Source organism: Platalea leucorodia (assembly GCF_965183815.1).
Source record: "Platalea leucorodia genome assembly, chromosome: 10".
Lineage (NCBI taxonomy): Eukaryota > Metazoa > Chordata > Aves > Pelecaniformes > Threskiornithidae > Platalea > Platalea leucorodia.
The window spans coordinates 10,545,788-10,689,966 of NC_138832.1; the positions used below are offsets into that span (position 1 = coordinate 10,545,788).

Sequence of the window (144,179 nt, forward strand, 5' to 3'; positions counted from 1 at the left end):
AGTGTGGGAACTTCTCTAGGAAGTGGGCGCTGGTACCAGAATTCAGTGAAGCACTCAAGATGTCTCTCAACACCATGTTTTCAGCTGATGAAATCACTGCCTGATTTTTAAGGAACCATTTCCTATGATGATGATAAAAAAAAAGATTAAAACATCAGCACTAGATGAGACACTGTCCTCCAAGCCCATTCTGGTTTTTTTTGGTCAAAGAACTAACCAACTCAAACCCAGAGGTTTAGTGTACTTTCATTTCATCTGAACAACCCCAAAAACATATTTTCTTGCAGGAGCATTTATTCAAAATGGGAATTTCTAGTGAACAGTGGAAGCTCAGAGAGAAAATCAAGTTTGCATCAATCAGCTATGTAAAGAGCCATGCTAATCTAATCAGGCACAAAACAACACAGCAAGTGCTGTCTTACACATCCAACTGCAAAATTATTCAATCACTATCAGCTGCTTCCACTGCTAAATGGGCAACAACCCAGCATTATTTGAGGAGCAACCAAAGGAGGAAAGCACCAGAAAAAATGGTCTATGCACAGACTGGAGCAGAAATGAAGTTTCCTGGCTGTTGTTATTTTGATGAGACACAACCTCTGCCTCTACTGTCTCCTGGGGCTTCTGGCCAGCTATCATGGGATGGCTTTACATTTAAAAATACCCATGAGCATGCAATGGGCATTGAAATACTGTGTTTTACCTTGATGAATGCAGCACATTAGAATTGGAGAAGGGAGCTGGACTTCCAAGGCACTGACCTAACAGAGAAGGTGAAAGGAACCATGAGAGGGGGAAGGGAGCAGGAATAAAGCTGGCTTGGCCCAGAAGCAGCCCCCAGCCCCAGCTCAGGGAGACCTGGCCTGCAGACATCTCCAAAACACGCTCATCAGAGCAATTCAAGGGAATGCATAGTTCATACAACAGGCCAGATGCAGGAGGCTCAGGACAGCGTTTCCTCCTCTGTGCAATGGGAGAGAGCAGCTCTTTGCCTGGTGCCCTCCCGCCAGCTGCAGAGTCCCCTTCCTTCCCTCTCTGGTCTCCAGCAGGATTTTTGCAGCGACAAGGGGCACAGCCCTACACCACGGCTGCCCCTGGCCAGCACAGCACAGATATTTTGCTCTGACTTGCTCTGGAGGCTGGGCTCCCTGCAGAGCAATGGGCCATCAGGGCAGGGCCATCTCTGGGAGGACCAAGCCTGGATCTCCTGCTCTGCAAGACCAGGATGAGCAGAGATGCTCAGCCAAGTCAGGTACTTTCAGGAACTAGAGGACTTTTGCACATCCAGAACTGGATAGCATTTGGGTTATGGGTTTTCAGAACTGCCACCAGGGAAACAGTTACTGCACTAATAATAATGGTTAAAACCAGAAAAAGCACTAGAGAAAACTATTGGAAAGAGTCCCACTGAGATTTGCCTTTACTGGAAATAGCTCCTGGTAGGCCTCTGATGTTCTGCCAGCCTCTTAAATTGTTTAAATATCTACTAAAAACACGAGTGCATTGTGCATCTCCCCCAGGGGAAAAGTGAGGCAGGCAGCTAGAGCCCACCCTGCTGGCCTGGTTACATCTGATGAGATCTCACCCGCTTCACCATGTGGGAACGCCGGGCATCGGCATTTGGAGTGGGCCAAGTGGTGCGGCCACCCCAACCTGCTGGACAGGTTTAAGCTGGGTTAAAGTTTCTAGTCTAATTTTGTCCAAAAAGAGGTAAGAAGGGAAGAAGAATTAAAGAGAATGGGCACAGGTAAGAGGTGGCAAAGGAACAGACGACGTACCTCCGCAGCTAGAACTCAACCCAAAAACGATCAGAGCTATTTCAGTAACCACAAAATATAAAAGTTAGGCTGAAGCCTGCCTAGAAACCTGCCTAGTAACAGAGTGATAAATTAAGTACATCTACTTATGGTATCTGTATGCTGCAGGTTTACAGGAGTGTTTAGGTAAGGCAAGCTGGGCTTGGCCCTGGCACGGGGCTCCCCGCTCACCAAACTCACCCCTGCAGAGGGTCCTTGCTGCAGGAGCAGCAAGATACCCCCCACCTGCTTTCTCACAGCATCACTTCTGCAGCTTGTGCAAAATTTAATCCTAATAGGTGGCCAGCTGCTAGTCCTTCCTAACATCCTGAACCTTGCTAGAATTTCAGTAGTATGCTTTTTTCTTATGTTTATAGAATTACACTAATTACATATTTCTTTCACACAGTATTTGCATTACAGTGGTTTAATTCACTTGCTGTAGTCCATAATTAATATTTTCAGTAAAGCGCTTTCAAAATCCCTCCTTTGGCATACTCTGTTCTTATTGTTCCCAGCTCATGTCTGGATTCCGTGGTGTTTTTACCATCTTAGCCCCGCATGTCTTGTGAGGCATGTCTTTCTTTGCCAAACATACAAAAAGAACTCCTTTGCATAACCTCGAGTTTAGGGTCTTTTTTCTGTCTTTGACTGATAAAGTCTTAGAGCCATTTGTTGAAGAATAAAAAGCAACTTTTCCTACAGAGTTTTTTTCCCTAGAGAATGTCAAGACTTGTCAAACATATGAAAGCACGATCCTGTGCATGCTGCAGGGAAATGCAAAATCAATTTGCGTCTGTCATATTCTAACTGCTTTTGGGAAGCAGCAAAACACGGAAGGCGAATGCCAAGGTCTCTGAGCTTACAAAATTGCTCTCCTTCTCTCACAGAGGTCTATTTTCAAGCTGCCAACAAGAAAGTAATTTGAAAACCAGTTTACCTTCTGTTTCCTCATTATCCATCCTCATATTTTCTCATTTTTCTGACTGGCCTCTGAATACAAGATTTTGAAGTGTTTCAACCACTATAACCTACCAATGGCTGAAAGACATAAAGCAAGGCTGGCATCTCTCAGGAGCTCTTTATTCCTCTTGCACTTGAGGAAATGAAAAGGTAGAAGTATCTCACCGGCTGAGGCATCTCTGCTGAAGTTTTCCATCTCGTACACACGCTAGAAACTCCATGGCCACTGGGTGTCAGCATCTGTGCTGGGACGCAGAGGAGGAGGAAAACAGGTGCAGCATGGTTTTCGCCAGAATTCAGTATTTAGTGCATGAAAATTCAATAGAGGGGACAATGGCTCTCTCGCTGTAAGACAGATGAGTTTTATTCTTTTTGTACTGCTAAGTGGAGAAGTGTCACACTTTCACTTCGTCATTCAGTGCCGGGCTGACTGCCGGGTAACATCGCCCCTCGTGCCTCGTGGCATCGTGACCACGGCCCAGCGCTGCTGCTCTGACTGGAGCTGTGTCTCCCATGGCATGTGCCAGCCAAAACCAGCCCCTGCCCTCCGTCCCACGTTCGTGCCACTGAGTACCCACAGAAATACCCCATCGGCTCAAACTGGAGGCTCGGCCAAGCGGGGACTGCACCCTGCTGTGTGTCCCTGCCTCACTCTGGCCTCAGCTCCTGCATCCATCCCCGAGCCAGCACGGGTCTCAGCACCCATCCCAGAGCCTCTGCAGCTATCAACACCCATCCCGGAGCCTCCACAGCTCTAGGTAGTACCTAGATCTTGAAAGGACGTAAAGCGGCACAGCCCTTTTGGCTTCAGCTTCCAGATGTCGAGGCTTTGGGAGTGCAGTAACTAATGATATAGTCTAAAATCTAAAGAGCTTCATGGGCCACAGCAGGGTTGCAGCTCACTGCCTTGTGCGGCAGGGTACATTTGAGAGCACTGTCAAGCTCTTTATGTCTATGTAGAAGCTGAATTTTCTCAGGAGGGTCTGTGGTTCTCATAGCTTCAAGGAAAACAAGTACAGCTGATGCATGTGCTTAACAAAATAATTTGAGGCAACATATTGTGGCTGAGCTGTCTGAACAGCTGAAACAGCTCTGCAGACCGTCTGCATCAAGATCCTTTTCCCGGAGTACAGAGAGATAAAACAACCAGCTGAGAAATGGCGGCCACCACAAGGTTTGCACCAAAACCGAGTATTTGCCTCCCTGCCGTCCTGGGCTGCTGATCTGTATCAGATCCCTGCGCAGACATACCACAGGACTGCTCTGCTCAGGAAACAAAATGCCATTTCAGCAAGTGTTATGCCACCAGACACATTTCAAAAAAAAAGAAAACTAATTTAAAAATCCTAAACATGGCCTTGACATTTCCTTTTCTGATGGATCTGCCCAAGAAAAAACCTCAGTGTTTCAACAGGTCTCACTCCACCGAGAGCTGAGTGCAGGCACAGCCTTAAGCATGGGGACTCGACAGGCACGGTGGCAGCCCTGCTGCGGTCCCTGACAATGCACCCCTCTCCAACAGCAAGGAGAGCCTGCGCAGCACCTCTGCCTTCTCTGAGACACTGAATTAGGCTGCATCGCCCTGCCTTTGCTGGAAGGTGTGAAAGGTCACCCCAGGTTCCTGCAGCTGCAGTGGGGGCATTTGAGCCATGGTCATCAGTGATCATCTGCAAACTATTTTTTTTCTTTCCTTGCCTGGGAAGCTGTGAATGGAGGTGGTAAAGGTATGTCACACCTTTGGTGTGCTTGGATGTCCTACCTCACCAAAGCATCAGGAATCATTTTCATTTAGAAAAAAACCCAAGCAATAAATATCAGGGGGTTTTTTACAAACCAGGGAACACCTTCCTTTAATAGAATTCACTTATCTAGATATCTTTAAGATTTAAAAACAAACGAAGGGTGGCAGAATGTTCTTCTTTGGAATTCACGCAGTGGTGGAGAAAACATGCATACCAAACAGAAACATGATGTTCTTGGGAAAGGAAACTCTATATTTCAAGGCTAAAATCTGTAAATACATCAGTTCCTCACCACCCAGGCACAGGGTCAGGCTCAGAGCACTGAAGAGCTGTTTATCTGCCCACATTTGGAAAGAAAGCTTGTACTGGAACATACGCCGGATAAACCGAAGATGCCAAGTGCCCTGTGTGAACGTGTGCCACTGTAGGTGTCCAGTTGTCCCCAGCTCCATCCTGCTTCGGATCTGTTGTCGATCCGCCTGTGTGCTGACTGCTGTGGCAGTCCACAGCAAGCCTTTTCTGCCAGTCTGCTTGTGCAAAACCTGATCTTCACAAGGATTGCAGCCTCCTGGCTGCCCTTGGACAGGTCGACCTCTCCTCCCCAAGCACCTCTCCCTGTGTGGCCATGACACACAAATGCAACTTCAGTAACAGCAAACAGATGCAGAGTGTGCTAAACCATCCGGTGCATACAGCTGCCTCCATGGAATGGCTACAGAAAATTTATTCAGCAGAAGAAACGAGAGACAACAGATGCAGGTTCCCCTCCTGCCTCTAGGTACCCAAACATCCTTTGCACCCTCACAGGGTCTGACCACAGAGCCGGGGCTGCCCAGGAGCCTGGGAGAGCTGCTGTGCCACCGAGAGGTCCCCGTCTGATGCATAAAGCCCAGGAGAGGATAGTCCTCGCCTTTTATCTGATGATGTTCCAGCTCTTAACTGTTGAACTGGAAACATGTCCCAACCTTTGGGACTCTCAAATTGGTCTTGGCTGGTAGCTGCCCAGAAGTTCGTGCCCATGCTGCCAATTTATTTAGAAACACTCACACTGAGAAAACAATAACCTTGCTGCCTGCCACGTTCAGCTGAGTCCACTTTTAACAACAGAGAGCTTAAAAGGCCAACAACACAATTTATTTTACTGAAGCAAAAGCATGGAGTTCCTGGCTGCATGGTTGGAAATGCAGTGACAAAGAAAAGCATTAAAAAAGTCAGACAGTGCAAGCACAAAGCAGGCTCTCAGCCCTTAAAGCTGCTCACCAGCGTTTTCTCCACTACACTAGCTAATGGCAGCCCAACAGGACATTACCTCAGCACTGCGGCTCTCCAGAGCAGACTGAGACTGGCTCCAATAATACTCAATGTCCACAAAGATGCAGTTGTGGCTAAATTAAACTTACGTGACTGCATCCAGTCAGGCTTGGGCTAGCCAAGTTGGTTGATTCTGGATGCTTCTGAGAATGTAAATGAAACATTGCTTCATACAATTTGGGGCTGGGAACACAGCCTCCACTCTCCCTTGACTTCATGTTGTCCCACTTGTGGGAGATGCACTGACTTGGCATGGCCTTGCCTGCCTTCCTCCAAAGTTGTGGCATTTTTCATGGCTTTGCGAGGACTTGGAAGGACCGTAGCACAAAAATAGTGTTCTTGCTTAAAGATGTTTGTTCCTCCCACGCTTTGGGACAAATTGCCAGGGAGGTCAGAGGTGCTGCTGTGCAGATGGCTGGCTTGGTGCCCAAGCTCTGCCAGCCAGGAGGCTGAGGACGTAAGGGCTGAGCTGGGCCCTCCCGCTGTACCCCTACAGGGTAAATTCCTGAGTGAATGCAAGAGCTGAGCCCTCAATCAGCTTTTCGGTTGCTGTTACTGCTGCCTCACCAGAAAGTGCAGTCCCAGACCTAGAATACTCCACTTGTTAGAAACCTGCTTCTAATTCCTAGTTTATTTCTGGCCCTTTTTGTATGCCAATGTTTTCCTCTAGCCTAAATAGCTCATCTCCCTCCTTAGTCAGAACAAGCACTCCCTCATGTCCTGATGGAGAGCTTTCTTCACCCATCTTTCGCTGCTAGGAGGAACAAGCCAAACTTTCTACTCTCTTCTCATTAAAAAGGCCTGCCTGGACTTATGTCCCCCCACCATGCCTGTCACTGGGGCTGCTGCTCAGGCCCAACACACAGTCCTGTCTATTTTTTAAGGCAGAAGTGCCAACTAACTATGGTGCAACAGGCAATCAATCACTAATTTACACTCAAGGAATAAAGATCTGCCTAAGGGAAACCAGCGTTGGTTCACCGTGGTTTGCTGCATCACCTACGTTGTTGCACAGAGTCAGGCACACATCCTGCCACTTTGCCAAATGCCATTGTAGGACACCCTGGTAGAGGATGCAGGCAGTTGTCTCTTCAGCAACACCTAGGAAAGGTGCAAGATAGATCAAATGCTCATTTGAGGGTTAGCCCACGTGTGTGCCAGCCTTGTGGCTGTGCTGCAAAAAGGAGGAGTACTTAGCTGAGGGGGCTAAACATTGCCGTGGCTTCAGGGGCGAGTCACTGCGGCCTGTGGATCCTCTCTGAAGACATTTTGGGACATGAACTATTGGTGCCTATAGGGGAGGAACCCTCAACACAGCTGAGATCTCTGCTGGGCATTTGCACTTACCTGTTGCTTTGAGCAGTATCATGATCTTTGGGAAGTGTGGGCTCTGCAGGAGGGGCACTGAAGTCTTCCTCCCCAAAAAGTTGCAGAACTGTTCTACCCTTCAGTCAGGGGAAAGGACCCTGATTAAAATCTTCAGTGGCTTTGATGAGCATCTGTCACCAGCACCCGCCTGTTCTTCTGCAGGAGGAGACACTGACATCAGCAGCACACACAAATGTAAAACTGCTCTAAATTTCAACAAATGCAACCAGGCAGTGGTCTAACAGGCACCAGCCTATAGAGCGATTTAGTGTATCAGCAATTTCAATAACTCAAAATGCCACAATTAGATCCTATTAAAAACATACATTGGATAATTAGGCTGTATTTTAATTAAACATTAATTTATCCAATTTGTTGAACTAACTACGATTCAAGCACAGCAAAGTTCAGAACAGTGGATTTAACGTGCCCCTGTGTGATGCTGCATGATTCATTTTTCAAGTCACCTAACACCTAAGTGTTGGTAGCCCACTGGAGTGACAAAGCAGCAGCCGTTGTCCCAGGAGACTGCTGGGAAAATTGTATATATATGCTAAGAGATCCTTCGTTTTTTGGGGAAGCAGTACATAAGGCAACATTCATAAGAGATGTAATAATATGCAACAAGGCTTGCTTCACAGTCTCAGTTTTCCACAGTAAAAACTTGTGACTTGTGTCACCGCTAGACACTTATCCACTTGCTAGGTGCCTCCCCAAATCTTTGAAGTTGTGGCCCAGGAGGCCAGGCTTTTGCAACCTGTTCTGCAGTTGCACTGCTCAGCACAGCGTGGAGTAAATCCCCGCTGGGCAGCGTGCCAGGCCACGCTGTGCCGGGTGGTAAAACAAGCACCCTCCTGGAGGGAGCGTGCAGGAGGGCTGCTGGGAGCAGCGGGCAGCTCAGGGCACCCTGCGTTGCCAGGCTCCCTCCCCATGTACCGACATACCCTCCTGCTGTCAGCAGAACCCATAGTTTAGGACAGTTTTAAGCAAAATTTTTCAGTGTGTAGCTCACGCACTTGACTGTTCGCTAAAGATCTTCTGGTGTGGTTCTTTAATCGGCAAGCGTGCCTTGCTGCATTGATTGTCTGTCTCATATATACCAAAAATCACTCACCTGAAGACTCTCCATCTCCATGCTGTTAGGGGATTGCAGCATCCCTGCACAGCCAACAGGGAATGACACATCACATAGATATTTTGTCAACTTCTGACAGCTTCAGAGCACAAGTTTCAGTGTGTGTAAAAGCAAACAAGCAGAAGACCTGAGACTTAAAGAAAAACGAAGGAGAGGCAGAACAGTCAATAACAACTTCATAGTTAAAAATTAAAAAAATCAAAACACTTTTTGGTACACGCACCCCCACCACTACATTATCACTAGAACAGCCCACATTTCATGGTGATGCCTACAGCCACATTTGATCTCCCCATCACAGGTTTCCTCCCCAGCTGTTCAGCTATTCCCATTTTTTCAAGGGAAGACAGAAGCATGATGACATCTCCTGTTGCTCTCTGGGGTCTCTGGGATATGTGTGTGTTCATGTGTGCAGATGCGTGCATACATCTGTCCATCTCTGTTCTTCTGCTACACCTGCCCAAGGCTTGGTGGTCTTTGTATGCTTTTTCCCAGGAAAAAACTTCTGATGCCTTTTCTGCCCCAGTCTGAAATGGAGACAAAGCCAAGTGCAGTTCTTGGCTTGGCATGTAGCTATCCCAATGATACTGTGACCCAGGGAGGAAACCCATCCAAGAGACATTTGCATCTTTATCACATGACAGACACTGCTTTTGGAATGCCAGATGAGCAAAATTTGTCTGCGAGAGTATCAGACACCCTTCATTTGCTCAAAGCTAAACAATATTTCTGAAGAGCTGCTTGTGGTTTGCTTTTTTTCTTTAAAATATATTTTTCCTTTGGAATTTGGGTCTCCACATCCAGCACCCTGTGGCTCCAGCACATCAGATGACTGCAGTCAGCCTGCTGACTTGGAAGTGAAGAGCACTGGCTGTGCTCTATGCCAGTGATGAACCTCTTTGTAGGGCTGTCCAGAAGAAAGGCACTAATTGTTGACATGAGTGTCTCTGTAGAGAAAAAGGCACTAACCACACCGTTCACACTGACTACTCATGCATCACCTAACATCAGCATCTTTAAATTATCACTCAGATAAACACTATTGCTGACTCACAAGTAATTAAAACAAGGAGAGCCATGCTGAGGTGGGATGCCTTGAGGCTCCACAGCATTGGCTCTGAACCATATTGCTTCCCAAATGCCACAGCTTCTGGGTAGCTGCTGTTATCTTCAGCAAGCACAGGACTGAAGGAGGAGGCCCTTGTCCTCAAAGGACAGCCCTTGAGGCCCTCAGAGGTCCCCAAAGCCACCATGGTTGACTCTGTGGATGCCACACCCCAGACTTGGCTCTGTGGGGCAACATGTCACAGATGTAGATGCACCAGCTCAGGTCTGGAAGCCAGGTTGCTCAGCCACAGGGCTTTGTGCCTGAGCAAATGTGGACAGCCTTGCTTCTGGCGGGGAAGGCTGCAAGCCCCTACAGCTCAGGAAGGTGCTAGTTCAGGGGCTGACCCCACGAGTAGACTCCCTGATGCAAGTCAAACAGGGTGATCTGTTTGCTGGGTCAAAGCTTCTACGTGCACGCTCAGTCTCGCAGGCAGCCTGCCTGCACATCTCCCATCTGGTTTGGGAAACAAAGCAACCACACATTTCAGCCTACAGCACCATTTCCAAGGAACTGTTTTCACTTGTTCAGTCCAAACTCAAAACAAAACACCACCACACACACTATTCATAAGACAAAACTGTACCTGACTGAGGTTTGAGGACTCACACCAAACTTCCAGCAGGTACTCCCACCAGGCAGCCCCAGGACAGGGCTTCTTGAGGCACCACCATGGTTAATGACTACAGCTCAAGAGAAACAAAGCTGCTGTGGGGACAACCTGACTTTGGTTAAGTTGCAGAGAACTAAATCCATTCTTCAAATTGAGGTCATTTAAAAAATGTCATTTTTAACAGTTAATTCCTGAAGAGGGGGAATAGTTTGTCACTGTCTTCATACTTAACAAGTTTTGGGGTTGGAAGTGTTGGGATATCTGCTGACACTAATTTCTGTTATTAATCAACTGTGGGCCATATTTCAAGTGTGAGAGGAGAAACGAAAGTTATCCTCATTCTTATCCTCATTTTTTTGTTGTTGTTTTGTTTTTTGGTCAGGACATATTTCTCACTCAGGAAAGATTTTAATGGGGGACAGATGAAAGAAAGAGAGGGCACGTTCATTTATTTATTTTCTGATAAGACCATGAAAAAAATTAAAAGTGATTAAACCAACAAGCTTTCTTTAATAAATTAATAGCAGCATCACAAAACCCTGATGTGAATGACCCAAAGGAAGTTGGGTAAGTGACAGTATTTAACCATTCACAAAAATGTTATCACCCGCTGGCCGGGAGAGAACGCAGGCGCTGTAAGGCAGTCCCCTTGTCTGTTTATCTAAACAAGTGACGTGCATCAGTACGGGTCCAGTTGATTCGCAACGCTCTAAATATTTACAGATCTTGTGCGGAATTTTTTAAAAACATTTATAAAAATTCTGTAAATTCTCTGTTCAATTCCCATTATTTACATCCAAATATAGTAGGTTCCCTTTTTGCCCATACAACAGAACTGGCAAGGATAAGACATGAAGGCTCCTATGTGAAGACAATGCCTGTGTGTGGACTTATACCGAGTTTGAGGATGCTGTGGACAATGAACTATTCATACATGACCTATTCACACATGTGCTAGAAGTTACTGTAATTCAACTTATTGCTAAATGCTTTCAAAGTCTGTGGTTGGCTTTTAATATATATATGTATATATGTGTACACGCTCACACATATATATACACACAGACATATACATGTTTGGAAAAGATGTGCTATGAATTCAACCAAGGAAAAAAAAAGAACTTAAAAAGCAATGTGATCTTTCTGATTTTTCTGTACTGTTTGAGATAGTCAAATCTGACTCAGAGCAAAGGGCAGTCACTGAAGGCACAAGTTTGTGTCTCTGGCCAGTCCTTTTCCTACTGGGTACCAGACTTTTTGGAGAGGCAAGTGGATTCTTGAGCATTCAAGCCCGTGGCGGTATCAGCAGGCTGGCACACGGTGCATCTCTGCTGCCTTCTGCAAGCAGTAAGCTACGCTCCGCACTGAGATACCTCACCTGCCTGCATGGAAGTACTATGGAAATCTCCCAGGAGGGGATGAGGGAGAAGAGAGGACCATCACCTTCAATGCATCAAGCTGGGAGCAACCCAGCAGCAGACGCAACCCGTATGTTGTGTTTTGGTAGTGGCCTCAGCGAGGTTGTTGCTGTACACAGCAATGCAACAGCACAACATTACGCTAAAGCACTAGCAGAATTTTCCATTTCTTCTAAAAGTTAATTTTGGTGGGATAAACACTGGAAGCTTAGAGTACAAGCAGTTCATGTTAGTAAAATGCCATTTATCCATGCCTAGTGTAAGCTTTTCTGTTCTGATGATTTTCGTAGCCAGAGGCTGTCAGTGATACTAAATGCATCCAAGTTAGATGGTCACTGCAGCATTTGTATATTAGTTAATGAAGATGTAAAAACCTTATGGGTGATATCAGGCATTAGACAATACTCTACACAAGGAAAATTGCATGAGAGGCATCACCCCAGAGGCACAGTGCCAGAAAGACACAATGCCTTGGAGGGTTTGTCTACACAGGAACACAGAGGAAAATTAATTCAAATTATACATGGTGTGAATTAAAAGCAGATTACTTAAAAACTGCATTAAATCCCAATGTGGATGCTTTCATTAAGATGTAAGTGGCATTAATATGATATACTATAATTTACTTTGGGAGTGAAATGGAATAAATCAAATTTAAAAGTTAATCCAGATTAATCTTCCATGTAGACTAGCTCCAGGTCTGCTTTCTTCCTGTCCCTAGTCATCATTTGCTTTTGAACCACGTCACCAGCAAATGATTGCAGTCACATACTCTGTCCAGTTCTGCCCACCCCCTCCTGAGACAGGAGAAATGAGCAGGGACCCTTGTTTATGCCCCTCTCCTGAGCATCCCCCAGGGCGGCGTATCCTGCACCTCACAGCCTGACCCTGACCAGCACCACAAGCACAGCAACTTCTACTCTACACCCAAAGCAGCGTTTTATCACCAGCACTGCAAGTCCAAGGATGTTGAAAATTAAAAGCAAATGCTAAACAAGCTAAGGAATAGATAGATGTGAGGACTGAGAAGACAAGAGCTCTTACAAAGCCAGAGCGCTCTTCTCCAGGTCAACCAAAGACCCTGATCATCCAAGCAATCTGTGAAGGCAGTGCCATCCACGCTGAGCACAGCTTGCTCCATCCCAGAGCTGATGATTATCTGTAAGACCAAAGGAGGGCTTTTTATAAATCTGAGGCACTCCATTTATAAAATGGTTGAAGCAGATAACTAGGGTTCACTCTGTTTCTCATGCTGCTTCTCCAAGTGTGCAAGTGATCCCAGCCAGGATCCCAAAACCACACCAGAACTGCATTCCCCACGTTCCTTAGGGGAGCTGGAGCCTCCTGGGGAATGGAAAGAAAACAGCAGAATTGGAGAGGGAGTCAAAATTTAACAGAGGTCCCTTGAAGTGCAACATTGCCCGGTATGGCAGCAAGCCACTACCCATAACAGGACATGTCTGGCCAGGTGCCTGCACAGCCGCTACGCTTTCCTGATGTCTCTCTGCCAGGTTTCTGTACAGTCTACACGGCACAAATAGGGGTGAGGATTTAAAGTATATATTTACTGTCAACTTGAAAAAGAAAGTTATACTGACCAAGTCTAATAGCATGTATTTGATATATAACTATTAACGTGCCATTCTGGACTCCAGCAAATGCCACCTGAGATAAATATTCAGCATTTTTGCTCATGCACTGGAAGAAGAATTCAAACATTTTGTCCATGACATATGCAAAGTAGCTAATAGTTCCGATCTAGTATTAACAGTAAATATAGAACCTTAAACTTCACTGCAGTATATTAATATATATGATTTTAAGTACTGGACTGGAAAGACAACTCTTTTTTTTTTTCTTTAAAAAAAAAAAGCTTTGTTCAGAATGCAATATTTACATTGTCCTTTGACCAACACTTACATTTTTACACAATATATTTTGGCTACAGACACACCGTAGCAAAAGGCTGTGTGAGCCACTTTTACACACAGCTCACTCTTTCGCTTACAACATTACAGCTGTTTATGGAGAGCTCTGAAGTCCCTGGTTGCATTTCGAGGCCCTCCTCAACTTCATCTAGTTCCATGCTATTGAGTTCATTGCCATTTCGATAACTAGTTAAAGTCAGATCTTTCCCATATAAAGCTGTTGAAGCAACATTCAGACACTGATTCTGCCGCAGCGCTGATTTTTTACTGGTCTTGTATTGGCAACGGATGTAATTGGAAAAAGCCCTGCGGTACGTTTTGTTGAAGAGTGTGTATACAAGGGGATTAATCCCAGAGCAAACATACCCCACCCACACAAACACATCAAGGAGTTCACTCAAGAGGTCTTTATCGCAGGCTTCCTTGCAAAGGACAGACATGACATTAGTGATGAAAAATGGGCACCACATGATGAGGAACAAAAAGAATACGATGCCCAGGACCTTGGAGGCTCTTCGCTCATTGTTGATGGACTGCATAGTTCCTTTCCGAAAAAGCACTGCCTCCTTATTTACAGGAGAGTTCAAGTGAGATGCCCCCTCATGATTGTGAAGCATTGAAATGTTCTCTGTGTTGTTTTCCTTCTTGAGGCAGTTTACGCTGCTCCTCCTCTGCTTGGGCACCTCTCCACACATGAACACTGTTGCCTGTCTCTGCAGCACCTGGACAGTCAGGCAATACGTGATCACCATGATGATGAGAGGGATGAAGAACGCCATGAAGGATCCAATGAGGACGAAATTCTCATCATTGAGGACACAGGTCCCATTTATGAACACCCTGGAGTCATCCTGCAAACCAATGACTGGAATGGGCATAGATATCCCTAGAAGAACGAGACCAAAAAAGAGACGGTTACTTGGATGGACGGGGCTCCAAAGAGGCAGCAGAGATGATGCAGGCCCTGCATGCATTCAGCTACCTAAAGCTGTTCAAAAGAGAAGTTACTACTCCCAGACGGAAGGGAAAATCTCGTGTAACAACACTCCTGGGAGCGCAGCTCCAGGGCACGAACACCCTCTGCTGGGACCGGCTGCAGCTTTGCTGTGCTCCACAGCTGACACAGTGAATGCAGTGTAACTCCTTTATCAAGTTCTTTTTCTAGCATTAATTGCAATTTGCGGGTGTAGGAAAGGCAGTCATTATCCTGCTCTTTTCCAGCTGGCCGCTCCATGCCTGCCAGTTTGGGGGATTTTGAAATCACTGACATAGGGTAGATGATAGTAAAAAACTTTAAAGAGGAAAATTATCAAAATGCAAAAGAATTACAGCTACAAAGATTTAGAAGCAAGTTTCTTAAAGACATTAAAATAATCCTGATTGATAGAAAAATGGCCACTTTTGCCATGGCATCATGGACACATGGAAAAGCTCCTAGCTTTCTGGGTCCTTATCGATTATCTTGGTGCAAGCAGACAGTGGTCTCTGCAAGCTCTGCCTGCCCAGGCATTTCATCCACAAGCAGTGTGAAATTGAGAAGTACCACAGAGACAGTCTTGCTTGAATTCTTAGAGGATGCAATTACATAGTCAAATGAAAAGGCCGTGGCGCACATCTGCCCAATTCCTATCCCTCTATCTTGAATATAGGGCTAAAATCTGCAACAACAGACAACGTGAGAATAGAAAAGGTATAACTAAAACGGTGATCAGATTGACATGACGGTCTGAAATCAGAACCCCAGCTACAAACCCTCTGGCTGAAAGGAAGGAAACTTTAAATGATTCAATTATAATAATAACTAGAGCACAGCTTCCAGCTCCTCCTAAGCACTAAGCAGACTAATAAGCCTCGGGAATCACTGCACTCGCCAAGGCAGTTTCTCTTGTATCCTGGTGGCACAGCACTTTTTACAGACGTGGACTTAATAGCAGACAAGTGAGATTAAGAACATTTTGGATCCCTTTTCCTCTTCAGCATCACCCAGCACAGCTTGTTTGTCCAGGATTTCAGGACATCAGGCCTTTCTGAAGCAGAAGCAGGAGTCCTGCATGGAGGGTCTCTGCAGACAGCTACATGTCCGTGCCGTTTGGCACATGGCCTGAGCAGACAGCATGTCAAGCCTGGAGCACAACCGTCCAGGACTGCGCATAGTAGCCCGCACCCACAGCTAGCTGCTGGCTTGTCCCTTGCAGAGTGAAGGAATGAAAGAATGAAAGCATTCTGAATAACTCTAATTCAGATGCATTGACTTAATGTCCTCCAACACTGTTTTCCTCTAAGGAATATATATCTGTATACCTGCTCTATTCTACCTTGTGAAAGTCATCAGCAATTTACTGTGGGGACAGAAAGAAGAGGGAATATAGGACTCATGACGGAGTACTGGATCTCACTCTAATATGTTACATGCTTACTGAGATCCAAACATTGTCCCTTGATCTGTGGAGCTCAGTCCCACACCAGGACTGACCCAAAACCTTCCAAAGAAATCTGTCTAGACACAGCTGAAAACAACAAAAGCAACAACATATTTTGGAATACCACAACCTATGTGTACGTGAGAACATGGAAAAGACAAGGTGGGCCAGATCTAGTTAGACCATCCTGTGTTCATCTAGCCCTGTCTCTTGTCTTTGGCAAGTACCAGAAGTTTAGAGCCATGGTACAAAATGGGGCAGCTGTCAGCATTATAGCTTAGAAAATTCCACAGCAAGAAGTTGCATCCACACCTCATTTTTAAAATAACCTTTGAGAGACCTATCTTCTGTGATTTCTTGATCTCATTTTCAACTCCACAATAGTCAGCGGCATTCAGTTCCACAACCTACCTGTTTGTCATGTGAACAAAGTATTTCTTGCTCATTTTAAATTGGTTGCCTGATAATTTCCTTTGACTCCCCTCAGTTCCTCTACTGTGAGAAACAGTGAATAATCACTCTTTGGTCACCTTTTCCACCTTCTCAGTGATTTTATAAACCTTTATCATCCCTACTGTCTGATACCTCTTTTGGAACTAGAGAATGCTATTTACTCTCTCCTCATGCCAAACTCATTTTATGCTTTGATTATCTTTCTCCATTTCTTTTCAAATTCCTCTCTGTCCTTTTAAAGAAAGGAAAAAAACTGCACATCCCAGCAGTTAGAGACCAGCAGAATGTCTTTTGTTCTCCCCTTCCTACCCTCTAGCCGCCTGGCTGTCCGTGAGCAGACATGTCTGTGGGGCTGGCCATGCCCTTCCTTAGCTCCTTCACCCGAGAAATAATGTATGCTGAGGTCACTGTTGTGTTTGGATTGCTTTTTTTGGATTGCGGTGAACAGCACAGGTCCTAGAACTAATCCTGTGGGACTCTGAATTTCTGAACAGAAACAGTAACATGCTAAAGAGTTTGACCAGGGCATTCTTCCCATTCCAGCTAAGGAATTAGCTGGATTTCTCCAGGATTCTGGAGAATACAGCTGCAATTTGTCATTACCATAAAATTACCATTTGCCAGTAATCTAGTGAAGGAATTTCTTCTGAAAAGTAATGATTATAAATGCCTTCTGTGATTATAGCATGTGTTTTCTTAGCCCAGGATTCAGTCTTCTTTCCCTCTATGTGCTAATGTTTATCAGCGTACACTTGGCAAGGCAGTTGCCTCCTTTCTGATATGTTAACCCCTGTTACCTTGCCTGTGCCAAATCCCTGTGACTGCAATAACCTTCATCCCATCAAGCCATTGACTCTGTATTGTTAAAGACGTCTTTCTAATGCCTTGGCTCCATCAAACCGCAGACATTCGGGAAGTGGTGGGAGGTGGACAGAGCAGACTTTACACAAAGAAGAAATCTGAATTAGATCAATGGCATTACACTGGGATTATATTTGCATGGATAATTTTATGCTTTAGAGCCCTCTATAACACATACCCTTTGAAATAAAACTCCAAAATGAATAAAGGTTCATTCACGAAATAGCCATCATTGAATTTAGTGTTATTGCTTTAGCCAAGGGAAATGAGATGAGGTTTCAGGATAACTTCATGGTCACAGACATAAAGTACATTTGGGAAGAATAACCTAGTTCTGGGATATGATGAATATACAAATCAAGAGCACTGACGGCAGCCTAAAACTGCATGAGCATGAGATTCCTCAGCACTGATGAGAGGGAATGAGGAGGTAACTGCTGTAAAGGAAAAGTGTCCCTCACCTCTCTCATAACAAAGTGAGATTTCAAACTGAGAAAACACAGAAGAGAGAGAGCACCAGGTCTTTGTTTGGTCTTTCCTCCAATCCAGGAAAATCCCAAATAGCAGTAGGAAGAAAGATGCCCTCAGAGGAGCTGCCAACAGACATTCATTCAGCTGCCAGCTAGCCTACAGCACTGCTGAATGGGCAGCATTACCCTCATCTCAAATGCTTTCTTCCACCTCACACTTCTCCTTTGTAACTCATTCTTTAATATGAGATTTATCACTGATCCACCCCAAAATCCAGCCTTAAAGGGAACTAAGTCTGTTACACAACTTGGGCAACAGGACTAACTCTACACCACCCCAGTAGTGAGAAGTGAAGCGTGGAAGGTCTCAGACACCCTGGAGGGGCTGCCTTCATGGGGGATTACTGCAAAATTGCTACTGCCACAATCCCAAATGCACAAATACCTGCTTGCAGACACAGCTCACACCCTGGCCCTGATTTCAATAGGGTTACCCTGATCAGTATGTGCTGTGCTTACCACTAAGCATTCCCATGGCACCTGAACACGGGTAAACATGAATGCTTGTCTTACTTGAGTTCAGCTGTTTAAACAAGCATGGAGAAAGCATTTGACTCCACTTGGCTCAAGCAACCCACAGTACTAACACTGCGGTTGTAACTGTTCATAATTTAAGAACTAAGGTCAGTTGGTCAGAGAGAGCCAAACTCACTACACCAGCGTAAGGATAGTGAGTGCCAAATTGGGCAAGAGGCTCTGAAGCCTACTGCTGTCCAGCCTTACTGCTGTTCAGCTTTCCAAGCCCCAGTGCAGAGCGTTTTATGAGCTTTTGCCTTGCGCCCGAGCTGACACGCTCTTCATCAAAAAACATCAGGCTAATTTAGTGATCTGAGGTCACCAGCCTCGGAGGCATTTTCCAGTTGTGTCAAATAACCCTTTCTAACTCAGGTGTCAGCAAATTCCCAAAGAGAGGGGGCATTGTTCCAAAACTTGCAAGGTAAAAGCTTTGTGAGCTTATTGCATATCACACTTTGCTCTTCAGAGCAAACCTGGTCCTCTTGCTTGATGTCTGAGCAGTGCCTAGGGCAACTGGTTTTGCCCCAGTAAGAAGAGACAACCAGCTACCACCAGCCAGCAAGCCATGAACCAGGTCCCTGCTAGACTCAACACCGGGAGCTCTGTGCACCCTTCTGCCAGGCAGCAGCTTGAGCAGGATATCCCTTTTCACCACAGCAGTTCAAAAAGGAAAAGATGAATGTGATTTTTTTCTCTTCTGCCCTCCTTTAGCCTCTGTCTGGTAGAGCAGTGGGAAGCAAGACGGAGAGAGATCCTCCGGATTACAAATCCAATTACAGTTGTTGTCCTAACTGCTTCTTGTCAGCTTTAAATATGTTCTTAAGCCAGCAGAATGGTTCACCAAACGGGGCTGAGATGATGCTGTGGACACAGAGTAACAGATGCTCTTCACAGATTCTCAATTAATAAAACAAAACCCAAATGACTACAAATATGGCTTTGTAAAACATTTACTAGCTGGCTCCAGAGAAAAAGCCAGCTAAGAAGTCCAAACTGACATTCACAGAACTTAGACTTAAATGAAAAACAATAATGTTTTTGTGTTTAATGTCTTGTTTACTTCTGTGAAAGCCCACGAGACTGATAGAGATTACTGGAAAGATGGAGTCTTTGATGGTTATTTCCACTAAGAAAGGAAGCAATTTCCATTGTTTCGCACAACATTCTTATACAAGAAGATATTTCATTTCCTCCAGGGACAAGAACCTCACTAAAGAAAACAAAGGCCTGCGTATGGGTTTACTCTGTCTTTCCATGTGTTGGATTCTCAGGGCTGAACACAAGAGGGGTCACATTTTGCTGCAGGTACATGGGCTTGGGAATGCCAGGGACCACCTCTCCTGGTGTCAGCACTGGATTCAAAGTCTGCTGTGGTCCGTGGCAAGGGCGCTGCTGATGCAGGTGGGCTTTGGACCTCACTACCATCCTCCTGGCATTTACACACAATTTAAAAAAAAAAAAAAGCAGAGAGAAAGAGCCATGTGCCAAACAAGCCTATGGCTGCCACAAAAGCAGTCTGTGCTGCAAAACTAAGAATGCTGCTGTCCATGCTAAACACTGCGTGTTTAAATCCATATCTTTAACCTCATATTTATTATTATACAAAATAAATGCAGGTTACAACTTTAAGAGATTCACCTGAATGTTAGCAGCTGCTGTAACTACGCATTAGCATTGAAGTCTGTTAGAGGAAGTAGGAACTGACTCCCCTAACCCTCTCAGAAAAGGGAAAACTAAACCAAATTTGTTTGGTTTCTTAACAGAAGTGTCTCGCAAAATGCCTGCACATTTCTCTAATAATAACTAACAGACAGCGAGAAGTAAAGCCCAACAGATAGTAGCCTCCTGGCTTGCATTGTGAAAGAAAAGGCACCGGTTTCAGGAAGCAAAGCTCTTCAGGGGCAACCTGAAGAATGTGGGCTTTTGAAGTGTTCAAAACCACGAAAATTCCATGTATTCCCCATATGTCAGCAGACTAATTGCAGTGCATTTCATGTGCTAATACAGCAACAATGCACCTCCAGGGCTGGATTAGGTCTAGTTTTATCTAACTGTTCTAATAAAACAACAGTGGCAACCTTGTATTGGTTTAAAGTCAAAGATTAAAGGGGGCTGAACTTTGAAGGATCTCCCTGCCCGCAATGAGCACAACTGCAAACAGAGGAATGTAATTACTGACTGTGCCTGAACAAGCTGCTGATCTTTACTCAAACCTTGCAAGAGCACTAAACAACCCGAGCCTAGATGGAAAACCAGCGAATGCCAGTAAAAGACAGAAGAAATAAATTATTTTCCCACCTGCCTTTCTATTTTGCTAAATTACTTCTCTTGGTTTGCTCAGCCATGTGTTTCCAATGGTGCATTTGAACAAAGGGGGATGGGGCTTCTGCTTCTGCTCACAGCATACCTGCTACCAGGGCTGGGCTTCCCCACAAAATCAAACAGTGATGCCTGAACTGATGCTCAGCAGCAGTAACCTCAAACAGGAGACACTGACATCTCCCTTGCCCCTGGGAACAGATGTGGTGGGATGGTCAATCCATCTCCTGTGCAAAACACTTCCCAGACTATCACCATCTGCTGCTGTTCCAGGCAAAACATTTCACTGATGTCTGATGACAAAATCAAACCAATCCAGGCACCCATGCCTGAAATCCCAAGGTAGTTCCCTTGCTACAAACTCAGCTTGTCATCAACTGCTATGATCTTCCTCACCTTGATAACTCTTGCTGATGTACTAGGGAGATTAATGCCACTCTTGGGAATCATGGTACAAACACTCAGGCAAAATCATATCTTTAGAGAAAATAACCTTGTAGTCAATTCAAACGAATGGGAAACAGAGGCAGACAAAAGCCTTAGTGTCATGCTCTAGGCCATAAAGCAAGGGTTTCTGTCTCACCCGCAACCAGAAGATAGGCCTGAAAAAGTTTTATGAGCACAAACCTGCTCTACTGCTCCACCAGAAGCGAGTTGTAGCCTGGCTTGCAATGCCAATGCCACCTCTGCGCTCACTTGAGGCTAACAAAAACTGCAGCACCTCTGCCTACAGAAATCATCAACTACAACCCTCATGCTCATGAGGGAAGAATTTCAGTCAAACATACACTGTCGGACATTTAATGTCAAACATAAAAAAGGCAAAAACACATTAATACAATTTTCTTCCAAATCTGGAGAGAAACTAATTCTATGCTCTCTTAGGTTTTACTAACATGCAACCATTTTTCTCAGCAATAGTATTACCGTCCTACCAAAGCAGTGCTCGTAGTCAGGAACCTGTACACTTTTCCAGGAGGTGAAGGGTGCCTGTCTAACCTTTGCTTTGCCAGCGACAGTCATCTTAACACTGCTTCCTTGTCTCCAAGTGATGAGCCACAAACAGAACCAGCCTGCTTGGTAGGAAAGGTTTGAGCAAAATCCTGGTAACACGTTTTAACCTTCCATTTGTTGTCTGCTCCATTAGCAGTGTTTTTGCCATTTTTGTCCATGAAACGTGTCCAAAGGTTTGTTTGCTGACCAGGGCCTGAAGCCTGCAAAGAAATTCAAGGGTGTGTGCTCCTGTCCCAAAGCACAGTCTCTCAGGAGCAACTACTGCCCAGCATGGACCAGAGGGTGCTCAGGAGCAAGCATGCCTTATCAGCAAGCGTGTCATGGGAGCAAACATATGCCTTGCTGAGAAAGTCACTGATGCCAGAGACACACCTATGGGCAGAAATGCAAACCAAAACCCTAAACATGCTCTAGACCCATGACCCGAGGGAGGCTATGTGAGTTACTCCAGTCCCCCTCTACCTCCATGCACAACCTGCTCTTAGCCTGTAAGAAGACTACAATTCCTTTTAATATCAGTGGTGCCGTTCCAAGCACGTTCCTCACACTGAGTATCATTTCCTACTGGGATTATCCCCAGCGAGATAGGGGAAGGCTTAACTGATATCTGGAGGCTCTTTAAGGACATAATTAGGGCAGCTTGCATGGATGGGGCTGCTCAGCCTGTGTGAGAGAGGAACACTCAGGGCAGAAGCAAAAAGCTGTTAGACATAAGATCACTTAATCTGAGATGAGCATTTACTGATCCTTGCAGCACACCTCTTTCATACTTCTATAGACAGATCGCCTCAATAAAACAATGAAGTAGTATGAAAGTTAAATGGGGATGTAAAATTCCTTTTTAAAGTTGAGTGGTTTATTATATATACAAACCCCAGATATCTATATCAAAATTATAATATCATTAGTGAGTCAGAGAGAGAATGAAAAGAAAAAAGTCCAATTTTAACACAACACGTATCATGGTATTACCACAATTCAACAGCGCATTTCCTTTTTTTATTACTTATTCTGTTTTCAAAAAAAATAAACAAAAAGACATGTGGGGTCTGCTTATGGCACTGATACAAAGAGCAGAATTTAAAGGATGACCTTATCACAGTCACTTATCAAGTAAACTGAATTTACACTGTTACTAAGGATGTAAAACTGTGAGCTGGGAAATTGGTAGCATGTGTAATTTTGGCTCTTTCTAGTAAATGACCAAACCTTGAACTTTCTGGGAAGCAGAGGAAAACCCATTTTGTGCTAGCAGGCACACAGCTGAGCCACGAGGAGCTTCAGAATTAAAATGTTTTACTTATTTTCATATCAGAAGCAATGTGCGTGCACCCTTCCACATCACTGAAGTTCTTTCATTCACATTTCCAAGGTGATATTTCTTTTATATTAGTATTACCCAGTTAACACTTTCTCCTGTATTATACGGTGTGCATTTAGAGTCTGACTAGCTTCTCATCACTCCTGCTGAGAGCTGCATGGGGATATCCTCTCTTGGCCAGGGTGGCCCAAAACCACCTTCCTCAGAGCAGGATACAGGGAGTCAGGTGAGATGGTTAAGTCCACATGTTACTAGTGAAAACCTTTGCACTTGCAACTATGCAAAGTCTGAAGTCTTGAAGCAACATCAAGATTCTGCCAGCAAGCTCAGGTCTATAACTTATTTTCATTTTCAATTGTGTGGATATTTCTGTTCCCTACATTTCTATTTCCAGCCTCAGCACAATGCTATATATCACAAAACTCATTTTCACAAGCCCAGCACTTCACAGCACCCACTTTTTCTCTAACTGAACACAAAAAGTCTTGCTCAGGTTACATTTGCTAAAACACGGGACAACTGGCTGGGATGTACTTTAATCTGGAACAAAGAGGGCTTTGGAAAAGACCCATTCATAAAGCAATTGTCAACAGACAGGAGGACTCTGTTATGTTCCCCTGCTTAAAAACCTAATCATAGGTTTAGGCTTGTGCAACCTGCCAAATCCATGGCTCAATGAGCAAAGAACCTCTATTATATATTTTGCTGTCAGCATTAACATTTCAGGAAAATGGAATGCAAAAGCTACTAAATTAAGATAAATTACATGCTTTTTACTTCCTATTTTAAATTCTGATTCAGGAACTGAATTCAGGATTCTTTACATGGGATGCATTTAAAAGTTTCTTCAGTCCAACTGAAGCAGGACTTAGGAAACGCAAACTGACCAGCCTGCACTTAAGTGCTGCTTTGAATTTGATACTTAATCACATACAGAAGTGCACGAATTCTTTTGTGATACTTAATACTGAAGGGAGGGTGAATTTATTTAACCTATTCCACCCTCTTGAAAATTGTATGGGATTTCATAAGGCCTTTCCAAGTGATGAGTGGGTAAGAGCCGGAAGACAGCAACGATACACTTTGGTTCTTCATTCCATGTTCGGTTTATCCCCGTGTCTGTCACATTTCTAAATTCATTTATGAAGTAAAAATAGTTATGCTAAAATAAGCTAGATACATACCAAGAATACTTTTCTTTCTCCATTTAATGCAACCCTCTGGAGAAAGCCCAAGTAAATGGGTAAGCCCTATCGCATGCACTGGGGAGGGTGGAAATCCAACAGCAATTCAGTGCCCTGAACAGACTCTCTGGGGAGTATCATTCTGCCTGTATCTTCAAAAAAAGGGATGCAAGCAAAGACTCCCCTGGGCCAGCTGTATCTGCATCAAAGAGAACAAACAAAACATAAACCAAGCCCAGACATGCTGTACACCCTCTCAGCTATGATCCCAGCACAGGAGGGGACGCAGGTACAGCTGTAACACATCTCCCTCCCCAGCCTGGGGAGGGAAGCGCTGCCCGAGGCAGTCCCCCAAAGCGTTGTGCACTGCAGACGTCCCGCTGAGCGACAGCTCACAGCTTCTTCCTAAAGACTTTTGGATGCTGAGGAATAAATGCAGCCTTACTGAGGGCTGATGAGCCATGTGCCTGCAAAAGAAATGTGCCATTCTGTCTCCCTTCCAAGCTATTTCTTTTAGTGTTCCTTATTTCACATCTTATTATAAACGCAGACATTCTATAAATGCATAACCCGAGAAAGTTGGGAAGGGGTGAAGTGTTTGCACTCTACAGCAGAACAAAGTCACCTTGCCTATCCTGGCTCAGGTACTTTTGCCCTTGGGGGACAGTAGAGCCCATAATGTTCCTATTTTCCATCATCCTGAGCCCATTCCCCACCCAGTAACTCCAGGAAGAGGTAGGTCTATGGCTGTCTTGACATCTGTTTGGTCAGGCCCCAGATTTGCTTACTAGTCTGCTGACTCAGTGAACCATGCATGAAGTACTGCTTGCCTTACTTTATTCCTTGGACCCATGGTCCAAACCACGACTTAGCCCTCAAGGTTCTTGTGCAGGCAGTCACCTTCAGCACTAGCCAATTCTAAGGATATATCTGCAACATGTAAGGCAGCACAGGGAAAAATCTGCAAGTTAGCTCCAGAAATGGAAGCAGAACAGTCGTATTGCCCAGGTTTTGCAATGTGTTGCTCAATGCTGCTGACAGATTTATACGGCTCTGCTGGGGGGGTATACTGGCTGCTCCCTCTGCGTTACAGTGCAGCACAGGGCACAGATTCTGCGCCAGCTCTGAACTGCCTGTGCAAATCCAGCCCAAGCATCCTGTGCGTGAAGTTGTTCGCACGTGACTGCTTACGCACTGAATTCAGCAGCTTTCTTTCCTATGCCAAACAGGCAGCATGGAGACTTTAAAATAATTATTAAAAAAAAAAATATTAAATGAATTGATTAAACCCAATCCAGTTTCACTGTGGACTGTATTACCTAGAAGAACCGTAGCAGGCCTGTGGCACATGAAAATTTGTTTCTAACAGATATGCTTGCTATATTCATGAAGAGAGAAGGTATATTTCCCCTATTTTTTTGCTTTTTTCCACAGCCTTTTTCCATGGCAATCTTCTTCAAAAGTGGCTCCTGCAGCACCCAGAGATCCAGTATCATATTCCACTTCTAAAGCAGGCAAAACCCAAGAGAAATTCAAGCACCTGAAACATGCTTTTCCTTGCAGTACAGCACTGACAGTGACAACCGCTTTATAAAAGAAAAGTTAAATGTTAAATCTTTGTAAGACTGTATTTTATTCAAGCAAAAAAGGCAATACAGCAGAGGGAAGTGGTCATACAATTCTTCTGACGCTGCCCCAAATGTCTCCTTTATAAAGCACATTGAAAGACTTCCCCAAAAAACGTTTTTCTTCACATAATTCCTGATATTACAGAGCCATCTTGCTATCATTTTTCCTTTTCTTCCTTATTTTACTGCTGCTTTATTTATCACTTTTTATCAAAGTGATACAAAAGTGTCTTCTTTTATGTCTGCTCCTCATTTACTATGACTTCAAACTTGCTAGCTCAGTACTAGCAGCAATCCAACTGTGGCAGAGTATAATATAGGCTATAAAGCCTGGGCAAGAGCAGTAAATACCTCACTGTTAGCCTGCCTTCAATTCTGCACTGCTTCACTTAAACTGCTACGAGAATTTGAGCGAGTTTAACTGCAGCAACTGCAGTGTAGACATGTCATTTGTACTGGCTACGTTTTCCTTCCAGAGTCTTTGCTAATGCTATTTTCTGCTTTGTTTACACAGCAGTTTTATAGTACCATTTGTCTGTGTTACCGTCATTATCGGCATATTGATATGTACACAGCAGCAATGCTTCAGCATTGGGAGTGGTGGTGTTCTGAAAAATGACTACTTATTTTGGTCACTGACCAAGCGCAATGAGAGACTTCTATTTCCCAGTAATCATTTATTATATTCAGGCATGCAGGCCAGGTAAATTAATTTGAGTATCCTCTTTAAAATCCTAAATGAAAATTGGAGTAACACTATTATTCATTAAGACACACTTAAGATCGTGAGCCGCATTGCTTACCTATGGATATGGTCCAAACTGCAGCAATTTTCATAATAGCCTTGGTGCGGGAATTGAAGCGGCTGTGCTCAATGGGATTGCGTATTGCTACATACCGATCAAGAGAGATGGCACAGAGATGCATAATAGATGCAGTTGAAAAGAGCACATCTAGGGAAATCCATATAGGGCACAACTGTTTAGGCAAAGGCCAAGCATAATCTGAAACATAGAGAGAAAAGAAATGAAAGGAAAAAAGAAAAGGAAATAATTTGGGAAGCTAGGCCATCATTTCTGAGCAACTGGGATATTTTAACTCTACGATACCGGTAAGGGGCACGTGCACGAGGAGTGGACAAAGAAAATTCTTGCAAGGCCTCTCTCTGGGCAGTCCCTGGCTCCGGACACTCCCTAAACCCATAGCCAGTTCCCACACATCTGTTTTCCATGACCAGTAGCGAAAGGCAAAGGAATATTAATTTGGCAGTGCCTCCAAGTGACCGTTCTAGCTCTGTTCCTCTCTCTTAACCTTTCCCCCACATCTTTACAAAATCGGATTTTACATTCATTTGTAATTGCCTCATCACATTCTTTTCATGGATTGCATAGCGCTACATGGCATTAACTTCACTCAGATCCTTTCTAAAGCTCTCTAGGCATGTACTTCTCAGTTTCTGTCTGCCGAGGAGAAAGGTAGCAGACAGTTTTTCTACACAGTCTAACAACTAGCTAAATGACACTACTTTACCTTAAATATTCTCCCCAGACAGCATGCCTTAATAACAGAGGCATACTTGACTCCTTACTGAGCAGCTGGGATTGAGTGGCTGAAATTTGAAAACTGTTTTGAGAGTCGACAGAGCTGAGTATTATTCTTTACAGAAACAAGTATGCCAGCAAACTGAACAGACCAGATAGCTACATCTGACAGCAGCTGGCACGCAGCTAATTTGGGTGCCTGCATTAATTAATCAGTTTACTCAGTGCTGAAGTACAGCTTGAGAATAAAAGTGACCCAGAAAGATCCTCAAGGGGCACTGGTATTTAAATTAAAGCTCAGAGAAAATTGATTTGTGAATGATACTCCCATGTTAATGCCCAGAATGGATTGCGTGAGATCAATAGCATGTCCTGCCAAGCTCTGGGCTTCTAACACACTTATCAAAACAAATCAACAGTATCTATAGCAGCTGAGAACATGAGAGACTTCATAATAGTTGAATAATGATATATTCTTGTGTCTTCATTCAGAACATGGATATCTAAAGCAATCTTGAAGTTTATCCCAAGAATCAGAAACATCACTCTGCAGAATCAATTTTATATTAAGAACAACGCAGCTCCATCCTACTGATCTCGAATGGAAAGGGAGAAATGTTAGTCTCAGAAAGCATATTTTGAAACAAATTACCCAGCCAAGAGAGATCCAGGATACCTTACATGCAGAAACCCGAGATGAATTGAAACAGAGCAAATTATTTTGAATCATCCCAACGAAGCCCAGGAACCCTTCACAAAGAGCACGGCAGAACGAGGTGGACACATTAGCTCATTTTACCAGTGGGAAACCCACAGAAGAAGTGTTAAGTAACTCATGAAACCCACACAACAAGACCTCAGCTCCGGGGAGATAAACCATTTATTTCAGCACGTTTGCACCACCCCTACTAGATGGACCGTAAGTGGACTGAAATCCAAAGCAGCAAGCATTTAAAAGCTCCTTATCAAAGGGAACTAAGTAAAGCACTTTGTGGCTGGAGCATCTTTACTTTAAAAGGCACCTCTGCTGTACAAATGAATTGAACTTGGTTAAATTACGACTCAGCCCCTTTATGAAGCTGTGATCACATTCTGCACCTCCTGCTTTTGTTCACACTTTGCCATAGTTTAGGGCATCATTGCCATCAACCTGCAATTGAGCTTGGAGCTCCAGCTAAGCACACCTCCAATTTGCTGGGTCTTTAATGATGCCTCAGTGAATGCTCCGGGGAAGAACAAGTCTGAGCTCCTTCATGTGGTACCCGTGCTCCCTGTACAGCCCCAGGCTTTTGCTGCCAGCCCAAGCTAAAACACATTCAGTCATGCTTTATCCCTCCCTACTTATCCCTCTGAGTTGCTAGAGCCAGCTTTCTGATACAGGCTGAAATGAGCTATGAGCACAAGATCTGGAGAAAAGCAGTGGGGAGCGTGACCTGACGGATGAAGCTGTCCCTGTGAATATGTGTGGGGCGATTGTGACTGCGCAGCAGCCTCTGCACAGAGGGACGGTGGTGGTGACGGCTGCTCCCCGCATCAGGCAGACGGCCAGGAAATCTCCGGTGTCTCCGGAAAGGGATGCCAGGCCTCCAGGCTCCCTGTGCGTGGGAGCATCTCCAATCTGATCTATGGCACTGCACTGGGTACAATCTGATTCTTGATATTTGCTACACCTGGAAGAGGTTTCTACAGCAACCACCTTTTCAGCATTATTGAATGCTGAATAACTTCTCTTACTTCTTCCTTCGAGCTACCCGAACACTTCCCATGACTGATTCCCCCTGGAACAACTTCTGCTATTGATGTGAACTAGGCAACAGCATTATAATCAAAGAATTAGCAGAAGCAAAAGCTACAGTAAACGTTCATACCCATGGTGGGAGGTTAATAGGTGTCACCTGCTGTCAGCCCTGGCACTGCAGGAACCACAGCCACCAACAGATCCAGGTAATGCTGCCCAGAATTACTGCCTGGGCAAACTGTCAGGATGTCTTTAAAGATAAGGGTGATATGAGAGCCCTCCTAATGGCTGATCCTTTTAGTCTTTACTGTCCCAAGGCAATCCATTATGCTTCTAGCTGAAAACGCAGTTATATGAGGAGACATTTTACTTTCTCAGGAAGTTTCCTAAAATGATCTGCAATAATAAAATGTCACTCTGGAAATTTGTAGAATGGCAGCTCATAACACATGACTATACCTTGATAGGAAAGGTATAATATATATCCTATCTCAAAATACAATTACTTTTAAGTAAGCATGGTGTGTGCATTTGAAAAACACGTACACAGCCTACAAAACCAGTAATTTGTACAAAAAAAAAAAGTTTATTCTAATTCTGTTTCAAATAAATGTACAAAACATAGGAAATGTGCCCTGTGACTGTGCCAAGATGCAAACAAGGATTAAAAAACCAATTCTGTTAATGATGTTACACCTTTAAAAGAATCTTATCCTCAGAAATACTCTATCTGCAGAAGGTAACATTTCTCTAATTTGTTCTATTTTCTCTCATTTCATATAGAAAGAATAACAATTACCATATATTTAGAAGTGCAGATGACTGAGTGAAATGAATTCTTGGACCCCAGCACTTCTAAGCTTTAGTAATTGCATTTCCAATGGAAAGCATGCATCTCGGTCCAAATTTGGCTCCAGAAAGAATGAAACAGTACTAAACACCTGGGTAAGCAAAAATCAAGTTCTTTGTAAGAAACTCTGATTTTTGTACCTTGAATTAATCTGTGCCCTTAAAATCAGGCATATATTTAATGCACTGGCTGGTAGACCAGATAGGAGAGTGCTGAAGGGGATTAGATGAAGCCAGCAGGTCAGAACAAAAGGCGATATTTCTTTACCCAGCATGTAATCAAACTGCAGATTTTTTTGCCTCCAACATTTTGTGGATGCTAGAAGTTTACACTGGACAAATTCATAGAGAAAAGCATATAGAAGACTACTGCAATGATATTACTTCTAGATCAGTGTTAGCTTCTGGCTCTGATCAGGATAAAAACACCGTGTATGAAATCCTGCAAGGAAACTTCTGCAGAATGCCTGTGTATATTGCTTCAGCTTCCAACGCTGAACAGCATCTCGTGGAACCTGAGATGTTGTCATTCTTCATGGGCAACAGGGGTCAAACACTCATATTTAACCAGGAGTCATGGTCCATAGGTGTGATTTCATCTCCTGTGCTGGGATGAAAAAGCAAACCACAGTTCCTGCGTGTCGCTGAACAGCTGAGATGGGCCCAAACGGTTGGCAGCAAAATGCAGAAACTCAAAAGCATTTTGGCAAAGCCACAGACCATCTCTGTGCGTAGCTAATTTGCTGGCAGATGAGAGTTCCCTTAAATTTTTTGTGCTTTCCGTCAAGAAGGATAGCAACAATGAAATTTAAACACTTTTGTCAGAGGTTTTATGCATATGGGTAAAAAGTGTTGTATAACACTGTTATTATGGTCACTGTGCTGTTCACTGCATGAAAGTCAAAATTACCAGCCACTGCAGCAGGAGGTGACTGAATAATCCAAAACACAGCAAATGGAAGCAAAATTAATTATGTCGAATGGTAAAACAGAATTACTCCAGATTGTAGGAGAATGGCTGAACTGAAAAAAGAAAGTGTTAGAACCTGCGGCTGAAAAGAAACTGTGGGACTGCAGAATAGACGGAGGCTGATGCAAAACCCCTTCCTTCTCCCCAAAGCCTTGAACAAAATCTCATGAGCTTTACTTGGCTTTTTGTGCTAAGCTGGAGTAGACAGGAGTTGTGTGTACACATACAGACAAACACACCCCACGCTACAAATGGACTGGCTCGCTATATTTACATTTAAAAAAATGACTATTGCTTGTACATATTTACTACTTCTATAGCGCAATCTGCCCCAGGATACCTCCTGGGAATATGCAGTGTAATACTTGGAACAAATCTGGAATAATAGTAGCAAAATACCTGCTTATACCACAATAAAGCAAAGAGTTATGTAAAATTCATCCCTGTAGCTTCAGAAATTTTTCATGGCAAACTCACAGTAAGCTGCAGCAATCATTTCTTTTCCAACCGTGAATGGGAATTTGGAAACGGCTTCAGAACACATTTGTTGTGTTTAGCCAGTGCTTTATATCTATCGGAATGGATAAAAGGGTAAAAACCACCCTTCAAAATCACACAGGAAGAATAAGCCTATATTTTGTCTTTTAGGCTCATGATGACATTTGATATATATATACACATACATGCATGCATATACATAATGTATATATACCTATGCATATATATAGAAAAAAAACACAGAGCTAAGAGGTGCAGAATAAGGACTAGAGATGCTTATGTGTTCAAATATAGCCTCTTTTAACGTTGTTCATTGGCTTGGCCAAAACCTGAAATACATGTAATATTTCTCCTTTTGAGATTCTGATATTTACTGTATTTACGTTTTGCTTTAACTACCAGCAGGCCTTGAACGAATTGAACTAAAAATGGTGGGAAATCATTATGTTTGAATGAATCTTAATCCCAGTACAAAGCACAATTTCCCAGCAGTTAACATGGCAACACAGCACATGCTTGAAGCACATCTTGATCATCCTCTAGCTGCCATGAATCTGTTCCAGGCCATACACTGATCTACTGCTCTGTGTAATGCTCTGACTCTCGGAAAGGTCAATGACAAAAATCCAGGAGATTCCTCACCTAATTCCCTGAGAAATGAGGATACAGCCTTTCAAAATTAGAAGCAGCGTGCAATACTTAGTAACAGCATTCGCTCAGGTTTCCTTGCTGTAAGTCAGAGCAGCATAGAGATGATGGGAAACAGCAACCCAGAAGATGTACCCAAAAGCTGTTACTTTGTGATAGATTTTGCAGCTTTTGAAGATTCTTTCACATGTTCCAGGGAAATCCACTGTTGTGGGCTGTGGAAAAAAGCCTACCCTTGCCCACTGCTAAAAGTCTTTTTACCCCCATTGCACCATTAATGTATTGCAACTGAAGCATTTTATATTAACCAGACTTTCCAGTATTCACTTTAAAGTTTCATAGCTGCCACAGGCTTTACAAAAATAGAAAGCGATTACGTACAGTTTTAACATTACTGCGTTTCATTATTCCCAAGGGAACGAAAGAATTTAAACGATTCTCTTCTCTCTCTCTTATCTAGGAAGTAAAGTATTTCTTAGCCTGAAATACTAAGTGTAAAGCTATGTATCTCTTTTTTGCTAATTTTTTTTTTTTCAGATTTATGTAGACAAATGACTCAGAGACATCCGTGTCACCCTGAGAGTCACACAACCAAGAACGTTGAAAACCTCCATCATGCCTGAGAAGCACAGAACGTCTTGCTTGACCCCCCACAGTCCTCAGTGATTACCAGCATGTCCGCAGAAGGGATCACACGCGTGTAGCCAAGCTTCCTGGCTGGAGGGACAGCTGGTCTCAAGGGCAGCACTACCAATGCTTCTGATTTTATCATCAATAGAGTGGAATTGAATGTTGTTCTGACATATTGAACTCCTGGCGCTGGGTTACATGAAAAATTGAGTTCACCTTTAAGTTTCTAGCCTACATTTTTCTAAAGGGAAAAAAAGGCTATCTTAAAGCTATCTGGATCCCTTAAATAGCACATATTCTAGCACAGCCAAGCATAGGGACATAATCTACACACAAAGAATGAAGATGCCTTTTAGGAGAAGGACTGTATTCTTGAATGCTGTAAGTCCAAAAAGGCTTAAGGGTCCCAACGGATGCTGAGCAGCAGATGGGCTCTCAAATGATATGATGGCTAAGAGGCTGGAACAGACCACCAAGTAAGAAAGGAAGGGTGACACTGTGTCCAGACGCGGTGTTGGTGAGACCACTGCTGGCACCCTGCACTTGACTGAGAAGATGCTATTTTTCCATAGTGCAACACCGCAGAAAAGATATACTTGAGTCTGTGCCACTGCTCACATCCAAACTGGGCTGGTCCACCATTCCTGACCTTCAGTTTTCCTCTGAGCTATTCGTTTTTCACTTCATGGAGCCGTCAGCATGGCACAAGTGGCCCTGGGGCAGGGAGCAGCAGGCAACGGGCCCAGAACACTGTGATCTCCTTCAGAAACCCCCCCACCATCAACGGAAACCCCAGCAGAGCTGGATGTGCCCCCAAAGGTCTTTTGGTTCTTGCCTCACAAGTTATAGCAATTAATTGATGTGACCGTATTTTATTGCAAATTAAACAATTGCACCCATTATGCTGTTTTGAGAATTTTAAATAACTGGGTTAGATTTTGCTTTCTATCCACTATGGCGATGACTTGCAGTCTTGACAGGACTTGTAAGAAAGAAGCAAATTTAAAGCCAGACTGGATGTAATCATCTGATCTAGGGAAAGGTTGCTTGAATATCATTTAAGTAATATTTTAAATGCAAGGAGCCAACTTTATCACATACTATACTTAAAACAACCGTGCTAATAAAATGGAATATTTGCTAAGAAGAAAATATAGAGAACGCTGTTGCCATCCCAAAGGCAGCATGTCTTCTCTTAGGGAAATATCAAATTAGTCTGGTGCAGTCTGTCATTCCCTGAATCCATATGTTACATTCATCTTTTCATTTATTGGTGGAGAATAAAACTATGTTTGAAGTCAGAGAAAAAATTTCTAGGCTCAATAATGTTCTTTGCTCACAGTTTAAGCATCTGTAGCTGCATCTGGAATTTGTACGTTGAGTGATACGGACAGTTAACGGGCCAATGGTACAATTAATTGAATTGTATCACTAACTTCGTATAAAGGGTTTCTTACAGCATTTTAACTTCAACAGAGACATGATCTCTTCGCACAATTCTGGGATGCAAGTTCTTCATAATGCTTTATCTAAATGAAACCGCAGTCTAACAAAATATTCACGCCAGTAAAAATTTTCTTTTTACTGATGTTCTGTATGTCAGCACAATGGCAGGACAGTGGCCTCTCCTTTAATTTCTTTCATGCAGGCTATGGATCAGCCTTCACCCCTTATTTAAACAACTAATAAAATAACAGTTGAATCAACACCACACGGCAAAATAAGCCCACAAGCAAACACAGACCCCAAATGAACACCTTCAAAATGTAAAAATATAAATCTTTTCAAAAAAACTGTTTCATAACAAAGTGCACAAACATGTAACAATAACAGGTGGTTTTCCCTATTTTTGATGAAATTGAAAAAGATCCATTATCACAAGAAAAAGCTGCCAAAACATACAGATCATTTGAGGAAACTAAAATTCAGAACTGAAAGTGATGTGGCATTATTCAGATTACAGCTGGCTGCTGAACAGTTACCTTAGTTGGAACAAAGAAGCCATCTGCTCAAACCCAGAGTTTCTAATATCAAATAAAGTTTAGACTATGGTGCTACCCTAGAACTGGCTCTGGGGCTAGTGACAGAACACAAACCCATACAGAGTGGATTTTTTTAGGTCTTCGGTTTGATTTCACCATAACTCAGAGGCAATTCAGTTGTCTGTGCCATCCTGCCAGCTGCCTGGGAGACTACCTGGGATTAACTCTCTTTCTCAGCTCGGGCTCCCTCCTGGCAATGCAGCTGAACAAACTGGCCTCCAAATAGTGATAAAATGTCCAATTTTGGAAAGGGACGTAATAAGGATTTCCTTCATTTGATGTAAAGGGTTCCGTATTCAGAGAGCACAGGTCTGTCATCTTTAATTAGCCAATGCTTTTACTAAATATTCCAGGAAGACAGCCAATTTAATAAGAAATGACATACTTACTCTAAACCAACTTCTGCAAATCACTATCATTAACTTTGAGCGTACAGATGCAGATGTTTTCAGGAGTTTTTTTAGTCTCATATACCTTGCATGCCCGGTCAGTATTTATTTCCCCCTGTGTGGGGGAAAGTAAAGAATTGCATCTCAGGATATAAAGCATAATGTGAGGCCAAAGCAAGATCTGCAATTTGAAAAGTGGCAGTGACTTTGCCTGCTGTTTGCTCGCAGGCTGCTGGATGTGATGAGAATACAGCCATCGTTTTGGCCCTCGTTCAGCGCAGCGCTACACCTGCAATGTTCTAATTGCAATGGAAAGTGCAACCCACACTCAAGTGCTTTAACAAATTTAGGGATATCAAAGTAGTTCGGTGAGTCAGCTTTCCTTCTTACTGTACAGCGCACCTTCCTCAACAGCAGGAAAGCTATTAGGGACAGTGGGTTAATTGTCTGGATGAGCTTCATACCAGTGTGAGTTACAATTTGCTTGTCTGATGAGGTTAAAAGCTGGTACAAGCAGTCAGTAAGACTGATAATGGCAAGAAATCACTTCAAGCAAGGGAAATAAGTTGTATTTTGGTCATGCTCACAGATGTTTATTTCCATTTCTGATATTTCTCAGAGCAGAGGACTTTCAAAATGCATTCCCTGTTTAGCTTCCTCCAAGTCAATGGGCATCTCTGATTGTTCGTGATTGTACAGGAAGAAATGCCAGCGTAAGAGTGCTCCACAGAAGGCACCGTAAAAAGCAATTATTTGCGTGTTGGTAAGAAGCCTAAAATTCTGCTCCGTATCCTTGAGTGCCATCTACTGTCCTCCTGTCACTGAATACCTTAGACGCAAACCTCCCACTTGCAAAGCATTTCTGCCAGCATGCCCAGGCAGCTTCTGACCAAGAACAGATACATCTTTCACTATAGGAGAAGTGTCAGGCTGGAGTTTGTCACATTGGAAACTTTCACTGTGGGAGTCTGAAAGGTGATAGAACAGCACCTTCAGTAGCTTTCTCAAGGAAATAATTTACTAGTGAACACTATTACATATGCAGTAATCGCAAGGAAATCTGTGAACATGTGAGCAAGCACCACTGCTTTCTAGGAGTTTAATGGCCACCATGTGCCAACTCCACATAGCAACCTGCATGTGTAACCTGCTCCAATTAAAAGGCAATGCAATGAAGAATCACTGTCCTTCCCTGAAACAGGGGTGGAACAGAATTCGTCCAGTATGTAAACAACATTCAAATATTTAATTAAATAGTTCTAACAGCAATCTAGATAATGCATGTATTGCTAATCAATTCCATACTCTATAGGAAGAACCTGCTGAACCACACGAGTGTGCAAACAACGCCCAGACTGCACCCAGAAATGTACACTTATCCACCACGATTCTTGTAGCAGTCCAACCCAGACTTACACTTTGGGGGAATTTTGCTGATAGCTTTCTTTTAACTGAGGAATAGGATGTAGAAATGAGATGAAGCTGACAACTGCAGCTAAACTAGACCAAGTTACTTAATTGCTTGAGCTCTTCTCAAATCTTGCACAATACTTGAAAAATAACATTTCAGTAGCCTTTATCTTCCAGTACAATGTTTCAAAGTCTGGAGTCCCCTTCCCTCTATGGTCAACCTTAATTACCCAGCTGTCCTTCCCCACTTCTTGCTCCTGTTATCTCACGATACTTAGATGTTTCCCCATTTTGCCAGGCCATAGTAACCCCGGAGGCTCCTTTCACAGGCCTGGAAAATAATTTTCCACAGCAGGAGTAGGTCTGAAGCTTCATTGGCAGATAAGCCGGATAGTGTGGTGCCTGCTGGAAAGCCCATTTCTCCATCAGCAGCACAGGAGGCTTTCCTAGGCAGCCCCGACACCTGCAGGACATGGACGTGCGAGTGAAGAGCCCCTGGTGTGATCTGATCCACTTCTATCACCACAAGAAAATAGACTTTAAATGCTCATGTTTAGTTGAACCTCTCTGCGGGGAAGTATGGACAGAATCACAGTCTGGGGATGGCTCTACATTAAGCCTTAGGGGGAAGAAGGCTTGCGGACTTCACCTCAGCATGTTGCAGTATTTCTTCCTTTCTCGTCTGCAGAGGCCTGCAGGCTCGTTCTGTCTTCAGCCCAGGAGCAGCCAGTGCTACAGCTGAGAGACTCAACTCCTGGCCCTCCCGTGGGATTTGATTCATTCAGCCTAGCTGGGAACCAACCTCCCATCTGGGCATGATACTCAGAGAAGACTGCCTCATCCCAAGCCCTCTTGCCATGACCAGGGCAGGTCACCCTGTCACCAGCATCCAAGCATCCAAAGTAACCCTGGGAAAGCAGGGGTCTGGGAAGGCTGCATGTGGCCGAAGCTGCACTGACCAATCGAGAAACATGGTGTTTCTGTACCCCTGCTCACCCCAATCCCGCCAGACAGAGCTGATACACCCCCAACCAGCCTACTGCCGTGTGATTTTAGATCAGCCCTTTACTCCAAGCAACTAATTTGTTGCTCGGTGTGACAGCCCAACGTGTAAAACCACATAATACAACGTTAAGGATTTGCATTATTGTAAGCATTTTGGACACAACTCTTTACTAATTAAAACTGCTCACTACTAACAGAGTCTACTTAAAAGACTTGAAGTTGGTATAAGATCTAATCTTAGATTATGGTGCATAATCTTAGATTATTCTAATTAATCATCTAATTATAATTATCTAATCTTAGATCAGCACACTGCAGCATTTACAGCCTATAAAACGTCAGATTGCTGTCAAACTGCTGCATGAGGACACGTAAGAGCACGCTCAGCACAGCTTTCTTAACAGATCCCAAGATTTAGAATTGCCTCAGACTATGCCAACACATAGCTCATCCTCACGTGCTGGAATTCAGGTGATATCCCTCAGGCAAAAAGAAAACTAACAGGCAGCAACATCAATCCTGCTTGACTTTATGTCTCTCTCTGACAAATGATGCAGGTATGCAGTTTTGAATCCTGGGGTCTGTGTTGAAAACAGCAATGCAGAGTGAGGTGATCCCATTTCCCATAACAGTGTTTCGGCATGTGGAACATAATCCAGATGGGTAACATCAGAGGCAAAGTGAAACTTAACATATGACCACCATCTGGGTACAGTTGTACTCCTCTGTTTTTGAGTTTTGCAGAAATTGTAGGCCTATTGCAAGTTCCATTAACATGAAGTAGAAGTTTAATTTTATATGGATAAATGAAGTGTGGGTGTACTGATATATTAGAAAGAATACTATTACCCAGAAAATTATAGTGGTCTCATGAGGTGGAAAAGGAAACTAAACAAATGATATTTAGTTAAGTTATACCATTGGGGTTTTTTGATAGACTTGTTTTTGCTTTGTAATCAAGTGCAACGTTATTTTATTATCATGGTTATACTATTATTACAGTGTAATCTTGTGCTTGATTACAAATCAAAACCAGGGATAACTCTGATCATAAAATAACGTGTTAACATAATAATCTAGAAAAAGGTAATAAAATAAGTGTTGCCATAGATTTAACAAATGTAAATGAGTAATATGGGTGCTGTAGTAGAACTAGTTACTCCCAAGATACAAGAGGTACTTATCCCAATATGGACTAGAAAAAGCTTGGACAAATCAGTATGGAAAGTAGATAAAGTAAGATGTAAAGGGTATGTTTAAAGGACTTCATCTTGGAAGTTGTTTTTCCTGTGTTCATGCTTATCAACATCAACTCACCATTTATATCAAACAAATAACCTTGTTCTGCTGTTGTGCATCTGGGATGGAGACAGCTAGCTCGATTTTAACACTAAAGTAGACTCACGACTTTTGGCTTCTACTGTGTTAAAATGCAATCTCTCTTTCCGTTCATTTCAGATCAGCTGATCAGAAGGAATCAACAAAATCTTAACTGGCAAATTCAAAGTATTACCCCAAAAACTCAAAATTTAAATAGCAGAGTGAGAAGTAGTTACCATTCAGAACAAATATGCAGAGGTAAAGACAGAGCTCTGCTGCCTCCTAAAACCAGCCATCAATATTCATAGGTGTCAGACACGCATTTACAGTCTTCTGCATCCCAGTGGGTGCCAAATAGGTATGGTAAAAGCCTGTCATACCAGGTCAAACAACACCAAGACCTTTTTCTGCAGCTGCTGCCTCTGATTGGGGATGGAAATAGACTTTTATAAAAACAAGCAAAACACCCAAAACTTACCTAAAATAAACACATTGCAAAAAAAATTATACATCAGAAGGTGGTCAGGGTAACAACTGGTCTGTCCCGATAACTCAAGCCCAGCTGGAGAAGACAGACTGTTGCCAACATGCCAACAGGAATGGAAATCAAACTGCCCAAAAAATAACAGAGAATCAACAGAACCTTATCGACCGTCTTGCCTTGCCCATAAAATTTCATACCTAAGAGTTGGTAGAGGAACTAGGTAATTCATGTTTGTGCATTACTCATTGAACTTTGTAGTCCTGAACCTTTTTCATCTAGGAACTGAGATGGCATCTCGGAGGAGAGATTCATTCACTAAATCCACTGCTGTCATTGTGCTTATCAGAGTTCCTGCAGGAATAGTAAAGTTTTCCAACAACAAGACTTATTACAACCAGAAAACACGGAGGAGGCTGGAAAAATGGAATATATATTTGAAACTAATGCATGAAACCAAAATGTTGATATAGCACATATTGGTAATCACAGCCTAGGCTCCATGATAGGCTCATGCACAAATTCCCCTCATCTCATTAGCATCTTTAATGACAATTTTGGCAGAAAAGCTAGTGAGGATCCATTCTGTTTCTCTTGTGAGTTGTCCATTCAGAAAAGGGTTGTGTTGCGTCAATGAGGCAGCATGCAAATTAATGCAAGGCAGAGCAATTGGCATGTGGCCCCTCTTCCATCAATGTAATTTCCATTTAATTACCATGCAAGCAGATGAATCACATCAGAGCCTCTTTCCCAGCATGTGCTGATAAAACACAAACTGGGAACTTAATGCTAGTCTTACCATTAGGTCTCAGGGAAGTGAACTAACCTACAAGGGTATTTGTGCATATTTTAATGAATATTAGACAACTCTAGGACCAGAATTTCAAGGGATATGTCATGTGAATTGGAGAGAGACATTAAAAACATAATTTGCTGAGTAGAATTTAATGATATCAATTCAACAGACAGATGTGAAAGGAAGTAGAAGAAAAATTTGAGTTAATTCCGAGTTAATTGACCCAATCCTGGAAACATTCATAATTCAAACTAATGTATTACATTGGTATATTTGTCTTACAATATATCTACGTAGTTTTCAGAAATTTCACCTTGCTTCTCTGTATTTCTTTCCATCTTGTGTAAAGCAGCTGTCTATATATGTACTGGCCTGCACAGTGGCAGTGATTTTTCCATACTTTTGAGCTCAAAGGCTGGGTTGACCCATTACATGCACCTCTTCTAAAAATGCAGTAGTTTGTTCCTTGGGGTCTTGGCATGTCACCATCACTCAGGTTGAGCCCTTAGGCAAGAAATTACTATATTATTGTACTAATCACATAAAGAACATTAAGGTTACCATATGCTGAAAAGAAATCATACTTACTTTCACAGAAGGCTGCTCATAACCTAATACAGTAAAAGCAACAAATAGGATAGGATGTACACAAATATACCAAGCACCAAAATGCTGACACGAGGCATCTATCTGCATGCAACAACAGACTTCCCCAGTGAATACAGAGCATAATTTCCAAACAAAACAGGGATGAAAGAGTTTTTCAATTTCACATGAAGTCAAGACAGAGTACAGAAATACAGCTGACCATCGTTGGAGTCCTTCTGCATTTCCCCTTACATTCTCCAATATCTGCAGCTGCAGCCAGTACAGGAAAATGAGCCATATGGTAATCTTTACAACAGACTGCAAGTAGGACCGTTCCTGGAAATTATAACTGCTCTTTGGCAAGTGCTGAGAAACACATGCTACTAACTAGTTCCTCATCCCAGTTTCACTCTGCTGGGGTGAGTGAGAAGAGATAGCAAGTTCTCAGCATGAGATAATATGTCCTAGATATTTGGTGTGTGAAAGTATTGCTAGATTTAGCTGCAGGCACCTTCTAGTAGGGGAAGCAAGGGCTTTTACGGGTAAGAGAAAACAGAAGTAAAAGTAGTAACTGGTATGGGGTGTTCGGGATGGACAGAATGGACAAAGCTATTGAGAAGCACTCCTCTGTCACAGCTCGGGCCAGGCTGCTGTGGTCACATCTCTGTTTTAAAATCCAGGTCACACATATAATGCTTCTAAATGGAGAATATTTTATTTCCCGCTTTCCTAAATTAATGTTTGGGTAAAGATTACGAGGAGTTGCTATCCTTTCCACTCTGCTATTCCGTAAAATTTACTATTCCTCTCTCTCTTCCCCCCAACCTTTTTTTTAAAAAAAAAAAAAAAAATCACACTGTTTACAAAAATCAATAGAAACAAATGTCAGTTCACAAGCAGCTCCCTTTCTCACTGAGCAGATGCTGCTTGAGCACCAGGCTTTGTGGTGTGGTTGGCCAATACATTGTGAGAATGAGGGAGGCCTGAGCTACAGCTGAAGCCAAACTCAGGCTGGGACTAGCATCCATCTCTATGAGATAAAGTCCCTGCAAAAAGCTATCACAGGTAAACACACATGTAAAATTACATAGACTAAAATGAACTCAATCTTGGTAAAATGTCTGCAATTCTGATTAAATCCTTTCTCTTCATTTTAAAATTTAAGAATAGGGGATTAAACATACCTAAGGAAGACCCTGGGTGGCCGTGTCTCACATGGCCCCAGTGCCCGGAGGTGGTACTGTTCTTCCTTTCAGATGAGGCTAAATCTGTCTGTGCGAAACATATTAGCTGCCTTCATTTTACTTGTTATCTTGGTGATCCGGCTGGCACCTTTATAAAGCAGCAAATTTATCTCTGGAACAGTTTATCATCATAGGGTCTTTCTTTTTATATATAACAATTCTGCTTTTCTCATTGTCTTGTATCAATTTCTGGTTTGCTACAAAGCATGTAAGTTTGTATTTCTTTTCAACTAAGCTCACAAAAGTTAATTACAATGAGGCAATGCACTTACAAAGCTACTACTGGATCTAACAGGCTACTGTCATGAAAAGTAAACAAAGATTCATGCATTTTAAAGCACATTTAGCTTCACTGATCTAGAAGCAAATTGGGCATGAGAAGATTGCACCGACAGCATTAAAACTGCTGCTGTATTTAAACCAACACCAGTATTCCTGTAAAACAGAAATGTAACTATACACACTCCAGGTTTTGGGGGCTTTACACTCCTATGAATTTTAAAACCCGTTGCATCTTCCAAAAATTTTTAGCAAAAGGATGAAATAAAAAATATAATTGGATTTAAATCTTTATTTGCATTAAATAACAGCAATGTGTGCCATTCAAAATCATTCTAATGAGTCATACTTGAACATAAAAGATTTATTTTGGATGGGCAATTCTCCATTACACCAGGCAGGCCAGACATGCACGTCCAATTTAGTACCTAAAATATCAAAAATAGCTCCCTGATTGGATGCAGCATACATGCTGTTGGTAAATTAGGAAACTATAAGGCCATATGTTCAACTTGTGTAAGTAGGAGTTAATCCACTGAAATTATCTAGAGTATTTTAACATTTCCCTTCACCTCTCAGGAACTCAGGAGGAGGACAAAAGTGGACTCTGCCAGTCTTTTCTGCCATGTTTGTAGAGGCTGCATCCAAGGAAACATCCTCACCGAGATGCCTGGGTGATATTTTACATGTTAGTGCTTACTTAAGACTGCTTCCATGGCGTGTTTTAGGGTGAGACCACATCTCAAGCTGAGCTGTGGAGCTGGAAGTGGTGCAGAAAACCTGCCTCCACTTAGCAAGTGCCCACCGAGAGTTCGTTACAGAAACCTGCTCTGCAACCCGCTCTTGTTACCAATTAGCTTCTGGCTTTATTTCAGACCACAGCCTTAAATGGTTTAGAGATGATGTGCCTAGCTGACCTAGTGATGACTTCTTGTGCCCTGGCAGAGCTGCGAGAGAGGAAATACTGATAACAGGTTCTCCTGGATAAAACTGCAAAGGGGAAGCAGCCCAGTTTATCAACTTTTGAAGGAAAGTTGCAAAGCACATTTACTTCTTACAAAGTACAAAGGTACACGGAGGCTCTGCTTTTTTCACACTGCAGCGTTAGAATTTTCTATTTAAAAACTGCTTCTTGCAAGAAAGTTGAGGTTGGCAAAGAGATGAATTTTTGGTTTTGTAATAAGGTGCTCAGAGATTTGTCATGGCTTTCTGTTGCTACACACTGACACATACAGATCCTGGCTTCAGCATCCCAACAGCAGGCAGACCGGAAAGGAAGGCTCTGGAAGATGTAAGATATGACTGCAGTAGCTCAGTGTCTTACTAATACTTAGTAGCAAACAGCAGGACGCAGCGAGTCAGAAAGTCCTTTTCACTCCTGTAGTCCTGTGGGATCAGGAAACTCTCCTCGGAACCTCTTTGTGATTTCATTTTCCTATTTGGATCATGTTGCTCAGCAAAATATGATTTCTTTCTCTAAGGTGAATTTGCTTCCTCTGCCTTTTTTAAATTCTTATTTTGTAACCAAAACCAATGAAATAAACAAAAAAAAAAAAACCCTCAACAGTGTCATCCAACCCAGAAAAGAGGACTTCACTCCTTTTCCAGCAGGAAACATGGAACAGAAGTGCCTTAGGGAGAACCAGCCTCACAAAGCCAAGGCAAAGACAATCACAAGAAGCTTTTCATCCCAAACCACATTAAGCAAGTGAATGCCCATGGAATTACACTTCAGGATCAGGCCCTTCACAGGCTGGAAGCACATTTCAGCACTAAGCTGAACATTTCACATGGCGCAGCATCAGGTCATCTTACTTGGACAAATGCCAGCTCATGTCTCTTACCTATATGTACCATAAAGCTTTAACAGGAGAATGGCTCGTGTTTTGTGTGATGGTGCTGAAACCCAATAAACAGCAATGCCACAAAGGGAACTGCATTGCAGTCGCAGAAGAGATTTCCTTAGACTCAGGAGAGCAGCAAAACATCTGGGACCTTTCTAGATGAAGGATGCTGCCATAATCATGCCAAGAGCTACAGTCATGACCAGGCAGGAGGAGTGTAAAGAGGGTTGGAGGAGGCAGAGGAGTGCTCTGGCAAACACCCCAGCCCCTTTGAACTTGCTGCCAATGTTCCTACTCACTTTAGCATGGTCAGGTTCTCCCCTAGTGCATTTTGTAGGAAGCCATTCCCTAGGTCCACCTGTAAGCACAGGGGGAAAAAAAAAATCACACAATGTTACCTACCTGCAGCCTGCTGCCACTGATCAAAGCAAAGGAGGCAGTAGCACATTTAGAAAATAAAATCTAGAGTGTTCTTTAGCATTCCTGTTTTTCATTCTTCTACGTTTAGGAAAAAAAAAAAAAAGGACTTCTCTTTTCTACTTGACAGGTCACTTTTAATCTCAGAAATATGGATTCATGCTTCCATGCAGCATTTTCCAGATTAGCACAGCCAATTCTGTTCAGGCCTTTCTGAAAGAGGCTCTGTCTGCAAAAAAGCCTGTCAAACCCACAGGGCAAACAATGAGTCTCTGCAGCATCCCTCACGATCTGTAAAAACTGGGGCCACAAGCACATGTTCCTGAAAAAGGCCAGGATTAGCTCTCAGCCTAGCAGTACTGTAATGGGCTGAGACTGTCGACTGGTGCATGCGGGACTCGCTGACACCTGACACCCACCACCGCCAGGCTGGGATGCTGGCACAGCCCCCTGACCCGCTGATGTGCACCCTGCTATTCAGTGCTTATTCAGGGGTCCCGTGATCCCTTCGACCTCTCTGGAGGGATCTTATTTAATTAAATCTAACACAAGCAGATTCAAAGGGTCTCCAATCAATAAATGCACTAGCAGCCATACAGCCTTCTCCATGACCAGTCCTCATCATGAAAGCTACCATTAACAGAAGCTGTTGGAAGTGTTTATGCTATGTTCATCTGTGCTGGACTGAGCAGCCTGAGCTCCATGTGCAGCAGCATCATCCCTGGCAGACCACAGGCTAAAGGCTCTATTAACCCACAGTAGGTAAAGTAGCTGTTTGCTTAACAGCAAGAGGTTAGGAGGAGCAAAAAAGCATGTTTACAAATGTGAAATGTTTATTGTTCTCTGGTGTTTTCCCCTAAAACTGGCATAAGGACAAGATCCTCTTGTCAATAGGAATGAACGCAGGGAGGGTAATAAAGAACACCTCTGCCTACACCGAGAAGCAGGCGGAACCCAGAGCTAGATGATATACAGGCGGCACAGAGTGAAGAAATAACAAGAAAGGCAGGTGGTAAAAAATTAAATAGTAACGGTTCTGCCTCTGTATCTGACAGCAGAAATTGGTCTTCAGAGTCCCATAAACTGATGCTCCACAATGTGGATTACAGCTGAGCTCAAATTAGTCATAAGGACCTGGCACAAAACTGCCAGGCCCTACCCACAGCAGGTAAGAAAGGTGCCATTCAAACTGTCTCTTAAGGCTGGTGCTGATTTCCTCTGGGGAAAATCCTCTTTGCAACAGCAAACCCTTTGCAACATCATCCAGAGCTCAGCAGTATGGGAAGCAAGATTAGAGACCTAAGGCAAGGGGTCCTCTGCCTCTCCCCTTGAAAAAAAAGAGACAAGACTTGCCACATGCAAGTGAACCTGAGCAATGCCGAAGTGATGGGCAAGAAGCTTGTAGGGAACCAATATGTGAGTTGGTACATCCTGGGAACTCAGGTATAGCTGTCTTCATTGCTGTCAGAGATGGATGCGCTGAGCTCCTTCCTTGGATGAAGGCGCTTGCTGACCACAGAAAGCGGCTCCTGTTTCCCACAGGCTCCAGAGAGCTGCCCAGTTCACAGCACACGCCTGCAAACCGCAGGCTGGATCTCACAGCTTCACAGCCCTAGTGTGGCTTTTGCTGTTTGAGCACGCTGAAGGACAGCATTTGAGTTTCTCAGCAGTATTACAGGGTTGGAAATTTGTTTTCATTCAGCATTAGAATAAACATGAGAACCTTTGAAGATTTTTGCAAGAATAGATTATGCTAGAAAAATATACATTTTCAAGACAGAAGTTCTACTTTATAGCTTGAAATATAGTCCAATACGCCCTACTGATTATTATGTTACTGGCTAAATTTTTAATTTTTGCGCAACAGATCATCATGAAGCTGGCAGAATGGGGACTCGGACTCCCACATGCTGCAAAAATACTTCACCAGCAATGAGACTAATCCCATTCCTCTTCCAGCTTCCCAGGAGAAGTGCTGTAGACATGGATACATTTCTACAACGTTTTTAGTTTTGGCAACGCACCATATTTTAGTCAAAAATGTAATTAGACAAAAGTACTCTGAGCAGTTTTATTTGCCATGACACACTCGCTCAGGATGCTACGTGTCTCCAAAGCAGTGGCCGGAGAGAGGCCCTGGCTCCCTGCTTTTCTGCAACGTGAGGCATCAAGTGGTGCGTAAGACAACGGAGCTCAGGCTCCCACAAGCTACAGCAGAGCACATAATGAAGAGTAACAGCATTCATTTTCAGAAGGAAAGCGCAGAGCAGTACACCCTGTGGAACGTGACCTTCACGTCCATAACCGAAGTTAATGAAGCCTTGCCTAGAGCCCAGGAGGGACACTTGTGCGTTCATTAGAGACAGTTATTAACACCCAGTTCACTTGTCCTACCTCAGGTAACAGATGGCAGGTAAGATGGATATCAAAATATCAGAGGCTAGGTGATAGTTATGGTTGGTTGCACCTACGCATCGTTGCCCTGCAATACTTGCTCTGACTTTGGCCCCTCCACATCGCACGCAGCAAAGAGCATGGCCTGGGCTGGGCTTTGGTGTGGCTGTGCGCTCTCACATGGGTTGGAGGAAAGACTCAAATCATCCTGCCAGGCAACCACAGTGGCAATTGCTGACACAAGGAGCTCCCTATGATCCTTTCTTGTGGGGCGCAGGATCTCCAAGGATGCAATAGAAACAATACTTGGGGTGCACTACCAGGAAGCCCTGCCTGCTCCTCTCCCTCCCGCTATTCTGAAATATATTCCTGGCTGTCACATCCTGCTTGCCATGATAATGCTGCAAATTTACCAGCTGCTGTTGCCACACAGAGGCCTGCTAAGGAAGGGACAGATTTGTCCTGAGGGAGAAAAAAGACCTTCCATGCAGAAGATTTACAGTGGGTAGCACAGGATTTTTTAGGAGGAATTTATAATGCAAGACAAGGTTTTACTAAAATCTGAATTTTTATGGGGCCAGTTCCTATTATATTAAAAGTGACAAGTTTTCTAAATCTGTCTGTGCAGCTGCAGCACACACTGAAAAAACAGCTCGGTTACTGATAAAAGACATTACCATCTGCCCAAAGAAGTGATGGCAGGTCAAACGCTGAACACTGTTATAATTTAATCTACTGGAAGAAAGACAGATCCTGCAGATGTTAGAAGTGATGCAAAACTACTTTCCAGAGGAGCTAAGTGCATTCTGTAGCACTTCTTGCTCTACCCAACTTTAGGTTGACACATTGTTCAGAAGCCAAATCCAACTCAAAGTAATTCTTTAACATAATTAAAATAAACCTCCTAATTGACAACAGTCTTTCTGCAGGCAGCAGAGACTTCCCTGACTCGTTTCCTTGAATTTATACAATCTATTTATGGATTGCTCCCTTGCTTGCAAGCCTTGAAACCAAAATCCATGCATTTTCTCAAAAGGAGAAACTCAGCAGAAAGAGAGCCAAGATATAAGCTTGACCAGGAAACTTTTCACTGTCTCCTTCCTAGACCAGAACCTCACCATCAGTGCTGTCTGTATGTCTTGTTTTACATAGCATAGCAGCAGCTCATCATGGAAGAGCTGGAGACGATCCTTCTCCAGTTTTATGGCCTGCCTGGTTCTGATCTTTCTCTTACTCAACCTGACAAGGACTAAAACTTCAAGGGGGCTTAGAAAGGAGTGTATGAAGAAGCCACTTCAGTCAAATGAATGTTCCCAGACAATAGGAACAATCAGTACAGATGTTACCGGTGACGTGTTATTTCATTGAAAGCAAAACCAAGTTTAAGCCCCGTGTGTCTCTATCAGGGGGCAGCTGTGCCCACATAAACCCCTTTTGTCACTTAACTGCATCCATGGTTTGACATCAGTTGTGCTTCCTCTTCATTCCTGGTCCAACCAATATTCTTAATTCTCTTTGGATTGTTGCATGACTTCTTGGAGAGGAAGACAACAACAGCAACAACAAAATCAAATACCTCAACCCACCTTCACTAAGGGCTAAGCTTTTTTTTTTTTTTTTTTAAACAATTTTTTATTTTGCATAGCTACTACAAGACTGCAACATGCCTTCCAGAAGAGTGTCCAGCAGTTTTTTTTCTATGAAATTGAGAAAATGAAAGACACAGAAAGAAAGATAAGGCATTCATGCTAATTTCATATAAAGTATTTATCTCAATAGAAAATATTGCACTAGAGTCATACACAACCTGCCTATTGTGAAAGTTCTGGGAATGGGGCTGCTCCTTGGATGAACAAGCAGAATTTCATCAGTGAGACAAAATAAGTGTTCAAATGACTGCGTCCAGCTCATACTAGTGCCATTCTGCAAATATCAAATCTGATTTCTCATCTCTCATAACAAAAGAATACAAAAACCTTGCAGAGATTTTCAGACAAGACATCAATAAAAAGACACGTCAAAATAATGAGAAAGAATAACAAAAGGCTGGAATAAGTTAAATTCCTGTGACAATTTAAAAAAAAATTCTGCCTTAATAAGAGCAGCAAGAAGATGACTGAAGTACCGTGGAGCACTATGGTCTTTATTTCAAAGTGCTTTGCACTGCTGAGATGATGACACTTTCCCCACTAGTCTGGCTTCCAGTCTTTATTGTGCAAAGTCCAACATTAAAAATTTAACCAAAAAAAGCCCCCACACAAGATAAAAAGCCAAAACCAAGGTATGGATAATCTCAGATGAGATCAGAAATGAAATTAAGACATCTATGTGTATGGAGCAAAGCCAGCTTTCTATATAACAACTAAAAGCTAAAGGCTCCTACTCAAAGTGTTTTGGAAGAGGTTGATGCTAATACAAGTGATCAAATTTAATCACTGCTGAGAAAGGGCATGCAGCATCACTCTGTCTTGCCAGGTATCTTCACCCGCTCCAGTCCTGAGCTCCTGTGCTGATTTCAGCTCTTCAGCCTTTGACTCCCACTTGCACCAGAAGCCATCAGTTTTCCACCAACACAAGCTAAAGCTACGTAGGGTCCTAATGAGATTTCCAAACGTGACCAAGCAGAGTGTCATCATAGGGCACGATATTTTCAGGGGCTCTGGAAAATCCCGCAAGTTAACATTTAGCTGCCTCAAAATATTTTACAACCAGGGTCCCATATTCAACAGGATACAGAGAGTATCCAAGAGGCTGTTTAGTATTCCCCCCCAGCTCCTCTCACTCTAAGCACAATTTAAACCTTGAGCAGCAGAAGAGAAGCTTTTACGTGGATTCAGGGCACACCATACAGAGCTTTCTTTCCCAACAGCAACACAGATATGCTGCAACTTAATCCCATTTGTCACATTAGGTAAACAGGGAGTTGTTCATGTGGAGAAAATTCAGCAGCAGGATACTCAATATCTGAATTTAATAATCTGGAAAGAGGGTGAACAATGAGGTAGTGTGTTTTTAGATTTCACAGAATTATTTAGGTTAGCTGAGGTTACAAGAAAGCTGTGGGGACTTCAAAAGAGAATAAATGCTGCTGGATAAGCACATAGCATAGCAGCCAATGGATTTTACTGATGGCAAAAGATAACAAACTACTACATGCTGTTGGATATAAATTTCAACTGCCACCTGGAACTTGGTGTAGTCAAGATGCGGCTAAGGCCATGACTTGGCAGGATTTTTAAAATGACTGACCATTTCTAGATACCCGAATATCATATCACAAAGTGCTAAACAAAACCATGAGACAGACAGATACCAGGGAATATAATTCTCATAATACAGGGCACAAGTCAAACACCTGCCAATATAGTCTAGGAGGAAATGTCCCCCTTGAGAAGGCTTTCTGTAACAGTCTGGCACAAGAAAATTAATCTATTTGCTCAGGCCCCTGTCAGAGACAAAAATATTAATCTAGTTGGACCTCTAGTCTGATTTGGTCTGGCAGTTATACTCCAGACTCATTCTCCAGGGTTTTCCATTCATTAAGATCTTAGTCTGTATTTTAGATAACAGCAATGTTTCGCTATTTCCTTTCTTATATTCATTGCAGCTGGTGGTAGGCTTAGGGTCCCTGTAACTATGTAGTTTGGGTTTTTTTTCAGAGGTTTTAAATAATTCCCACTCTGCTTTCATTGTTGTCTCTTCTGAAGGGAAGTGCATCTCACCAGCACCTCCTCCCATGCCTGCAGCTATCCCCATGGCTCCTGGACCATCTCCAGAGCACCCCTGTCCACAGCAGAGTAGATCCTGCTCTCTGAGCATCACCTGCACGAGATGTCAGGGTGCGTATTCAGAACAGCAGCATTTGCCTCTGGGGGTCAGAGAATTAAGGCCCATCTGCATCCCCAGAAATAATTTCTTTATAAAAGCACCTGAATTGCTGCCAAAATACAATTTTCTCAGGGCAGAGGTGGATGCTTATAAGGCTCTGGGAGGCTCAGCTGGCACTGGCTCATACCCTGGCTGGGCTGACAGCCCATGGCTTTTACCCTCGCCCCCAGGGTTTTGCTGCAGGCATTTGCCTTGTCTTCACTGCTCTTATGCCAGTCTCTGGCTTTTCTTTCTCTTCTCTTCTCTTCCGGCTGCTCTCTGAGGATCCTGATTATAAGCCATAAAATAAAACCAACTTGTTTTCCCTCTGCTCCTTCCCACCATCCCAGCTCACTGATCAGAGGCAACAAACACATATGGGAACTGCTACTGCTCCGTACCGGCTCCTTTTGAGTGAAGGTGGTGTACCTCTGGCAACATTTGTAAGGGCATTATTTTAACAAGGTGAGATCTCACCTTTCTCCTGACAGTAATCATGTTAATACTTAATATCAATCATATAAATATTTAAAGCTTCACTACAGTATTGAGACAAGCAATTAGTAAGTATCTGTGTAGCCCTAGGAGGGCCCAAACACTAAACCTGATAAATATTCATGTTAAAAGAGCTCCTCAAGCTTCCACTGTGCCGGGAGACGCTGCTCTCTGGGGATGAAGCTTTGGTGATACTATGCTTGTTTTCACTCCTTTTATCAACACGATGTTTCTGCTCTCCACTGCCAGGACGCCAGCCCTGGCTCCAGGCACCACTCTGTGCATCAGCCAGAGGCTGGGAGGGCTCCAAAATCCCAGAACATCTAAAAATTTCAGCTGATCCCATTGCTAGCAGAGCTGAGCATGGAGCAGCAGTTAATGCTGGCAGTAACACAGGCAGTTAAGCCATGTGGGAGAGGAAAGGGACCCCCTCGGTCCTCTCCAAGGCGTGCAAATGCATGTCCAGCAGCCCAGAACCGGTGGGACGATGCTTCCCTGGCACAGGGAGGCACCTGGGGTAACGTGGCACAGGGAGGACAATGCCAAAGCAGTGTGATGGGTCGTAGGTCATGGACAAAACATCTACTGCCAGTTCACAGATTTTGGGTTTACCATTTTTCCAGACCATTGATGGATTTTAAGCACAACTTGCTACATTAAAATAATGCAGGGTGATCTCACCAGTTCGCTATGTCAGTGATAAGCCAATGACTAGATTTTATAATAACTAGCTAAAAACTAAGCCAGGAGTTTGTCAGGAGGGGATGACTTAATTAATCCAGGTGGACTGACACAGTCACTTACACATATACACAACTGCAGTCATTTAACTCACAACCATGAATACAACAACAGAGTTAAGGAAACTCCAGTATAAGAAACATTACTTTTTATTTAATCTTTTTTTTTTTTTTTTTTTTTGAGAATGAAGGGCCAAAACAGTAACTGTATTTAACTCCTTGTATCCTTCCCACATGACATTTGGGCACAGGTGCCTGTGGCTGGTTGGCAGCAGTCAATACTAACCTGTACCTCAAGAGTCATTACTAGAAATCAGCAGGAAAAAAAAAAAATTTTTAAAAGAAAAATATCGACAACAGAGCAGATGGCCCCAGCTGTTGGAGGAGCACATCACTCCTTGCTGCAGCTTCAGAAAACACCTGGCATCATCAAGGTGTGCAGCATGCCCTGGCACTGCCGAGGAGATCTGCATTACAAACACCCCAGGCACCCTCCATCTGTCCTTTCAGGTATCAACTGCGCCCAGGAACTTACTCAGCAGCGCCTTGCCCTTGTCTCGCCTGATCAGGTCTCTCTGCAAGATGTTCACTGCTGATAGCAAGTGCCACCCTAGAAAGGCAAAGCAGGGTCAGGCGAAATGAGACTGCAGAACAGGCTGTTTGACTGACAGCTCTTTCTGCTCCCCCCTTCCCTCTGCAGGGAGAATAAATAGCGAAGTCTGCCACAAGTGCTCACCACATCTCTGTCACCACATAATAATGATGATAATTATAAATAACAACAATAATCTGGATGTAAAGCTGCTCCAGCAGTTGGGGCTAATGGATGCTGATTCTAGTACCAGCCTTCCTGGAAGCTGCGTCGGGCCGCCAGCACTACAGAGTTTTTTGAAACTCAAAGAGAAAAGACAAGCCTGGACACCTGGAGTCGCAGATGAGTGTGCTGGCCCCTTGTTGGCCACACTCTGGCAGCCTGTTAGCAGCTGTGAACCTGTTTCATTAGAATGGGGAAAGTTTAATACCTTCTGTAATTTCCACTCAGATCAGCTGATGAGATTGTCTGGTATTCCTTCGCTAGTCTTAGTTGACAAAGAGCAGCCCTCTCTTTCTTGCCCATAAACCCTAGACACGACGCAAACCCAGCACTGCTTGTCCATAAAATGCTCCAAGGTGAGGAGACAATCTCCATGTGTTGTCAGAAGCTCCATTACATGCAGAACACCTGATGTCCTATCACACCAGTGGTTTTAATTAATCAGAAGTTTCTCCATTGAGGTTAAACACAGTGTTAATTTCTCATTTACTCTCCTCAATACATGCTTATTAATTAGCATACTAATTTGTCTAGTTCTTTAGGAACTGCATGCCATGGAAAATGTTCTAAGTTGTCAAATGCAACTCATCGATTAGTCCAAGACATTTAAGAAAGACTAATTGATAAATATATCAGAGCACGGACTAATTGGTGATAAATCCAGCATGATGCATCCTGCCATCTCTTCCTTTGCAATAAGATTCTTGAATTAACTGACAACTTGATTTTTCCTTCTTTTAATTAAGAAAATCACTGAAAACCAGAAGTCTTTGTGGAGGGTGTCTATTCAATTTTCTGGTTATGCTTGAATTGAAATTCACTTCATCTACCTCATTAGCTGAAAAGTAAGGAAATGAACCTACTCTGCCATCTGAAATTTATTACTGGGGCTGAGAGCTGATGTGGAAACTTTAAAGTAACTTCATCACTCTTATATTTATTATACGTATTTTTTAAGGTTCCTTTCTGATTACATAAATTAAAAGCGACTTCTACAAATCTAGAAGAGATGTGCTGCGTATGTTTCTCCGCACAGCATATGGCAGCTTTTGAAATGGCCCAGTGTTGCAATATGTAGACAATCTAGAATGCACAGGGTAAAATATACAGAGTAAAAACGACCAAACATTCACAGTTATGTCTCCAAGCAGTAACGCTCTCACTGATCAGTCCATGGCCATGAACCCCAGTTACTCTCAGAGGAATTCTGCTGATGTGAGAATATTTGCCCCCTTAATCACCGATACTGGTTTGTGTGCTACCATGTCAAACAGAATATAAAACCTACTAAAGCATTTGTATATGTTTGGATTTCCTGACCTCTAGCTCTTAGAAAACAAGATGAAGTCCATTGTCCTACTGGCCACTGTGGCATTCAGAGTGCTTGCAGGCTGCTGGAAGAAGAACCGTTTTTCCAAAAACTATAGCTCAAAGGAAACTAAGCCAAGAAACGCCGTTTTACACAAAAGGCCAGATTTTGTCCTCAAAACCAGTATGTGCAATGGTGCAGAGATGCTACTTATGACACCAGATAAAACAGACTTGGGAATAAGTGCTGGATCTCTGGAGGCTGTCAAGTTATAATAACAGCATTTATTAACGTTGTGACACTGCCAAGAGCCTTTCCAGCTGCTGTCTCATGTTGCCATAAGAACTGGTCCACCAAGCAATATGCAAGATACCTGCCTCGCCTCCCTGCCAAAACTAGAAATAGGTGTAGGATCTGAAAAACCTTGATGACTCCAGCACACGTGAAGCTGAGGAAGACATGGCTGTATGTGGTCCACGTTGTATGTAGTGATGAGTGACAGGTTTAGCCTGCTTTTCCTCTGTGCTCTTGCATGCATGTTTTATTTACATGAACCATCAAATGCTGAGGTTGTTGATGTGCCCTGTTAGTCTTATATCCTAAACAATTTTTCTAGATGCCCAGAAAAGGGCATCTGCATGTTATGGTGGATTTAAAGAGGAGCAATACCCTTGACACAACGCCAGTCTTTTTCCTTTGGTCTTCTCTCAGACATACCCAGTCAGTCCATGCCCTTTAGCTTCTGGCTATCAAACCAAGTGTTTATTTTCAGGATGAATCAGCAAATAACAACTCGGGAGAGGGGACAGACTTTCTCTACTCCCTCTGGCAGCCTTCTCCCCTTGCTGCTGGAGTAGCACAACCCTGGCTGCTTACTTCCACAATTAGTAGCTTAAATAATATAGAAAAGTGATTTCACAGGGGTCCTATCCATCAGTCCACAAGTTCCTCTGAGGCTCCTTTTTCCCCAAATGGAGCTTTTCCTCCTCCCCTCACAAAGCCTGAAGGCAACACGCTTGCTTTGGTCCAGCCCAGCAAGGGCTACCAAGCTGGCCCAAGGGAGCAGTGCCAGCACTCAGCATGGCTCCGGCGGCCTCCTGGCTCCCCTGAAATAACAGCAGCTATTCTCATTTCTCACAGTATTTCCACAAATTTTCCATGCCTGTTCTGAAATGACAACTTTTGCCAAAAAAAATCTATTTAGTGCTGTTTGCCTGCAGAGAAGTGTTTGGGCCATCAACAGCTAATACTGGGGCTCTGGTAGAAAAGAGGAATAATTACAATTCCACTTCAGATCAATGATATTTACTTGCCTCTAAATATGCAGCATGGTTTACACCTTTAAACGACCTTAAGTAATCATTTTCTAGGCAGAACAGAAAATCCATTTCCATTAGTTTCCAAAGACTCAGAAAGTATGTATGTAGGAAGATCACTTCCATAAATTCACCTTTTTAGAGTCACTGGGTAACCCAGAATTTATGCAAGTGCAGGCCAATCAAATCATTCAGTATTTATATGCTCCTTTTCAAGCTCCAGGGAACCAGAGTAAAATGCTAAAAATAAAATACACATGTTGTAATACACAGAAGATTTAGAGATGGAACTATTCTGACAGCCCAAAATAAAAAGCTTTATGCATAAGATCTCAATGGCTAGGTCTGTACCTAAATCACATATATAACTTGTCTACAGTGAGTTAAATCAATAAGCTTTGGAATTATGTATGCTTGATCAATGTGTTTTAGAAATGAATCTCTGTCTAACTTAATCATTTAGGCAAGGGAAGTAGTCACATAAATATCCCTACATTTTACTTTATAGGACAGTAAACCAATTTCTAATCAAATCTGTAGGTAAACAGCATTATTTGTTTCCAAGAAATATCAATATTAAAATACTTTTCAAAGAAAATCTGAAAACAGACTTCAAAAATGATTGTTACCTATTAAACACACACACATTATATTGATACGTCAGTATACAAACATGATGATTAGAGATACAGAGGCGAATGCAATACCCCTCTGTAATAGCCAGGGATGGAGGGTCCTAGAACCACACTGAAAAAATCAGATTCGGAGTCTCAGACATATGAGAAAGTTGAATGTATTTGATATTTTACTTCTTTGAAGTGCTACCAGTGATTCTACACTTGAGTGCAGGAGCAATGCCCCACTTCAGCACAAACACACCAACCGTAATACGGTAGGGGAGTAATAAATGCTTACACCTATACAGGCAGATGTCAAAGTGCTTTAAAACAGAGGGCATTTTCTCAGGTTAGAGATAGAGAAACTGAGGCACAGAAAGGCAAAATGACCCCCTGAAAGGCACAAAGCAATCTCAGGTATAAATGTCAAGAGTGAAGGCTTTTATTTGAATGCCAATCTACTAGTGCAAACCTCCTTTCTTAACCATGTTATTGCTCAGATCCCACTGATATCAGTGGGGGCTCAAGGACTGATTCTGACCTAGCTTAGAGCTGGGTCAATCACAAACACACTCAGCTTCTCCCTAAGCTCTTGTGTCCTAGCTAATTTTGGAGCAGTCCAACCAAAAGGTAAAAAGCCAACTCACTATTGCAGTTTCTCTGGGTGGCCTCAGCAATGAAAAAACCCAATGCTGACACCATTCACAGGTCATTCCCAACAGCATGGAAACAAGCTCTGCTCCCAGCAGAGCATCACCCTCACCCAGCAGAGCGTGAACCTCAGCACAGACCCATGGCCAAGTCCACAACTCCCCAAGTTATCAACACATGAAAAACTGGACAAAGTAGATTTCTGCAGCTTTGGGGGATTCCCTGCAAAAGCATATAGTCAAACAAGGAGGGAAGCCACTTACCATACAGGACTGTAATGAGCGACACGGGCATGACCAGGATACCCACCAGCATGTCTGCCACCGCCAAGGACATCAGGAAGAAGTTTGTGGCATTCTGCAACTTCTTCTCCAAGGACACAGCCATAATTACCAATATGTTCCCCCCAATGGTCAGCAGGATGACAACCAAGATCAGGAGGGCCGGCCAGTTCTTCTCCCTCACGGACATCCGAGAGACTTCGCCCTTCTCAGAAGCATTAAGAGGATCAGATGTAGGCAAACTCTGATTCAGAGTCAAATTGCTGCTTAAGGACCAAGCCATCAGACCACCATGCAAACTAAAATCCAGCGTAACAGACACTGTCGTTAAGCTGAGTAATATTCCAGTGCTACTTAAAGTGCTCATCGTCTGGGACTGGTTTTTCTGTCTCTTAACCGTGCCTCAGAGATGATCCCTTTTCCAAATTGCAGGTCCAAGGCAGATGCCGAATTTCACAAAACCTGAGCCAGAAAATAATTTGATCTTCCATAGTGAAACAAACCGTACAGAAGTTACCGTGGAGCTCTTCTAGTTTCCTTGGGTGTGGTGGAAGATGACCCCTGACCAGCAAGTTCGAGGGAAAGGAGACTTAGCAATCTCCAGCTGGTTTCTAGGTCCACCATTCTGAAAAGGAAAGAAAATGTATATTCTTCACTGAAATCACAGTATACACACCACCTTCTTTATCCCCATGCAAATGACATTCTTAGTCTCTCCCTTCCTGCTGGCTAGGATGTTCTCCAGACTGCAAGTAATTTATCTTATGGGTACAGACTATGCCTACAATTATGGGAGAGAGAGGGAGAGAATCACATCAGCGTGCCCTGGCTGGTTAAAAGCTGATTATCACTAATTAAATGTTTCGTGAAACCTGCAAAAGCAAGTCTGAAGAGCAAAATATGTTTCAATTGATAGCCACTTCACAGATACTCTGCCGCTGTGTAAAATAGTAATTGCATGAAATTCCAACCAATCCAGATAGCGCAGCCAAAGCACAGTGTAAATCATCACCTTAAATGGAAGTGTTTGGATATATTTTGCATATTCTGAGACAAAGCGCAGGTGTTGTAAAAACCCTCAGATGTTAATCACTAACTCTCCTGTAATAATAAAGACTATAGTTTGGTTTTTATTGGGAAATAAATGGTGGATAAGATGCAATATATATTAGGTAACATTACAGGATGTTATGCTGTCAATCTCTCCAAACAAACAGACAACAAAGAGTTAAGAGAAGAGAAAGGACAAACTTTCATAAAAGCTAAGCAGTTATTTCTGCTCTTCTTCATACGTTTTTCTGCCGCCGTGCTTCCGTGCTGATCACTAGCACGCAGCTGGGCCAGTAAACCCAGTCCCACCAGCCTGCTGCCCAGGACTACTGCCCAGCACACGCAAGTATCAGCACCGTCATCACACACACACAGTTGGTAGGATAGATTTCCTCAGAGTATCTCACGATTTATGCTTCTTCACAAATTAGTTGACAACGAGGGCAAGTCAGATTACATCCCCTGACTGCCCATGTAATACAGGCCAGAAAGCATCATGCTGCTGCCTCTGAAGGAGTCCATTAGCCTCATGCATTGACCTAATTCAGCAAATTAAACATACTCTTAACTTCAGGCACATGCCTATACCCACTGAGGCCAAGGGCACGTGTTCCCAATCCTGGCTAAATCACATCCTCAGGAACTCAATTGTTTCGACTGCCGATCCTGTACAACTGATGAAATCAGCTTTGCTTTGCATTTCCATTGCACCAGAGTCAGGATCCTAACAACCATGTACAGCATAGGACCAAAAGCACAGAAGAAAAGCAGTTAGTGGAAAAACAACAACAACAACAAAGACCCACACACTGTATGGAAGTTGACCAGTAAGTAGAATAAAATCAATAGCATGCAACTTATGTTGAGTATATCCTCAACTTTTTGTATAGTCCACAAGAGCTGTTTTATCACTGTTAAATAAACAACTAAATAAAAGCCAGATTTTAGCCCTTGAATACACTGTGGCACACATGTGACAGAGCAATTTGCTATCCAGGGATCATAAACTAAATGTAATTCATGGGATTACGTTAGATTTTTTGTAAAATAAGAAGCGCTCAGAATCCTATAATAAAATGTTTAGCATTCATGGAGGTTTTGGAAACTTACTAACGGGCTTTGTGCACAAAAACATTTCTTAAATGAGCGGTGCGTACAATGAACCCAGATTTGCTTCTGCATTATAGTTAATTACTCCCAAAGGGTCTCTAAACCTCATATTTAGGAAGAAGTTTTGCACTATGTGCACAGAAAATAATTTTGCAGCTGCACATGCAGATGAATTAGCAAGTAGTCACTGGGCCATTTATTTTTCCAACTTAGCTGGCCTAAATAAAGTCTCTAGAAAGTTTCAAAATACTTCAGAGTAATTTTTTTTTTCCAAAACACAGCTTTTACTTTAAAGCTGTGAACAAAATTAACCATTTTTCCAAATCACCTTTCCACAGTGAAGGAGACACTAGGCAGCTTTGTGGCACTTGAGCTTTGCTGTGCAGGATACCCTCATTAAAGCTAGTGGGAATTTCTGGGTCTCCAAAAACTCTTCCTCTTTGACTCCATGACTCTTGGGCACTCCTGATCATGCCACAATAATACTTTGGCACGATGAGCAGAAAGTTCATGCCCAAACATGAGGACATAGTCAGACAGCGGGACACCCAGCCTTGGTCTTACCTCTTCCCAGGTCTGAGTTCTTGGAGGTCTGGGAGAAGGTGATGCTACCACCACTCTTGCCATAGCTGTGAATGAGCTTGATTTTCATGGCAAGTGTTAGGTGGGGTTGCCAAAGGAACATGGGCAGGGAGATGCCTCAACTCTAGATCATAAAAAAAAACAAAACAAAACAAAACAAAAAACCCAACCAACAAAAAACCCCAACCTAACTGCAAGATAAGATTTCTGAATTAAAAATGTCTTATTTTATACCTGCTGAGGACTGAATTCTGAAATGGTCAGTAGGGTCATTCTCTCTTGCATTTCACAAATGTATTACATTTTCTTCCAAGAATGATGCTGTATCAGAGCATGGAGTTAAAAAAAAACAGTAGGCAGAATTATCACTTGCTTAGTCATCAGTTTTATTATTAAAAATAAAATTTACATTATTTGGCTACTAATATACTGCAAAGCATGGAGTTCCAAAATTGTACTAGTCACCAAATACAATTTGCTTTGAATTAAATTATCCTCAGAAGAAAAATCGGTTTTGTCAGGAAGGTCTAAGAAAGGGAGACTTCAAAATTCATTTGCTTGCACTAAGCGAGCAGTTTTCAAACACACACAGAGACAGACTTTGAGCAAAATGCTTTCTACACAAAGTAAATTCTGCAAATCTGGTACACACTAACTTCTCAGCAAGAAAATTACATTTTCTAAAGTCTAACAGATTTCTCAATAATCCTCCCCCCACACTCCTGTCAGTAGTTAAAAATGTACATGTTCTACGTGCAAGAGTAAAATTATGCTATGATATTGAGAAACTAATTTTTTTTAATTAGGACTATAATGGTAAAAATGAATCTCCAACTCCGAATTCCATCTTTGCTATTAGAAGGGATTACAATTTCTTTTAAAACTTAGCCCATTCACCTGTCTATTACTTGCAGTGACTCATGAAGAGAACCATTACTATTTTTGTGCCAATACAGAACTAGGGAAAGAAAAGGAAATGACAAAGACACCTAAAAAAGCATTTTCCAGGTGCACTTATGGAAGTGGAATACCTGAAATAACTGAGTACATATGTAGGAGATATGTGTAAAAAAAAAAAAAAAAAAAAAAAAAAAAAAAAAAAAAAGCAATGACACTGGCAGGAGCTCTGCCTTATCCTATAGCCCCCAAATTCCTGGTTTGGATGGATCAAAGATGTTGGCACTGCTCTGTATGTCACCTTGTCCCTAACGGTGGCCAAAAAAAGAAGTTGGCAGCCCTCGTTCTTGCTGCCACCGACAGCTGCCCCTGGGTGCGGCCAAGTCCCTACACCTGGGAAATGGAAGAAGGAAGAGTGAATCTCTCAGCCCAGAATAGCATCACCGCTTGTTTTGATGTTGCCTAAATTCAGCCATCATCAGGTGTGGCATAAACAGTGATGGACCTTCACTTCTTACGTTGGCATAAACATTACATGGAAGAGAGGCGACTCCTAGGTCTGAGTCAATGGTTCTGGCTCTGTTCTACCACATTTCTGTGAAAAACCCTGTGCTAAAGTCCTTATCAAGTCTCATTGACCTCCTTTTTTCTACACTGCCTTTATTTATTGTTTTATTTTAAGTTTTCACTGCCTGGAGAAACATTGTTATTCGTCCCAGAATAGCATCAGGTTCTCTAGTGGCAGGAATACCTTGGAGAGGACATCAGGATAATGAAGGTTTTCAAAAGTGGTATAGGTTTTATCCAAGATTATAATGGTTAAAAAAAACAAACAAAAAACAAACAACCAAAAAAACCCACAAACAAACAAAACCAAAACAACCAACCAACCCACCCCCCCACCCCCCCCCCAAAAAAAAAAACAAAAAACCACACCAAACAAAAAACGTTATCTATCTCAACTGCCTTAAAATCAATAGAGGAAGCATTTTGCATATTCATTTTGAAAAATGATACATGGGAATTTGACTACAGCAATGCTCAAGACTGGGCTCCACCTTCAGAATTAACCATCCTATTGCTTTGTTAATACTTTTATATTATTTTACATGGATTCTGGCTTGAAGTCATCAGCTTTCCTTTTCAATGCATCCCTCAGTCTCCACAAGGTAAAACTTTATGACTAATTCCTTCAGCTACAGTCTTCTAAGCACATCACTGTACCAGAAAAATAATGCACATTTTATTCATGAATTCTGCATATAAAATTAAAACCTATGCCTACCACAGATTTTTTCCAATAGCTAACTTCAAAGCACACATACTGAGTTTTGTGGTCAATCATTACTTCCAGTTCAATCTACTGCCGACAGTCCTTATAATTTAAACATTCAGCAAAGCCAAGTTCTTGTCTATGCCACTCTTGCTTTTTGGTAGAGGTAAGTAATGAGTTCTTCGGGCATGTTTTTTTCCTTTAGTCTTTAAGTCCAGTTTAGAATAAACTGAAGCGAGAAAAACATTTTTGTTTCTCTTCTATACACATGAATTATTTAAAGCAAGAGTTTGGTATGCTGAAGTTTTCAAATACTCCAGAAAGTTAGTCAAAGAGAAACAAAAGCTATGGTGGTTCATTAGTCTGTACTGGTGGGGCACTGGGGGGTTCACACGCCTTTGGGAGTGTTTACTGCCATTACTCTTGCTAAAAGGAAAAACAAACAAACAGTTCTTGGAATAAACACAATTATTTTTTCCTTTGAATTAAATGTATTCGTCTTTAGTTGTTTTACCCTTCAAAGCTCAGAACATTTTTTCCTGGAGAAAATCAGCCACCTGCTGAGAACTCAAGACATTCCCCAGCCCCCAGCCAGGATTCTGCCTCTCCTGGACAGACTGCAGAGCTCCTGTGCTCTCGTAAATCATTAAATAAGTCTCTGGGACTCATAGCCTGAATGTTAACAATATGCATTTGAAATTGGGTAAGAAATCAAGGATTGTCAATTTAGGCCAAAAAAGAACCTGAGTCTCAGGCAGACTCAGAGAGGAGAATAATACATTAATTCATGGTGTTCTTGCTGTAAAAAACAAAAGTACTTAATGATCAAAAGCGATGACTTTCAGCAATTCCCTCGCTGCAAGAAAAACAAGCGTCATCCAATGGCTTGTCAAAGACACAAAGGCCATATGTGAGCAAAAGAGATGTTTTTCTTCCTGAACTATAAGCAGTATTCAATTCCCTGAGTTGCATTCACATTTCATTGATAAGCAGATGAAAGCCAACAAGTTGTTAAAGATCAAACATATTTTTAAAATCAAAAGTTTTTCCTTCAGCCTTGGCTTTGATGGTAGACCTCCATAAGGGTAAAAATAAATCTGAAGTCAAGTAAACCGAACTGCAATTACTGCAATTTTTGACAGGAAAACAGTTGCAGATAGTTCACAACTATCTGAGCCAGATAATCAGCTGATATAAATTGTTATTGCTCCATGAAGCCCTTTACAAAATGGCAAATAATTTAAAATTATATAATAGGATACAGTGTTTAGGCTCAAGAAGGCAGATTTAAGGCTTCATTCTTCACTCTAAACTCTCTATTTCCTGCTATTTGCATCTTTACTAATTTATTTTTTTAATGCATTGCCAAATTCATTTTCATTTTTCTTTGGAACAGAAGCTTGCTTTAAAATACATCTTTTCATGACACCCTTGCAAGGGCCCCTTTATTTTTAGTGACTGAATAAAATCATGTTTTTATATTTACAGAATTCTGTATTTTAGGCACTTGCAACTTATCTTTCTCCTTTTTGTAGCAGAACCAAGATGCTACTCTATTTCTGTGCAGATCTGTTTTTAAATGGTGTGTGAGAATGCAGCAAGTCCAACAGAGACCACCAAGGTGACTGGGGCTGAAGCACATTAAATACTGGGTTTGCTTCATCCCTGAGAAAAGGCACTGAACAGGGACATATTTGCTGTCTACCACTACCTGCTGGTGCTTATAAAGAAGACAGTGAGACTCTTCCAAGAGCTGCACAGCAAAACGACAAGAAGCAACTGTCACAGTGATAAATCTAAGGAAATCATGTATAAAATAGGGAAAAAAAAAAAAAAAAAAAAAAGATAAATGAAATCACAGTGAGGGTGGTCAGACAAGAGAAGTGGGTCACAGAGAGACTGCAGGATCTCCGTCCTTGGACATGCTCAAAACACAGCTGGGGATTACCCTCAGACACCCGATCTAACTTTGAAGTTAGTCCTGCCTTGAGCATGGGGTTGGACTAGAGACCATCAAGAGGTCCCTTCCAGCCTAAATGATTCTATGATTGGAATGTGCTTCTGAGCAAAGCTGTCCAACCTGGGAGTGGTTTTGAGCTCCTATCCCTGGATACACACCCTATGTTTGTCCCTACTACTCAAGCTCAGGATAGGACCAGCACATCCTGTCCCCTTTTGTTTCCCCAAGGCCAGAAATAAAACTGCGTGCCCAGGTGGGAGAGCACAACCATGAGGACCCCAGCCTGCACGATGTGGGGACCAGGACTCTACAGCTGCACCAAGACATGCCCCTGTTACACCATGGAGATGCACACAGTGATGCCAAGTCCTCAGCTCTGGGCATCTGTTGAGGTTGCAGGCATCTGAGGAACCTACGGTTCAAGTATATTCTGAAAAGTGGCAATTGTAGAAAGCCCCAATTCATTTTAGTCACTTGGTAGCATCAGGAAATCTTCCTGTCTTTTGAAAGCAATACATGGACTATCAATACAGAGGCACATTTTCTCAATCATTTCAGTGGGGAAAGAAAAATCAAAACCTGATGATTATTCTGCAGATACCCACTTCAAAATTAACTGAAGAAGCAGTCCAGAGAAGTGCTTATGCCTAATTTCAAGTATTTAAATACTTTCCAGAGCCACTCTTGAATTGGGGAGCATATTACTAGCAGTTTGATTAGACTCTTTCTAAGGAAGTATCTGATACTCTCTCTTCAGTTTTGCAAGAAATTCTAGAAGTTTTCCCAGCAGGTACTGGAGATAAATCAGTGTAAAAAACACTTAATAAAACCTTAGGGAAATGTCCCCAAACACAGCATTTTACCACTGTTTTTTAATTCCAACACAGAAAATAACTATTTAATTACTTGCAAACTAAAAAAAAATATTTCATTTTTTCACAGCAAGAGGAAAATGGATTTTCTCAGACACAAGCTCAAGTAATGATATTTTGTAGGGTCATAATAATGAATCACTACCATTCTGTCCAAAACCAAATAGAATTAATTTCCCTCTCTGTATCTTCCCTCATACTGAGTCAGAAAGGCATTAATTTCTTTTCCAGACATTTCAAGGCAATACAAGCACACAGAAGAGATCTTAATCTACCTTCTGGCAGAAAGACTAGCATCCTTATTTTTTTATTTTCCCTTGGTGGAAGAGCACCTGGGAACCTCACAAGAAGATGTAGGTACTCTGCCACTCCCCACAATGATAAACTTGCTCTCTCAGCTCAGACACACGGAAATACTACAACCAAATAAATCTGAGTCTCATCACATACTGTCCTAACTTCTTGGAATGACTACACCATAGTTGTTCATATTTTCTTACAGCCTCCTTGGCAGGTATATTTTGGGATCCTTATTATTGTGTGGGATGTTTACCTGCCACTGTACATGGAGCTAATCGTGAGTTAAAAATTGGAGTTTGCTTCATCCTTATTGATAAACAACAAAGCATTCAATACCCGCATTAAAAAGTCAACGCTTGCTATAGGCATCGTGTGTATTTGCTCCCTGGCACGCAGAGATTTGAGAGTCTGCAGAATCCCCCAAGGCAGCTTTTCTGGCTGTAAAGACCCCCCTTCTGCCACCACTGGGGTGACATTCCCTCAGTCCCTTTTTAATTCAACCATATGATGTGGTAAACATCAAATGTAATATTGGTGAAAAATCTTATGTGGTAGGTTTTTTTACCCTCAGCTTTTCAGGGTTGTTGTAGTAAAGTGTATTAAACACTTTCCTACTCACAAGAAAACCAATTTTTCCCCTCCTCTCTTAAATGCTTTTGCAGGACAGCTTTTTGTTTACAGCATTAAGCTCTGGAAATCAGCACTTGCAATATTTGCTCCCAAAATAAAACAAAACAACAAAAACACTTGCCTGGCTTTCTGTAGCTAACTTTTTGCAAGTTTTAAAGCCACACCTATTTAAAAACCAGAAGACTACACAACTTTCAGCAGTTTTTGCAGCACAGTGCTCTATCCCATGTGTGGTTGAATATCTTCATAATTCTAAGTTACCACATATATGGCATTTGTTACCACTATGTACGGTCCCATAGGAAAACACACCTAAATACATACATGCATCTAAATAAAAAATAATCATGAAGTGACTTCTTTTCAAATTATGTTTTTGGGGAAATATCACATTCAGTAAAAATGAACCTGGCGTTCTTAAGTTATTGTGCATACTTTGCAATAGTAATAGAGAGCAATAGTCAATCTGGAAAGGAAGAACATGAATATTCACCAGGCCAGATCACGAGTCATGGCATGACCGTACCCACACCATTACATAAAACACGTGCCCATTTTTAGGGGAATGGTGGTGACTCATCTGTTACTTAATAAGGCAAATTTCTTAATCAAGCAAGAAATCGTTTGATGTTGCATTTATAGCTTTCTTTTCACTCCAGCTCTCTGTGTCTTCTGAAATCATGCCAGTTTGGTAACTCACTCATTTTCTAATGAAGAAACTGGGATTAATTATGCAGTGACGTGGGGCACACCCTGCACCACATGCCACACGTGATCCAGGGAGAACCTCCCCTTCCCTTTGCACGCGGACCCTGGGCTCAGGCAGCTCGACCCATCGCGCCTATGCACAGCCTGGTACGTCACCAGGACGTGGCTGCTCACCATGGGGTTCACATGGCTGAAATCGCTTCTCCCTTAAATTGATTTTCTCAGCAAGCACCTGAATCTGCAGAACCCTCTAATTCAAAGCTCAGAGAGCTATTTATTTTAAATTACAAGATGTTTAATAGAAGCCTCCTACCTAATGTGGTGGTGCATTATTAATATATGCCACTGAGTGCCCCTCCTGTTGTCAGTGCTGTCTGAGCATCTTTAAAAAAAAAAAAAAATCACAGCATCAGATAAGCCAGGAAAAAGCAAAGCAAAGGGCAAAGCATAATAAAAAGTGTCCCTAACGAACTGACAAACCACTCAGGGCTTTTACTATAATAGTATAATTAAATATGTGTTTTCACATAGCTGTACAATGTCAGAGAAGGGATTATTGAAATATTCATGAGTTACTTGACTTCTCTGTATTTCATACACAACAACAGCTGATATAAGAACAATTACATAGAAAATGTAGTTATTCATAGCAAGAATAGCCAAAGGTTACAACTGTATGGATAATGCTCAGAATGATTCCAACCCAGCTCTCGGCAGCGTGCAGCCTCTTGCACACCAAAGCTCTGGTCCCACCACTGCACCTCTTCTTTAAGGTCTGCAGAGATGCTCTACTGCCTTCCCCAGCAGAGAAGGGGACCATGACCTGGCAGTTGTATTTTCCCTCTTTTTCCAGTTTTACAGGCTCTCACATGTCTATTTAATATATGAGGAATACATTGGATCCTAGAAATGTTAGGCAGCAAAGACTGACTAAGGAATTACTTAATTTACCTTTTAAGAGATTAAAAACAAAACACCACAAAACAAAAACAACAAACACACACACATCCAAAGAACATTGCAAAAATGCAAGGGAGGTTGTTGTTTGGGTTTTTTCCCCTTTTTAGTGTTTGTTTGTTTTCTTTTTTTTCCTTGGAAAACTGATCCATATGGACCTGAAAGGGGATGACTGACAGTATAAATTCAGAAAGCCAACACTTCTCTGATCTAAATATATCACAACTGTATACTTTAGTAAATAAGTACTAAGGGAAACCCTACAGATAAAAGTAGGTAGAAAAGAAAACTCTTAACAATAGGTATTAAAAAAAAAAAGGACAAAGAACAATATCAGACTGAAACAGTTAAAATAACTGGTCTGTGTGCTGCCTGCATTTAAAGATAGAAAACAATCCACACAATTATAAACATCTTAGTTTGACCTTAACCAGGCAAAATTTCAGAACAGATTTAAAAGGAAAATTAAAGACATGAAGATACATGGAAAGTGCTATAAAATGCGACATGAGTTTCCCAGATGTACATTGTAACAGTCTTGGCTTGGTGTGTTGGGATTTTGTTTGTTTGTTCTTTAACAGCCCATTCTCTAGGCAAAAAAAATACAGTGGTTCTAATTTACACTGATTTCATTAAACCATTTGATATGGTGTCACCAGGGAAATTATTAGGTAAACTCCAGAGAAAAAGACAAACAGAGCAATTGTGAAACTGCCATGGAATTGGCTGCAGAGGAGATGAAAATGGATTAGGCTGAAAAACCAAACCCTGGTCTGGAAGTAAGTTGTTCGTTGAGGTTGGCAAAGTTTGATCTTTATAGTCATTTAATTCCGATTTTTTTTTAATGATGCCAAAACAAAACATTTACTTTGGGAATTAAATGTACTGATGATTCAAAACCAGGATGCAACACCCACATTGGGAAAGGCTGGAACATCGCACAGGAGAAGCTGAATGGCTTTGAGGACTGAACTAATCACATAACTAATAATGAAATGTGATAACAAACTATAAATAACTAACAGAATTTGGCTGTAAACTAAGAGTTTATCAGTTGGAAACAAAGATAATTACTTCAACATCTGAGCCACATGTCAGCACAAGAGGGACATGAAAGAGACAAATATAATCTAAGCTATATATATATATATATATATATACATACACCAAGAAAGGGATTTCATGTAAAGATAAGGCAGAATTAATACCACTGGCACAAGACATTTGAGTCCTAATACTTGTATTTTTATTCACTAATCTTATGTTTTGAAGAAAGATGATTCAAACAGGAGCAAGCCTGTGCATTCATGGGCAGGGGCGTCCTGCACGTGAGCCAGCTCCAGGCAGAAGGCCATGGATATGTTGCACCTAAGATGCGTTAGTGCACTGAGAAGTTGAGGAAGCACTGGAGATTGCTGTGCCATATGGACACAACCATGCAGACCAGCACTGGCACGTACCCAGCCAGCTCAGAGGCTGAGTAAAGTGAGCGTGGTTAGGCTGCACTCATCCATGGGGACAGCAGAACAAGAGACATCTGAGAAGAAAAGAATAAAAGGCTTGGCTTGCTTAACCGTAACAGGGGCAACACGTGGTAGATGCCAACAAAGTGGAACTGACCACCACCACCATCCCTGTGTCGCCATTGCATTTCTTTCTGCAGGCTCCACTGAGGCAGGGTCATAGTCATGACTCTTGCTTTGAAGAAAAGAGACTACTTGCACAAGCAGGTTTGTGATATCTAGGCAAAGCCTCTCGTAACACATTTCTGAATTCCAAGTATTCCTCTGCCTTTCTTGGTAAGTTCTGTGTTTGCAAGAAAGTACATTTTCTTCTCCAGCTACATCAATCATCTAACTGGTGTTCAGCACCTAAATGATTACGTGGTTCTCTGCATACCAATTTGCTCTCACCCCCTCTTCCTCACTCCTACACCATTAGACTTCTTGCCTTGGGTCTCCATCAGTTTTCGCCCTCTTCCTTCCTCGCCCGCCACACCAGAGGGTGGTAACATGGGTTATCCCCCGGGGAGGTCACCCAAAGCCCTGCTGAACTTACCCTCCCATCAACATGCACCCAGACTAGCTCCAAGGAGGCTGAGCCACAGATTCAGCCCAAGAGGCCATCAGCACTCCTCTCTCGAGCCAGCTTTCCTCCCAAAATCCAGGATCCCAAGTTCCACCTGTTTTTCTTTTCCCCTTCCTTCTCTCTCTGATCAGATGCATCTTTGCACATGTACACAGGCACCTTGCAAGCCTGCTTTTCCTTTTCAGCATTGAATAGGGACAGTTTAATACTTTTTAAAATTTCTTCTAACAATATGGCTTTTTGATTAAATCTTATTATCCAGACTTTAAAAAAAAAAAAAATCTTATTAGCTTGACTTTTTTAAAACAGTATTTTGTTTCATTTCTTTAATTCTAGCTTTCTTCCTTTCCTTACAGCTGAGAGAAAGAAAAAAGGGGCCAGAAACAAAATGTTTGACCAGCTTTGGGCTTAGTAATAAAGAAAGAAAAAAATAGAAACACTGACTATTAAAAAAATCTTAAATTACTTTTCTGTTTTCCCAAAAATTGTTCTGGAGAAAACACACCCCAGTATGAACTAAATTTGCTACTGATTTTCTTAATACAATGATATGAATTTGAGCTTTTTTCCCCTACTTTGTTTATTGTTATCTAACTTTAGTTAATGCACTACTATTTCATACTCATAATTCACTGTGAATTCTCCTTAAACTGATGTAGCAACTCTTATGAACTGTATGTTTTTTCCCTTCATTCCCTTTCACCCTTTTGAGAAATGTAATAATTAACATCAAATGTTTTTCTGTATGTTCCACCGCTCTAAAAGCGGACAAACCAACCCCCCCATGCTGACTGCTTCATGTCATGAGAGGCCGCTTTAATCTGGATGCCTTATTCCAGGTAAATTCTGCATTGTGCTGCTGCTTCCAGACTAAGTCAGGGGCAAATTCTGAGCTCTTACACTATAGTAAACCACAAATATCTTCAGTTAAACAACTAGGCCCAATTGCCATTCCGGTCAGACAGGCCTCAGTATAGTCGCTCTTGATTTGTTCTAGAAAATAGGCCAATTGTGTTGAAACATCTTCAATGAGATTAGAAGCAGGGTATTTATTTAGAGAAATAATTTAATTTTCGAAGCATTTGACAATTTTAATAGACATCATCTATGAATAAGTCAGGGTGTGTAATATGCCTGAAGCAAGAAGAAAAAGGCTCATTAACTTTGAGAGAATAGACAGATGGGCACGTTGGGGTAGAGCTCTGACAGCTCCCAAATTATGTAAGAAGTGAAGAGCAAGGAGTCGGATGCCACGTGCATATGTGCAGGAGTTATTTCCATGGAAGCAAATTGCAATGACACAAACTGTCATCTATGACATCAGTAAATGAGTCAGGAAAAACGAAATGAAGGAGACGAAACATAATGGAAAATACTTCAGTTTCTGGCATGACGTGAAAGGCAAAATAGGTCTATAAAAGTTGATGCAATTTGGATTAACCCAGTTCTCTTTGAGCATACACATGAGATAAGGATTTTGTACAATTTGAATTCTATCAGAAATAGAGTTCCCGAGGCATGCTGAAACTGCAGCAAGGGAAGCAGTCCTGAGATGGCTCGTGCTGCAAAGAGCAGGCAAATGCTTGGCTGCATTTGACAAAACAGTTAGGACCACAGCAAAGAAAACAAAAATAGGAGAGAAGCTGTAGACAAAACCAGGAACATAACAATGGAGAAAATATGAAGGTTAAAGGCTAACAAAGAAGCAGACACTTTGTAATGTAAAGACAACCTCTGGTCTCAATGACAGTCGACAAAGGAAAACCAGCATTTAGAAGTGAAGGAAAACTGGTATTTAGAAATAGCATCATTTAAACAGGATCCAAAGCAACCATTTCCTTTTTTAAAGGAATATTTTTCTTACGTTTACCTAAAATTTGGGTGAAATTTGTCAGGTGCATCAGCAGTGTTTTCTAGCAAAGCTGTGGATGACTGCTGTGTTGTGGTCAGAGACCCAAAGAGAGCCATCCCTGCGTAAGCAATGGGTGATGGGAGACCGGCCTCTCCTTACGCAGGTCATGCTAACACGAGTATATTGTAGCGAGGTGGTCAAATGCAATTTTAATAAACTCTACTAAGGAAAAATAATGAAACTATCAAAACAATTTATATATGAATTGGGTAGCGTCTGAATTTTAATGGCTGGAACAAAGGCAACTGAACTCTACTGGAGTCGATTTTCTCTTGCAAGCGATTACTAAATTGCTTTCACTTTGTCAGCAAGGTAATATCTATGTGAACAGCTCAGAGTTAAGGAAGTAATAAAGCATCAGTTGTCAAGCGGGGAAAAACATTCTTCCCCCCCAGGTAAAGCACATCTGAAAGAGAAACACTGCTGCTCCTCTGGTAACAAGACGCCCTTCACAGGAGGGAAATACTCCATCAGAAACAACAGGGCACGTCCATCACTCCTGGCTTCTGATCTCTAACAACTTCAGTATCACCACAAACTAAAATAATTTGGGTGCTGGCACCATTGATTATAAGTGAATGAGGGTTTTGCTGCTGACTCCAGTTAAGCTGGAATTTAATTCTTTTATGTTTGGTCTTACAAGGAAAAAAAGTATGTTTGAGGGCAACAGGCACAATACCTTTTCTGACATCTGAAGTCTTTGAGGAAAGAGTGGGTCTCTTGCCAGAGAAGTTCAAACAAACTAACGGTTTGAGGCAGAAACTACTTTAGTTTGTAAGTACAACTACAGCGCACTGCATGGAGAGACACGAACGAAGGTTGGGGAGTCAGCGGCAGAGACGTCTCTTTGGGCACATGGTCCATTAATTACTTTGCTGATCAATGTGGGGACAAGTGTGACACAACCACAGCCAGGCTGTGTTTGGGAGTCAGCTCTGTCTTTGCACAGCATCTGCTGCACCACGCAGGCACTCCTGCTCCATCAACAGTAGTTTGGGATTCCCAATACACACACGCATTGTGCCAAATAGGTACAACTTCTGTGCAGGCTGGACTAATTAATTATGCCGGCCTGTTGATCTATTAGCAAACAGGAAAGCCAAGAAGCAGAAGCCCAAAGCCTTGGTTCCTGTATCATTCCCATGTATTTGGCCACGTTTCCTGCACATCCCAGCTGAAGGGAGATCTTCTCCCCTGTATCAGCAGGCCAGCATTTGGAACAGTTGCAGAAAAAGGGTTCGCGTATATTTGTGCAGCAACAACGCAAACACCTCTCAAGCTCTTTGATAGTAAGAGTGCATCTAATAGTTTCATTTTCTCAACCTGCCACCAACTAATACAAAGAAATGATCATGGGGATATTTAAGAACAAGCAGCATCAGGCCAGGTAACCTAATATTTTAAGCAACTTTACATCAGGCAGTATAACTGTTACAAACACGTTTTGATAAATGGCAGCACTCTAAAAATGAAACAATTATGTCACTTCCATTAATTATCAGGCAATAATAGACTTCCATGTGCAGATGAGCTAACAAACATCATCATATAATTTTTAAATTACACTGGCATCGTTTTTCTCTCACACACATCTGATCCTCGAGGAAGATTTGCATATAGAGGTCAAAGAAGTAGCAAACACATTTCTCAGTTCCCAGTTTTATTACACGGAAGCAGCACAAATAGCAATTAGAAACACTGACTACTCAGTGAGGCTGAAATTAGCTTCAGCCACACGGGTCAACAGGAGCACGTCCCACCCCATCGATGCTGCCGGGAGCCACAGTGCCTTGCTGGTGGGAATCAACCTGCAGGGCTGAAATTGTGACCTTCAGACTGGGGACATGGCGTGAACCCCTGCTACCAGCACTACTCGCTACCTCCTTAATGATTTTAACTTGGGGCAAAAAGCCACTGGGCCAGTCACTCCAGCTGATCCGTGAGGTGTATGGTTTTGACTTTACCTTGCAGACCCTTTAATGAAATGTCTCAGTAACTCCCCAAAGTAAAAATGAATTCACTCCTGTTGATATGTGATCCTTATGTAAAGATGAGGAAGGGAGGGTGCAGAAGCCCATAACACAGGGCTACCTGAACATCTGAACCTTACTGAGGAGAAATTCCCGTGTGGAGTGTGACCCAAGCCTTGTTTCCAGTAACAACGTAAAAGTTTCCATGAGATTGCCCTAGGCAGAACTAGGTTTTATGTTCTGCTCCAAAATTAACAGACCTCTGAATGTCATTAAAAAATAGTATCTTACTCAAGCGCTTTGTTGTGCAAGTCTGAGTTGTCAGAAAACCAAGGAGTTCAATACAGATACTGACACAAAAGAGGACAATGTTCTCTTGCTTTGGGCAAGAGCATCAACAGGTGGTAGATAGCAAAAATTGTGCTGGTGGTGATGTGCTACTGCACAACACTTTGCAAGAGCTTCAAAGAAAGCAAGGAGATCTGGCTAAACAGGCATCTGAGCATTATTCCAGACCAAGGCTACCAAAACACACACCTGGGAACACCCATCAGCAATATTGCACCAGAAAGAAAGACTGAGGAAGGCAGACATGTTCACCAAAGCATGGAGCACCATACAAGCTGTTAGAAACCTCAGGGATGGAAGAGGCAACCAGCAGAAATTAAACACAATGGGTAGAAACATCAGTTTACAGCTCCTGAGCAAAAAACTGAGGATTTTGAACCCAGCTGCAGTCTCAGTGTTTATGTACGGCTGTTGAGTTGCAACACATTAGAAACCAAATGTCTCTGAAACACTGGAGAAAGTCACCTAAACACAGCTGATGCAACCCAAGAAATCCTCTTGCAGTAGTTTGTATCAATCAAAAAAAAATCATTGAACACAAAGAGGATCCTGTTTGAGCCAATGGCAAGTGCAAAGTAAGGCACGTTATCTTACAGCTCTTTCATTACCAGCCAAGTTGTACAACATCAGATTTGCTGAGGACAAAGGGATGGTGTAAGTATTATTACTATGGCATATACTGGCCTAAGGCACAGAAACTTCACCAAAGGTGGGGACCTGAGCCCCACAAAACCAGCAGGCAACTCTGCCCTGGGCACAGAAGAGAAGAGCTCTGAAAGGAAGGAAATGTGAACTTAATCCTGCTTTCACTTCCCCAGCAAAGCTGTGTGGGAGGACAGACATTGTTCAAGCACAGAACCGAGGAGGAAAGCAGAAAAAAAAAAAAACAGCCACTGAAAACTAGAGATTGTAACTTCATTGAGGATTCATAAGGCATAACAGTTCCAAGCAAAATTTTCTATATTGGATGCTTCTGTAGCATTAAATTCATTTAGAAGACTGAAAGACATAATACTTTTCACTTTCTAGATAAAAGGACGATTGTAGTCATTCGAAAGTAGAAGGGCTTTATTCTGCCAAAAATATCAGCACCATTGCTGCAGCACAGAAGCCCTGAAACTCTATGAGACCCAGCTCTGAATCAGAGCAGCTGATTCATTCAGAAACAAGGGTGCTGCACTTCTCCCCTTGATCCTACTCACCACGCCACTGCAGCCCACTGAGAACAAAGTAAGTTCTGCTACTTATATGGCAAGTGAGATAAAACCGTTTCGTTCGACAGCTTACGGAAAGGGTCACTTCGCACCAAGCTCCAGAAGAGCTGTGAGGCTTCAGTGACAACACCTAGGAGTGCAATTGGGAGGGCAGGGTAGAAAAGGCTGGAAGAACAGGGCTTAGTTCTTGAGAACTAGAGATATTTTGGTAGCTTGCTCATTATAATAATACATATATTGAAAACACAAGAAAAACAAGACCCAGGAAAAGCAAGAACTTACATCAAAGTCAAATACTCCATGCAGCTTGCTCCCAGGAGAGAAACAGAGACAGCACCTCACAGGTCTGAATCTTAACATATAATGGGAAAAATACAGAATAAGCTTTTCACAGGAACGACTGAAATACAGGACAAAGCTGGAATTTCAATCTTAAAATTATTTTTTAAAACAACATTATAAAGAATTCTGATAAACATCTTAAAATACTTCTTGCTCCCACTTGTAACTATTTAATATCAAATGAATACTTTTTATTTCATTGCTTTTAAGCCACAAAAGCACAGTCCAGTTATGAGATGTAACAGCAGTGTGAGTTACTCAGATTCCTGCTTTCATATTACTTTGGGAAAAATCAAACTAGCCTAGTGTTGCCAACTGTCACAGGTTTTCCTTGCAAGTCTTTTAGTATCTTGCGTCTTGGGCTTTTAAATCCCAGCCCTTTGAGACAGTAGATCTCACGGCTGCACACAAAAGATAAAAAAATACATCTCCTAAAGGCTTCAAAAACAGAAAGCAAAATATAAGCAAACTATATATGTATAACAGCAGGGTGTATTATCTTCTGAATTTTCTGATCTTAGGCACTTGACTCATGGTTCTGAAAGGCTCTCAAGGCCAGTGACTTTGCACTCAAAAACTTCAATGAGAGATTCTTAAAAAGCTCCACAACCAGAACAGTTAAAATTCAAGGAAAGGGTTCAAGCTTTATATTTGACACCATCCTTTCACCACAACATTGTTTGCAGGTGTCCCCAGAATAACACACTGTGTTCTCCAAAGCTAGCATTTAAGTTTACTGGGTTCCACAGCACTGCTCTTCCCCAAACAAACTCGCACTCCAAGTCGCACGTCTCAGCTGTGCCAAACCTAAGGAGAGGCCGGGCAGCAGGTAACGAGGCCCCGATGCTCCTGTACGTTGCGTTGTGTGCAAGCCACGATGCTTTATCCCTTGCCAGCATGATGCAAGTGGGATCTACAGTCTGGTTAAGCCACAGCTGGGGCAAGTCAGTCTCTGGGATGAATCAGATCAGGGCAAATTTCTCCTATAACCCTATAGACATTTGCTCAGACAGGTAACAAACAAGTTTTTAACATCGTAAGATGGTGACTAATTAATCTTGGGCAGAGAGGAGCATTCACAGTGGAGCCTGCAGCTGGCACCTAGCCTGCAAGCATGGGGGGACATTCTGGCCTGAGAGAGCTGCTGGTGCCAAGAGACCTCATTTGCATTGGAAAACTTTTTTTTTTTTTTTTTTTTTGTATCTACAGAGCATCACAGAAACTTAACATAAGCCAAAGTCCATACAAACTTAGTACATAGGAGGTTTGTACGACAAACCTCCTAAAACAGGAATGTTTTTGACGTTCACAAGCCTTTTACCTACAGGTGTGTCAGCAGTCAGCTGAACACGTTTCCTTACTAGTGAGAAGACTCCGGATTGGAACCTTTTTGGAGAGAGAATTAATGCTGCCAGCATCACAACAAAAATTTAAGTGAAAGGCCAAAAAAAAAATTATAGGCACACAGAAAAAAGACAAACCCACCCACCCTAACCTTCTGCCCTTTAGGTCCACCAAGAACACCCTACTGCACTGACACCGAGGGACTGACAAAATAAGCAGACAGGACTGCACTATTTTAACCCAACAGGCTATGCTGCCTGATCACGTTTTCCCCAGAGGTGAGCAGCTGATTGCATAATTTTTTTCCTACATTTTTTGAAGACAGAAAACAGATGCTCTCAATAATACAAAAAACACACGAATAATACATGAGCAAAGCTATAATCCTAAACAATTCTTCTGGACAAGACAAGAATATGAAAGACTTTTATAAACATCCTCTTACCTCTTTTCTTGCTTGGATAAATGTTATTTAGAAGATCTCTTTATCAATACAGGCAGCACAAAGCATGTTTGCTCTGATGTACTTCACACAGAGCTATCAAAAACAAAGCCATACATACCCAGGTGTGCCTGGTGTGCTGATTTTTATGAGCTTTGGCCTGATTTTTGAGTAACAGCAGCTGTGCACTTAAGTATCTTCCTTTTTCCCCCCCATGCTTCAAAATGCTTCACTTGCAGAGCTGATACAGTGATAGCAACAAACCATCAGGGAATTCCTCCATGCCAGGAGTATCCCTTATTTTAGAAGATCTTTTTTTTGGTGCTTGTGAGATCTTCCACAGAATACCAAGGTTTGCACTGTTTTATGAGATTTAAGAACAGACCCCATCTGGGCCCTACCAGAATGGCTTGCCATTGATAACCAAGATTTCTTCCCAATTTACCCCCATCCAGCTCAGGCTGGAAGATAACAAGGGGTGGGTGGGTGGGTGTGGGATGTGTGTGTGCACAAATATATATATATAATCCATGCATGATTAGTATCTCAATCCATTTGTTAGTAATAAATAACTCAGTGATAATTTCTTTTTCTAAAAACAATGGGGGGGGGGGGGGGAAGAAAGAGAATAAAAACAGATTCCTGGGTTTTGGGCATTTCCCCTATCACAATCTCTGCCTCAAATCCCTATTATTTGGGAAAAGACCTTCTTACCTGGAAGAGGGTTTGGGTAGAATTCAGAGCTGAGCACCATGTTCGTACATGACTGAAAACAGTATCTTCCACTCTTCCTTTTCCCAGTGACAGCTGTATCCTGGGGTACCACTAGGTTCTTTCCAAAACAAATGTGGCACAGCTGCTGTGATTTATCTTCACAGCTCATAGCTTAGAGTTACAGACAGAAAATACATATAACAGGGGAACATCTCCACTGTATGTTCCTGCATGCTGGAAGAGTTTCCTCAGCTGCAAGGAGAACGCTGCAAATTGCCTGAAAATGTTGAAGCAGCATCCCCAACCAACTAGCCCCATGCTATGTTTCTCTACAAATTTGGGGGATTATCATTGGTTTTGGTCAGTTCTCCGGCTTCTGCAGCAGGAAAAGTTTCCCTTTGCCCTAGGCAGAGGAAAAGGCTTCTGCAAGCACGAACAAACCAACAAAGAATTGCAAGAAGGGTTTTTTTTTTTTTCCAAATTACCCCATAAAATCCCTGTAGTACATGTCACAGGTGCACAAGCTTTCATAAAACAAGAGTCAGTAAAGCAGCAGCTCTTGCAGGGAACGTCCCTCCGGGCCCTGGCAGGGGCTGTGTGTTGTGCGGGTGCCAGCACTGCTCCAGGACCTCGCTCTGCAGAGCAGCATCACGGATCCCCTGCTCCTGCCCACCCCAGTCCTCGCACTGCCACGGAGGAGACACCTACATCTGAAAGCAGATCAGTCCTAATATGCCCAACCCATCACAACTTCATTACAGAGAAAGAAGCTGGGAAATTGCAGATAAAAGGCACTTCTGTAAGTATACTAGTGTGTTTTTAATTCATTTTAGTAGTAGTTACATAGTAGTTATTATGTTTTACTTTAGTTTTCTGCATCTTCTTACCTGTAGAATTTGAGGTTCTTCAAAACGCAGAAACTAAGGCTAGCAAGTGCACAAGCCATTACTGTAGATCGTTACTCCTTCTGACATTAAAAATAGTCTTTTCTCCATCTGAGGAGATCAGGTATCACTGCCCAACAGTCTCCACACTGAGGCCTGGATGTCCTAGGGTATGGAGCTAATTTCCCACCACATCAGGGCAGTTCAGGGTGTTACTAAAGAGAAATGGGAGTTAAGCCATTTATAATTGGTTTAACGGGTTGTGTTGGTATCAGGCAGGTTATAGTTATTAGGATGTATTTATTAGGTTTTCTCCTTTGTATAAAGGGACTAAACCATACGTGTGAAAAAGTAATTGCTAGCTTCTGGAAGTACAAGATGGTTCAGCTCTGCTATGTCCATTTAATGACTAGTAAAGATTGTTTATTCTCTCATATGCTCTTGTGCCATAAAGACCGCCTTACGTATGCTTGAAGAAAATGAATCTGCTTTATCTTGACACCACTGATAAATTCTGGCTCTGTAGCAATCCTGTTTACTTGTTTTGCTTGCAAATGGGTAAGATGTAATGAAGAGAATATATATTACTGGAGTTGGTTGGGAATAGTTCCACAAAACTTTTTTTTCTTGCCAAAAAAATGTGTTAAGTCAACATAGAAACTTTTTTGCGAGGAAACAGTTTTGTTGCATTTCTCAACAGAAAGTACTAGGGAAAAACATTGAGAAAATTTCATTTTTGTAGTTTGAAAACAAAAATAATCCTGAAGTTTGAAATTGCTTTTCCATTTTTATATTTAACAAAGTAGCAGCAAAAAAAGTCATATTAAAAATTACATAGAAATCAAAGATTTCAAGACATCAAAATTACCCAAATTGACCCAAACTTATTTCTTGTTGAGATTTTTAGTTTACATAGGCCTTTTGACATTTTTACACTTTCTGAGATTTCACACAGGAAAAAAAAATGGACTCCTGAATAACAGTTGTGGGCTAGAAAAGCTGTTTTCCACCTAGCACTAGCTATGTTATTAGGCTAGCAGTGAAAGAGGGAGAGACACCATGTTACTCTCTAGATCTAACAACTCGTTCTATCCTGCTAAGATAAAAATGTGTGAACACCAACCACATGGAATACAAGTTCTTTGTTTTTCTTTTCCTAATGAACTGTGCAAAGAATGCAACATAATTATGCCTTCAAAAGAAACTACTACACTACCAGAGATACTAAAAAAGCTCTGTTCTTTGGCTGGCACCCATCTCTGCAAATGCTGTCACAACAGTCTCCAAACTGTCACTTCAGCAACTGCCCCTCACGGGAAAAACATATTTCTCCTAATTAGTCAAAATTCTAACTCCATTTTTGAAGAGTATAATTTGATCTTTTCTCTAGAAACTCATTAACCACTTGAGTTTAATTATTAACATTTGCTTTAAAAATTCACTGAATTAATTACCAATTGTGTGAGTGCAGCTACTGCTTTGGCGAGATGATGCTTATTGCTGCGGTACATGGGCATGCCACCAGGGGAGGCAGTGTGGTCCATGTCCACCTAAGAAGCTACTCTGAACATCAAAGAGATGTAGCTTCTACCTCTGGGTCTGTCGTCAGCTCACTGGATGACTTTGGGCAGGTTAACCCCTTTTCCTTTCCTTTCTAAATCTATTTAGGATGGTCAGGCATGAACTGTTTGGAGCAGGGACTTCTCCTCCCCTTTCTCCTCCTTCAGTCCCACCATGCTTAATAAAGTGCCCAATACAATAGGACACCGAGGTCATTGTTGCAGTAACAACTGCTGGCAAGGAGGGAAGGTATCAGTACTCAGGGAACATGCTCCTGATGTTGTGTCTGGTAAAGTGAAGCTCCCAATATGAGAAAAAATTAACGTAAAAATTCATGCCTAGGTAGGGCTTAATGCCAGGGTTACTCACACTGGGGCTCCTGCAGGGCCCGAAGCAGCAAGAAACCTCCTGAAAGCCATTGGTCTTCTTGGATAAAACTGAATGATACTGATTCCTCGATGGAAACCTTTCAAAGAAGTAGAAATCCATGATTTATTCAGTAACAAACAGGTTTTCAAACAGCGTCACAAACACTGAATGCGCAGACACACGCTTCCACTTGGCCTCAGGTATAAAATGTGGTGATTTACAAATCCAGGACATCCAGGGCACAGTGGGGTGATGCAGACTGCAGGAAACTCCTTTTTCTCAAATGCAGAAAGATACCATCAGAAAGCCATTTTCTCATAAAAGCTTTTCAATTTGATGAAAAAAAAAAAAACCAAAACAAAAACCCCCCAAACAACTAACTACTTCTTTTGGTTTAAATTAGGCGAGTACATGCATTCAGCACTTCTCTGAAAAATAAACAAACACAAGGTTCCATGGGCTTTTTTCAGTCTCATGGGGACCATTTCTCATAGCATCTATGGGTGAGTACCTCCATGTCAAGGATTTCCTGAGTCCTTTTAAATTCTCCAGCTGGTATTTGCTGCAGTGTTTTGGATATGCAGAAATGTGTGAAACTCCCCAGGAAACCGAAGGGCTCCAGCACCAGCTCTCTGCTATTTGCATACTAACTCCAACATTTTGGCTTCAGGGCATAGGAATGTAACAAAAGTTACTTTTTTGTTACCAGATTTGACACACTTGAGCAGCCTTAAAAAAATCAGTGATATAAAGGAGCTAGCTGAAAAATAAACCTTTCCAAGTTTCCAGTGTCAGAAGATATTTTCAGATTAATAAAGGCATAAACTTACGCAAGAACTTCTACATAAACTGTAATATCAGTCTGCATGAGACTCAGGTGCTTTTGTTATTTCTGCGTTTGGTAAATTCAGGCGTAACAATTCCTGAAGTCCTTCAGCTTTTACAAATAGGTATGATTGACAGCCTCTAAATGCTTTCCTTTTCATAACAACCGTGATTGACAGCCCCTTGGTGTATAGCCCAGTCAGCCTAACAATGTTATTGTTCTCTAATAATTACCTGATCATTTTTTTAATGTGTTGCTGTTAGTTATGGTTCAACTAAGTTAGACTCCTCAGAACTTTTCAAAAGTTTATTTCACTTGTGTTGATTTTGGGCTGCCTTTCTGTGAGCCTGATTCTGTGGCAGTGCTGGGATTGCAGACATTAGTGCCCGAGGTACATTGGCTGTCGATCTACCTGTAACTGATGCTTTCCCTGGAAAACAGAACATATTAAAGCCTAAATATGTGACAATCCATGTGTCATTTTGGCATATATCACTCACACAGTTTTTGTACAAAGGGAAATGTTTCTTAACTTAATAGTCACTGGAGCATAAATATATAGCTAGTAGTTTGTATGCATCTAGGACCGGAGCCTTGCGTAGGATGCATGCCTGTAGCTGAGCTCAGTTCAGCACAGTCTATTACTTCCAAGCTGCTCAAGATGGCAGCTTGTTTAACTTCTGCTGAAAGCAATAATTGAGATTTTTCTGTCTTACAGAAGGATCATCCTCAAGAACACTCAGCCAGGGGACCGACTTGTGTGAATCACTAGCAGAAAATCATGACCCAGTAGGGTCACTTTTCTGAGTATTTTCTGGTACCTACAAAATAAAATGAACTACATTCTTTTTATAGAAGTGAGTCAACCGTAGCACTGTATACTAGAGAATGACAATCCTAGTTAGAAAATGCTCAACCCTTTTACCCTTGTACTAGGCATAAATCCAAGCTGGTGTTCATCTGAAATTTGAAAGTGTACCTTTTTCATCTCTGTCTTGATTTTCACATAGGATGGAAGGAGGCACGGCGGAAAAATGAAATCCCACATTCAGATTTCCAGCTGAGGAAGACTCAAGAATCTCCTGGATTTTTACACACCTATAAAACTGAACTTGGCAGAGCAGCTTGAAGTTGAACAAAACGTTACTCCCATATCAAAGTAGTATTGGGAATGAACCTTAGTCTGGGTGGCTAGTTTGCCAGTTACAAACCACAACACCTGTTTCGGAAACTTTGTGAATGTTTTTTCTTGAGTGTATTGAAAAAAATGATGAAACCCACCTACCTTGCAAGAAAGGCAAAAAAAAGTTTTCTGTCAGAGGCCTATTAAAAGGATTATATTATATCTAGTTACTCTTAAAAGGACCAATGAAAGAAAGAAAAACCCTTCAAGAAGAAAGCACACTCAGTCTGGGTCTTCCCAAATGTTTCCAGTTCTGCACTGGGGTGCTGAAAATTGTAAGTAGGTACACTATGCATCACCAAACATAACATAGATCCAGGGCTTGGATTTGCATACATAACACTGGAATATAAAGTTTTTTGTTCACATTTACTGCAAATGAAAGCAAGTACACACTGCACAGATTGTATAGCCAAATGGGCTAATTCTGCCCATAAACATTTGTTCACGCAGATTTAGGGGCTACGTTGGGGCCATTAGAACAGTTGGGCCTTTATTCTTTGTTAATTTGCTTTCCAGTACTTCTGAATTTTACCAACATATTTATGGCACTGGCCATTTCAGTAATGCATTATCTATGCTCCTGACCCCAACCTCTAATTATCCACAGAGCTAGTTCTGTTATAGAGTATTTTCCCCATACTGTAAACATACCAGGCATTTTCAGAAAGTTGGTTTCAGGCTGATAAATTGTGTACAGAATGATAGTGAGGTAATGAATCATTGCAATGACAGTGCACTGTCTCACTACAGACTGAGGAAACTACTCATTGCATACTAGGTACAAAGCAGGGGACAAAAAATTCAGCCATCTGTAACTTATGCAAACACCATGAGCAAGAGCTAAAAACGGCTTCTCACAGATCTTAAGTCAATGGTATCTCTGACTCCTTTTTTTCAAGGACTTTCAGGATGCCGTACTGAGTTCTCAGCCCATCACCTCCAGCTTGGGCTCAGAGACTCCTGTAATCCAGTGCAATCATCTTGGCATATCCAAAGTCTGTTTTGGCACCTAAAGCTCTGTTCTTCCATGCGCACACAAGCTCTGGTTGCTCACCAAAACGTATGTTAGAGAACAGAATAACCACCGTACGGGTAAAGGTTTTCTGGGGCACAGAGAGGGTAGGGAGGATCCATGCTTAATACCAGGGGACCTACCCCACCACCAGCAGCAAGAAAGAAGTTTCCAAACAGATGAGAGCAACGTGCTTTTCTGCTATCTAAGGCACAGCGATGTGTGGGAAACAGGCAGTGAAAAACCAGCATTTTCAAACTGGCAGAGATGCTGGTTTGCAGGGACTAACAGTCTCTTGTGAATCCAGAACTTTTTAATATCTTAACAGCAACTGGACTCCTTCTGGTGCTTCATATGAGATTCCCAGACATTTTCCTAGCACAGACCAACTCCTACCAGGCACCTTGTCTCGTGGATCCTGTCATTCCCACACTTCACAGATGCATGGTTAGTCTTCGGGCAATTCTGCTGCATGGAAGAGTAAGATGAAGAAAGTATTTCATGTATTTTTAGGATTAGAAATGAGGAACAGAAGCCACATCAACAGCCAGTTCTTCACAGACCACCAGCTGTCCACAAACAAGTCGAAGAAAATCCTGCATACGGAAGAAGTGTTAGCACCATCTAACAACAGCTCATATCAAACAGCTACATAACTGCAGTGTGTGTTGTACTAGATATATCAAACTAAGACAAATTAATGCTCAGTTTTGAGGTTTCTTCTCTGCAGTGGGTGGGATAAGCTTTTCCTTCAGCTTTTGCTGTGTTTCAGTTCATTTGCCTCATCCCGTTCCCACCAGTTCTACCCCACACCACAATCCCATAAACCCCAGATGAAACTCCAGAGAGCAATCAATTAGATAAATTTATTATTTCTTACTTGATACAAGTTACTGATTCATCTAAGTTTATTCAACATGTTCATGGTCCTCATAGGAGTTTTGATGACCCTCACTTTCACTTCAATTTTATAACAACAGAGAAATCTTTAGCACTGTTTTATGTTTCATTGTGGGAAAAAAATTAGTACCGTCAGTTCAGGCAATCTTAAATCTTGACTAAATTACTTTTGTCATCTCTAATTGTTACTTTACCAACAGATACACTTCCAGCATCCTCTTCCTATTCATGTTTCTTTACAATCACAATCTAAAATCAGATGCTAATGAATCAGAATTTATCTAATTTCCAATTTCACTAATTATTTATCAGATCAGCTAAATCAGTTTCATTTAGAATTATAGGCTTAGTTACATAAGATGGATTTTTCTCTCTATTAAAAATGTTAAGCTGCCTAAAAGTAACTAATATACTAAATTTTAATCTCTGTTCAAGGTTCAAATATATTATTAATAAGTGATCTTAAATTAGCAAGAACATGCTTACTTCTAGACATATCGTTTTAATTCAAAATTAATTAAACAAGAATGGAAAAAGCAAATTGTGTTATTGAGTGTAACGGACCCTGCAAAATCACACTAAAGCATTTTAACATTCCAGAGACAACACTGAAACCAGCCTGGTTTTGTATCTTCAAAAATGCTGTGAAATATGAACATACTAATCTTGTCAACAAATGAGACAAAAGTTAAGGTGCTGAAAGATGCATAGACCTTCAGCTGCCAGAGGTTAGCTCCAGAGACGGGAATGTTGCAGGTATCAAAGAACAGCATTGGCGTCAGAGCCTGGCAGGTGGGACACTGCACCGCGTGGTCACACCGGCTCTGGGAAGGGGCCAGCTCCGTTGCTTATTGCACACGTTTCCTTAATTAGATACTGAGAACCTTAAAACATTGTTTTTTAAAAAGTGTGTTTGCATTATTGAAAGAAAATTATCTTCCCCTGTGACAAATAATATGGGACATCTGCTCTTCACAGGTGTGCTCCGAGCCTTAAAACCATAACTGAGCATTTCCCCAAATGACTCCTGCTGCATTTATCATCTGCCTTTACATTTTTCCAATCTTCCACACATAGGAAGGCAGACTAAATAACCACAATAACATCTTCTGATACTATGTCTTTGAAGCAACATCCTTCCACCCTTACAGGTTTCCTAAATCTGAGGCAGCTCTGCAGAGAACGAGCAGGTACGGTGTGCAACTGGGGAGTGAAGCTCCTTGGCTCGAGAGGGAGCAGCTCATGCTGTTAGTTCGGGAGTCTCCAGCCTTGCTCCCCTGCTGTGCATCACTCATACCCGAGCATGATTTCTTCCCAAGGCAAAAATTACACCACTTGCTCTTTGCAGATTAGCACTTGACTGTTCAATCCATATTTCTCTGCTTCAGTTCACCAAGCAAAGCCAAGTACTTTGGGTCTTTCAGTCACCCTAAGTCCTGTCACTATTAACAACAGAAACACACTGCTGGTTTGTTTTTTTTTTTTTTTTTTTTTTTGTGGAGGGTTTTTCTAGTCTGAGGATTTTGGGGCATTTCAGCGAAGTGGAAGAGAATGGAGCAATGACATTATTTTTGTCCCATTTCCAGGCAGAGTGGCATAGAGCCAGTTCTCAGAATTCTTCTGAGAAGCCAATTGATTCATGCCTGTCTCAAGTCCCAGCATCCTTGTGAGAAGCTGTCAGAGGGCAGCCAAAATAGTACAATTGCTTCACCTTCTGCCAAACACTGAGATAAAAGGCCACTCTGTTTCAATCATAAAGAAAACCAGGGAACTGTCACAGAGCAAACAGCCTTCCCCGAAATTCAGATTGCACTCAGAAGTTCACCAATCAGTTAGTCATTGCTGTAAATCAACATGACTAATCAGCTCATCTCTGCATCTTAATGAAACTCTGATGCTTTTCCACCAGCCTCAGGATCTATGGGTTGGTTTGACCCAAGGCGACACTGGTGAACTGCACAGTGGGGTGGAGAACCATGTTGAAGAAGCCTCCCCACAAGATCCTCAGTAGGTCTTGCTTTAAGCCAGGCTTGAAGGCATCCTGTGGCTAATACTGACAGCTTTCCACTTACATACCTGGCCAGTGGCAGGAGCTATGCAAGCTGCCAAAACGGGAGGGGAAGAAAGAGCAAAAGGGAGAACACCACAGCCTGGGTTTCTTTTGGCTTTGCAGTCTTAGAAACCAGCTTTTGTCAGATACAGAGAGAAATGGGACTATAATTTAGACATGTTCTTTCTTTAGGTGAACTAATTCACCTGACCATATTTCAAAGCATCCTTAAGACACCAATAGATTGGTATATCTTCACAGGAAAAACTCTACAGAAAGCCTGACAGCTAATTTAGCAGGACTCCTTCATTACAAGTGCTTACACAGCAATTATCCATGGACTCTCAGACAACCTTTCAGCCACACAATGTCTGTACAACACTGGTAAACATACTTATATTCAATTTACAAGTAGATAAATCAAGACCTCCTATCTTGGAAATAAAATCTGAGAGAAGCAGTAGAGCAAACAATGTACCCCAGCTGGGTTCATCCCTGGTTTCTCACTACAGAAAGCCTGGACTGCGCACACTCAAAATTTTCAAGCTTTTTGCTCAGCCACGAGAGCAAAGCATACCCTCCTATATAAACTGGAACTCTTTGATAACCACTCTGCTTGCCAGACTAGAAGCAGTAACAGAAAGGCAGAAAATAGAGGGAGATGATAAAATTAAGATAGTCGGGAATGTATTTCACAGAACTTTCATGCTTCAGTGCTGTTCCATCAGATACCTAATGGAAAGCATGACTTTGGGCATGTTTTGGACCGGCTATTCATCATGTCTGAAATCCATCACTTGGAAGTAAGCTGTATCTGTTCAACAGCCCAGCTTTTTTTCTTTTCTTTTCTTTTCTTTTTTTCTTTTTTCTTTTTTTTTCTTTTTTTTTTTCTTTTTTTTTTTCTTTTTTTCCCCAGCTGGGATATTCACCATCTAATCATTGATTTGAATTAGTTCACTAATGGGTTCAGTGAAGGCAAGAACTAATGCAAGAGAAGTGCTGGGAACATACAGCCCCAAGTGAAGTCAGGGTGGGGAAACCTGAGGAGGACCACTCCTTTCAAGAGCAGTTAGATGCTCAGCAGTTAGTTGAGCAGAGGAGCTCAACTCATCTTATGCAACTTCAATGTAACTTGAATATCATTGCTGTCCTGTGCAGCCCACGTGGAAAGATATTCTCTACAGCTGCCTGGCACAGCCTAAGCTAGACGCCTAAATTTCAGCAGCGTGAATGTCTGAAAACCATGTGATGGCTCATGGACCATTCTTATTGTGAATTTAAAGCAATTGTAATGTCTGAGACAGTTTCTTCAATGCTCATAACTGAATTCAAATTAAAAGCAACAACCAAGAGACACAAGCCTAAGCATCTCTGCCTGAGGCAGAAGAATTGATATATTAACTAAAGGATAAGGTGGAACACATTGTACCTCAGGAAATGCATTTGCTCCAAAACACATTAAGACTGTCAACAATTTAGCTTGGATGTTTACAGCATGGTACACAAAACAAAATCATTACCGTGCCACAGTATGCAATAAAACTGGGCTTTAACACTGACAGTAATGCTATAGAGAGGAACGGTACATGGTCAGCACCTAAAATAAAAAAGGTCCTGGGCTGGAATCGCAAGGGATTAAATTTTACCGTCTATGTGACGTGAAAAGGTCAGATTAGATTGCAAGGTTTCTTGTGGCATGAGAAAGTACTGTTTGATCCTGCTGCTTATAATCTATTAGCACTGTTCTTCGTTTCTGCATCACCTATGTACACACACAACATGTATGTTACAATGCTGTCCTCATATGCACCCTGTCCACCACGTGGAGTCCTTTGGCCGACGGAGTCAGAACGGCCTGCAGAGCTCCATGCGAACAGCATAATGAACAGAACTTGGGTATGGACAAGAGCCCTGCTGTAAAGGCAGCTCAAGGCTTTGGCAATCAAAATACATCTTGTACTATAAATTGGAGCTTGGCTACATCTTTTAATTAATCAAAACATCTGTAGCAAAATAATTATTTAGTATTCCAGGACAAAACTTGCTTGTTCTACTTAAAGCAAAATCAAAGAACAAATCAAGGCCTAAACAAAAATGCAGTGCATTTTCTATGCAGGAGAATAAAATTTGCTGCTCAATGACATAGAATACTACTAAATTAGAGGTAAGAGGTGCATTCAAAAGACATCTGTATAGGCAAAAGTGACATCACCCATAGTTAAAACAGCCACCAGTTATACGGTATGTGAACTATTTAGTTCATGACAGCAGTATACTACTGACTGCCCAAAAACTACATTTCTCTCTCTAGGAAATTGAGTATATAACTGTTCATCTCAAAGTTTTTATATTTTCCTGTGAAAAGCTAGGAGTAGCCAATGCCAGTGACATGGTGGTAAACTAGAGAGATCCTCCAGTAACCTATAGAAATCCTCCAATACTTCTTCAAAAAATGCTGTGTTAAAACTGTCGGACTCATTGCCACAGAATGTCATGAATACTAAATTTTAGATGAGTTCAAAAAGCAGTTAAACAAAATAATGAGAGGAAAAAAAAAATCCATTCGGGGCTATTAAACAGAGTAATACCAGATCTGGCTTAGGAAGTCCCAAAGCAGAAATTGCTGGAGCCTGGGAGATTACAGGGGCGAGGACTGTGTGCTTCCCTTTGGCCCAGTGCTCCTCCCTAGGCAGTTTTTACTGGTCACTGTTGGAAACAGGATACTGGACTGGATGGACCTTTGGACTGACCCAGTAGAGACACTCTAATGCCAAGAGTTCACAAGGGATGGGCAACTCGGTATTATGCTGCTTTAATATGCAAACAGCCAGGTTTGGTTCTTGTATACGGAGTCTAATGAAGTCAAGGGAAAATGCACATCTGCTACCTAGGGGTAGAGTTCCCCACAGTTGAGAACAGAAGCACACCTTGGACATTTAAATGACATCTTCTTTTTGCTACTGCATCCAACCTATTATGCTAAAAATTTCACCAAGAGAAATCAGTACATGCAGCGGCTGACGGTTTTTTTGGGGGTAGATGGGGTGGGTTTTGTTCTTGTTTTAAAGAACCTAAACAAACTCACTGACACCAAAACAAATCAGAGCCCTCACCTATAAAAATAATTTCCCTCTCTCCCCCAGGCCAAATAGTTTGGTCTCCTGGTAAGAGGAAAAAGTCCAAATTCTCAGTCTGAATGTAACAAATGATGCTTGGAGACCACAAGATGAAGCTCATGCTGTATTGGAAATCTGTTGTGACCAGTGCCCTGGGAAACCACTCAGTCTGTTCTCTACATGGTTTGACTTCCTCACCAAGAGCTGGAAGCAGGAGAACGATCCATACTGCTGGGTGTGAGGTTTTTCACTGCTCTACAGTTCAACTCCTTGGAAGCTTATCTTCCCCATTGCTTACTGCTTTAATGACCTTGGAAAATGTAGGTAGAGATAATAGAAACGGAATACTAAAAGGATTATTGCTTTTATTATCCTACTATTGGGAAGCTGATTGAAAGCACATATCCTTTCACAGACTACCCTGGGTATTAGCACTCTCAGCTCTCTCTTACAAAAGGTCATCAGACAGGATATTAAACGTAGCCTTAAGTATTGAGCACTCTTCACTTCCAGCCCAGGTGTCCTTCTCATGGCAAGTGTCATAGGGAGTTGTCTGTCTCTAGCCCAGGAGTCCTTTTTTACTTCCTACTAAAACACAACAGTAGCAACATGGATTTTCATAAGAAAACGTCACTGGCCTGCTAAAGAGCCAAAGAATGGTGGTGGGTGATGGATAGTTGCACAAGTAGCTGCAACTTCAACTGCAGGATTTCAGCCAGGTGTCTTGTTTGTGATTATCCCTATGAGCCACTCCACCAGGCCACAGTGAAGACATGCATGAGCTGGCTCGGTCCCCTCAACACTTTCCTGCTGAGTAGCAATACAAAGCCAAAATAACTGTGTGAGAACCACCAGAGATATCACTTCATATTTCACGATGCCAAACTAAGGACATTTTACAAGGTCTGAAGACAGGGCCTTTAGTATTTTCCCATGATAATAGCAAGCTGTTTTCTAATGTCATGCCTTACGTAGCTACCAGCTGCTTTGGCATGAGGTAGGATCTCCTAATGTCTCCTCCTACCATATGGAAATGGCAAGGCATGAACCGTGATGACACTCAATGTAAAACAGATTATCCCAAACCCAGAGAGAGGTCAGACAGGGAGAATACGCTCCCAGTCTTCCCAGCCTGTACAAATTACCAGTTACAAAATCAGTGTATTTAAGAATAGGATGCAGTGGTCTTTAAGCACCTAACAGCCTTACTGCGTGGTTGCACATCTCCTTTAATACAGTACCTTTTATTTCATACCTGTTTTGCATAGCAATGCATATGCGGAACACCAGGGCAATACGGTGTTTAATTGAGGCTAAGAGCAGATTGCCAAATGGCCACAAATAACTCACAGCAGCTGAAGCTATTTTCTCTGATGTCATCTAGCTCTACTCTTAACACATCGCTGCTTTTATGGAAGAATCCTCCACAAGGTTACAGAGCGCCATGAGTCAGTGTCATCACTCAGAATAAAACAGGGGGAGGGTCAGCTGTTCTCCTGCTGTTATTGGCCTGAAGAAGTGAAGGAGTCCTGCTTGTTGGCAGTCATTACGCAACAGAGATAACCCATCTTTCTGCAGTCATTTGCGGGTGTCAGGAGAAGCTAAGATAAACCAGGAAAAGCCTCCGGAAAGGTCTGCTAAGAAGTGAGCTGAAAGAAACATCTCTCAAGATACAGCGTGTATACCCTCGCTTTAGCTTAAAACACATCCTTATGCAACCTCTACTAGATGACTGTAGGTCGGAATCACATATTGCAGTTAAAATTACTGATTAACCTACCCAGGAAGTGTTAAAATAAGCAGAGGAAAGTAGATGTTAGGAACAATAGTTACATCCCTGTTCATATAGGATACACTAGAATTGCTAAGCTTAAGAAAATAGGTGGGTGCCCCCTCCTGCTTATTACAGGGAGTTATGAAGCAAATTGTAGCATTTTAAATCCTGCTTATCCACAAGCTGGATAAATTAGGATTTCTTTCTTTCTTTCTTTTTTTTAATAGCTTGTCTCAAAAGAGCTACAAAAATATGCAAGCATATCGAGCAGAGAAAATAGGTCAGCCTTGACCCCCATTCAGAAGGAGAGCTGGTCAGTAAAAAGAAAGAAGCCAATTAGGACGTAACTGGGCACTCGTAGTCAGGAAGATACTAGGGAGAAAAGAAAGAAGAAACATGACTGTCTAAGGATGACCGGTCTCCCCAGCAGAGGCTGGGGCAAATCTTCTGCTGTTGGGAATGAGATGAATTTCATGTCCTTGCTTGCAAACTGAGGAAGCATGCTATGATCAGATCCTGGAAATTAAAAAAATAAACCTGTTCTTGTGCCACCTTTGAGCTTCTTGTTTTCCTTGTTAATAAGATCAAGAAATTTCCTTGCAAGAGAAAGCTCTATAATTCTGTAAACTTAGAAAATTTTGTGAAAGCCAGGATTACTGATTATGTCCTGAATCAATGCTGAAGCTTTGGGGCAGTCTAGCAGCTAAATTAGTACTTAAAATGTACATACAGGTCAGGATTCAAAAAGAACTGTTAACTCTTCGGAAACATGCAAAGCAAGCTTGCTATCAAGGTCTTCAGGATAAACACAATAGTCCTGGGTTTGGTCCCACTTACTCTAAGGACAATGGAATTGCAGCAATACAAAAACTCAGAGAACAAGATTAGAAGTAAGCCCAGGTAATAAAGGGTCATATCAAATGAAAAGCTGACCTTCACTTTGTTGCACCTGAATTTTTGCCAAAGGAAAAATTTGCAATGCCTTTTAAAAGAAAATGTAACATGTAATCTAACCCACATGCCCTCCCAAATCAAAGGTCGATAACATTAACGTACCTTTTTACATTGACCCAAAAAACCTGAATATACCGGATCTATTGAAGTGTCTAATACCAGCTAGAATCAAGAACAACAGAGCCAACTTTCGATGAAAATGTCTCTTCTGGAAGTCACCAGATATTGGCTTCTTGCAATATTATCAAAATACCTATAGGTAGAAGAAGCTTTTAATTCAATGCGGCAGTAAAGAGTTTCAATGAAATTTATTTCCAGGGAAAAAAAACCAAACAATCAAACCTCTGCTCAGCATAAAAAGCAGCAATCTTTGTAATGGAGCAGAAAGCCTCATCCTCTTCTCTCTTTTCAAAGAAATAAAGTTCTGTAAATGCTGAAAACATCAGTAATCAACACTCTCGATGCTCTGATTGACTCGGCTTCGTTATCGGTAGGGAGCTGGAATAAACGAAGGGCACAAAACGAACCTGAAACTCAGTAGCCCACTTCCAGGCACTACTGTTGGTACCAAAAAAGCACTGGTAAATATTTAGCTCATCCGCTTTCACAGTGGACAAACAACAGCTATTCTGCAGTCCATAAACTCTTAAAAAGACAAGAGAGAGAAACTACCCATCCGCACTGCTGAGCACAGGCACAAATCAAGGGAGAGTAATGAGGTCTGACTGCGTGTTTCAGGCATCATTTATTGAGCTGGGTACAAGTCAGAAGGACATGATTTCTCTGGTAATGAGCATATCATACCCAGGATCTGCTCTTTGGCAAAGCAGAGCACTACCCAGATTCCCTGAAGACTTAAACATAGACATTTCACGATCTGAAGGCAGGGCCTGTACTTTCTTTGTTCTGCTCCACCCTAATAACACAGCTGGTTCTACGCACCTGGTGATAAAAAAGAAACTGGCAAACCTGTGGATGTTATACGGAGGAAAAGGGACTAGCATTTCCAGCTTGCTTCTGTTCCCTAGAAACACTGGTTTCTTACTACCATTGCTTGGCAGAACACACGAAACTTCATATAATGAAGCAACTAATGATGGGTCAACAATATGTGTAGCCTGAGAATAGGATGGGAACAGAGAAGGAACCTCAGATCAATCTCACAAGCATCAGAAATGGCTTGTGTAGACAAAGAAGCAATAAATATTATGTTTTGCTGGGTTTTTCCTTGCACTAATCCATACTGCTGCCTGGAAAAGAAAACTCCAAGTGTCCATTGTTTCCCCTTGGGTTTAACGACTCACATACCAGCTGTAAGTTTTCAGCATCACCCCACTGAAGCACAAGGACTGGACCCATTGTTCACAGGTTTTTGTTCCTGCTCCACATACTTCCAAAATTGTGATGCTGCAAGAAGTTTCCCCAACTGATTTCCATATAGATATTCCTTCAGCTGCAATTGCTTTAGAAAAGTCCAAGACTATATCTATTTTTTTAATTTTATTTTTTCTTTTTTAGGATAGAACTAAGGAGCACTAACTAGAAGTGATCAGAAGACACTATGGTTTGTCCATATTAGCCAGGTCTATCTAAGGCTTTGGCAATTCATTTTAACTCTCATGTTTTTGAAAGGTGAGCCTCAAACTGCTGATGCATGGTTCAGTCTGTACAGAAAATAATCACACAATAAAGAATAAACTGCAAAGAGATATAGATAGAGTTTTAACATTTACAAAAAAAAGCTGGCCTCATTTTTTTTAGCCATCACATTCTAAGAAAATTTGCTGCAAATAATAAGAGCAAAGTCACTGCCCTGCATAGTTCAGACTAGGTGCACAACCTGCTTAGACTTGGCTTCAGAGCATATCAGGAATAGGACATGGGCTGTTTTATGATGAGCATGTTTTGAACTCAAGGAAATTAACATTTTTTTTTTCCAAAAATTATCATCCTACATCTGTATTTGAATCCACAAATGGTTCCTGATAGAATAACACGTTGATTAAGTCATCAGACAAAACGCTCTCTGGCACTGGTAGCAACAAGGCAGCAGCTGTTTCTAAGAGCAATTGTACGTCAAGTGAAAAAGCTGGCAAGCTTCAAGTTAACATTTAGCTACCTGACCAGGTTATCTTTTTCAGTAGCAAGAAATGTGGTGTCAGCAGGAATTTTTCTACCCAAAGTACACAGAAGGAAAGGAACTTCTGCCTTTCAATTCATTATTTAATATATTTGATGCAACCCTTATGTTCACAATATGTAGCTACACCGAGAAACATAAGTGATCCAAAACCTCCAAGGACCTTAATCGTTACAGAACATGCAGGAGGAACTTGTTGACAACAGCAGCAGTAATTTAAATCTGCTGGCACTTTTGGAAACAAATAGCTCTGTATAAAATCCAGCTGGAGGTGGCTTCCCTTCCTCTTGGTCTCTGAACGTTGCTGTCAGGACATCCTAACCTACATCCACTGGGTGATTAGCAGGGCAGTTCATAAATCCTGTAGATGATCACATGGAGCGCACTAGTAGGCTAGGGGGGCTTTTTCTCTCCTGAGAGAAGCATGAAGCAATTCTACTGCAGCCATTACAGGGAGAAATGCTCCCCCAGAAACAACCTGTGTGGTTCTTCACAACGTTTTTACTGCTAGACAGCAACCATGGATTTTTCATGGAAATAGTTACCCTCTCCAAAATTACAAATCTTCACTATCAAAATCTGCAAGCAATAATGTGTCGGTGCCGTTAAGGCTTTTTTTGTTTCTTCACCAGAAAGTTACTTTCTCATGAATTTTTAGACAAATTCTAACAAATCATTGCCACCCCTGCCAGAAGAGGAAAACCAAATGTTTTCCTTGAGCAGAACTTGCACAACAGCCTCTGCATCTTCTTTAATGCCATTTCCGGAATAAACATCTTTTTAAAGTTTGTTCTTTGATGGACTTGTCCAAATACTAGGAATGTCTCAAAGAACAAGAGAAGAGTCTGCCCTTTGAAACACTCACTGGCTACCTCTGCTGCCAATACCAGCTCATTCATCACCGATTCTTGTCCTACCTGTTCTTGAGAAGTCTCTCTCAAAGTAAACTCTGGCCACTTGGATCTGCTGCTCCCCAAATCTCTACAGAATCAAGGACTCGTTGACAAAACTAGCAACGACACAGAGCGCTGGGGCAAAAAGCATCCCATCTCTGCCTGCATCAGAGGAGAATGTGCTGCAGCAGTCTGAGCCTTCACAAGTCTCCCGTCACCAGTGAGACCCTCCTGGGTCTTGTCCTTGTGTGCAGACCTCTGTCTCCCTGCTACCTGCTACACAGTTGCTCAAAACACCCTCCAAGATTCGTACCTGCCAGTTTTTTATTCTGTGAAACTTCAGAACACTTTTCTGGATTTTAAGGGACAAGGGTAGTACATTAAAAATCAAGAGGCTTAAAGACAAGACTGTGAAAAGGAGATAAACTATCTTTGCTGTAATTTTTTAGATTAAGTCTACAGGAGCTTTTCTGAAGCTAGTGAAAAATCTTCTAGATGAACCTTTAGGGCTCATCAATTTAAAATTATTTTCTTTCTGCTCCCTCCTCACTGATATTGCTCAAAAGACAATGATGAAAATAGTTGCTAGCAATGTAATCCAGCCTGTGAAAGGCACCGAAAAGGCTTCCATGCCTACAAATAACAGCACAGCTCCTCAAGGCATACCACTTCTGCTCCTTGTTGTATTTTTCCATGTTTTTAATTTAAATAGGCAGTAACCTTTATCGCATGAAACCAAGACGGCAAAACATTAGATTTGATATGTGTGCTGGGCCTGGACTGCCTCACTGTGAACTACAGGAAAAAGTGGTGCCTTGAGATTCCCCAAGTTTGAAATGGGAAAACCTGTGTTACTTGTCTCCCTGCTCCCAGCTTCAAGGGAAGCTTTGCCTCCTGTCTTTTTTTCCACATAGCAGCCCACAGCAACCAAGTCAGGTGAGCAAGACCCTGCAGAAGTTTGCCCTAAATAACATGTAACCGTTCCTGGACAGCAGTGAGCGCCTCACCAGCACAGCTACAGGAACTCGATCCTTATCCTAATACTTACACTTTCAAAATATTATAAACAACTGATAATCAAAACAAAAGCAAAGCTAAAAACCACATAGCAAAAACCTTGGGATTAACATTGCAACTGTAGACCAACCTAACTTTCACTTTGCTTTTATGCAGTATTTCACCTCAAATTTTATGTTTGCCAGTAAACTTTTCAAAATAGAAAGCAGTATCGTTTGTGTTTGTGCAATATCCAGCACCATGGGACCTTGCTGGTTGGAAGGTACAGAAACTGCACTGTTAAATGTGCATTCAAGAACACAAATAAGCATTTTCTCATTTGCAATAAGAATGAGGAAAAACTATATGATAGTTGCCTGAAGTGTGAGATTAGAGAAAAGTTCTAAGAGTCACTATACATATCTAATTAGCAGAATGCACAGAAACACTGATGCACTGATACTTTACAAGAGAGTGAGAAATTTCTGTGTTTGGGTGAGACTACCTAGAATTGGCACATCTGGAGGGAAGGGTAGGAGACCAGCGCCACGCCATAGGCACTGGTGTGTTCCTGGAGACACCCACATCGCACGGGCTGGCAGGCAGGGGGGTGCAGGCAAACCAACACTTATCTGGCCCTTTCTTCCCCTCTGTACAAGAGAGCAGAGACCTGGGGTCCTTCCCTGCTCCAGAGGGAGGATGTACAGAGATGGGAAGCAGTGCGGCAGCAATGTCTTCCTCACCTCCCAATGGTTTTAGCTGCATTGGTCTACAGGGAAATTCTCAGAAAAATGTCTCTGCTCAATGTCCAGCTCTGCAGTGTCTATCTCAAATTACAAAGCATTTCTAATGCAGGATCACAGAAGAGGATGCAAAACCAGCTCAGGCCTGTAGTTGTAGGGAAGAAAAAATGCTGGCAATAATGGAAAGGCATCATCAGTATTATTGTGATAAAATGTTTGTAATTACTACACTAGCAATTTTTCCAAATGGGTTGGCTTAGACAGGTCTCTTGCACTGATTACTAAATTATTTTCTTTACAAAGCTCTAAGTGGCTCTGTCTTCCAGATGAATAGCCTGAAGCCACTTGGTTCAGAGCTTTAGTCCCCTGAGATTCACCTTGGACAGTAAAGAAATGAGACAGATGAACACTGAACTATTCTGTGTATGAACCCAGCAGTGCTTTGGCTGATGAGAACACTTTAGGTAAAGTACCTTTCAATTTAAAATAAAGGCAGAGATGAACTGGGGCTAGTTAAAAGTTACAAGAAGTCAAAAGCAGTATTTTCTAAGAAGTCAAAAGCAGTATTTGCTAAGAAGTCAAAAGCAGTATTTGCTAACAAAGCATTTTAAACCAAGTAAACCTTCCTAAAAAGAATCTTGGGTTCACCTGATCCGAGAGGGCTGCCTTGCCAGGCAAGTTAAGGGCAGTGGGCTGGCACTGGCACTTTCCCAATCCAGCCAACCCAGCCACTGCCAGACTTCTGGACTGCCTGCTCCCCCTTGCCTGTCCCCAAGAGCAGCATTTTTTTAAATCTGAACATAGAATAATACATTTGCCCAGCATTTACTGACCAACACTTACTTTTTTCTTGAAAGAGAGCACCTGCACTCAGGGAGGGAAGATCTCTGCAGCCGCCTGCACATCTGGTGCGTGGTGGCACAGCGCTGCTGGCAGGGACCGAAGCAGGGAGAGGCCGTCAGGGAGCAGGGCGAGTATCTCACTCTCACGTGGTACCACCTAGACGCAGGTTTCCTTCAGCCTTTGCTAACACGGAAAAGGTCCCGGGCAGCACAGCAGGAAACAGCAAAGTTCAGCCCCTCTGGTAGCTGCTCCAAAGAGGACTTGAGGCCAGTGTACAGTGACGAGCTAGGAAAGTTTGCTCCGTCTGTGACTCAGGGTCTTGCTAGCATGCCTTCAGTGGGCTCTTTTTGAAGCACTCTGCACTTGTGGATGGCACCGAGCTGAACTGCTTACCAGGGAAGAGACTCAAATACACCAGGGAGACCTTTCGGGGAAGAGAGAGAGAGGGAGAGAGAGGGAGGAATGAAGAACGATGTTCATCCTTGAAATTTGAATCTATCTGTGGCTTCCACACAGTACATTTCAAACATCCCCATTAAATTAGTCCATTAGATAAAATCCTATTAATCAGATGACTCGGTCAGCTGTGGCTTACTTAGAATTTGTTGTGGTTTTAGTATTTTATCATCAAACATAGTTCTGGGTAAATCAAACCTCACAACACCAAGCAAAAATTGCCCACAATTAACAGCTTTAAATATGAACAGCTTTCATCACACAAACACCAGCAAGAGCTCACATCACTCTCCACTCCACTCTACTTGTTTATTTAGTCTGGTTTACATCTGAATTTCTTCTCCAGGTTCAACTGACACAAGCTCGTGCTTGTTTGAATTGCTCCTCTGCAAACACAACAAACCTGCTCCAGCGAGGAAGCTTTAGTCCGTCACCAAAGTTTTTCAGCAATCAGATCCCTAAGCCTTAACTTTGGTAATTAAAGTAGCGTATCTGACAAATTAGCAGAAGGGAATATAACGGCATATTTCTGTGCAACAGGGAGAATTTCTACCTTCTGCAGTGACCGGTGGGCTATCAAAGCCAATATAGCATGACACATGATGGTGCCTCCCCAGGCTAGAAAAGTAAGTAATCCGAGTCACCCACAAACAGAAACAAATTCAAAAGGTCATTAAAAAGGTACTAAACCTCACAAAATTAAATAAATACATGAATTAATTAAAATCTCTATTAAAGAGCAAAGTTGAAGTTTGCTGTAGTAGTATCACATGGCTTTGGAAACTGCCCTTCAGTAATTCAACCAAAACTTGGCATTTTTCCATCTCTGCTTATTCTCCCTGGTTATGTCTGCAGCATCACCAGACACCCGTCTGAAACACCAGAAAGAGACAAAAAACAGGATGGAGAGATTCAAGAAAAATAAGTATTAGTATCTTGCTTTCATCCTGTTGTTTTCATTCATGAATCTCAAACTCATTTGTCCAAGACAGTGAATGTATCCTTTTGCAAGCATGAATTGTATCCGTGAGCCACTACACAGATCATGGAACACAGCACGGCTGGCAAGGGGAGTCAGTCCAGCACAGGAGCCCAGGCCAGGGAAGAGCATGATAGTTTGAGGACCTGAACAGCGCTTGCTCCAAAACATCACTGCTGCACAGCCTACGAAAATAAATGACAAAACTCAACAGTGCACCCTGTACACTCACACAGACCGCAGAGTGTCGAAGCAGCACCAGCCAAGGCTCATTCTGCTAGAGGCTGTACAGGCATCCAAGAAAGATGGAAATCTCTGCCCAAGAGTTTCCTTTGGATATCTAACACTGTGCAGAAGTGCTAAATGAGTGGGAAGGAAGAGGAGAAGCAGCAGCAGTACAAGGAAGGCCGATAGCAGATGCGTGTTGGTTGCAGCACACAGTGTCTGTGCCACCAAACCAGCCTCAAAGCAGGATCGGCACAGAAACAAGAGCATAGTGGAGGCACTGACATCTATAAGCATGGAAAACAGGGGAAAGTTACTGAGCATAACTGATCTCGGCTAAACCACAGACCTGCTGTCATATCAATATACCAAGTACCAACCCATTGGTGCTCTTGGAAGAGGGGAGAAAGCCAAGCGTGAGCACAGGAGACTCGCACAACGTGTTTTTGTATAAGAGGATTCTGTGGTGGAACAGGCATTGCATGTTCTTGGCTCTGCATCACTGTCTGTTTCTAGGTACCACAAAACTTCTGTCTTTAAAACGTCCTTTTTTCAACAAAAGTGACTCTGAACTGGCAACTCTCCTTTACCAGGCCACCCTACAAATACAACATAATTTATACTGCATACAGATCACAAATCCCAGTGAAGACTTTGCTGTGCTACTACCTTGAGGCCAAAGGCACTCACCTTGGTGACCACCTCAGCATGCGATAGCTACCAAGATCAGCCTATAAACAGAGAGCAGACTGCAGCAGCTGCTTTGGGGCTAAGACGAGTGACAAGCCCCCAGCCTTAAGCATCAACACTACACAATGCCTCCTCTTGTATCTTTTATAAAATGACCTTTCAGGAATGCAATTTCCAAAGTGACTAGTCTTACTGGTGACACACAGCTAAGGGAAACCGAGAATTTACAGTGATTAGAATAGATCACATTTATGGACTAACAAGACAGATGATGCAGTGAAGCAAGGAATGAAATGTAATGAGGCCAAGAAAAAATTAAACCCATGCTATATTCCAGCCTAAGCATCAGTGTACAAATAGACAGGAAATACAATCTAAAACAATTCACATAATGTTTAGTAGCATTATAAAGGAAAACCAGAACAGATCTCGCAGCTCTTACAGACTTCATAATACAGAGTAAAAACCAATGGAAGACCGTAAGGTAAGAGGTACTGTTGAAATATCTGTATGAAAGGCACAAGGAGCCTTTCAATCTCAGGAGCACTTGTTGCCACACTGAAAAATGTGAGACACAGCCAAACAGATTTCCAGAAGTTTCAAACCCAATCCTGAAAGATTTCATAGATACCAGGTTATTTGGGCAACATTAACATTTTTGCAAAATGAAACCTACAGTTACATTAAATCATCCTAAAGCCTGTAGGGTCTGATCACCTTTAGGTATGTGACAGGTAAATGCAATAGGGAAGGTGCCTCTCAAAATGAAAAGGTGTGGCAGGGAATAAAACTGACTTTGAGGAAAGGAGGAGTGAGAAGCCAAGAGTTTGAACTTGTCCCTGAAAAAGCCTTGGCCGTCTGTTACTCGTGGCTGAACCATATTGGAGAAAATGCTGTGTCAAAGGATATACTGGATTACCAAAACAATTTTGCTTGGGGGAATATTGTGATAGATTTTAACACAAAGAATTTATTTACAGATAGGAACATCCTTAGGATTGTAAAAATGTTCTTTATGCAGGCTTATACTTCTACTCTGAAAACATTTATATACGTGCTTAACTTTATGTGTTGACTAATTAAAATCAACTGGGGTAATCATATGCTTCAATTTAACATGTTAAACATTACAAAAATCAAGTGGATTAGCATGCTGGTATGTTTTCGTCTCTCTTTACTTCACTGTATATTTTTTGCAGTTGTATTCAGGATAACAGGAAGAACTGCAACTTCCAGAAAGCGAAGAGACAATGCAAGATTTTAAAATACTATCAGAAGTAACAAAATTTTTCTAAACTATCCATTTTACTTGAGAGCACTCATTTTTAAAGGCCCTCTGTACATACAACATTATAAAATATTTCCTCAAACACAGCAACTTATTATCTGTATTCCTGACTAGTTTCTTAATTGGGCTCAGAAGTAAAATTATCATTCAGATGTTAGCAGATTTGCTGTTCAACGTCTAATCTATTTTGAAAGCTTAAACAAATTCTATAAATATTTAAATTAAACATAATCTGCATTTGTTTAGTGATTTTAATTAAGAATTAAGTTGCTGTTCCCCTGAAATCTGTAAATGTTTAAAGCCAGTGCAGTAGCAGGATAATGTCAGGGCATTTAAGATTCCGTACCATTATTAACACCTCTTTCAGTTTCTTAGCACTGTAGTTGAGCTGCTACACAACTACTCAGAATCGCCTTTAAAAAAACCCTAAAAACTACAAAAAATTTGAAAACACAATTTGAAACTGCTGTGACTGAGACACAGAACAGGGTTTTACTCAGTTTTTTTCCATTTTTCTTTCTACTTTAAGCCCAGTTTCTCCAGAGCTTCCTTCCACAGGCAAAACTCTGAGCCCATGACTTCAAGCCCACTGGATTTCTTCTGGATGTGACGAAGGAGCCTCACAGAGATTTATATGGGTTTAGGAAGAAAAGCCACCTACGCTGACTTCACACTATTCTTTTAAAACAAGTGAGTTACAATCCTGTTTAAGACAAATATGTATTCCTTGCGTGAGGGTACGATATCTGAATCCTACCCATGGACTCCCCTAGTACTAAGTAAATCCAAGAAGACGGAAGGGTAGCCCATCCACTTCAGAGCATGTCCCCAGCACATTGAACCTGCGCCGAGGATGCCCGTTTCAGAGCATCCTCCTCAAGCTATGTGTGCGTGCAGGAGACAGAAACGTCCGTGGTTACTGAACCAGGCTTTGCCGGAGGGCACTGCGAGCTACTGGCTGTGTGTGGGACACACAACCTCATGAGACATGGGATGAAGCCGGCGTGCAGCTGCCAGCACTGCAAAAGGCGACCGTGCAGAACAGTGTAGTCAAATTCAATGCACCCTGGGCAACTCCTGGGTGTTACTGGATACGGCAAAAACACGTGCCTGCTTCCTCTGCAGGAAGGAAGAGCCTTATACCCAGCGTTTCCAACCCTACTGTAACACAGCCAGAGAAAAGGCCTCCCATCACAAACATGTCTGAGAAAGAAAAAAATACATAAAAGATGCAAGACACCAGATAGCAACAAATTAGCTGCCTGAAGTCCAGGACTGAGAACAACACCATTACAGATATTTAATTAGAAAACTAGCTATTAAAGTAGACTGCAGTCATTTAATGATAGTTTGTCAGTGAACTAATGTAATTAACTGTTGGACAGAAATGGAGACAATAGTGGTTACAGATCTTGGAAAGAAGTAACTAGAGAAGAATGAACTGCAAAAGTTATAAATCTCAGGTCAAACTGCAAGTCTTTTTCCCTCTTAGTCCACAATTAAAAATGTTTCTTCTATTTGTTCTAATCTTTGAAAGTATGACTGCGTAGACTGCAGTTGCATTTTGACCACAATATAGACTCTGTACTGGACAATTTTTTCTCTGCATGGCTCTGCATACTGGTTTGAAGGAGAGAGCCAGAGGCGGGGGGGTGGGCTATGCCTGCCCCTTACCCCAGCACTGCTTAAATGGGATTGAACTGGGAACCAGCAAATAGAACCCAAAAAAACAGAATGAAAGAATATTTAAACCCAGTTTCATTAATATTGAATGTTACTAACTAAAGCAAAGGAAAATTATTATTATTTTACAGAAAGTGGCTTTCAGTTTTCCTTTGAATGGCTTCATGGCATGTAAGAAGATAGTAAGAAGGTAGCTGCCTATTTCCAGAGGCCCAATTTAAAACCTCTAATTCAGCACACTTGGTGATCTAGAAAAAAACAACCCACCACAAAAACCCAACCCAAAACCCCACAACAGAGCAATTCCTACACACACATTCACAAGAGGGCAGAAGATTAACTCTCATTTTGATCTTTTGATGAAAAAGAGCACAATTTTGACACAGAACTGCATTTTCTCCAGTGGACAATAAGCAACTCAGAGTAGCACGGACCAAGAGACCATTTTCAACCTGCCATCCATCTAACTCCAATCTGTTATTCCAATTCAGCTGGTGACATCCAAAGTCCCAAGGTATGAGCACATCACTGTTTCCTCATTAAAAAGTCAGCATGGGCAATTTCAGGTATGTAGATTTCATAGAACACTCTTAGGAAAGAAAATAGAATAGAACAGAGCAAAGACTGAATGATTAAGCTTTTTCACAGCCAGAAAAAGCAGGCAATAATGTTCACCACCACACTCGAATTTTCATGCCGTGGAAGTTGGCCCTGGGCTGAAATTAAACTGGGTGCAAAGTGGCAGGTTCTCTACCATCAAGGTAGGGGACAGCAAACACATTAAACCCACAGCAATTCTACACGGCTTCAGCTTTGCCCTGTGTCATTTTCCTTTTTACTGCAGTCCTTTGCACAGAGAACGAGACAGATGCAAGAGTCGCGTTTTGCTCTGTCCCTCAGACACTTCTCTGACATTGTCTCCAATTAGCATTCCTGTTTGTTATCCAATATATCACTTGTAATAATTTTAGTGCAGTCAACCAGTTCCTCCTAAAATGAGAGGAAGGTTAATGATGCTTTCTGTTACTGTTACTATATGCTTTGCATAAGAAAGGGAACGGATTTCTTAAATAAGAGGAGACAACATTCCTTTCCTGAAATGCCTGAGAGCAGAAGTCATCCCTTCTTCACCAGCGAGGTTCAACTGGACTGCCCACATTTTACCTGGTCAGGACCTGCTTTCTGCCCCTGATGCACAAGTACCCTGTGGCCAACAGAGAATTGTCCGGAGTCTAGATCCTTTTCTGTAACAGAGCAAAAAATTGTCCCTTGAAAAGATGAAGCCATCCACTAGTGACAAAGCTATTTGCATTAGTGCACTGCCGGGGTTGTTTTCTCCTTCCCCTAGAGCAGATACTCAGCCCAACACCTCAGCCCATGAACCACAGACCACCCCCAGCCCTGGGATCGGGTGGGTGGAGGGAAGGGGACCCGCTGCTCTGGAGTCAGGAAGGGTGAGAGGGGCATCAGCTCCCTCCTTCACCTCCAAAGCAACGCATGCTAAACCCAACTGGGGCATTTAAAGAGCAGAAAACATTAGAGGGAACACTATGCAAAGCACAAGTATGACCTAAATAAAAGTTTGACCTAGGAGCCACTGACTGCAGCCAAAACATTTTCATTTAAGTAACTGATGTTAACCCTATTGTATAATCCTAGTTACCTGTTAATCTTCCCTCGAAGAAAAAGACTGATTCTGATTGCCTGGTAACAGTTACTGCTGGTTGTGTCATTACAGTAACTTCAAATTTTTTTATGCTGATAGCACACCATGGTTAGCAACTATACTTTTTCCCAATTTTTACATTTCTTTTTTATTAGATGATTAATTTTACCTGCAGTTTGTGTCAAACTGTTTTTGGATCGAAGCTAGAATTCAATTAACAATACAGAAAAAAGGTATTTTAATAGGTGCACTGGCTACAAAAAACATCAAACATGATTTGCATTTAAATGAGAGTCATCATTTGAAGAAAATTATCTCCAGAACTAGTGACTTGAGCCAATTGTTGCTGATCGTGATACGATCAAAGGGCTAGAAGAGACCTCACCTCACCTACACCTTTGCCTAAGAAAGGATTGATGATGGCTGCTCTTCTGAACTAAAACAGTTTGCAATTAAGCATAATTTCACATGTTTAGCCAGATAATTAACTGGGTTGTAGCTTTCTTTACATGTTAATAGGAAATGTCTAATGCTTAAATATTGGTTTTATGTAAATTTAAGATATGATGGGCTTAAATCTTAATATAGAAATGATGAGATGTCATTTTAATTCTGAAGGACATGGTTTCAAATGTCTTGATTTCAAATAGAAATACCAGGTTTAAGTTAAAAAGACAAAAAACAAAACAACAACAAAAAACCCACAACACTTCACGCCCCCTGGAGATGGAACTGATCTGAAGGATGCTGTCAACAAGAACAAGCACAGGGCACATCCAAAAACTTAATCCTCAATGGCACCAAAGCAGATGGGGCAGGAAATGTAGTCCAGCGCCCCCACACAACCAATTCACAGGAGCAACAGGGTCTTATCCAAAATAGGAGACAACGCCTGGGCTGAGCAGGATGTCGGGCACATCTCAGTTCATCACCAGGCTCAGACTCCCACTCCTTCAGTCTCTGCTTTTCACTGGATCACACTGACCTGCTTGCCAAAGTGGGAAAACTCTCGGCATGCTACTTGCCCTGGTGATTTTGCCACATCAGTTTTGCTCAGCAACACAAACGTGACCCATGCTGGTCTCAGGAGGGCCCCGATGCTCAGCAAGGCTCATCCCCGCACACCAGGATGTCATCTCCCTAGCTGGCAGCGAAGCCCATAGACCAGCAGATGCAGGGCAGCCCAGGAGAGAGCTCCTCATGGCCCTGTCCAGCAGAGCACTCGCCCTGCTCAGGTCTGAGCATGCAAACCAACCCACAGACCTGCTGGCAGGCTCGCTCACGTGCCGAGCTGAACCCAAGCCCTGTGACAAAGACAGTCTGGGAGCTCAGCTCCCTGGTGCTACAGCCATGGTGCAGGCAGCTGCAGTCCTGCAAGGTCTGGCTTGAGCTTCAAGCTTTAGTTCAAACAGGAATTAATTCAGGGAAGCCCTTAAAGATCCCTCTTGGCTTTAGGATCTCTTAAAGCAAGCATAAATCACTAGTGTTTTGTCTCGGCTCCAGGCTTTATACTTACTTTGTGTTACCACGAATGACTGCCAAAAGGGAAGAGAGAAGAACTCAGGTCCATTAGCCATACTTTATTTTTTCATGATCTTCCCAGAAGTCATTGCCTGCACTGTTCTGATGCATCTTTGTAGTCCTCATCCAAGTCGCTGAAAGCCCTCACTGCAGCCCTGGGGTATCTACAGCTTTTAAGCCTGGGTGACAGCAGTACAGGCAGCAAAAAGAGAGCTGAACCTCCAAACAGTATCACTGGGAAGAACAAATTCCATGTGAGCTTGCTCTTTTCTTGACAGAATGACATGCATTGCCCAAGCTGCAGGCATCATATAAGGTACCGATTCTGAATGTATGCAAAATGAAGGAAGTGCCATTTCTATCAGCAGGAAACATTTGGGTCAAATTTACAACAACTGTTTAGGAATGATCAAGTGTACTTACCCCAAGAGTTCATAGTCACAAGTCTAATTTTGTCACCATCTAAAAGTTACTGAGCCATTTCTACTAAAATGGGTGTGCTTATTTCTGTCCCTTCAGGTGAGACTCACCAAAATAATTGGCCGAGCGCTCACAGAGGGGTGAAGAAACACACACCAGGGCCTCCGTTCCAGCCACCGCCTTTGCAAAATGCTTCTTTAATGTTTAAAGGCTACATTTTGCACTGTTAGCTTTAAGACCTAGCCTAAGACAGGAAAAGTGCAGCTTATTTCATTTAATTATTAGTCTTTCAAGATAGTCTCAGAGAAAGGTCTTTAAGAACACTAAATAATAACTAATAATATCTGAGTTACTGGGCTGGCTTGGTTTTAGATGTAAGGTGTTCTCTGTGGATTTTCCCATTTATTAGTCTTTTTTTTCAGATTAGAACATTATTTTTGTAATTACAGTTGTGAAATAAATATCTTATGAGGGTTTTCCCCTTTAATGTAAGGTTCCAAAGTGATTTACATTGAAAATTATGAAACCTTAAAACGTGAGTTTTCTCTGGGAAAGGCTGTTATTGCAAGGTCAGTACCAATGAATAATATTTAAAACTCATGGAAATACATTTCTTGTGGGGCAGCCAAAATGCTGCAGTCCCTAATGAGCCATGCCACAGGACTAAGAACTGAGCAGCTGCAACTTCCGGCAAATTTTGAACATCATCAGTTTGGGAAGTAAAAACTCTCCTAAACTCATTATGGCCAAGACTTAGAACGAGAGCACAATGGGCATCTCTTTCCCTGAAATATGCCATTACCTTCCATATGATTTGCTCACGTAAAACTCTGCTATCTATGTTTTAAGATTCCTGAAATCCTTTTACATGAATTGCATGTAATTGTGATAAATGCAATAAAAAAGCATCACAGAACGCACTTACCTTTCCCAATCATTTTCTAATGAATAATTTTGCAGGCACATAGTATCCGCTCCGCAGCACAGGCCACTCAAACACAGCGTTTGAACAGCCACAATCCAGCACTTTGAAAAGCCATCACCCCAGTCCCCACGCCTGCATTCAGTCCAAAATACAATGTTTATTTGAAGGTTTTGCACAATTTCAGAAGTCTGCACAATGTCGCACAGATAAGCTGTACTGCGGAGGAAATGGAGCCAGGGAAAGGGCAGGCACTGGGGAAAAGGACTGGCTCCACATGACATCTACCATGGCATAACAAACGCTGCATGCTTGGCAGGTTCATTGGTGCAAAAAAGGAATTAAGAGCAGCCATAAGAGCCACAGGACATAGGAGTTGCCTAATGCTTGAGTTTTATGTCTGGATTTACTGATGTTGTAAATGTCCACACCATTATGAGTCTCACAAAACTCATATTCTGTAATCAAACAACCAAGTGGAAATTTCAATTTTTGTAATATTGGGAGCAGGGGGGAGGAGGTTATTCCCCACAGCTGAGAATAATATGATCCTAAAATGAATAAAACTTAGGGAAGTAGTTAAAAGAACCATTAAATATCCCTCAATGTAAAGGTGCTGAGTCATGGTTTTTTGAGTGTGTGCCAAGACTGCACTGCTCAGAAAACAAATGAACTCTTTAAAAGAGATCTTTCATAACTGTTCTGAAGATAATTTTTATTTCAATTCACTTGATACAATTCCCCACTATGGACAATTGAGAATCACACATCCAATGCTACACTGAGTTATGACAAAGCTGGTCCTACCTAATGCCTGGTCAGAATCCCCAATGGACATCAATTATTATACAAGGAGATGAATTAAACATGAAGATTATTTATTTCCATAATACATTTTAAATATGTATTTACTTTATGTGATGAAACTTTTATTGTTTTTGCTTGGGAGATAAAAGGGACAGGATGCCTAGTGTTAAAATGAAATTTCTAAATGGACTTTAACGAACCTTGTCAAACCTCTTGATGCAGCTTTCTCACTCTAAAAGATCACTCAGTCCCTATCTAAAGAACAAGCCTGCATTAAGATTTGAAGGTCTCCCTTTTAGTGGCAGGGCTGTGCATGCTGAGTCTTAAATGCAACCAGAGGCAAAATATTTTTCTTTTCAAAATTAAGAAGAATCAACACATTAACCAAACAGAATTTACATTATTTTAGACAATGTAAATAATTTCTTTACGTGATTTCATTTGTGAGGGAAAGCACTTAGGAAAAAGAAAAAAAAAACAGACAACCAAAACACTGCCAGTTGCTGGCAGATTAAAAGCAATATCAAATTCTACATTCCAGAAGTAATTTTTCCCCTAAAGTTTCCCCTTGAAAAAAAAAAGATTGTTTTCGCTTTTCAAAAAGAGATCACATTTTGACTAGTCTGCTGTGACCAAGGTTATGACAAATGCCTTAAAACTGGCAGTACATTTGTGCTGTTCACACTGCCAGCAAAGCTGTTACCAGATTTTTTTTTTTTTTATGTAAACATTACTATAGCAAAGAAATATTTTGTGTTATTCAAGTAGAAAACAGCTTCAGAGTACACTGAAAGTTTGCATATGCCAATGTCAGTGAAGGCAAAGAGGACAATGTGGATGTGCTCCTCTCTCATCTGTGCTCTTCTTGGTTCGGTCTTTCCTCCAGGCTGCAATGGGTCCCTAAGCACGGCAGCAGCACTCCCATAATAGCCCCAAATATTCTTAACAATAAGGCAGATGTGGCTTCCTAGTTTCCCAGGCCTTTTAGAAACATTTTCTTCCTCCTAATGTCAACCTTTTCCTCTTATATACGTCTCTTCCTTTTGCCTCGAGGAGGTTTTTATGGCCACTATGTCTCATATTATGGATCTGAAATGCCAAATCAGGCTACAACATTGCAATGAATTATTCCCATCAGTCCCATATTACAGACTCAGGAATTCAGATTGCTATCATCATCAGTAGCTCCAAAATTAATGAATATAGTTTATGAGCAACCCTCAGTTCAATTTCATTACCTTACACCAAACTTGAGATAGGGAAAACCACGGTGTCAATACAGAAAACAGCGTACTATGCATCAACTTACAGGAGCACTCCTAATCTGAGGTTGGGCAACCACTTGCTCTCATGCCTCTGAGGTATCTAAGGCTTCTTTCATTGAAAAGACCTTTTCAATTATGTCGTATTCCTATTCTTTTAACAAAAGGCCCCCCAAAGAAATATAAAATCCTCATTTAATTACATACCTAGCCCAAAAAGCCCATTGCTGCTTCGTAGCAATAAAAATTTCCTAGATGTTAAATAGGAACACCATTCCAAAGGAAAAATAATAGCAAGGATAAAACTTTATTCATGAAGAAAACTAGAACTTCATTTAGTATTTTAAAGACTGCATTAACAAAATTCTCTGTGGGTATCTACAAACGTTAAATTAAGATCAAGACCTTAAACAGCTTGTCAGATGGATGAGCACATCAAAGCGTTTCAAGAAGGAAGAACCTGAGACTTGAAAGGCTGTCAGAGAGCAGAAATGAGAAGAAATAAAGGCTAATGAAGTAACTGCAATGCCTGAAGAAATGTCTAGAATAGATTTTCCTTTACATTATCATCCTCTGACCTTAAGAGGACTAAAAATGAGACTGAATTCACTTCATGAGGCTGAATCCACTTCATAACATTCATTATTTTATTACACAGAGGTACAGATTTCTATAAAAACCTGGTTCTTCCTTTTTTAATCTCCTCTTCACTCTATAGCTGAAAGATCTCTCTGCTGTTATTCCAAAATTATTTGTCACACTGGGAAATAGAGGAGAAAATACTGCATACACTCCCATAAACCTGCTGAAAAGATGCTGTAGTCCTGGCGCAAACCCTGGGCCAGCTCCAGCTGCTCACCACAGCCCCTGCACCTCTCCATTTGTGAATATACCCACACAGTGGGTTGCTCCCAAGTGTTGTCCTCTCTAAAGGAACCAGCAGCCTATAACCTATAATAGCCTACATATATCTATATATCTATACCTTAATGGCCATAGCTAGGCATGGAGACCAGTCAGAAAGGTCTTCAGATATGTTGGTGGCGATGGAGCAGACTAAGGCAATTAGGCATCAGACAGATGCACAGACATGCCAAGCTGTATCCCAGAGGAGATACTCCTCCTCTGCTGACTGCAGCACAGCCCAAGGTCTCCTGTCTTCACTATCTAAATCAGCCCCCTCGAATGGTGAGGCAGGGAGAAAATAGCCTGCTTACTATGAGGAATTCAATGTGATTTCATGTAACTAAATCTCTATAAAAATCCAGAACAAATAAACTTTTCTTTGTCTGTAACCTAAGGCTCAAAAAACAACACAACACCCTCATAGTGCAATGTCTTCACGCTTCAGATATTAGCTGTGGTAAACAAGTACCCACTCCAGCATACAGCATGATACTACTCTGTACGTGCACCTCTCACCACCAGCACAGGCAGGTATATGAAGAAGTCCAACAAAAATTGTCTATTTATTGTTGACAGTAAAGAAGAAGGAAGCCGACTTAGCAGCTGAGCCCAACTCTAAAACAGCAGAGCCTGCATGAGCTGTGTAATCATCCTTTTATCTCCCCTGCAAGCTCATAAACAAATGGATATGAGATGTTATAATAGTTCCCTTAAGTTTTCAAAATAATATTTTTTGCACCCATTATGATTTAGAATGAATGTCCATTTTTATCTTGTGTAACATTTGCTGAGTTTGTGGTCTGCATGCTAACTCTTTCGGAGCAGCAAGGTTTGAACCCCACATGGAAAGGACTAAATCTGCTGTGAGCATTGGGATTACTCCCTCTGACTTGCCAAAATCTAGTCTTAATCCTGTCTCAGGGTATTCATTGCTGTGTTAGCCCCCAACACAACCTGAATTTTAAACGTACTTGCTGCGAGAATATTGGAAGATGTTTTAGTTGCTTATTTTATTGAGTGCAATGCTTTCCAAAATACGATGTTTTTTGATGCATGATTATTTGAAAACCCTGCTCTTAAGATAAAAGCTAAATCAACAAAACAATACATTCCATTTAGCACAGAGCATTTGAGAACACTACTGGAGATGCATATAAAAGCACTCATTTCTAGAGATGCGTATTATACCCATGTCTGGCTGCAGTAGCGAGTGCCTTGCTCTCGGGAAAATTGCCATGGTCAGACTGTGAGCTCCTTTCAGTGAAGGGGGCTGCAAACCCCCACGTCCCAGGGAGAAAACCTGGAGCTGAGGGAGCCTTGCCACCTATCCTGGTTTGCAGGCTCAGTGCCACCACTCCAATTTCCTTGCTGGGTTCAATTTATCAGCCTGTGGCCCCAGGAAGGAAAGTCCCTGCACCCCAGGAGACAAGTCTTCATGGCCCAAATCCAGTTCTTCAGGCCCTGGAGCCTCAGCACAGAGGAGCAGAGAAGGTGGTGTTCACTTTCCAAGCCTGTTTCATGTGGGAAAAGAAATATTGCGCAGTATGAAGATGATCCCTTTGCCACCAATGGGAATTCATCATCATATAGTCATGTGTGGCAGCTGCACAGCCACGTCCCCACTGCCATCTCCCACTGCGAGGGTTTCACAAAGAGACTCATACCTGTTTTCAGGGGCATCTTGATAGATAAGATACCCCTAAACTCATCTTAGAATCATAGAATCGTTAAGGTTGGAAAAGACCCTTAAGATCATCGAGTCCAACTGTTAATCTTCCCTCCAGTGGGGCACAGGCAGGGCTCGCAATTACCATAAAGCGTATTTTTTTACCTTAATGCTTGGTAAAGTATAAAGCAAACAAACACTATCAGAACCAAAAATATAATCACAGACTAGTGTTGTTGCCAGTTGGAAATTACGTGATAAGCTGCCTGCAAGCTCATTACCACCCAGCTTCCAAAATAAATTAGAAATTTTCAAAACCAGAAAGATGAATAATCAGGGAAAATCTATAATGTCATTTACTGAGGAAATAGCATTATAAAACAATCTTTGCTGCTGCTGCAAATTGACTTTAGCCACGGAATTTATTAACCACTGATAAATGTCAATCATGTTTTCCCTCCCCAAGCAAAGCAAACCTCTTTGTGCTCACCCTATGCCCCTTAGCTGGCTCACTAACGTTGTGCTTAATGCTAGGGATGAAAAGAATAATGGGATTCAAAATACAGTATTGTTTCTAAACCTTAATAAAAGGAAAGCCACCAAGTACAAACCTGGGTAATTACTTCTACTCAGAAGAAAATTACTCAGGCAGTTCCCCAGTTTAAAGCACTCAGAGAAAAAAAAGTTATGCTAGGGCTTGTTTTTGTAATTGGGCTGTTTTGCGACTGCGTGACTAAATAAATAACCTTCGCAAACAAGAAAACAGGATCCATGCTGGACGCGTGCAGCTATCGCTCGTTACTTCCAATTGTATTTTACTGTATTTTTATCAATATCTCAGTCTTTAAATTAAAATGATATCTTTCATTGGTAGTCCCAGAAAGCTTCTCTAGTTATACGAAATTTATTCTTAGTATGCGGAGTATCATTGAGGCTAATAACATCGAAGAAATATCTCTGATAGTATCCTGAGAAAAAAATTGTTAGTAAGAAGTACTAGATAGCAGTAAGTAAACTATTTGTTTGCAAAATATGTGATATTGCAGTTGACAAGAAGTAATAGGTGAGTAAAACTTATTGGGAAAAGGCATAGGAATGTCCCCGTGTCTATTTATTGACGTTGGAATTATATCAATAGATATATTTGAATATTGCCCTTGGGGACAAATCTTCATAACTAGGTAATAGCTGTGATCGTTTCCCAAAGGAGTAAAGTATGTTCTTTGCCTGATTGTTCCCACCTCAGGAAAGGATGACGCCAATGCAGTGCTGACTTGAGAGCGACCGAGGTGTCCTGGCTGTGGGTCACTGGTAGACAAACCGTCAATAAGCAGGTGAGGTGAGGCACTGAAAAAATCCCAGTCTTAGATTTCCATACCTTGGGGCAAGGTGTTACTGGGACAAATCTGATCATAAAGCCCACGGCAGGGGTGATCATGTTGTTCTGTGCTTACAGAGCATTTATCACTAACTGCTAGGTATTATTACAAAAGTTGGCGTTACTGTTATGAGATGTACAGTAGAAGACTTCTGTTTTGAATGCTGCCTGTGACATTTAAGCAGTTTCCAGGTATTGCTCCATGACTGACTGTTACCGAGAGGATCAGCAGGTTTATTTTCTAGAAGGCAGCTGCACGTGGGGACACTCTGGAGTCAGCATGATCTGCAGGGTCTCAGCATTTCTTTACAGCAACACACTTCAGATAATCATATTTCTCCCTGCTGCCAGGCACTGCCAGAGCCACAGCTGGGAGGTATCTGGTGGTACTTCACAAGCAAGCAAGGGCCATCTTCAGCTACATAGTTCTGGCACTTGTCTCTTTGGGAGAAAGTTCTCCTCTCATTTTTCCCTTTCAGCCTTTTTGCTTTACTCTTTTGGTCATTCTTCTCTTTTCCCAGCCTTCTCTGCCCTACCCAGCAAGATGAATCAGACACCCCACTAGATGCATCTTACAATGCCACAAAGGCACCCCAAAAAAGGTTGAGCTCACTCTTTGCCTATCTCAGGAAATCCTCAGCTATCCCAAAGCCTCTAAAACAGCTTTGACTCTAACCACCTCTTGGATGCTACTACAGGGCTCATGCTTAAGGCTGTCTGATCTCTGAGGGAGTCCCATCTGGCCTCCTTGATGTGGTTAGTTGGTTCAAACTACAGCCGCCATCAGACGTGCAAGAGTCGCCAAGTGGTTTGGGATCAAAGAGCCCCAAAGACTGCTTATAGCATTAGCAGCTACTGCTAAGAAGCTGAGTGATAGCGCCCACATATTTACAGTTTAATGAAGAAATAGATCCTCTCGGCAAACTGGAGCCTGCAGGAACTTTGCAGAACATGTCAAGTTCCACTGATGGAGACGGGTCGCATACAGATGAAGTAAGTGACAAAGCAAATAGCTGCAAAATGTATGTGAGGGCCCCATACACCCACATCTGAAATGTCACCCTGCATATGAAGTAGTTTATAATCTCCCATAATGCCCAAGGAAGTCAAAATGCATGGAAACGTGATTTATTTTAAACCACAACAACCAAAGGAGCTCTCAGAGAAGGGAAAATTTTCAGGTTTTTCAGCAAATCTGCTCAAGTATTTGTGCTATTTTCAGGACCCTGTGTGTGCACAGTGGAAAATTAAATCATTTCCAAAGTCACTTTGCATGGCACCCTATGTAAACCAGAGCAGTTCAGACGACTTAACACAATCTGCTCTTTAGTGCTCTGCGTTAGCTTTTGTCTCTGCTATTACTTTAACAGATTGGCACATGAATGCCACCCTTGATCTCAGAATTCATTCCATTCCTACCTCCTTACTACTATTTGTCCTCCTACTACAGTTTCTTTCACCAGCACACTGTCAACACAACTACACTCAACAACGCCCAAGATAAAGAACTTCTGAGTTACAAGAAGGGAGGGAAAATGCCCATTTGCACTCAGAGCCCCTCTATCTGAAGTCCATGCAAGTTTTGCCATTGATTTCTATGGCACCAAAGCAACTTCCTTGCAGCCACATCAGATCCTGAGATCTTTCCGTACTTGGAGAGATGACACCAGTCCATTTCTGCTCTCTACTTGTTCATACTCTTCAAAATGAAGGGCTGTGCTCCAATGCAGGTACATTGCAGCTAGGAATTCTGTGTTAGGAGTGATTTAATATTGACGTTTTCTCAGGCCCAGTATTCAGAAATCAGTCATTAGGTGTTCCTCCTCGGTGTATTATCCACTGAATTCACACTGCTTGATAGTACCATTACTTCTACATACACAGACAGTTTTTGAATTTCTACTGATGTAACATAAGGCATACCAAATTTTTTTGCTACACCTACTTCAGCGATGAGTTTCAGTGTACCAGTTTGGTGAGACAAAGAGCATTTGCATGTGAATAGTGCTGTGCTCCCAGAGCAGCCTGCTAGCACTTCCCCGCTGCCGCAGAAAGCACAGGCCTTTTTGCAGTTGCATGTGCTGAAGACTGAAACTATTTTTAACAGTCAATGCTTCTGCGTTATAGAGCATCAAACACATAATAGCAAATCCTAGACACAAAAGCAATGATTTTTCAGCTGACCACCCATACTATCACAATAGTTTTCAATGAATGCGAGGCTCAAGAAGGAGGGCATCAGCTGCAGATTTATATGAGGAAAGGGCAAGAGTGTTTCATCCACCCCCATCAGCACTACCCAGGGGAGCAGATCAGCTTCCATGGCTTGTAACCCAGTTCCCACTGTACAGGCCCTTCCTCCTCATTCAGATCAGGGTCTGTGCCAAAAGACTTTTTGGACCCAATACAGAGCCATACCAGCTGCAATCTTCTAAAACTTCTGTATAGCCCTTCCAAGGGTTTTCCTACAAAGGGATCTGAGCCAACCAATGTTAACATATCTGCATTCTCAAAATCCTCTGCAAGCAACGGAGATTTATTTCGCAGTTATAGGGAAGGAAACAACAGCACAGAAAAAATTTAACATCCTGATCAGCATCGCATAGTGCCAGTCTCAGAGGCAGGGAGACAACCCAGATCACAGCTCTCAGCCTTGTGCCTCGATCACCAAAACTTGCTCAGTCCTACACAGTTAAGGACAAACTGCAAAGGGGATACAGCTTCATCTAAACCAAGACTGACAGTGCCCCTGTACTCGGCACTGGTGAGGCCGCACCTCGAGTGCTGTGTTCAGTTTTGGGCCCCTCACCACAAGAAGGACGTCAAGGTGCTGGAGCGTGTCCGAAGAAGGGCAATGAAGCTGGTGAAGGGCCTGGAGCACAAGTCTTATGAGGAGCGGCTGAGGGAGCTGGGGTTGTTGAGCCTGGAGAAGAGGAGGCTGAGGGGAGACCTTACTGCTCTCTACAACTGCCTGAAAGGAGGTTGTAGCGAGGTGGGGGTCGGTCTCTTCTCCCAGGTAACAAGTGATAGGACGAGAGGACACAGCCTCAAGCTGTGCCAAGGGAGGTTTAGGTTGGATATTAGGAAAAACTTCTTCACTGAAAAAGTAGTCAGGCACTGGAACAGGCTGCCCAGGGAAGTGGTTGAGTCTCCATCCCTGGAGGTATTTAAAAGACGTGGTGCTTAAGGACATGGTTTAGTGGTGGACTTGGCAGTGATAGGTTGACGGTTGGACTCAATGATCTTAAGGGTCTTTTCCAACCTAAACGATTCTATGATTCCAAGACGCCATACAACACAACATGCAAACACAACGTCTATAGATAATGAATGACCACGGTGATGCACCTAACTGAAATGTCTTGCAACTCTTAGAGGTTCACCGTCCCCCATCAAGTTGGGTGTCAGCTTACTAGGCAACTTTTGATTATCAGGTCCACAGGAATTTATGGTGTTGTAGGGTATTACAAGAGAGATTATATTTATATGGTCAGATCTGCAATACTTCCATAGCAAAAAGGTCACAGAAACATTCTGAACAATTGCCAGGATGTACAGCCACAGAAAGTTATAACTCTTCAGACAAAATACCACGCAGGTTTCAAAGGTAACATTTTCCAAATCCCTGAAATTCCTTACAAATTATACAATGATGCATCTTTATAAAGGTAATAATTAAGATGCTTTTCTGTTAGGAAAAAGCCCCAAATTCTTGTCAAGTATATGTATGTTTATAAAAACACTTGAGGCTAATCTAGGGAAAATGTTAACAAAGTCATTTGTTCTGATGATTAGAAAAAGAGGACAAAAGCAGCCCCAGGTTTTCCTCTTACTCTAGCTTGTGCATGGCCTTTTTGGCGCCCAAGTGTTTTATCTAACGTCCCATTCTCTCTCACATCAACCCAGTTCTTGGACACCAACTTCACAATTGAAGGTGAAAAATCTTGAATGAAGAATTAAACTGCTATCCTGGGGGGGGGGGTGGGGGTGGGGGGGGTGGATGGGTGGGGGGTGAGGAGGGAAGCGCTGATGCTAGGGCTAGAAAGAGGGAAATATAAGTCTTTCTCTCTGGGCTACAACCTTACTAGTCTTGGTTTTGTCCCCATGGCAGTGGGAGCCCTCAGTATAGCCTATTCCAGCCATACCCAGACATGACAATTCAACTAACAATTTGTGCCTTAAATGGGCCTCGACCAGGTCAGCAGCTCAGTTCACAAGGTATACAATTTGTCTCAACTAGTGCTGAGGCAATAAAATGACACTCACTTAGGAGGCTTCCCAGTTAAGCTGCTACTTAATAATCAAATCCTATCTGCATTATTTTGATGTTTGTGTACATTCTGTAGCTTCCATAATTGGGCAAGGTAAGGGAAGATTTTTTAATTATGCAATATAAACATGAAAACATGAAGGATGAAACTCTCCAGCCTTGGTCATAATCCAAAATTCAACTGGATTAGGCCTTTAGAGAGCTCATCGAATCTCACCCTGCTTGCAGCAGGGGGTTGGACCAGAGATCTCCAGAGGTTCTGTCTGACCTAAACTACTTTATGAGTTTATGACTCCAAGCGCTTGGTTTTTGCTAATTCTGGGTTTAAATCCAAGTATGCCATAAACTCACTTGGGATTGAGTTTCCCACAGCACATAGCAAAGCAGAGCTTTCCTACCCATCGTCCATCACCAGCATTCACTGCCTTCCTCTCCTTACTGCAAAGCCAGCTCTCATGCGAGCCCGTATAGTCTGACTGCACTACCCGCTTCCTACCCTGGAGCTCAGGAGCTGGAGAGTTAAGATGTCCCAGTATCCCAAGTTTATCAATCACCAGATCCTTGGGTGAGGAGTGCCCAGCAGCTGCAATTTCCCACAAACTCCATCACCAGACAAAAAAAAATTACATCACTTCAAACTTTTTTTTTTCCAAAGTTGTAAAGAGAGAAAATGAGAAAAGATGATTGACACAGAATACAAAAATATCCTCCTCCAGTGCTAAAGCAACTAGCTCACAGCCCTGGCTCCCTGTGCTTAAGTGAGAACTACTGCTATGGAGGTAAAACAGGATTTCTTTGTTAAGGTACCAATGCTCTCAGCTCAAGCGTGGAACATCTCTTGCCAGCTTACCAGGGCTTCCTCCTCCCCCGTGGCTGGTACTGCAGTGCCTGCCCCGGTGCTGCACACAACCTGCCTGCCTGCCTTCCTGCACGTGTATTTACACAGCGGTTGCTAATTAGCACATTCTCTGCTTCAAATTGCTTGTTTCTGGTGCAGCCTTCCAAAGACAACAGATAAAATTTAAGCATCATGTGCAAAATATTAAATGTACGATCACCTCATTAGATTCTTCACTAATATTCTTCCTGTGTGACATAAAACCCTATGATGATCTGGTGAAACTGGCAAGCGCAGACGTCGTATGATAGCACCTCCCTTTCCTAGTCTTGCCTATACAGGCTCCTCCTGGGAACCATTCACACGTGCACTGAAGCCACAGGAGCTTAACACCCTGCAGCCCACCAGGGGCTGAGTAATGGTAGCTGTGTGAATGCATGATTTTGGCCTGCAGTAAAGAGAAAAGAGGGTTAAAGTTGCATTAAAAAACAGCAGCATTTGCCAGAGGCTCATACACCATTACCACAGCTCAGGTGATGCATGGTGAACTGAAAAACTAATCATGAACCTGAAACCTTATCTATTTACATTGCAGTGATGATACCTGGCTGTTCAAAATCCCCTGGAATCAAAGCAAACTCTCTCTGCATTCAGTGCCTTATGTTTCCTGCTAAGGCCATGTGATTTACTTTGATTAATGATCACTTTGTGTACTATTAGCTGAGCAAGCAAAATATGACTCCAAGCATCTGAAATAAGACCAGGGAGATATTAAAGCTTATAGCACAATCAAATGGCCTTGCAGCTCCCTACCCTCTCTTTTCCAGCTCCTTTTCTGAACTACAGGATGTATTTCCTAAGAACCTTCCAAAGATCCCATCTAGTAAGATTATTTATTTATTGAAATAAACAATACTATGTAGAGCTTCACTGGGTTGTTATGAGTAGCCTTCCCCAGCTTTCAAATTACTCCCAGACTACAAAGCTAGCAGCACTGGAGAAGTTAGCCAAAATGCATATGTAGTTTACTGAACAGCATACCATAGATAAATCGTCACTTATTGCTTGGAGAGATTCAAAAGAAAAGGATGGGTTAATGTTCCCACAGTACCAAGAAGAAACAGCCTAAAAATGAAAAAAAAGTAGGAAACTCTAAGACTACCTACGCATATCTAGTTTAAGTCAGAGATATAGGGATTTGGTGCGATGATTCAGGGCCAGTGCCCCATGGCCCTGGCAATAACATGGCTGAGAGTCTTGAGCAGTTGAACTAAAGTGAACACTCTCAGTGAGCTTTTCTTCCCCTCTCAGCTTATTTCAATACAATATGCAATGATTATTCCCTTTCTTTTCCCCCAAAATAAAAAGCAGCAGAAAGCATCTTTCTGTAGAAGAGTTTTAATCAGACAATTTGTTCACAAAAAAAAAAAGTTTTTAAGAATATGTCTCCCCAAAACCACCAGAACACATAAATGCAACAGATATTTATGAAACATGTCAGAGATCAGCAATTGTGTCTTTTATGAGGGAAAAATAATCATGTAATGAAAACTTTGTCTTTAGTCAGAACTAGGATTAGACTTGCAGTTGTCCTTGGTTACAGCCTGAGCCATTTCCTTCCCCAAACATGAGATGACTTTGCCCAATGAAGCTTTGTCACAGCTTGAAGCTTTAGGCAAGTTCCCCAACTATTTCTCACTAAAACATTTACAAATATAAGAGGTTAACTGTCCTTCTGCTACCAAGGGAAGGTGAGGTGTAGTGTGGAGTTCAAGCTTTTTCAACCTCTGTCAAGGAAATCTGCCAAAATCATGTTGCAGATCTCAGCAGCTTGCTGGCTCCTGTTATTAGCATCATATGAAGTGCTAAGGAAAACAAACAAACAAACAAACACCCAAAAAACCCAAACAAACAAAACTATTTGCAGAAGTTTTAGTGATTCTCTGAAACCCAGGAACATAGCTCTGTTTCAAGATCTGATCTTATATCTAATCCACACTTCAGGGATGTGTTTTACAGAGCAGACCTCTAGCAGCTCTCACTGCTACCTCTCTGCTCACCTTTCCCTGCTCATTCAGAGCCCTTTAGATAGTCACAGAAAAGAGGTAGCCAAGAGTTGTCCATTGACTAATGTAGATGCAGACGCAGGTAAACGAAGAACCACCTGCATCACGTTCATCGCTGGATTGCTGCTATGATGCGCAGCCAAGATGCTCAGGACAATTTTCAAGTCTCAATACTTTGCTGCAGTTTCTGGAGCCTGAAAGGCCAGGGCTGTGAGCAGCTGCTTTCCAAGGCCACCTATGAGAGGGAAACTCAGAGGCTGCGGCTTTGATTTATAGCTACTTTGAATCAGCTTTAAAAGTCTCTATATAAAAACCAACAATTTGGCATTTCGGAGATGGAACTCAGCTTTTAAGATACCAGGATGATTTGTGAAGGGCTACGACAATGCAGAGCCTACAGACACGTACTTTGTTCAGAACTGCTAAACCTGCACTATGGATTTGCAGAAGAGGTCTGGCGCACATTTACAGCATGGGCTGAAATATCACTGTTTGGACAAAAATAGCCCTACAAGAAAAATTGTCAGAATACATGGGATCAGAAATCTTTTAGTTTTTAGAAACCCATCATTTTGTTAAGGTGAAAAACTCTCAAAGTTCTATTTTAAGCTTCAAGAAAAGCAAGCCCTGGAATATTTGAGAAATAAATATCATCCTTTGATTCACAAGGGAAGTATTCCCCTTTTATCCCCCTGTAATTCACAAAGAAGAAAGCAGTTAGAATATTTTCTTCCAAAATAGCACTCACTTGGTTATCTAGATCAGAGGTCTGCCTACAGAAATGATAATGAAACCACAGAACTATTTCTGTACAATCTTGGCTCCAATAAATTATATGGCTACTTTAAATAGACATTATGCATCAAACTGCAGTTCTCAATCATATTTTACCATAACACTGAATTCCTAGAATATGTTATCCACTAGTTAAACTTGCAGTTTAAATCAATATATGAAAAAAGCTATTGCAAGACTTGGTTATTCTTGTACAAAGCAAAGTGCAGAGGATGAAGTTCCTAGAAAGCAATGTGCTCATAAGAAAGCTAAGAACAGGGGGCTTTTTGCTCATATGTTCATTTTGAGTTTGGGTTTGATCTGTTTGGGTTTTGCATCCCTTGAGTGCCCTCACGCGTAGGTTGTTCCAGGAGCTGTTCCCATCCTGAAGCAGAACTCTGGCCCTTGGGAAGGGGACGGGTGTGGGTGCCTTCAGTTCTGCACCTTGCAAACAGAAGCAGTTTTAAAGGGAGATATTGCTGGTGATCCTTCTTTTCCAAGAATATACTACGTGAAATTGTAGAGACAAGAAGCAACTGTTCATGAACAAGGTCAAATCTGAACAATTGCTTTAAACCACACTTTGAAAACCCACTATCTTAAAGTGGCAGAGCAGTTCAAGCTGTGAAAGTCTGGGAGCAAACTAGAAGTCAGGTGTGAAAAGGGAAGAACTGAAAACTAACAAATTCCAAATACAAAAATAGAAAATAAAAAGCCAAAAAGCTTTCATTGAAATGAGAAGAGGGTGTTTTTGCTGAGCTTCACAAGTCGTCATGCATCACGAAGGTGATATTTACACCCAAAGTGTACATGGCGGGGGGGGGGGGGGGGGGTGTGCTTTGTTTTTCGGAATTGCCATACTTTGGCAGAAGTCACACCACACAGGGCTTGAAGCTCTGATGCTTCTACTTGACATAAAGGCTTCAGTACTGCCTACTGCCTTCTTTCCTCAAAAAACAGCCTTATGAAATCTACTGCAGCCTTTTCTCCCCCTCTTTTACACCACGTGCATTCATGGTCTGTATACGGCTCTCAAAGCTTCATGAAAATGTGCTAAAACAGTAACTTAAGACACAATGAGGGCTGCTTAAAAATAATTTGTTCAAAGCTAAACACCAGAGGAAATCTAAGGTCACATAGGTTTAAGCAGTAGTTAGCAATGAATATTTTGTTACTGAATTTAGCTTTTTTCTGCTTGCAAAATAGGTAGGAGCAGTGCAAAAAGGTGTCAAATTCAGCATTACTTATTAATTTCTTTGCTAAACATTTGATAAGACTGCATTTGCAAACCTTAGGTGGAAATATGCAGCATTCAAACTTTTAGGCATGCATTCCTGTCATGATTTTTTTACCAATGAGAGGCAATACCAATGCAATCATCATCAGTCAGCACAATACAGCATCCCTTCCCAACAATAATCAAATACATATGCTGAATTTCATGTTCACAAAATATGAATATTTGAAATTAAGTTGGTTTTACATAAATGTTCCCATTACAAAAATACTCACATATCCCTAGGCAGTAAATTATAAAACAGTTTTTCCTTTAAAATCCCAAACGGAATTGCAGTACTTTAGACATGCAAACACCTCTAACACTTCTTATATATTTATTTTCAATATACATATTAAAAGCCTATGCTTGCTGAGTGGCAAGAGAGTAATAAAGAGTTTTCAAAACAGATAGATTATAATTACCATGCTGCTGATTTGCTTAGTCTAGTAATAGTGGAAAAAAGCCACTGTTCTGCTAGAAGGATTTCACCCTGGAGAACATTGGATAGTTTAGTTTTGCTCAGCTTCTCCAGGTTCCTGCTGACAGCTCGGGCAGGGCTCACCTGCCTCTGGCTGGGGAAACACAGGCATCCCTTGCCCATGGCTCCTGGGCAGCCAGCAGCTAAGGAAATCCCGCTCCAGCTGTGCTCTAGAAAGCCCAGACTTTAACCAGGCCATCAGGTCTGTGGGTGGGATTCGTACAACTAACTGCAGAGGCCTTTAAAATTGATCGGGGAGGAGACAGATGGACAAGAGACACTCCTGGCTCCTTATGGTGTCAGACAATTTGTACTCGACACATCCCCTTTTCCCTCTGCTGACATCCTCTAAACTGCCTTTGTGTCAGCGGCAGAGTCACTGGATTCATCTTATTCAAGAAGGCCTGTGGACTGAGGTTTCTTAAATAAACTCTTCTAAACAATTCCAAATCATGTGAGTCTTTAAAAAATATGGTTCAACCTGATTCAAACCAAAACCCAACAGAAGGAAAGAAAACAGCCAGGAGAACAAAAGAAACCACCAAAAAACAAAACCCAAACGAAAAAACCACAACCCACAATCCTACTATTTGGCCTACTTTACGCTTATCTTTCAACTTAGTATCTAAGATAAATTCATACTTGACTCACAATTAAATGATGCCAGTAATTTTAAGAGATGCTTTTTTGCATAAGCAGTAATGTTGAGTCGTTTGAGAGGCACTTGGGACTCAAAATGTGTTGCCTGGACTGTGTTCAGGCTATGTGTAAATATTTAGCTTTGTCCACAGCATTGGTCCTCTCCCTGAACGTAAGAGCATATGAACGGTCAGAAATACTGTTCCTGTTCTCCATGTACCCATGCAGTTAGCTACCTCAGCAGGACCGCAAGTTTCCTTGACACGAAATGTCAATTCTGAGCTGGTGGGGAAATGACCATCATGATACTTTATGGCTACATGAAAACAAACATTTTGAACGCACAGAAACACAATCATCTCTCTCCAAGCAAGCACTCAAAGCAGATGAATTGCATGGATTCTGGCTCAGAGCTTTGCTCCAGCATGCTAAGCTCCACTTTGTGGGTTAAATGATACTACATATGCAGAACTAAATGCATGACATCATCCACAGTTATGTACATATGTAAATGTTAACCCTGAAAACTTATTTTCAAGCTTGTAAATAGCCCTGTAATTACAATAGTTTTGAGCAGGTTTCAGAAAAGTCATCAGTGCATTTTTGCCCACTGACACAACAGAATGTAGTTTCTCCCCCCAAAAAATTGATTTACTTTTGCTATGTCCGTTGTTACAGTGCCAGTCATAAAAATGAAGCCCATGAACATCAGCTCAGAGAAACTCTCTAAAATACATTCATTTTGTCTCAAAAAAACCAAAAACAAACTAGAAAAAAAACCTCTCACCCTTTTACCAAGCAATAACTGAATCAGAACTCCAGGCCTGCATTGCTTTCTGTAGTGCTCCGAAGTATTTCATCTTGCCCAGGGCATTTCTGACTCCCCATGCCACAGAGCAGTGACATGCATTGCACGGGGGGACCTGAGCACGGAGGGCATCCTGCTGCAGACTCCCCATCCCGTAGAATAAAACACTTCATCTTCCTAAATCCAGACATCTGTTATTTCATGCCGCTCATCCAAGAACTAGAAACTTCTTCCCTAGTGCTTCATGATCACCTTGGCTATTATAAACATTTTAATTTTACGTGATCTGACATTACTTTGCGCTTCCTTCTGCTCTGACTTGCTACAATGGATTTAGAAGGGTGGCTGATAAAGCATTAATATATTTATCTGCTTTTATGCAAACAGAAACAGCAGACTTGCTTTTTCATGCACTGGAATTAAATTCAATGTGATCATAAGAATATGTTAACATAGTAAAATCTCTGATGAATAATTCAGGCTCTTAGGAGTGAAACACTGAAGGAGACATTTTCAGATGACTGTGTTGACAGGCTCTGATGTCCAATATGTTCAACGCAATGGAGAATGAGTTGGAAAGCCCATGAATGTCATTTTTCTAGTTCATTTACTTCTCATCAATAATAAATGGCATCATGTATTCATTTTAAATTCCCTACTGGAGAGACTGGAACATTCATGCTAGAAATGAGAAGTGCATCACAATGACGTCAATACCCAGATGCAGGAATGAGTCAGACGTGTGCTTCTGACCAAGACAGCGTTGAGAGGAATTAAGAAAAAAAATCCCAATGTGACCACAATATTTACAATACGCAGTCACGTGTGAGTTATCTCCTCTGCTGGCAAGTTCAGGTCGGTAAGGGATATGCTTTCGCCCATGCCTTTAGGTACACGCTAGCCTCTGGCCAGACTGTCCAAGTCAGTCTGCAAACGATAGGTTAACTAACTCCTGTGTTTGTTTTCATGTAGCTTTTTACCCCTCCCAGGCTAAGATTTCATAAAGTCAAAAGCAATTTGCCTGGATCTCAAAGATTTTAAGTGTTGGCTCACTGACTCTGATTTTGCAAATAGAGACCAGGCGAATGCATCACAAACGTGAACAGCAAAGCATTAGAGTTAAGCTTCTTTATGCCAAACAAACCATTGAAAGTCTCCCTTGCTCCCCCAAGATGCTCAGTAGTCAAGCTCATCAAATCACAGTCATCATTTTAAATAATTTGTGATTTATGTAATCACACACAGGTCTATTGAGCACAATTAACCTGTACTGATATATCTCTCAAAAAAACCTTCACTATTGCACTTCTAATTAGTAAATAGCAGATTTCTCTAATTGCTAGAGAAACAGAACTCACCCATCATAGCAACAACCCTGCAGGTCGGCAGGCCGTACAGCACAAGAGAAAACAGGCAGCTCAGGAAGGCACGTACCCGAAACGGCACAGTCTTTTCACAAAGTGGACATGTTGCACATCTCTATCATGTGCCTCAAAGTTTTTCCTTAGGTGGGGACATCTCACAAGCTCTTGAAAGCTCAGACCTGCCAACTCCCTTGTTTTCATCAAGACTGCTGGCCTTTCTCTGAAATACCGAGCAAAGCAAACCAGAGTTATAAATTGAGGTGGGCGCTGCTCAACTGCCTCAAGCATCCATTGGCGGCTGCCAAGGCAATATAAAACCGTTCTTAGCGTGCATCCAGTACGAGGTTTCCCCTGGGCCACCCAGGGCTCGAGGACAAATAGGCATATTAATGGGATGGCGTTACCCATCCTAGCAAACCACCCTTTTTAAGGAGAAAAACAAGCTCCTTGCCCCCTTCCTAGCATGATGAACTTCTCCCAATCAACCCACACTCATATCGGTAACTCCTGGCACACAGGAGCCTCTTTCTATTTACAAACTCCAAGGCTGAGTCAAAGCTGGCTGGTAACATGGCAGCTGGTTTGCAAAGTTTCAGCTCTCCTTTGGCTTTAAGTCAAATGTATACAGAAAATATATGTCACAAATCCCAAAGCTGAAGCACAGACCAACCATTTCTAGATTTGTGCAAGATGGAAGTCCTTACAAACTGGATTTTCAGAAGTGTTTTGCCAACCAGTACAATATTAAAAGATAGCTATTGGCACCTGAAAGCATCTGAAGGTCTGGCTTGGTGGCTGTCCACATCAGTGCACCGTAAGAAACATTTTCAGACTTAGCCTCTTATACATAGAGCTGTCTTTCCAACACTGCAAAATTAAACTTCATCACGGCTGTAGTATAAAACTAACTAATTTAATGTTTTGACCATAAAACCACAACTCTGACAAAGACATAAGATTTAAAATTACCTTTTGTATGATTTCAACAGGAGCTTATTATCTAAATGTCAGACGCAATCAATAACGTTACCTTTTGGTATATCCCAGTGTACATGATTTATTTGCGGTAATGTTCCATAATTACAGCTGATACAAAATGACTAATCAACTTCACATTTTGACACTAATTCAGCACATTTAACCATTCTATTCGCAACTTCCACCCTGTTTGCTATTTAACACATTTTTAAAAGCAGTTAAATGGTCCTTAAATAAGCCAGTGAAGCATGGTCCTTCATGTGGAATTTTATTTATATGTGTGTGTATATATATACGCACCTATACACACACAGAGAACTGACCAATGCTTTCTATTTACCCATCAAAATATTTTACAAACTTGAAAAAGTGGCCAATTTTCAATGTAATTCACAGCAGGCGAAATGATTGAATATTTGACAAGTGACAGAATTAAGCCAGTTTCTACTTCCTTTCAGCTCGTGTCATTTATTTTATTGGATTACAGTTATTAGAAGCTGGGGGAGGAAAGTGGGCAGGAGAAGGGGGATTAGGTTTAGTTGTTCAGTCGACAATATAACTTACTCATTTTGGCACGTACCGCAATGCCTATTTTTACACAGCCCATCGCTCTGCTCTCCCCAAGATGTGCCTTCACCCACACACCACTTGTGCACTGTACAAGTCACATTCCTTATGTAATGGCAACATTTTGTCTCAGATACGTAGGCTTGTGGCAAAGCATGTGAAAGGGGGAGCAGACTTGTAGAAAGGAACCAGCTGGAGGCACCGACACGGGGCACGAGGAGCAGGCTCACCGCAGCTCCCAACTGGAGGGCTGCTGATGGCTTTGAAGGTCCTCAACAAAAGCAAAGAGGAAAAGAATAAGCATGGCCGATACAACCTTGAAAGCACAAATCAAAACCAATCAGTATGGCATGCAAGAATTTATGGCATGAAAATCTCTTTCACATCATTCAAAATGGCCAGCAGATTTTTTCAATGTCTTTTTTTTTTTTCCCTTTCTTAAGTCCCTCCATGACAATACCATATCTTGCTATTAGTAATATATTGGTATAATTCTGTGCTCTGGCTCTACTGGTTTTTGCTCCCTACACACAAAAGTAAAGTTTAAAATTAAAGGGAATTTCTCCTTTTTCCTATAATTTAAAAGCTATAATTATAAAACAGGTATTTCAAGCTTCAGCCAGTTACATGGATTGCTCCCTCACATTATTTAAAAAAGGATCAATTTACAAGAGAAATGAAAACTAAAGTCAAACCAGCTTTTTAGTGAGTTTTTTTTGCAAAATTATATGCCGTTATTGCTTGTGTGAAAATCCTAAATAAGAAGTTAAAACTAGCTCGATAAATCATTTTATATGGTTCTTGAGTATATATATATATTTCATATAACTATTTAAAATTGATGTATTTTCTTTCTTGTACATTGGTTAACAATCACAATTACTTCTCTATTTCAAAATTTTCATAAATACCATTCTAGAGATTTTAAGCAGTTCATACTCAAAATATAAAAGATTAAAATTACATATATTTGTGTTTATGTATTACTGATACAAGAAGCGGAGAGAAAAAAAACCCTGTGTATCAGTATAGAAAAATACAGAAATATATTAACCACCAAACTTACATATCTTATAAAAGAGCAGAGACCAGTGGTACTGAAAAAACTCAGGACCTCGAAGGCTGTAAGATGACTGTTGTGCCGTTCCTCCAGGACACACACTGTAACCTGTTACCTTGCTCTACTGACTCCTCAGCAGCTCAACACCAACTCGCTAACTTCTCTGCACAAGTCCATGACATGACTTCTAAAAAATTTATATAGAGTGGATGAGATGCATGATCATGTTGTTCACAATTACTCTGCAAATTACTGTCAACCGGATAAAGCACTGAATACACTTCAGAGAAAGGTCAGTTAAACATGCTAAAATATCATTACTAAATGATATAATAATTTAGATGACAAGCACAACAGGCAGCTTTCTAGATACCCTGCAAGGAAACAGCATGCTTTTCTGTGCTATCTAGAGAAACAAATTCATACAAATAACTAATAATAGTAGAATCATTGAGTAATTCAAAAGATATAGTGGCTCTCCTTCCTACAGAGATTAAAATTATATAACAAAAATAAGATAGTAACGAGCTAATTCCACCATCGTCATTATTATTAGCCTGTACAGTTTATGTAAATGTTAACAAGGGTTGTCAAGACAGTTAGATGATAAAGCATATGCAGCAGACAGATTGGTTCAGTTTAGCATCTGAATTTACATTTTAGCTAAAGACAACTATTTAAATATGAATTTAATTTGAATTAAAATATACAAAAGGATTTTCATAAAAAGACCTTGTTCCCTATAGATCTATATCAAAAAAGCTATCATCAAAATAGAGTTATTTTAGCAGATTTCTTTCTAAAGAGATGGATGATATGAAAGTGAACAAGCCCAGCAAAGTAAAGCTCAAATACCTTCACTTTATGCCGTGTTTTTCCCAGGGCGATGGACAGACTCCAACATGTCTTGCTTTGGCAAATATCTGTTGGAGAAGACCTGCATGGTCCTCCCAGCCTCATCCCTCCACAGAGCAAAGCTGCACGTGAGACAGGGCACTGCCTGCTCCTCCAAGCCCTCAGGTGAAGGGACTCCCCATAGGATGGCACAAATGGAGCAAATCACCTTCATTCAATGGACCACCAGCTCCGATAAAAACAACTCCTGATTTAGACTGGCACGAGCGAATTGGTTTTTTAGTGCTCTAGATGGTGCCAGCATTGGCACAGATGATCTGTTAGGGGAGATCCGCCTTCAAACAAGCTAGAAGTTGGGCTCTGCTCTTTTTTTGCCTTGTGGAGAGCCTGGTCTTTGCAGAGACTGGAAGGGCACAAAGACAAGGAAGAGACGGCCAGAGGCACAGGACCCTGCCTGGCTTCTGGCCATTGGGGTAAGCGCTGTCAAAGGTCCCCCAGGAGATCTGGCATGGCATGACCCTTTAGAAACAACCTATAGCCCAGAGAGTGCCTGCACACTATAAAATATATCATTTTTGCAGTTTTTGATTTAATCTCAATAACTGAGTAAGGTGAAATAGTGTCTGCTTTTTTTCAGGCCCTGTGGAGCAGTATGAATATCCTCTAGGGCTTTTTTCCATTTCTGTAGAAATCATATCATCTTCTATAAAGTCTAGACGCAATTTTCACAATGTAAGCTCTAATTAGACACCAATATTGTTGTTTCCAGAACAGACAGCTGTTGTCAGCAAAGCAACACTGTGCATCTGGAACAATTTAATATATTATTTGAATAGGGTTTTAGTTTTAGAAAAATACAAATGTAAGTTCAATTCTATGGGTATGGAAAATCTGGCTGCTTCAGGCAAACAGAAATGCTGAAATGTTTTGTCATTTCATTTGAACACCCTTGGAATAATATTGGCATTACTTCCATACACAAAGCACACTGCAGAATAAGATAGGAAGGTAAGCTGCGAAAACAGACAAAAAATTACCTCAAAATGAAATCAATTACCTCAGGACTGCTAATTATGATATCATTGAAAGACATAATTCAGTCAGCCAGAAGAAAAGATCAATTGGAAGGGAAATAACCAACAAACTGTGGCAATACTCAAGATGAAAACACCTAAAAAACTGCAAGGCATTTTCATGATGCCTTAGGAAACCACCAGACAACTGTTCGAGCTATGCTTTAGGTCATGTTATATCCAACGGCACACTATGTCCCCAACCAAATCCTGAAACCCTATGCAGTTCCTTAGGCAAACCACATAGTGAAGTTCTCAAACATCTTTATCTCTGCTCCTACACTGCATGCATCTGCATTGCTCTCCTTGATGACTAGGGGTGTAGACAGGATTTCCGACTGAAGTTCATCCAGTGCATGTGAACAGACGCAAAACCACTCAACTGGGAATTCTGAAGAGAAAAAAGGAAGCCAACCTCATCTGCAGCAGCACCGTACTATGGTCATATGTAATTGCTGCTGCATTAAAGTTCCTTGTTTCCATAAGGTGGCTACAGTCATTTTCCTACCATTCATTGCAAGTGTTCATGGTGTGGATGACATCACAGTATTAAATCTTTTTTCTTACTCTAACTGCATAAAAGAGTAAAATTGGGATTATGTATGCTGGCACACACACACACTGTGCATCTACAGGTCATAAAAGCAACAAATCCAGTAAATTGCAGTCATCATTTTTGCCAAGCAAAAATGAAATACATCATCACTTCCAGAAAAAACAAATCCACTAACTCTTGAAAGTCAATGTTGTATTTGTATAAAAAGTGATCTAAATATTACTCTCTACAGCCAGCATGAATTTGAGGAAAAGGAGTATGAATTTTAATTACTATGCTACTGAGAGATACTTAGCAGTAATTTAAAAGTATTCTGCCTGTTTGCTTAAAGGTTTTATGCAATTGCAAAAGAAGCATTGCATCACAGTTTATTACTGTATCCTGAACTGAAAGCATACCTTTCGCAGAGTTGCCCTACTCCAAATATTTACTTGTTTGAAATACAACATTTTAAATTACTGGCTTTTTAGTAACCACAGGAATAAGGAAAAAATGCAAATAAACAAAAAATGCCCCACTACATGCATTTCAGAGATAAGAAGGGGAAAGTCATCTTCAACAAGAACTGTGACCTTTCACGGAGTAAAGCTGTCACATGGAAAAACTCACACATGGAAGTCCAGGTGGAGCTGAGAGTGTATCGCGGATATGGACACCTAGGCAGCAGTGAGAACCAAATTCAATTGAAAATAGCAGTGCAGAGAAACCAAGATCAACAGGTAGATGGAAAAAAAAATATCAATCCACAGAGCACACAGGATAAAAGGAAAGACCGGGAAAACATGATTTAGGAGGGCACCAGAAGCATGGAGAAACCCTTCTTAGGGTAAGGAAGACCATCTGCCACGCATGAGACTCCGCTGTCACTGGAGTTTGGCTATGGTTTCATGGAGACACCTACAGTGATTTTACAATGTATAACACAGATGTGAAAGACGACCACAGCTGACAAATACCAAGTCACTGAACTCAAGATGTTGACCTGGAAAAGCATAATCTAAACACATTGCCCTCACCACTCAGCAATGACAGTTAAGTTTTGCTGACCACTCAGCTAACTATCTGGACTACACATGCATAGAAATTGTGAGACAAGAAGAGAGACTCTGAATTTGAGCTTTGCTTTCCTCCACAGTGCAGTTTTCCTGTGACGACAGATGCTTGCTAAGATTATTGTTTATCTAGTTGCACTAATCTCTCCGAAATTTGCATTTACACTTTTATTTGTGGAACCAAGGTGAAGAATGACATATTTTAAGAACAGAAAAAACAAATTCAGGGAGTTTATTACCATGGTCTATTAATACAGACACAGATATCTCAATAACAAATCAAGAAGAAGGCCTAAGGGGGCACTTCACCATTTCAATTTTCAGGCTTAGTCTCCATTTACAGTACTTTGCTTTGGAAAAGCTTTTGGAAAAAAATTTAAGAGAGACTGAAAGAAAGGTTTGCTCATTAGCAATTCCTGCTGAGGTTGCATAAGCCATAGATTTATAATGCTAATGTTTTCTGCTTCCATAGATATGACAAATATATAGCTTGTAATTACAAAAATGAGATATAACTAATGACACAGTTGAGTTTTAGATAATGAGATAGTATCTTAGAAAGCATAATTAGAGTATCAAGGGTGAATCTGAGGCCATCTCAGTGTCACTACTTTTCTAATGGCTCTGAGATTTCAATTTGTTAGTATAATAAAAAAATTAAAGTTAAGACCTAGTAAAAATTCAAGTAAGCATTGAGGTTGCTTCATGTCTCTGAAAATCTGTCTCCATTGCACTGATTAAAGAACAGCAGTGCTGTGCCAGTAAAAGAAGTGGAGTGCAGCAGGAAGAGCAACGCCTGCCAAAGTGGAGAAATGACAGAGCAAAACCAAGGGAAAACAGGGAGGTGAGACCTGCAACACAGTACTACCAAAATCTATCTCATTTTCAAGCCCCACTGCGGTGTACTGGCACAGGAGCCCAAAGATGTTCAGCTGAGGGCAGAGGTGAAATCACACCATATTGAACAGTTAAAATACCCTTTGTGGTGCAAGTCCAAAACGCCCATTAATTAGTTGTTGAAAAACAAGGGCAATAAAGATCAATTCTTTTTGAAAACTTATGGCAGGTCTGAATTATGACTGCTTTGTACAGTAAAGAGAAACAACAGCGAACCAGAAACAGAGAATCAAAAACATCTTCCTGGCTGCCTTTATAAATTTGCAGTTACATTCTGGTTTGGGGGAATTCCATCAGGACCACTTCACTCTCTGCATTGCACCATTCCTACAAAGGCAGCTCTATTATTTCTTATAAGTAAAATTTATTTTTCCTCTTGGCTGATGGGATGACTGCATACTGGTAATTTATCTTCGTCTGTAGAAACGCTTCCTGACACTGCTTCATGATGTGCTCTTTAAATGATGCTACTTTCCACTCTTCCATTACCTCTTTCGGCTGCACATCAGTGCTGCTCCATGGGACACTCATCCTGCTGTTCTTACTCAGGCAAGACTCCGGCGATGCCTCTAACATCCCAGTACATGCAGGCTTGCTGCACACAGGAGACATTTTATTCCTTCATTATTGAAAAACCAAGAGTGAAACAGTTTTCTCTTTCCCACTTACAGCATTGCATTCAAAAGCCCCAAGTATAATTGCGTGCCTACTTCAAAGTCTTTCCTCTTAGTTCCAGTCTCTCTCCCACAGTTCCTCTGGTATGGTGGAAGATTTTTTTATTAATTCTCCTCTATATCAAAGATAATTTTTTACTACAAGGAACTGGGCAAAACCATCATCTAAGTGAACCAGAGTTCTCTTACGGAACTAAAGCTGTCCAGGGCAAGGGCTCTCTCCATGCCTGAGGACAAAGTACCAAGCAAGGGTAACCTGTTGGGTGGGAAATGCATCTGAAAGCAAATGTGTGCTTCAGACAGAAGGAACCACCCCACCACACCACAAGGCAGAATAAGCCAGGACTGCTGTAACAGGCAGGCAATGCTTTTCAGGTGTGTGGATACCAGTATCTGAAAGGTACTAATGATACCCAATGAGCCATTCCTTCTTGGACCATCCAGCCTGGTTCACTGCCAGTTTATTCCTTTTTGTCCCTTTGCATTCAGCTTTCTTTCTCTCCATCTTACTCTGCCGCACTTTAACACATAAGCTATAAGCTTCCCAGACACAAGCTGGCTGAAGTCAACTGGGACCAGTTTCAGGGACTATAGCTTTGCTGCTTGTGCCAAGCTCCCCCCAGAGATCCTCTTTACTGTTTGGACAAATAGTTTCCAAATAGTCAAACTGTTTTGTTTTGATAAACATTTAATAAAGGTTTAATTAACTGAGGAGAGGGACAGGGGTGGGAGAATTATGAAAATGGAAACAACATTTTCTGTAAAACACAACTTATTTTTGAAGAGCCTTCCAAAAACCGTCACTTCTTAGGAATGGGTTTTCTGCAGAATAGCTCCTTTGTGACCCATTGAGAAAGCACAGATCTAGCAAATACATTATAGTCATTTTGTATGCAGTTAATTTCCCTGAATTTTCAAGCATAAATGAATCCATAAGGGGCAAAAAGTAACCTCATAGAAAAAAAAAAATCTAGATGGACTTGGACAGATTCTTTTCTATGTTACTGATATTTGCATAAATTTTCTCAACAGCATGGAATGTATGCTGGGGAAAAACGAGGGAATAATCTGTCTGCATTTTCCCTGCAGTTTGTCAATTTTATCACTTTGACCACACCATAATCTAAACCAGTATCAGCATCATCAGCATCTTTTGCAATGTATCTGATTTCTCATAGCAAGTCATTTGAACCCATGGAAAAGTCTCCACCAGTAACTGTACAGTCCCAACTATGACTCATTATCACTTCTAAAGATGTATTTTTGGACATTGATAACAGTGATGCTGATCCTATAAAACAGATTAACAGCTGGATGTGCTGATTAACATCCCAGTGCAAGTCCTTACATAAAAATAAGCAGTCCAGAGGAGTTGGAACATTTACAAAACTGGAGCCAACAAGCCCAGCAAGGGCACTGTTTTGCTTATTCATATTCAACGTGTTCAACCCAGTCTAGGTATCCTCTTACACCATGTATTCATTTTTTGTTAGTCTAACAATCCATCTTTTACTGCTGCATAATATTCTTTGCCCACATTGAGCCAATATAGCTGTTGCTATCACTTTGCACTTAAAAGCATCATTTCTGAAGGACTGAATGAAATACCCCAAGTTAAATTCACATTCAACCACCTGTCACTTTTGCCATCCCTGATGCTAAACATGTCCTTTAACTCTTGCTTTGCAATATCTCTGTTCAGAGATCCTTCTCGCAGCCCACATACGCTTACTTCTAGCGTTTAGGCTTTTCTCTGGCATCACCGTGCACTCAGTTCCTACGTGATTTAACCTCTTGTCCCTCCTAGCCCATCCTACTAGCTTTATTTCCTAACAGCCTCAAGCTCCTTCTAACCCGCTCCCTATTCTCTAAAGATTATTCTTTTGGCTCTTCCCAGGAGCATATCCACCACAGACTCCCTATGCTGACTTTGAGCATTCGTAATATATAATACATATATACGTATATAATAATATATATACATGTATATTAACCCCTGCACTTGCACAAAGGTGCCTACAGTTCTCCCACAATTACCTCCAAAAGTTCTGAGACACCAACCTCAGAAGAGGTCTCTGAGACATCAGTCTCAGAAACACATAACAGCACACTACTTTGTGGATCACTTGGGGAACAAATGATTCATTTTGCCTGAAATTATGAACTCTGCCTCTTCACCAAAAAAACAGCCACTGCTTGAACAGGACTATGAGTAGTCATATCATCAGGAAAGCCAGTTTGCCTGCAAAGACCTGCAGATTTAAATAACAGAAACTTTTCAGCATCAGACAGATGTGCAAACAGGAGTTTAAAGAACACTGAAAGTTGATGAAGAATGCTCAACAGCTGAATGACACAAACCACAAGTGTTACAGGAAAGAGAGATGAGAAAGAGGCACTTTTGTATTTTGAAGAGAAGATGTGAGCTGGCACAGCACGCCACAATATCAGTACGTTTGGAAATCTGAAAGGCCACCCATGGAAATCACAAAGAGCACTGCAGAGCAGACATGCCTGTGAGTCAGTGGAAAGGTAAACAGCTGCCTGTTTGCACCTGATGATATCTAGAGTGAGGGATAACTGCTTTAGGGTGCCAGGAAAACATATGCTTCCCTGGGACAAGATGTCACAATCTGGGAATGCCCAACACAGGCACAGCACAAGGGAAAGGCAGTTGCAATAGCACCAGGAATGCTCTGAGACCTGCAACCCGTAGCAACTGGGCTGCCAAAGTCCCCTCTTGAAAGGATTACAAATGTCTGCATCAAGTCTCGCCTTCACTGGGATTTGAGGAAAAACAGTTCCTGTATTCAGGAAGTGCACAGGATGGGAGCGCAGATCCAGACATAGCTGCTTGCTATATCCAGGTAGGGAAGGGACCCAACTGGGCTACAGCATCTTTTGTCGTGAGTAATCCCTAATCCCACCACGAAGGAAAAGGAATATGGAGTTTCTTAGATATTTTGCAGGTTAGAGATGGGGAGCACATCACACACAAGCTGGTAGTAGCTGTGCTCCATACCCTGACAAGCAGCTCCTGCTTTGGCTTGCAAGGATGAAACCCTCAGCTACAAGGAAGACATCTTTAAAATTAGGAGTGGAAGCCTACAGCATGACAAACAGGCAATCATTTATTTAAATGCATTGCATTTGTTGCAGCCGTAAGCTTGCCAGAGGCACAACGTAAACTTCTCCACAGCTGTATTTTTATGAGCCCCAGGGATGTCTCTGCTAGGAGCAGCAATCTAGCAATAGAGAGGTGCGGGGCAAATTCCATTAGCAAGTAGGTACCAGAATGGCAGAGGCTAGAGAAAATGCAAGAGCAGATAAGTAAATCAATTACATGGATTAGATACAAAAAATCAAACCCAAATTTCCTCCAGTTTGGCCAAAAATTATTAACAAAGGACTCCTGCATTTTCCTTCCAGCCAAAACACTGTATTAATAACTATTCTGAGAGCCACCCTTAACAACTGCATGAAGAACTGAGCTATGGTGAGCTATGGGGACCTGAGAGCTGGAGCAGTCTTCACTGCTTGTAATTCCTTGCTCCTAGAGTTTGGTTTTCTAGTCTTTAAACACAACTAGAACAGACCTCGATTCAGTTACTAACAGTAGGAATTAAGGACAGCTGAAAAACAGAAAACATAGGAAAAGAAAAAAAAAAGGGAGCATTTGTGAGAAAACTGTAATCCTGACATCTAATACAATAATCTTAGCAAAAGTATACAGATTATCAGCAAATATGCTGCTGCCTATCTCTGTATCTTTTTTCATACACTCACATAGTAAATTTTGCTCCCCAGGTAGATGTGTGACAATTGGGAAGAGAGCTCAGCCCAAAAGACAGAGACCAAGCCCGTTCATAAACACTCATTAGAACGACAGCAAGGACCCCAGCACATGGTTTTTGTGGAAGGGTAAGGATCATTAATGGGAATAAAGACACAGGAAAACCAAACCTTTTAAGTCTCATTTTGTCAGCCACTGAACTGCTGCCCCAGCACAGGCACCCACTACGGCAGTTGGTTGCCAACGCTTCAGTTCAATCTGGGAAAGCAACTAACACCCCGCCAGAAACTCCCCAGAGAGCCGACTCTGATGACTTGAATTAAAAACAACAAAATAGCCCAACCACCTACAAACCAAAGCAACTGCGACTGATCCTAATTCCCCGCCAGAGGACTCTTCGTCAAATTTTCTAGTCTCAGCCCAGTTTACCCCTGACCAGAAAACCAGGAATAAATACATCTGCACACCGCTACACAGGAAAGAGAGGAGTTGAGGAAAAACTGAACTGTATGCTTCAGAGCCCCCCCAAACCGCACCCACTGGAGACAAGACACTGTCTGTCATGCAAAACAGATGCTAAATCTTCTCCCATCCTTCTCCCGTGCGCTGGCTTCCTGCTCCAGCCCTCAGCTCAACCCAGCTGTGCCAACACAGCTCTCATGGGAGCCACACTACAAATCAGGAATGATCCACCCTGCAAATAACCTCTGGTTTCCTCACGCCAGCAAAACTTTACTTTTAACCCCCCAGCAGCATTAACAGCACAGTCACACAAATGCACCCCTCATTTGAGGGGTCGACACGCCATGGCACCCGGGGGGTGCTTCTCCAAGGATTTGTGTGAGGTCTGAACTGACTAGGAGACCACTGGTTATATTTAATTCAGGTACCTTTTTTTAATTTTAATTTTTTTCATTTTAATTCAGGTATCTTTTTTTTTTGGATGTTGGGCTTTTTTTAAACAAAACATAGACCATCCGGTTTGGAAACACAATGAGCCCATGCTACAAAATCCATTTTCAGTTGTGCTGTGCTGCATTGCTAGAATTGCCAAAGTCCCCTCTTCTGTCTTCCTCTGTCACACTCTGAGACTATTCATTCCCAACACAATCATTCACATTTCCATTTTTATTTTATTATACTCAGGTATGATGCAACCTGTATTTAAAAATGCATTACCATTTTCAAGGGCAAATATTTTTCTGTAATCCTAACTATGTCATTATTCTCTTTCTATTACACATACTTTAAATGTCAAAATCCATCTCCTAGAACTAATCAAATATAAAACAAGCCTAGCAGGAGAAAGTGAGCTTGAAAGGGGTATTCCAGATGAAGTAAAAACTTAAATGTCCTTTCTTTAAAGGACCTTGCCTATTATTTAATTTAATTTCAGGTTTTGAAAAGATCTCCCAGGTATAACATATGGTAGACTCGGTTCATGCCTGTCACAGCTCTGTTGAAATCACCCCCCAGTCCGGGGCAGCACATATTATATGGCTAAATGATGAAGAAGAACTAACCTGAATGTTATGAAAGAGGGAGGGAGGAAACACCTCATTACCATCTCTGATTTTAGCCCCTCTTTTACTCCCAACAGGCCATCAGGAAAAGTAAAAGTACAAAGAAAATGTTAATGCCATGAATTACTATTTTATGAAAATAGAAGTGTGTCAACATCGGATGTTTAAGTGTTTGAGATTAAGCTTGTGAGTTACCTTTTTCATAAATTCCTTTCCTTATGCAGTTGACTAGAGCTACTTTACTCTTCCAGTAGTGGTTTATTGCCAGCATTATTCTTACATAATGCCCAAATAATTGGTTGTCTTTTAATGCAGCTGTTAAAGTTTATCCAATTCTGCAACACAAGTAACTGATTTTACATTTGTAGTACAAAAGTCTTTTTTGGGTTTGGTTTTAGTTTTTTGTTTTGTTTTGTTTTTTAACAAGAAATCCCAAAGTAAAGCCTCTCACCATGTTGATATAATTCTCTTTAAAGTACTGAGCAATTTAAATTGCTTTTTCTGTTCGAAGGTTTTAAAATAGTAAACAAGTTCAACACATAGCTTTTATTTTTCTGGCCTCTTAATCAGTTCAGAAAGCATTTCTCCATAGGGGCACAGTTCAGTTTCTGAATAACACCAACACCAAAGGCCCTTTCCTGGTTTAGCAAGGACAGTGTCTCAGATGGATAAAATGAAAAATCTCTTCTGGGATTCCAAAATTTCTGTGCAATTCAACAAAGTAAGTTGTTCAACTCTTTTTAGGATCTAGCTCCTTCAGCGAGTAAGGAAATACATCACGTCTTAAGACATCTGGAGTCTACTTCTAGACTACAGCTGGGATCTTGCTTCCACTCCCAACTTGATCAGCCCATTTAGGTTATGAATGAGACCCTGTGCATTGGTCCCCAAACACTGGGTAACACTGATCAGTATCTTTCTGTCCAATTTACCTCCTTCTTGATTCAGATAAGAAGCTTGATATATTTTGTATTATACTTGCCAGGGTCTTCATAATCCAAAAACTCTGATTTTTTCCTATTTTGGACATTTACTGATAAAAAATACATTTACTTTTGCAGGATATCATTGATAAGACTACAGCTATCTTGTCTGTAGAATAGTATTTTGGCCTGTATGTGCTACTAGGTTTGACAATGACTTTTTTTTTTTGGAGCAGCTCTGGTGTCATCTTTGGGTGCCCTCACACAGATGGGCAAGAAAATGATGCCCTGTGTAGTGTTATCTAAACCTACAGCAACTCTGTAAATATCCGTTCCTCATCTTAACATGTAGATGGAGATGAGTCGAAAGAGCTGACAGTGACTTCAAGCGGCTGTCTTCCTTTTTCCCCTGTTCTGATGCAGGGTAAAGAGCATATATAATCTTCCTTCACCAGAAATCACATAAACAGGTTTTAACCTGTAGTAAATTCATCCGTGAAGCAGATTTCACAACTTCCACAAGCAGCCAGCTGTAACGTTTCACAGTCTCTGTAGTTTGAAAATATTTCCTAAGTCAAAATTCATTATTTACTTCTCTTATGTTCTGCAACAGCCAGATAATAATTCATGAAAATTCTCTTCGTAACAATCTTTTATACATTGCAAAGTCACAGGAGCCCTCTTTAGTCTAAAGAAACCCAGTTCCCTCAGCCTGCCCTCACCAGTCACATATTCTGTATCTCTCATCCCTCCACTCTTTGGAGACTTCCATTTGTTTGCAGATTTCTAAAAGATGAAGCATAAAACTGCACCTCTTTAGGATAACATCAAAACTCTTGCGGTCACCACTCTAAGCTTTTTAGTGGTGACATAAAGCAGTTCCTTTATATCTCAGAGCATTCACAGTGTCAATGGACCTAAAAACCAAAAGTTTTTCACTCTAGTCAGTCAAGTCCCTGCTTACGAGAGCCCCGTGCTGGGTAGTCAATAAGATTCCATTGGCAGGATTCCCCACTGTGTATGCCTGCTGAGTTTACAACCGATTTTAATGCACACGAACTTTTCATACTTGCATACCACAATAAAGATGTTTATAGACATTCCCCTAATGCGCAGTGAATCCGATTACATTACTGCACCTTCCTCCTCAATAAATTTTAAGGTACTGATTTCAAAGAGCATCTCCAGTATCACAAAAGAAAATATTTTTTTTTTTTAATATATTGCAGGGCTCTGTTTATTAAAAGTTATCTCCCTCTTCAACCTCCATACCAGTCCCAAATGCCCATTTGCCATAGCTGTTCCCAGAGGCAGACATACATTCCTCAACTGAATGAAGTAATTTTAGGCAAAAATGAAAAGGTATTCCAAACTGTAAAATTCTTAAATACAGCGTCAGTAGATGAGCAAGACAAACAACTTTATTTGCTTCCCAGGAGAAGGTGTTTTAATAGTATAAAATCCTAGCACCAAATATGTAGCGATATAGAAGAAACAACTGTGCCTTTCTTGCTTGACAATACAAGGCTTCAATTGCTGGTTTATACACAAAATTTACACACACAGCTGCCACAGTATCCAAAGAAAAACAAAGCAGTAGTACAAAGAGGGCATTCCTAGGATGGAGAAAGACGCAGTTGTTTTTCCTGTGTCACTTCAAAACCAGCTGAAGTTACTATGCAGCTACAAAACCAGGCAACTTCAGGGGAAAAAAAAAGTTGACATGCTAAATGAATTGATGGCAGAGGTTTGCACACTCAGGAAGATCCCTTTTTATCTGAGACTTCAACAAGTGAGTTTTGTAAAGCTGCTATAAGTATTTATGGAAAGATAATATTTTTTTAAAGAAGAAAGTTATGCACGGCCACCTGGCTTTCACACCAAGTCATTCTGGAATTGAGTAATGCACTTGAGCATTTCTAAGATTATATTTGGCAGTTTAAAAATATACCCAGATCCCACCACCTATACATGTACAGCAAAATCACATCCGTAAATATGTCAGGGACAAAACAGAAGCAAAGGATAAGGCAAAGGAAGAAAGCAGCCAACAAGAATTGGAAAAATAAGCAAGCCAAACATACCGCTGTTCATGGCTACCTGTCATTAGGTGGCACTAACTTAATTTCTCTTTCTAATCATCTTCTCCCTCTTAAACCTGTACTTGAAACATGGTGCATGTTCTGCCAGCTTCAGAAAAAACACTGACATTTCAGTGGAAACAGGACCATCCTCCAAGGCAACTTAGTTTTTAGCTAGCTGCTCTCTGAGCACACAGGCTGGGTTTAAGAGAGGCCAGATTTTTGCAGAACAGTTCTGGAGGCTCTCAGGGACCTAGCACTGCTCATGCTGCAGCAATTTAGGCTCCCTCATTGATCGCCAAAGGGTGCAATGCATGCCCAGAGATATCAGTGCAACAGAGAAAACTATAGAGAAACTGATGAGAGACTTGTTGATGAACATAAATTAAAGAAAAGGCCCTTAATCTGCCAACTCCGTCTCTTAGAACAAGGCAAAATAAAAGGTGGCACATTGAGAAATATAATTACTTACCTTCCAGCTGAAATAAATTATAAGCTCTTAAGCCTAGCAGACAGTTCTGAAGCCTGCAGGAGCAGCAGGTAAATGAAAGGTAGCTGCTCTGCAGGCTAGATAGTTCTTAAATCTCTCCTCATTCTTTTCTACGCTTCTCTAAGTTGCAAAAGGGACTAGAGAGTCATTTTCTTGAAAATCATGACCGCATAAAGTATAGGAAGCCCGGCAAGAAGAGTGTTCTGACACCAGTCCTGCATCTCTCTGGACACATTTTTCCTTCAACTGAAGCACGTGATTGATAATTTGGGGAGACGACCAAATGGAAATGCTCTTTCCTTCACTGCAGCAATGAGTCACCATCCAGACGCCACAGTAAACTCAGTTAGGCATTGAACAGAGGTGGCTCATCACCCTCAGCCTTATCTGTCTCAGGGAGCCTAGAAGGAGCTTTACCTCCCAAATGGAGCATCCTGCTAGTGAATAAGCAAAGGATAATTATTTTACCTGGACCTCAGCAGCATGCAAGACAAAGCAATGCAACCCAGTGGCACTCATGGATTTATGGTGGCCAAGGGACTGCAGTCCTCATGTATCCCTCAGCAATGTAGATGACTGATTTGTTGTTTCACTGACTTGTGTTTCAATTTACCTTTTTCACCTTAATTTCTGCAAATTCCTTGATATGTCGGCTGTTTCCCAATGGAATTGAGAAACAGAAAAGAGGAAATCAAATGGTGCTAAGTGAGATACAGAAATGAAATGGTTGCAGAACTGACATAAACCTGGGGAAATTAATTACAAAACTGTCATCCAAAATGTCATCAAGAATAGAGTCACACATACCCCAAGGCCTTTGCTAAAGAAGGTCTAATACCAAATCAAGAAAAGGAGGAGAAAGCGACTTTCAACATTTCACATGAGCTGGAAACTAATCAAAATTCAGCCATGAAGACAGCATTGCCTTTAAGTGCGTTTCCCTTCAGCTTGTCAAAATGGTGATAGTTTTAAATAGATTGTACTTTGCAGTTTAATTACTAATGGATTTTGTTTTGTTCTTTGGTGGTCTTTAATCTAGTGTAGGTATTAAATTAACATAATAAAGAAAACAACCATTCTTTCTCCTCTTAAGACTTACTTTTACAAAACATTAAAATATTAACAAAAACTTCTGAAAAGGCTAAAATTACTGTGTGTGGCAAAACTTCTAAATGAACAGTATGAGTGAACATTTCAGCATTTATTATACACACACACAAATTAGATTTATTATTCCAATAGATTCCTGGGCTTGGAGCCACAAGGCCACAGACTGCTTTCTCCTCTGCATGCTTTGAGCTAGAGACATCAGGATTTATTCACTGCTGAGCAAAACTTCGAGGAGCTGCTCAGAAGAAAGCAAACCAGGCTTACTTTTCCAAAGAAGAAAGTGGGAGTCTGAGCTCCATCTCACACCATGAGATCACCAACGACAGAAGGCCAGCATGCATCTGAACTTCTGAAAGGGAGCCCCAGGTAAGAAACCTGGGGACTGAGAAGAAAACAGAAAATAAT

General features: G+C 41.7%; 1 protein-coding gene across 3 annotated transcripts; it reads right to left on the minus strand.

The window, feature by feature from the left end:
• Positions 1 to 12,518: 12,518 nt before the first annotated feature.
• HTR2C (5-hydroxytryptamine receptor 2C) lies at positions 12,519 to 106,495 on the minus strand. 3 transcript variants are annotated; one of them, XM_082323410.1, is made up of 5 exons: positions 106,261 to 106,495; positions 97,758 to 98,181; positions 56,781 to 57,423; positions 26,429 to 26,629; positions 12,519 to 14,265 (listed from the first exon to the last, which is right to left on the minus strand). In XM_082323410.1, exons 3-5 carry the CDS (start codon positions 57,163 to 57,165, stop codon positions 13,433 to 13,435), a joined length of 1,419 nt encoding a protein of 472 aa, XP_082179536.1. In that variant the 5' UTR covers positions 57,166 to 57,423; positions 97,758 to 98,181; positions 106,261 to 106,495; the 3' UTR covers positions 12,519 to 13,432. The 3 variants fall into 3 exon arrangements, with proteins under 3 accessions (XP_082179536.1, XP_082179538.1, XP_082179537.1); XM_082323412.1 differs by lacking the exon at positions 26,429 to 26,629; XM_082323411.1 differs by lacking the exons at positions 97,758 to 98,181; positions 106,261 to 106,495 and adding an exon at positions 74,952 to 75,027.
• Positions 106,496 to 144,179: the final 37,684 nt, after the last annotated feature.

Excerpts from the sequence above, each read along its gene's own strand:
- HTR2C (XM_082323410.1), bottom strand. The coding sequence starts at position 57,165 with ATGAGCACTTTAAGTAGCACTGGAATATTACTCAGCTTAACGACAGTG. Across the intron at positions 26,630-56,780 it reads GCTCATTACAGTCCTGTATG|ATTATGCTTGGCCTTTGCCT; the intron begins GTAAGTGGCTTC and ends TCTATGTTTCAG. Across the intron at positions 14,266-26,428 it reads AGTTTGGACCATATCCATAG|GGATATCTATGCCCATTCCA; the intron begins GTAAGCAATGCG and ends TCGTTCTTCTAG.